The 144,179-nt window shown below is 47.7% G+C and overlaps 2 protein-coding genes across 2 annotated transcripts; one reads left to right on the plus strand and one right to left on the minus strand.

The window, feature by feature from the left end:
- Positions 1-4,551: 4,551 nt before the first annotated feature.
- LOC144102632 (uncharacterized) lies at positions 4,552-31,203 on the minus strand. Its single transcript, XM_077635852.1, has 5 exons — positions 30,934-31,203; positions 30,128-30,411; positions 8,706-8,959; positions 7,211-7,446; positions 4,552-5,029 (listed from the first exon to the last, which is right to left on the minus strand). Exons 1-5 carry the CDS (start codon positions 31,143-31,145, stop codon positions 4,657-4,659), a joined length of 1,359 nt encoding a protein of 452 aa, XP_077491978.1. The 5' UTR covers positions 31,146-31,203; the 3' UTR covers positions 4,552-4,656.
- Positions 31,204-43,068: 11,865 nt separating this feature from the next.
- LOC144102633 (uncharacterized) lies at positions 43,069-113,526 on the plus strand. Its single transcript, XM_077635853.1, has 7 exons — positions 43,069-43,075; positions 43,828-43,895; positions 62,924-63,057; positions 89,935-90,008; positions 91,912-92,014; positions 106,007-106,103; positions 113,145-113,526. Exons 1-7 carry the CDS (start codon positions 43,069-43,071, stop codon positions 113,181-113,183), a joined length of 522 nt encoding a protein of 173 aa, XP_077491979.1. The 3' UTR covers positions 113,184-113,526.
- The last annotated feature ends 30,653 nt before the right edge of the window (positions 113,527-144,179 follow it).

Here is a 144,179-nt window from a genome sequence, read left to right on the forward strand (position 1 = left end):
CGCGCACTGTAGTCCGCGCATCTTTGTAGTCCGCGCACAGGTGCCGTACTGAATGATCGTTACTTCAAGCAATAACAGCTAATAAATTGCTAATCAATACCCTGCCTTTGTAAATGCAGGTTCGTTGCGTTAACAACGCTAATCACGTTATGGAATCCCTGCATACCAACTATTAGGAGGCACCTCGTGCTTTTCTGTTCAACCAATATGCCTACTGGGTTAAATCCTCGTGATAATACGGTTGTTTATTTTGGAACCTTGGTTGGTTATGATTCTCTGAATGACCCTCAAGGCTGAGTTCAAAATTACTGCTGGCGCGTTATTTTGTGCAGCCATTCCTATTTCGCGTGCGATTCGTGCATGAAAGCCATATTTAACATTAGTTCTGTTGAAGTGCATCGTAAATCTCGGAAGCGGAAGTGACTATCAGTGTTCCTTCAAGCTTACCACTATTTCGTATCATTAGCTTATCTGTTAGCCAGTTTACTGTCCCAGTTCATTTTCCATTTTCAAGAGCATGTGATCCCCTGGGGCCCCGGACACATAGGCATAGAAGGCATAGTCAGAGCTGACACCGTAGCTCATCATTACACCAATCGAGCCCGGACACACTGCCCAGACATTTGCGTCCTTTCGACCCACAATTCGATGCGCCTTGACACCTTACCACTCAATCGACGCATCTGCCCCACTCCACACAAACACTTTTCTTCGCTAGATGCCTACATGTTCCGCGAAATCCAGACTCTTACTCTCCTCGACCTTCACCATCCACAGCCCTCCATCCAACGATATATGAATGCACGATATATGAATGCATGCTAAAAGTGTGGCACCACCCCTACATTTCCTCACATCACATGGGCATGCACCCATAAATCCCACCACCTCTAGCCGCCCAGTGCTGCCTTGAAGCCGTGGGAAGTCCGGCTGACCATTGCCATCCTGGAGGAGTGGCGTAGCCAGAAATATTTTCTAGGGGGAAGGGGGGGGGGTGTTATACGCAACCGGTAAAAAAATAAAAAGACATAACATGCGCCCGAACCATATCTTCTGATTTTTTCCCTTTTCTTCTCATTTTTCTCGCCTGCTTGACCCTTCAACCCGATCTTCCACCTGCTCCGACCACCTTCCGACGCCCAGAACAGCCTCTGCTCGACGCCCCATTTCTACGAACACCTCGACTTTCCACTCCAGATCCTTCCACGACGCACGTTCCAGAAAGTGAGCTCGTTTCCGCCGAAATACCAGTCGTCGCTGACAACCACCATGTGACTGCCCTCATAGATACCGGCGCAGATTTCTCCGTTATGAGTCGTGCTCTTGCTACACTCTTGAGAAAATTGCTGACCCTGTCTCATTGCTCCAAGGGCCTCATCCTCGGCCTCGATATTCCTCGCGAGAATGCTGCTACCATCGTCCTCCGCGAACTCATAGTGACATTTCCCGCCCATGAACCATAGCCGACAACAGTGTGCCAGGCAGGCCCGTTTTTTGTGTGTCCGACGACCACGTCTCTCTATCACCGCGTGCCAGCTTGTTTGTTACGGGGGAGTGCGGCAACACCCGCGCGTTTAACGGCATCGCAGAAGAAAAACCCTGTCGTTACTGCTGAGCCAACAAGTCCGCATCGCTCGGAGCTTCGTTGATCTGCAGCACCGGCGGACTCAGCTTCTATTTACGAACTTAAGCGCCGAATACCACCACTTGCTGAAAAATATAGCTGTCGCCTATTTCGATGAAATTAGTGAGCCCGCTACCCAATGAGCGTTGTAAACGTACCGGGACACCGCTCCAGGGGGACCTAGTCCAATAGCTGTCTTGAACCCTGATTGAACACTGATCAGCAACGCCACCTGCAAACCATCATTGACTTTTTCATGACTGCTTTACGATCACCTCTGAGGTCAGCCAGACGTCCATAACAAAACATCGCATCATAGCTGATGACAGTGAACGTCCTATTCACCAAGACCCCTATCGAGTGTCTGCGAAAGAACGTGAGGCGATACGGCTGCAGGTGTACGAAATGCTCTGGGATGATGTTATACAGCCACCTACAAGCCCATGGGCTTCACCCGTTGTGCTAGTTTCCAAGAAGGACGGGACACTCACGACTTTCTGTCGAACATTGAAAACAACGAAATTACCAAAAAGAACGTTTACCCGTTACCGTTACCTGGAATCGATGACGCTTTCGTCCAGCTGAGTAATGACCGCTACTTTTCCTCTCTTGACTTCCGCAGTGTGTACTGACAGATTTAGGTGCACGAACGGGACCGCGAGAAGACAGCGTTCATTACTCCCGACGGGTTGTATGAGTTCAAGGTATTCCCCTTCGGTTTCTGTTCCGCTCCTCGCACATTTCAAAGAATGATGGATGCTGTCCTGGTTGGACTCAAATGGCCTTCCTGCCTCGTCTACCTTGAGGACGTTGTCATTTTTTTGCTATCTACGACAAGAATCTAAAGCACTTGAGTGCAGTACTCGAGGCTGTACGATCGGCCGGCCTCACACTAAAACCAGAAAAATGCCACCTTGAATTCCAACGCCTGAAATGTCTGGGTCATGTTGTAAGCGCTGAAGGTGTTAGCCCTGACCCCCACAAGACGGCTGCCGTCGATGCGTTTCCTACCCCACTGATAAGCGTGTTGTGTGCCGTTTTCGGGGTCTCTGCGTCTATTACAGACGTTTTGTGCGAGACTTTTCCCGTCTAGACCAGCCTCTAACTCGCTTGACAACGGACGGGCAACCTTTCATCTGGGCCTAAGAACAGCAGGAGGCCTTCAAAGACCTCAAAAACCGCCTTCAACCTGTACCCATCTTTGGCCAATTTGACGACGAGGCGGACACGGAACTGCACACTGATGCCAGCAACATCGGCCTGTGTGCAGAGCTCGTTCAGTGGCAAGATGGTGATGAGCGAGTGATTGCTTATGCAAGCCATACTGTAATCTGAGGGAAATTGTTATACCACGTAAAAGGCGCGCCTTGCTGTCGTTTGGGCAGTAACGAACTTCCGCCCGTACTTGTATGGTCGCCCATTTCGAGTAGTGAGCGATCATCACGCGCTTTGATGGCTCGCGAACCTTTAAGACCCCTCAAGAAGGCTAGCGCGTTGGAGTATCCGGTTGCAGGAATTCGAAGTTACATCGTGTACAATTTGGTTGCTCATCAAATGTACAACCAACTAACCCACATTGCTGCCTTGCTTGATCGTGTACAACTCTGGCAACAGATGCAGACTGCCTGACCTGTGCTTCTATCCCGCGCACCACTGCTGACACAGAAGGCGATCCTACTTTTCTTGGCGCTTTAACCACGTCCATCCTTGCTCAACTACACAGAGATGACGCCGAGCTGTGACCCCTCAAAGAGTACATCGAAGGCTGCGCCTCGTCGCCGCCCGGCTTCTGCACACGCGGTCTATCGTCGCTCTGCTTACGGGGTGGCATGCTCTATAAGAGAAACTACGGCCCCACGGACACGCCCCACCTGCTCGTGGTTCCAACGGTGTTTCGAGACGAAGTTCTGCACGCATGCCACAACGAGCTTTCTTCCGGCCACGTCGACTTTTCTCGCACGTCGGCGCAGGTACGGCAAAAGCATTACTAGCCACGCTTGCTGGAGTTGTCCAGCACTTTGTTAAGACTTGCTGTGAGTGCCAACGTCACCCACCACCAAGACACCACCTGTCAAGCCGGCCGGCCTATTGAAGCCCATTGATCCACCTCAAATCTCTTTCCACCTGGTCAGCATGGACTTGCTGGGACCATTTCCGACGTCGTCACTGCGCAACTGGTACATAATAGTTGCCACAGACTACCTCACTAAGTATTGTGAGACGAAAGCCCTTCCCTGCTGCACCGCTGCTGAAACTGCTAACTTTTTTCAAATGTAGCATTGTCCTCCGTCGCGGAGCCCCTGCGCTCGTTTTAACTGATAGAGGCACGGCATTTACATCAGCCCTTACTCAGGAAGTTATGCGGCTCAGTGGCAGCAGCCACCGTCAAACCACTGCCTACCATCCTCAAACAAATAGACTGACTCCCGCCAGATCTTGCGGTAGTCAGTCCATTGGCGGGAGTCAGTCCACACTTGCAGGAACAGACTCGAGTCTGTTCCCGCAAGAGTCTTGCTGCCGCTATAGTCTGTTCGCTCATCCAGGCGGCATCTGAAATCATATATGTTGCCAGGATGAAGTTCTTCCACGCCCGCTAGGACTTATTCGGCCATGTCCGGCGCCACAAACTATTCCGGCCCCCGTGATTCGGCGTCATCGGGGCGATGCCCTTTCAAAGAGGAGGGGAATGCCAAACTGTTAGTTATTTACTGGTACAGCAGTGCGGTGCGACAACACCCGCTGGTCTTCCTCGTTTCCCCTGCTCGAGTGTGGGTTGGCTGAGTGTGCCTGCTGTGCTAGTCCTGGTGTGCCGTTCTGCCGTGTCTACTAACGCTATACCGACTCTCGGTGGCAATATCATTGCGCAATGCCAAGTAGCAATTAAACCATCAACTAAGGAATGCGGAATGCATCAGAAATGCCTTGTCGTACATTGAAAATATATTATGTGCCGTCGCTGGAATCTAAATGCCACGGTGCTAGCAGCCACTGCTACATCGTGATCTTGCAGAGTAACAAAGCGCACTCCAATGTCAGCCCCGACGCCTCGACCTTGCTCGGCGCCCACAAGCGCGCTTGCATGAGGCCAATGCAGGAAACCGGTTGGTTCCCGTCAGACAGAGCTGTTTCTGCAGGCTCAGGGCCGTGGTCTTGAGACACTGCATCTTTTCTTCTCCGGGCAGCTTGACGGCGAAGTAGGGGTATCTCAGGTGCTTGATAGAGCACACGCCCGACGGTGGAGTCCGGCACAGCGGAACGTATTTCTGGTTGGCGGAGCACTTGCGAGCACACGCCTCGTGACTTCTGAAAAGGCCGCTGTTTTCCGTGGGGCACTTGCCCGAGGGGAAGTCCCACGGACGGCAGGCATCGCCCTCGTAGAACCATAGCCGCGTCTTCAGGTCCTCACTGCGAAGGGTAAACGATGCCCAAGGTTGGTCGCAAACGGTTATACAAACAGAACTGTTCAGCTTTTCTATTCGGCTTACAAAATATTGCGATAAGGCTACCACTATAACGCTTCTTGCTATACGGCAAAGTTGTTGCTGCATGGTGCCGCACCTTGGGTACGAATAGAGATCATACTAACTCAAAGCATTGTACTGTTTGTTCACGCTTAAACCGGCGGCACTCAACTTTATCATTTTCTTTGTGAAGGGAGATGCAACCAGACTTATCTCGAATGGTCGCAGCCCCGCAACTGCTTCCACAATATTCCAGATTGTTGTAGTTGTCTTGACGCCTTATCTCGATGGTTCCTTGACAGCTTCAAAATAAGCGCGGCCGAGAACGGCGCGCATTCTGTTCGACGACTGCCCAGCATGCATGTTGTTATCGTCATCGCCGCCTGATTTACTAGTTAGTGGGCGCAGGTGACCCAGTCACCCAACAAACTTACTTTTGCAATGTAAGCCCTTTTCGCTGTCTTCCTGACTGTTGGGTAGCCGTTACCATTACGTGAGAGTATCCTCTAAACCGTGGGACTAAATCCAACACAAGCATCTCGAACAAAATATTTGGTAGCAGAAGCTATTTACGGCAGGAAAGTTACTTTCTTGTATCCCCATTAACAGACAGTAGCCGACGGTGTTGATTACTTGTCAACGTGTTTATTATTTGTATGCGTTATTTACGATGAATCCACAGCAGAAAGTTCATCGCAACGAAAACAGCTGTATGCAGCTGCCACTTACTCGGGGAAAGGTACATAATGTCGCAGGTATGCAGCTAGACTCCGAATCACGCATGACGGAGATATAACTTCCGCGATTCACTGCCACACTGCAGATGCCCTGGTTGACTACAAACGAAGACCGTCTGCGACTGCGGCTGCTGTACTAAGTATCAATTTTTCACGCACTGCTCCTGTACATTGATATTCAGTATAAGGTGTCCTGAATCAACCAACGGAAGGAAAAATTCCTTCTATGCCTGAAGGCTCCCTGACCCGCTTGCGCCGTTCAAGAGCGGACCAGCTTAAAGACGACCTTGCATTCATGGTTCAAGCAGCGAGCGTTAACTACAACAGTCGTTCTTCCTGAGAATGTGAAAAAATTGGTCGCGATACTCTTGTGATAGCTTAATGGATTAATTATTGCCCGCATATGCGGAATTGGTAATTCTCGACTTCACACTCATAGATCTTTAGGAGTCATCATATCAGTCCCGGCGGAGTGGTAAGACGTTAAGCGAGCCACCAGCGCCCTGCGATGGCAAGTACTGCCACCAATAGGGCTTGTGTGACCCATGTTGGTTTTCCCGACCGACAGATTACTAACTTAGATGCCACCTGCCACTGTAACCAGTTCACTAGCAACTCAGTGCGCAGGTTGTGCTGATGACACCGGGTCGCGCGACCTACGTGGCCCGCCTGGTTGCTTCCCCCGGAATTTTCGCTCACAGCGACAGCGACGACGACGCCGTGTTTTCTGTATAACAGGAAACCTCACGCTATCGTCTTAAAAAGGAGCTAAAATGGCCCTTTTTAACGCTATCGCGTTAAAAAAAGGAGCGCTCCTGTCGGCCCTTGAAAATCCGAGTGAGGGAGAGTGATTTTCGTGCCAGACCGCACCCATATCCGCAACAGGCCTCCAAGGTGAACAGCCTCTAGTCTCTAGACCGATGTAGGTAAGGGAAGTCGGCAAAACGGATCCGTAACCTTGGGAAAAGGATTTACTCTGAGGGCTGAGCCGGTCGGGCTGGGGTCCAGAAGTGGGAAAAAAAGGTCCACAAATGGACTTCTACCGCGCTAGACGGATTTAAGGTTGTTGACGGCGGAACTTATCGATGATCCGTCAGAGCAACTGTGATCAAGACCGTTTTCCCAAGCATCTCACCCAGAAGAGTCGAGCACCATACCGGGGGAAATCTTGTACCTATTAAAAACCAGTGGGTACCCGCCGGCACTGGGGATCGAACCCAGCACCTCCCGAATGCGATGGCCCTTTTTAGCGCGATAGCCATTTCGCAAAGTTAAAATATACTTTAGCGCTTGTTCAACGCTAACGACAACTTTGTGGGATGAACTTGCACTTTCCGATGAAGTGCTACACATGCAGAGTGCCCATCCGCCGATGCATTGTGCCGTACCTCCCGCACTGCGAAAATAGAGGCCGGTCCAAGCACCTGCCCGAAGGGCGCCGGGCGTCCACGCAGTTTCGCTCGCAGCTTGTCCTGGAGGCGAACCGGTTGGGACTGCGGTTGCACACCTCCACTCCGTACGAGGTGGCAGCCGTCGCACACGAGTTCGCCGCCCGATCGAAGTAGAACTCACGCAATGGACTCAGGCAGTACGTGTAGAACACTGTACCGCAGAGGAGGTGCTCCTGTGAGCGGATAAAACGAAAAAAAAAATGAAGATATGCTCAAAGCCAACTGCCTCTTAGCAATTTGCTTTACTGTTAATTATCAATTTCACTCTAACCAGCTTCTTACTGAACGCTTACAAGGATTGATTGACAGGGTGTGCATTAATTACAATAGCCAAACTGGAGCAGTTCATCGAAAATCTGGCAGTAAAGGGCTCCACTGTCCATGATCTCCAGTGTTTGTGAGGACATTGATTACCTCGTTTCCATGTGCAGCCGCTTGATGTCATAAAACAGGCAGGCAAACGTGCGCTCAGGTTGTGTAGCGAGTTCAGGCTTACCATCACCAGTGCTCTAGAACGTTGACGAAGCGCCTACTTTGCGTTGAGCGCAACGCAGAAGTTCTGTTCTTAATCAATGCTTTCTTCATGAACTGTCAAAATAAATTACGGCTAACTTCAAAAGATTTTGTAATTCATTTACCAATCTTTTTCCGCCGTGACGGTTAAGCTGGCAGTAATAAAATTTACAGAAACATTCAGTCAAAGCAGTTCAAGTTCTCGTTAGCCCGTAAATGACAGTTGGTAGGGTTAACCGTGCGACGCCAATTAAACGCGCAATTTAGAGCGGACATCCCTGCAAATTTCATTTTTGTGACCATTGCTTTCAGATGACAAATCGCAGCACGGATTATTTTCATTATGAAACACGTAACCTCAGATAAGTGAACAGATCATATCCTCATTGACGGGTTCAGGGGGATGGGTATACTAGCTGCGCCACTGGAAAATTCACTCGGACAGGACTCTTACCCGCGCGCCTTGTTTAGAGCTTCATTTAAGAAACTTGTGCAGAGTAAGCTTCGGGTAAAAAAAAAACTAGCACCTCTAAATGGGTTATACGACCAAGATTGTGTTTATCACTAGCTCTTGGGGTTCACTTCTTGCCGATAACATCATGGCCGTGACACTGCATGGCTGCCGTGCAGGGTTCTAAACAGAACGTACCAATGCTCCTGCTGCAGCCATTGCGATTGTTTCGTATGGACGACACTGTCGGCGGCAGACTTCTCTTTTACCGTTTTAAGTGGTCTTCTCAGAAAACACACATAACGACATAAAATAGACAGGCAGTCAGGAGGAGCAGCGCTTTGCCTGCCTTAAAGCCAATTCAAGTAAAATAAAAATCTATGAAAATTTGCAGTTAATAGCCTGACGTTTTCAGAAGAGGAAGCTTTAGCAAAAGCCTCATCAAGAACGCCGATGTTCCCAGCTCACCTCTTCCGAGGCTTCGCTGCTTGTCCGCTCTGTCACTGGGAGCGCCGGTGACTCCCAGTCTTCCAGAACACCTTCAGTGATCGCCTCTATTTTGTCCTCGACCGTAGTTCTCGCCGACGTGAAATTTCTCGATAGTGTCGCACCTGCGGTCGCAGGGGACGCAGCGCGCAACAGGCCCGTGCGCACTGTGCGAACCGGGGAACCGGACGTTGTCTTGGCTTTCGGCGATGGCGCTGCGGCGGTGTGCAAGACGTCTGCAAAATTGTAATGGAAATATGCATTCTTGGACTCCGGGTAATTTTTAATCCGCCCAATAAAGCGCGTGTTATCAGCTGTCGCCGCTGCTCTGGCTCATAACTCCAGTTTTAGTTGTAAAAGCAACAGGTCTATAATCAAGCGTTATGACAAGTGCGAAAAATGTGTTTAAAAAGTAACTTCGTTCCTCCCCTTTTCAGAGGTATTCACTCTTTTTAACAGGTATTGTAGCGCAAACAGCGAGCAGCAGGGAAGTTGTCGCACTTTGGGTTGAGTGACCCATCGAGGCCATGGTGCTGTCTGTTTAGCGCATGTCGAATCCTCATCGGCCAGGTACACTTACACCCGATTTTTCAGCCATATTTGCGCTTCCACTGCCCGCCAACACATCAGCGTTTCAGTGTTGAGTTAGCCTCGATAACAAGCTTGGTTTGGATTCACGCGCTTAAAAGCAGACCACACATATTTCCGAGACCACTGCACATGCGAACGCGTATACAGTACGCTGCACACATGGCCAGGTAGGTAGGACGGAGGGTTATCCAAGTTATCCAGGTCAACATCGTACATTAAAGAGATGAGAAAACGGAAGTAGCAATTCATGAACGAGAAGGTAGCTGTGTTACAACACGGGAGCTTTTATGGGCAATCGGTGAGAATGCGTTTCTACTCCAGCATCACCCGCCACCTTGCTCATTAAAAAAAATTTCTTCGTGAATCACCACAAATAACTCGCTGCACCGTACAACATTAGCTCATATCTGGATTAGGACAGTCGGCGAATGTGTAACGATGATCAATCAGCCAGTCATAACAATTGCGGGGCCAAATTTAACATCAAGAGGAGCGTCGCCTTTTAGACCAGGGCTTAATGGCGATCGCGGTCCGTCTATCGGAGCTAGGCGCTCCAAGTTCTGGACATTAAAATATAAGAAAATAGAGAGAAGTGCCAAAAATGTTTGCTACTTATTTTGTTACAACTTTCTTGCTGCAACTCCTTCGCAGCTGGTGTTCGCAAAGTTGCTACAAGTACGCGCAGTATTAAATCGATGGTTTCAACTTCTTTAGGCAACTGGGGGGATCAGGTTCCTTGTGAATTCCGTAAAGATACTTGTGCTGTATACAGTGTAGGAAGGGACGGCTCTAGACAAGACACGACGCAGGGTGAAGTGCGGTCTAGCAGGTCAGCTATTACTTTACTTGCAAATATTGATACTCTTTGGGCTATCGTTTAACGTGTTTTTTATGCAATCATAAAGAAAATACAGGCTAGGTATTAACAGGCGCTTCATGGATTTATCATGCCTTTTTTTTCGGCATGCTTTTGTCTTTCGTACAGCAAGACTATTATTAAGCAACCTGAAATCCAAACTCAAGCTACACTCTTAATCACGTAACCTTTATGTATATCTTTATCAGTGTTTAACCCTTATCTTAGAGATTACTCGGATCAGAGTTCCCGGGTTCAAACCCGACCGCGGCGGCTGCGTTTTTATGGAGGAAAAACGCTAAGGCGCCCGTGTGCTGTGCGACGTCGGTGCACGTTAAAGATCCCCAGGTGTTCGAAATTATTCCGGAGCCCTCCACTACGGCACCTCCTTCTTCCTTTCCTCTTTCACTCCCTCCCTTATCCCTTCCCTTACGGCGCGGTTCAGGTGTCCAACGATATATGAGACAGATACTGCGCCATTTCCTTTCCCCAAAAAACCAATTATTATGTTTTCCTTCTTTGCAAGGTTTAAAAGTTTACATACCCCTTTACAGAGGTAACAACCTAAATTTAAAGGTATGTGGCTCATGTATGCCTTTAACCTTAACCTATATATCTGATCGAGTGCGCGCCGTATACCTATATGTATACGTTTAATCTTTTGGGAGGTTGCCACATTCGTCGAGGAGAATCGGGAAAGGAAATCGAGTTCAAATAGTGCGCGCAACCATATTGGAATGGAATGGCTTGCTTCGGGGTGAGCGGCTTGAGGAGCTTTGAGGTCGGCATTTTTATGGGAGTCGAACACGCTACTGAATTTTTTCACGGTTGTAAACTACAAAATGTAGTAATTTAAAGTATAAAATGTTTTATAATGCTTGCGGTCAGGTATGGTGAACTTTATAGCTATCTGGGTGTTTTCTATGAACGATACAAGCTGCGCTGCAGTGCTGCTTGTCACCACACTGCTTGAAGGCGTGCACGTGTTGTGCGTGTGCGGTATGCGTTTGGGATGCCTGTCAGGCAGACAGACATTTGCGGAATATAATGCGGCCGCCGCAATTAACAGCAGCGTGAGATCAAACAGTAGATGGTGGTGTGTACCGTCGACATGGTGGTGGTGGTGGTGGTGAAAAGCATTTATTAGGCTATATGTACAGAGAGTTGCTCGGGGAGAGGCCCCTAGTGGGCATCGCCCGTTACAATAGAAGGCGGAGTCCCTCATTGCGGGACCCCGTTGGTCCTGACCGCTGCGCAGGTCCGCCGAACCAGGGCCTGTTGGGCCGGTAGTTCCTTGCAGCCGAGCAGAGCCGCCTCCCAGTCCTCTCGGGTAGGGGAAGGGGTGATGGGGGGCAGAGAAGGATTTTGCCTGCATGCCCAAACCATGTGAAAGGTGTCTACCACCTCCCCACAGAATGAGCAGCACGCCGTCAAAAGAAGAGTCAAAGTGCTTGAGAACCGCCGGGCACAGCAGGGTGTTTGTAAACAGCCTAAAGAGAGTTCGTTCGCCAGCTTTACCCAGTCCCTTCATGGGAACCGGGTAGCGCCGGTGTTCGGCACGATAGTGCTCTGTGATATCTTTAAAGAAAAAAGAGGGATTTTATCCGGGTTAAGGTCCTCCCAAAGAACGCCTGGTGCCCGGTAAGTGAGTGCGCGGGCTGCCTCATGGGCGGCTTCGTTACCTGGCATGCCTTGGTGGCCGGGGACCCATATGATTGAGCGTTGAGTTGGATCGCAGTCGCGAGTACTGTGATGAAGAATTTGGTGAGCAAGTGGAGTGATCCAACCGAACTCAAAGTTACGACAGGCTCCGCGAGAGTCTGTGAGGATGAATTTAGAGTAGGGATGGGAGGCTGCGAGGGCGATCGCTACCTCCTCCGCATGAGTTGAGCTGGGCGCCCTGAACGAGAGGCCGTCCACCTGTCTTCCCTCGTGTACAACTGCAGCCGTGTACCATTCCCCCCTGGAGTGGTGGTAGGGGCCTGCAATGTCGACGTCCTCCTTGTTCATCTTAGTCGGAAGGGGTCGAACGTAGAGGGCGCGTCTCCACAGTTCGGGCACTCGAACCCGTTCTATTGTATGATGGTCATGTTTGATGTGTAACCGGTCCAAGAGGCGGCGACCGGACACGGTCTGAGCGAGACGCGTGTATTGGTTAACGAGATGCGCCTCGCGAAGTTCCCGATAGGTGTTCACCATCCCCAACGCGAGCAGTCGCGCGTTGGAAGTGGAGATCGGGAGGTCGAGGGCTCTCTTGAAAATTTTGCGGAGGACAACCTCCCAGCAATCTTCGTCATGTTTCCGTAAGCGGAGGTAAGGAGTCGAGTACAGTACTCGACTAGTTACGAAGGCATGGGCGAGCCGCACCGCATCCTTACTTCGCAACCCTCCTCGCTTGTTGGAAAGACGGCGAACCATTCGGCCCACCTGGTCGCCGATCTGCGGTGTTTGGCAAGGGTAGTGTCTACCTTGCGATGCTGAATAATGAAGAGACCGAGTATTCGCAGCTCCTGCGCTTCACGGATGGGGCCGCTGGCGAGAGAGAGCTGAACGGAGATTTTGCATTTGGGAGAATGTCGAATATGCACAAATTCAGACTTGGACGGGGAGCACTGGAGGCCGCAGTACGTAGCATAGTGGTCTACTGTGCGCGCCGCTGCTTGCAGGCATTCCTCCAACTCTCCTGTTTCCCGTAGTAGCCCAGATGGTGATGTCATCGGCATACAGCGCATGCTAACCACCGCCGACACCCGCCAGCTGCGCGGGGAGGTGCATCATGGCAATATTAAAGAGAAGCGGGGGCACCACAGCGCCTTGTGGTGTGCCCCGCGTTCCCATCTCAAACGGGCCGTACTCGGTCTCTTGTATGCATATATAGGCCAAGCGGTCTGTGAAGAAATGCTTGATGTAGTTGAATATACGAGGACCGCAGTTGGTCTCGCTAAGATGTTTTAATATGACGCTGTGTTTAACGTTGTCAAACGCACCCTTCAGATCGAGTGCTAGGACTATCTTGTCATTGTGTGGGTGTTCTATGGGTTCGAGAACCTCGCGATGAAGCTGTAGAAGTACGTCTTGTGCGGACTTATGAGGTCGGAAGCCGAACATGGTGTCGGCGAAGGTGTTCTTGTGCGCGAGATATTCCGAGAGGCGGTCACGGACCATCGTTTCCATAAGTTTCCCTACGCATGAAGTTAGGGAGATGGGCCGGAGGTTGTCTGTGTTTACCGGTTTCCCCGCCTTCGGGATAAAGGTTACCAATGATGTCTTCCAATCAGGTGGCAACGAAGTGTCCCCGGTCCAAATGGCGTTGATATATTCAAGTGAGTGTATTGGTTTGACTGTGACCTTATCCCTCCCGGGCGCCGACCCCCTGCGCATTTTGGCAAGAGCCGCGCGAAGGTCGTGAAGCTGGAAAAGCTGATCCAGTTCCGGATTATCGTTGCCTGCATACGAATAATCCTGCCCGCGCGGATCTTGATCCTGACTGAGGTATTTTGAGCGTAAGACATTCGCTAGCTGCTCTGTGTTTCCTTGGAAATTGTGTATTGCGCGAGTGAGGTTTTTCTGGGTTTCCGAGCGTGTTTGTGTGGGGTCTATGAGACTCCTAAAGAGCCGCCAAGTGTTGCGGCTTGACATCGGTCTTGCTGCGCTGTTGCATCTATCTACCCAGTTATTGTCAGCAAGCTGGGCAGCATACTCGGCAGCTTGCTGGGTGAGGTCAGAGATGCGAGCGCGGAGCTTACGATTGTGTTTTTGCCACCGCCATCGTTTAGTGAGGCTGCGGCGAGCTTCCCAGAGGTGTATCAGGTGGTTATCCACGTCCGATGCACGCTCCGTAAGCTGGATCTGCTTTTCGTGTGAACGGAGTGTTTGCATGAGTCCGTGTGCCCAAGTTGAGTAGTCTTGGTCCAAGAGAGAAGTTACTGGGAGGGCCTGGCGGAAAGCATTCCAGTCGGGAAGTTTGGCTGTTGCAAGGGGGCGATGTAAGGGTCGAGTGTAAATTACAGTGTTCAGTATGCAGTGGTCGCTACCAAGGGTGTCCTCAGTGTTGATCCACTCTGCGTGTCGGATGTGTTTCGTGAGGGTAAGGTCGGGGCAGGTGTCCCGGGTGACGGAATTCCCTACACGTGTCGGGTGAGCAGGGTCGGTTAGAAGAGTGATGCCCAGCGTAGATATAAGTTCCGCCAACTTACGACCACGCGGCTCTTCCTTGCGATAGCCCCACATTGGACAGGGGGCGTTAAAATCGCCCACTATTATGAGGGGGTAGCGACCCGCGATCCTTAGCGCTGCGCTAAAGATGTTAGAAAAACTGATATTTTTGAGTTTCGGGGGGCAGTAGAAATTAAAATGTGTGCGGGACTATCTGTTCGCCGTAGAGGGAGGACAGAGACCATCACGTACGAATATTCCAGATTTAGGTCGAGATTAACCTCCTGCGCTGTGTAGGCGTTATGGACTAGGAGACAGGTGAACGGGTCTCGTTGGAAAGTACTATAGTTCGAGAGCTTGACCGCATCCCCGGTTTCTTGCAACGCAAGGACTGCGGCGGGGTGTTCAAGGTTGTCAATGTACGCCCTTAAGTTGGCGCGTTTGGTCCTGTCTTTGAAACCCCGACAGTTTCACTGTACAAGGGAAAACGCTTGCTGTCTTTGCGGGGGGCGGTGCCCTCTAGGGGGTTGGTTGGGAGGGGACGCAGCCATGCCGATTTGAAGAGAGACTGCCTTGGAGAGCCGGAACATGTTCTTCCACTTGCAGCTGAAGCGGTTCCGGCTCCTCCGAGAGTTCGGTTAGATCAATGGGTCGATTGAATTTTGACGAGCGGTTCGCGTCTTTGAGGGGTCCCATTCGGTGGAGAAGCCGAGGGTTTGACTCTAGTCACGTCTTAATGTTTGCCGTCACGGAGGCCGTAACTGTTGCCGTGACTGCCTTGAGCAGGTTGTCTTGGATTTGGCCAAAATTGGACATCAGAGTCGTTAATTGGGCGAGGGCATTTTCAAGGGCGGTGAAACGCACGTCAGAGCTAGAGTGTGTCGGATCCGCCGGCACTTCTTGCATCAGTTCCGGAGCTACCTGGGCAGTGGGCGGGGAGGACCGAGCCATTTATAGCGCGTGAATTTTGGCGTGGAGTTGAGCATTCTGTGCCCGGAGGGTCTCGAGCTCGCGGCGGAGGTCCACGACATCAGAATTAAGGGGGGGGGAGATTTGGTGGAGGAGAAGGTAGGGGAGTATGGGGAGGCGGAGGAGGCCCACCTCGGCTGCCTACCTTGGGCTGTGATGTCTTCTTTGGCGCGCCAAGCGGAGGGCCCACGAGAGGCGGAAAATCCCCGTTTTGGAATGCGGGGGGATCACGGGACGCGTTCTTAGTTGGTCGAGGAGGTTTGGGGGCACGCCCGGGTAAGGCGCCCGCCGGTGGAGCTTGCCCGATTTTGGCTTGCACTATCTTGTTGCTAGGCGGGGGGACTTTCGGAGCTGTGCCAGGACCCGGGGCCACAGCACTCTGAGGTTGTTTTCTATGGCCGGTAGTGTTGCCCGGTTGTTACAGCCTTCGGAATTTGGCTTTGCAGTCTTGCGAGCCCGTAAGATGGGCGCCACCGCAGACTATGCAGGAGGGATTGAACTCGTGGGTCGCCATGTTGCCGTCTTCGAGGACTGCGACCGTTTGGGCGCAATGTCCGCAGCGATTGTCTTGAGGATTCGGGCATAATTCCACGCGGTGACCGATGGTGCCGCATCGGAAACACGCGGGAATAGTCCGCTTATATTCGCGCAACACAGTCACCGCACTGTTATAGTGCACGTAACGCGGTACTCCACGCCCCACGAAGGTGAGCAGGTCAATCGTCGACTTCCCCAGCTTGTGGATGAAGGCAATCTCTCCTCCACGCCACTGAACTTTAGATTTCAAGGTGGTAGAAGTTTCCTGCTCATGGACCGTAATAATCCCCCTGCAGACTTCACCGTTGACTTTGGCGTGGCCGACCATCGGATTGGAGCCATTGGAAGATTGCAGGGTAAACTCGCGAGCAAGCGCGTTCGCCGCATTGACGTCTTGAGTGGTGGCGATGATGATATTCTGGTCCCAGATGGGCCAGATACTAAGCGTGTCCACCGAAGAGGCGTTTACATAGGCTTAGAGCAAAGCACCATGCTCACCGTTCTGCAGGACTGTCTTCAGAGAGATCGTCACTCTGGGCTTGATGACGATCGTGAAATCTTCATTGCGGAGTCGAGGCATAGCGGTGGGCCGCCATTTCTTCGATACCACTGTTTGAGAGAGCTGAGGGTTGGAGCTTGCAGTGTTCGGATGCACAGAAACAGCGGCACTCACGGTGGGTCCGTTGACCGCCGACGTGTGGCGTTGCTGGCGATTACGAAGTGCCACCAACGAGAAGAGACCTTCGTCTGCTATCTCCTGCGTTGGAGTGGAAGTTTCAGGCGGAGACAATGTGCCTGCGACGACTTCTGCCCATGCCATCGTCTCGGGATCGTACCCGCGGCGAGCGGAGGCCGCCATGGCGTCCGCGAAGAACGCTGGAGACTGGCTACTTGGCTTTAGGCCTAGCTAAAGCTCCCACAGGTTGAAGTCAGAAATGGGCATAAAAGGTCCAAAAATTGGCCCACCTGGTCTAGAGCGGTATTTTCGGGTGCCGGTAGATGTTATCCATATCGAAGAAGCAAACTTTCCGCTGTCGTATGGAATTTTTCGGTAATCCGGGCGAAAATTGCCAGAGCCGAAATGAGGCGCATCCGCTCGAGACGCGCGCCGGCCGCGTTCCCGTCGACATGGCCGAGGACAGAATTCGATGCGACTGCTGCGACCACAGCCCCAGCACCCACAGCAGGAGAAGGAGGAAAAAACTTTTATTTCTCTATTAAGAAGAGGTGTTAGCGGCTTCCGGATGTCTTCATCCCTTGGGCTGAAGTCCCGGTTGATCCGTTGGTTGGTTCCCTTGTTCCAGGGCCCCACTGAGCCGTGCTGCACTGGTCCTCTTTGGACCGACAGCTCGCTGCTGGTGAGCAGGCCCTCCCACTATTCCGCATTGGGCTCTTTTAACTTATGGAAGAAGTTGTTCTTGCATTCCCATGTGATGTGGTATAACGTGGGGGTTGCCCCGCAACACGTGCATGTGTCCGCGTATTGGTGCGGATGCATTTTGTGGAGTGTGTGTAAGTTGCGGAAGGTTCCTGTCTGCAGTCTTCGCCAGCCGACTGCTTCGTGTTGTGTTGAGAGTGGGTGTGGCGGGGGATACATTATTCTCCTGCCTCTGTGATAATTCAGTATCTCCGCGAACGTTGGCTCCGCCGTCGTGGTGGGTTCCGAGTGTGTTGATGTATCCGCTCGGTTCGTAAGCTCGCGAGCTAGATTATCGGCCCTCTGGTTCCCCTTCACTCCGGCATGTCCCGGTACACAGAAAATCTTATGCTGTATTTGTGTGCTCGGGGGCCTTGCTTGGAGGATAATGCGCAGCGCCCCTTTGCTGACTCTACCTGCGGTGTAGTGTCTGCATGCCGTTTTTGAGTCCGTGAGAATTGTGAGCGACTCGTTCCTACGGTACCCTTCCGCTACCGTTGGAGCTACGGCGGCTTCTTCCCCCTCGGATACCCTACAGCCTCTCAGTGTTGCGCAGGTGATCATGTCACCTTTGTGGTTCACCACCGCTGACGCAACTCTGTGTTCTTTAAGAGTTCCTGTTCCACGGATGTAGGGCCGCATTTGTATATACTACGTTTTTTGTTCTTCGCGAGGTGCTTAATTTTGTACATATTCTGCCCTTGCGGCTCGCCTTGCCGCGTGCAAGTTCGGATCCATGTGCCTAGGTAGGGGATGCTCGCTTCCCTATCCTCTGTTTCGCTACTGATGTATCCCAACCTTAGGGCGAGCGCTCGGCCGGTGGTCGACTGCTGGAGCCTATGCAGCTGTGCACCGAGTTGCGTTTCTTTCAGTTCTTCGAAGGTGTTGTGGATTCCCAGCTTTAGCAGTTTTTCGTTCGACGTATTCCTTGGCAGGTTCAGCGCCATCTTGAATGCCTTTCTGATGGGTGTGTCTGCTTGTTCTTTTTCATGTTGCGTCATGTTGTGGTAGGGAAGCGAGTATGTGATGCGGCTGACCACTAGGCTCTTGACCAGCTTGATTGTGTCGCTTTCCTTCATGCCGTGCCTTCTCTGCGATACCCTGGTAATCATTCTGCTGACTTGCTGCGTTGATTGTTGGAGGAGGCTTAGGGTGTGGCTGCACCTTCTGCCGCATTGGATCCACATTCATAGGGTCCTTAAATGCTGCGTTCTGGGAGAACTTGCCCTTCTAGCCGCATTTCGATCTTCTCCTTAGATGGCTTTTTGCCGACGCGCAGGACCTCCGATTTCTCGGTAAAGCATGCGAGTCCTCCCTCTCTCTCTGACATATCGTTCGACGCATGTCGCCGCTTGCTGAATTAGTTCTTTCTGGCCTAGCGATCCGTGGTTGATCCAAATCGTGATATCATCCGCATACATAGCATGCTGGATTCCCTCGATTCGGCTCAGCTCGCGGGCTAGTCCGATCATGGCTATGTTGAAGAGTACCGGTAAGATTACGGATCCCGGCGGGGTGCCTTTGGCGTTTCAAAGACATCGCTCCGCAGGTCTCCCAGTCCACCGTTGCCGTGCGGTTCGACAGGAATTCCCTCACGTTGTAGTGTACTCTTTTGCCGCAGTGGCTGATGGTTAGTCCCTCCATGATGGCGCTGTGGCTGACGTTATCGAACGCGCCCTTGATGTCTAGCGCCATTATGTTGTTCTCTCCTGCCTTGGGGATAGTGTCGATTACCTCCTCCTGGATTTGCAGGAGGATATCCTGCGTCGACGGGTTCGTTCTGAAGCCGAACATGCTGTGCAGATACAGATCTTCGTCTTCGAGGTACTGTTGTATTCTACTCGCGATTACCCTTTCGTAGAGCTTACTTGCCTATTCACGACGTTAGTGAGATGGGCCACAGGTTCTCTATTTGTAGCTTCTTGCCGGGTGTGGGTATCATTACCACCGCCGCGTGTTTCCATGCATTGGGCACCGTTCCCGCCAGCCACTGCGCGTTTAGGTAGTCAGTGAGTTGGACTACCGCTTCGTCGCCCACAGCAGGATCGCCGATGTCGGCAAGTATATAGTTTTGTTTTGTAGCAGTTGTCTGTTTTTCAAATTTTCTGCCCTGACAACCAAAGTGGCCTCTCGTATAAAAAAATAAGTGTCCTAGAAGCAAGACATTGCAATTTTTTTATTTTTTCTGTGTTGTATTTTGTTTTCGCCTGATATTGACAGGCTTATCCCGCGCCCAAGTGTTACACGTTTTGCTTTCACCGGCGCGCATGGCTTCTGTCGCAAAATATTGAAACGCTCTGAAGTAAGAAATTTGACGCAGCATTTTTCGACTGATGTGGCGTTTGCAGTGCTGTCTGCGCTAAGGAACAGACTTTATTGACACCGCCGTCTTTCGCTCGGCCCTGACATGGGATGAAAATTTTTTGTTCTCTCTGCGGCTCATGTGTCTTGCGTCCCGCGCTCAATGCATCCGCTTTGCCTTTCACGCGTTTCTGTGAGCGCAGTACGAAAAAGATGCTCAAACTGATCGACATTTAGCAGTGTGCCCCTTCACCTGACAGCCGAGTCTACGAGAGCCAAACAAAAGGGATGCTTCATATGCGGTTCACCGAAGCACAGTAGCACTGACTGCGCGCACGTGTCGGCTGTTTGTTACCTTTGTGAAACAAAAAAAAATGTATTCGGCTTCTGCTCAAGCACAGTGTCAGTCTCACTTAGCGGTTAGAGTGCTCCGCGTAGAACCTGAGAATGCCGTTGAATCATAGCCGTTCGTGAATCAATGCAGAGTAGCGCACGAGGATAAGGACCTCGACGTGATGCTTCGTATCAACTGCCCCTTTGCATGAGTTTGCTACCGGCTTGGTCGCAATGGTGCTCCGCAGGTGCGCAGTCACACGGATAATAACAATAATAATTAGTTTTTGGGTAAAGGAAATGGCGCAGTATCTGCCTCACATATCGTTGGACACCTGAACCGCGCCGTAAGGGAAGGTATAAAGGAGGGAGTGAAAGAAAGAAAGAAAGGAAGAAAGAAGGAAAGAAGAAAGAAAGAAAGAAAGAAAGAAAGAAAGAAAGAAAGAAAGAAAGAAAGAAAGAAAGAAAGGAAGAAAGAAAGAAAGAAAGAAAGAAAGAAAGAAAGAAAGAAAGAAAGAAAGAAAGAAAGAAAGAAAGAAAGAAAGAAAGAAAGAAAGAAAGAAAGAAAGAAAGAAAGAAAGAAAGAAAGAAAGAGGTGCCGTAGTGGAGGGCTCCGGAATGATTTCGACAACATGGGGATCTTTAACCTGCACTGACATGACACAGCAAACGAGCGCCTTAGCTTTTTGCCTCCATAAAGACGCAGCCGCCGCGGCCGGGTTCGAAGCCGGGAACTCCGGATAACTAGCCCAGCGCCGTAACCACTGAGCTACCGCGGCGGGTCGCAGTCACACGGAGCCTTGTTCACGCTCAGTGTGAAAGACCCTCTGCTGCGTCTTTATTGTATGCCTGGCTTATGTGTTAGACTGGCGCGAAACACACGGGCCACAGAATCAAACTGAATATTCTAGATGAACTAACGCATCATGATGACAATAAAATACATCCATATAGGGACTGAATATTTTCTTTGTTTTGCTATATATCTTTAAAATGGTCTCTTTTTACGCATGGCAAGAACCGTAGAATTCAACAGAATGTGTACCTGGGAACTTGGAGGCTCGGTCTGGTGAGAACTTGTTTTCAAAATGTACTCAAGCCCATGAGGCCGCGGTGTGTGCCTTTCATATCCACAGATGTTTTCTTTGCGAAGAGAAGGTGTAGCATAGTGTTTTGTTTTTCCGCAGGCCAAGCTATGCAAGACACTGAGCAGCACAATAATGCATCTTCATCTGTGCCGTCAAGCTCTAATACTGTAAGTTCCAAAGGAGAATCAGCTGTCTTTCTGCCCGCAATATAAACTCAGTTGTAACACTCGTCACCAGGGATTTTGCGGAAAGACACTTGTAACTATTTTACATCCTGGATCAGTGATAACGCCTTATCTTGAGTTTTAGTTGGGACGCCTATCCACGTCTGATTTGCGTATAAGTTGAGCAGGTTACTGCTTCCTTCTTAACTGTTTTGTTTTTAAGCTCCTACACCTTGACTACAAAGGTCATTGGTGCAAAAAGCACCCATACGCTCACTAACACTGACAGTCTTGACCAATCTTGTTTTTCACGACACCTAGCAACAGTGGCGTCATGTTGGTTTAGAGGCCGAGGCTGACAAAACTTTATTGCGCATAAGCGTAGGGGATTAAGGCAAGTTAGCTAGTGTGCCGCAGGCCACGGAGACCTTTGGCGATGCCGGCCCATTCGATGGCCTTAGACTGAATGTTGGGGTCATCGCTGGACCTTAGCTCATCCCACGCTTCTTTGGAGGGATCAGGCAAGAGTTCCGGGGGAGGCTTAGGGACATGGCACGCACAAATCATATGGTGGAAGTTATCTTTCTCACGACAAAAGCAGCAGGAGGAATTGATATCCTTATTCATGAATAAAGATATGTAGTTTGGGTTGGCGAGGGTCCCCGTTTGTAGTTGTCGCCACACTACCTGTTGTTGTCTGGTCAGTTTTTTACAAGATGGTGGGAGTGTTCTTCTTAATGGTTTGTAATGTGCTGTGAGCTCGTGGTATATGAGTGGCTCCCCGAAAGGTTCCGGTTCCTGACTTTGCGCCACCGCTAGGCCGGCCAATCCTCAAGCATGTTGGTGGGAAGCCTCATTTCCCAGATTCCCCGGATTCCCATTGGTTTAGAAAAAGCATAACATAGATGCCTTCATATCTGGTTCAGCTGACCCTGAATTTGACAGCGCCCAACATGATGGTGGCCTCCAAACACGGCCCACTCACGCCTCAAATTTAACCTTGGCTGATATGGACCAAAATCCATGTCAAGCCATCATTGACCGCGCCCAACGCAATGGTGACCTCAAAATTGGGGAAGGGCAACCCCCACTTTTGGAGCAGAGAATTTAGTCTGTGCTACAGTGACTCATTCCACCTCTGAGCAACTCGACAACGGAAATGAGTGCATATTTGTGTATGTATTACGTCTTTGTATGAATTATTCGTAGCCGGTCATTTTTGGCCATTTGTTAGACACGTGTGAGCAGACATTATTTTATGAACATCTTGATGAGCTACGTTTTGTCATGATTGTTGCGGTTTTTGCTGCTGCTTCTGCAAGCCACTAACCAATAAATTGCTCATAGTTAATCCGTAAGTTTTGGGTAGAGATAATATTTCTCCCTGTATGTGATGAGATTAGGAATAACTGATCTACCTGGAAACACCCTATCAGTAATAATCCCTGCAGTTATCTAGTGATTTCTTTAACTGCACTAATAAAAGCATTCTTTGTCAGCACCTCAGCCTTATAGGGGGCTCGATGTTGCATCACTATAAAGAGAGTCGAAAGCGTTAAAAGAACGTACATGGCAGGAGACACGGATGAGCGCTTGTTCATGTCTCTGGCTATGTGCATCCTTTTAATTCTTTCAACATTTCGCACAGCAATAAGGTCCGACTGTCTTTGAAAGACAGCTTAAAAAAAGGCACAAGGCTTTTACAACGTCCCTGGTGAGCTTAAAAGAAAAGAACTGGAACTTCATGACTGCCGGGACTAAAAGGGAGATTTTTTTAGCATTTTCACTGGTAGGTATTTGATGTGCACTAAAGAGTACAATTGTGCTCTGCGAAAAATGATGCTTTGATAACCTTTCCTATTCATTTGTCCTTGAAAACATCTGCACAATGCCATGAAAGTCTTTGAAAACCAGTGAATAGTTTTGCTCTGAACCCTGCCTGCATGAAACCTGCAGATGCTTGCAAAAATGTACAAATGATGGAAAACAACTTTAGAGAAAAAAACAAGTGAATGACTTTTTTTATCCCAGTCTTGAAAAGATATCTCGTTCTTATTAAGGAGTAAGGAGACCATAAGCATAGTGCAAAGAAAATATAGAGCAGACATCTGCGTTCAGTGAATTTAGCAATCGGATTATCTTGGGTCTTTCGCAGTTCTACTTACAGACTGTACTACTTACAGCAGTACAAGTTTCTGCCCCTCATGTGCATACATACAAGAACCAGTCTTGGATATATGGAGGCACCCAAGCCGAGGTCATCGCTTTGAAAAACAAGAACATACCTGAAAAACTACCTGAGAAACCTGAGCTACATGCATGCATTTTCGCAGACATTTATTTTTTCGCAAAAACTGCTTATCCCTCAAGATCAAATTCCACGTGGGGTTATCTCCAACCGGTTGAAGTGCTTTTTGGCACTCTTAAAGAAAAAAGATTGTCTGATCAATACAGTTACAAAAAAATTGTTCTGGCATAAAAGACAGAAGTAGCAATATATATTTTTTTGGCAGAAATAACTTTTCTGTTACATAGTTCACATAATGAATCTATATTTTGTATTTTTAATAAAGTGCTTCTTATTTTCTATTCGTTTGACAATAATTTGTTTTGCATCTAGGCAAAGGTCTGAGAACCTATGCACTTGCATTTTTCATGCTTCTGCATCTGCCGATTAAGTTCGCCATTCCATCTGTAGCCACAGGCTACCGTATACACGCGGACATTGTAAATGTATGGATCAGGAGGGTGACAGACCGCTAGGCCAAGAAAATCATGGTTAACCTTACTCTTTCTTTGTATAAAGGGCACTAATCATATTTGTTATATGCAGGGAAAAAAATAAAGTTCGCTGCAAATGGGATCCGAAGCCACAACCTCTGCATGTCTTATGCGGTGCTCTTAGTTCAATAAGAGATCATTGCACCAGACGTCCCGACGTTGTGGGTTTGAATGCCATGCAGCTGTAAATATGCTGTATTTATCTTGAAAGTTAACTTTAAAGGTTTACAGCAAAAGTACTGCGTAAACTTCTAATTTTGATGGTTTTCAGATACCTTTAAGTAGGCGTATTCAAAATTTTCAAATGTATACCTTCAATAAAGGTTACACTCTTGGAGGTTGCAGTTTAACCTCTATGCTAAAAGTTGCTGCGTAACCTAGAAAAGAGCCGTGACCTATAATGTAGGGGTTGTGGCATCTAAAGGGTATGAATAACCTGTAAATTAGAAGCATACAGGATTTGAAAATGTATGCCCTAATAAAGTTTACCGTATTGAGAATGTAAGATCAAGTTTTTGTTGTGGTACAATTCAGAGGGCCATGAAGGCGAAATGTATCCGGCATCGGAGTCTCTAAGAAGCCTCAACCTGCCAACCGTGGCAGGTGGAGGAAGGGAAATCACCGTGTTCGGTTGTAGGAGAGAGGAGGAAGCCGAACTAAGAATTATTCAACCGAAATAAATAGAAAAGCCATTATAAATAGAAAAGGTTCAAGAATAGAGCCATTATTGGAATAGAATATAAAATGGAATAAATTGATGAGTTAAAGACAACAGAATCAAAATCGCAATAAAATAGGAATTGGAACGGATTCCCAAGTCAAAGATAGATGCTACCGCACTTCTTTAGCGTGATTCCAAATGATCATCCCTAATTTTTAACGCAACAACATTAAGGCCCTGTTACCACCAAAAATCCGGTGTGGGTGTTGTTGGAGCAGTGAGCGAAAAATTGCGAGCATGACTCTGGCAGGTGGTAATAAGAGAGCAAGCTATGGGGCAGGATGGCCACCTAGGTCACGTGACCTTGCGGCGTCGTCACAACCTGCCCACCGGATAGTGAGCAAAGTGCCCTCCGTTCTATAAAAAGAGAAAATAAGATGCTTATAACTTTCGCTACTACCTGAGATGCCCGATGGCTGTAATGTTTCATAAAGCGACAGCCATAGTTATTATAGCAGGAAAGCCAACTTGTTCGTCTTAATTTCGAATTCTTTACCTGTAACACCTTTTCGCGGAAAGTGTAAGGTGTCTAGAGCAGCGCCTCAACTGAGCAGATTTAACGCAACGGGAATGTTCACTTATCACACTTCATGCAAAACTGTTTAGTTTTGGAGACTGGCTAACGCACCCCGGTGTTCCTTTTATTTCACCCGAAGACCCAAAGGTATTCAATTCTTAGGCTGCTCAAATAGTCGAGTAGAAGAGGAAGGAAGTATGCTGCCCTCCACATGATATGCAGCGCCAAAGCACGTCAAAGCAAACCTTGACGCTATGTACAGTAGAAGTTTTGCTTCAGCCCAAAGCGCGGTTAACTGACCCCATACATGCAATGATCGGAAGGACGCCCGCGGAATGCTGGCCCAAATTTTAGCCTCGAAGCAGACATTTATATGGCGCCACATTGCCATCAGGCCTCAGCAGCGCGCCTGGCTGAAGACTACTGCAGTTCGATATCTCAGCGATGTTCCTTTCGGGCGTAAATCTTTCTTTTTTTCAGGGCATTTTTCCTCTAAAATTGGGCCTAATGAGCCAAGAGAATTTTTCCGTTTTCAAGTAGTATTTAGAGGTTGTACATAAGTCAGGGACATTTTTTTTCGGCTAAATATATTTTCCGGGTGAAACTGAAATACGGACAGGTATCGAGGCGCCGGCCCGGCTACAAACGCATAAAAAATGGGGAGGTGAGGGCGCAGTCGATGCAAATGCGAAAAGCATTTCCTTTTCTTATAGCCGCCCTCGAGCTAACTCAGCCTACTCGCACGACTGCCGGCAGAGGGAGCATCCAGCGACGTGCCAGCGGCTGCCATTTTAAGGCGAAAGCCTTTCTTGCCTCATCTGTGTGCGCAAGACCTGTCCGCAGGAAACGTGTACAAGAAGTGTCCGCTCCACCTGTCAATCAAATAAAAAGAAAGGAAAAATTTCGACAAGTATGGAATTCGAAACCAGCGGGCAGAGCCCATTACATTAGCAGTTCATTGCCTTAACCACTCGGCCACCTAGTCTGACGGAACGAGGGTGTTTCAGAAGGCATATCTCGTAACTTGAAACCGAATATAGTGAACACATTAGATATAACGAAGGTGTAGTATGTCGTAGCTTGAAACCGGATATAACGAAAGGTCAGTATGTCGTAACTTGAAATCGAAACCAACTCGAAAGGCGTGAGGCGATCGTGTTGAGCTAGAGAGCTCAACAGGACGACACAAAGGCCTTCGCCTTGGTGTACGCAAGGTGACTTTAGTGATCCTCTGAGTTTTTGTTGTCTGCGGAGCACTGCGAAAGACTTCCGGCGTGTCTAAATGGATTATCGCCTCGCTACTTCTTATACGCCTCTCATTACGTGTCCTTTTCAAGGCCCCCCATCATCGTTACTTTGAACGTACGCCGTGTCTCGGATGTCGACACACTCCAGATCATGAGCCTTCACATTCAGAACTGCCGGAGCACTTTCACTATCCGCAAACCCAAGTAGGTGACGGAAGCGCTCTCGCACCTCGTACGCAGAGTTTCCGGCAAACACTATGGCATGAAGGAGCAGCACGATTTGGGTCCTCTCATTCATGCCTTTATACTGGGTAGTTTCCTGTACACAGTCCATACCTCCGACTCCGAAAAGAATAAATTGCCACCCTAGATGCTGTGCTGCGTAAAGCTTACAAGGTGGCCCTACACGTTCGCCCTAACACCTAAACCTCTAAATTTGTCCAACTTGGCCTCTACAACACTGCACACGAACTCATAGAAGCCCACCGGCAGCACAATACACTCGCCTTGCTGAGTCTTTCACAGCTTGTCACATATTTCTCACCTTCCAAATTCGCATACCAGCAGCCGAACCCCTAATACTACCACTACCACGCCCCATACGGCCCATCACATAGCCCGTGCAAAGGCTGTCAAAAAATACTACGGTTCGGAAGCCGACGCCGTATGGTGGACGCAGCCAGCACGGACGAAGACGCGACAGCAGCAGTCGTTGACCACAGATTCCAACCCGTCACAATTCTCCACCTTCCTGCTACATCCACCCCGGAATCAATGGAAGAGGCGGCAGTCACTCTTGCCCTTACACACATTACTGCCCGGTACATTATGAACTCAACAGCACTCTTAACTTTTGAATGAAAGTGAGTCCACGAGACAGCTTCCCGCAACCTCAGCTCGCCGCCAAAACCGTGCCCCGCCATGTGGAGCTGATCTGGGTGCCTGCGCACTCCGGGAACACCGGCAACGAAGCCGCCAATGACAGCGGCCGAGTCCTTATCAACCGGGTGGCGGCGGAATCGGAGTCGGGCTCTTCCCGGAAGCGCATGCACTGCTTCAGTGAGCTAGCCCGGGCATATCGCGCCGAGCTATACCCCACCACGCCAATCCCTTGACAATTATCAACAAATATTATGGCGCCGCCTTCAGACCCGCATCCTTTCCACCCCTATTTCATCTCGCGCATCCATCCGAGAGCGCACACCCCCAGGCGGACCCTCCCTCGCTGGGTCCGGAGCTCCTGACCGTCTGGGAGGAATGGGAGACACTCCTGCACTCGACGGACACGGCCAGGCTGAAGGTCGCCACTGACCGGGCCGCCCACGTCATGCAACTCCATGATCTCATGAACGCGTAGTCCAGTAGGATCGTGTGGCTATTCAGGGACCTATGTGTCCCAGATGCCATGGTCATTAAAGGTGTTTTTTTTCTCTCTCTCTTCCTGCTCTGGCTGGCACTGCTGAAGCTAAGCGCTGAACAACAAAAAAATTGGCGGTGGTTTAGCTCTGGTTAAACCTGGAGTAACGCGATAGCTACATCTGGCCGAGTGGAACTTGGTCACGTGACGAACCACGTGATCAGCCACAGCGCCACGCCGCCGGCAGCTGCTGCGCACCATGTGACCAAAAACGTGACAGCGTGGCGGCGCCGCCACGCTGAAGGCTCGAAATGCTGCAGTAATGTAGCTATCGCTAGAAAAGGTGCCACTTACGTCAGGTCAAAATATTTCCGACGCTGTAACTATTGCGAAAATGTCTCACGCGCCGCCTCTTTTGAAAATCGGAGCGCTAAATTTTCCGAGACAAGGCCAAAAGCGCGCGCACTGATTCCCAGTGCGCCGTGACATTGCGGGTACATTGCGGTTCGCAGTACCGTTGATCCCCTGTTCAATAAATCACTACCGGTAATGAAGTCGACAGTTTGATGAAAATCCGTCGGAGGGGGGGGGGGGCATGGAGTTACAGCTCAGTGCGAAACACCGACCACCGAAGAAAATTGCTTGATAATTCGGCTCTCGCACGGGAAACTTCTTCCTGATGCGACACAGACGATAAAGGCTGGCTATTTATGCTTGAAAATATGCCTAGGCAACGGGCATACGCGTCAGGAAGGGGACTGTGGTTCGATTGTGTTCTCTGTTGGAATGATCAGGGATACTAGGTACTGGCAGCTTCGCAGATTATTTTACATATTTAGAATGCCCCGAAGCTCAAATCTCCATTGTGCTCCGTGGTTTTGGAGTATTCTGTGAGTCCGTTGGACGTGGATTTAGTGTTTCTAACAACATTGTGCTGTTGTTTCAACCTCTACGCAAATTTCCCACTTTCACCCACATTCGCATTGTCACCGTCACCGACCGCATGGTATACTGTAGACTATGCCCGGGATTTTTTTTCTTTGGGGGGGGGGGGGGGGGAGCTGTCTATCTTGCCCACTTCTCCCACACCGTCCACTTCCCTTCATACTGTACCGCCTACGGAGCCAACCCCCTCGACACTCCATCACTACATCTGGGCACGCCCTCATGTCATCTTTTTACCGCGCATTCGCACAGCTACCTCAAACCTCTTGGAGACCGCACTTCTGAGCACACGAGCTGGTGAACAGCGCAAGCTCCTTGACCGGTCTAGGTTGGAGGGAAGGACAGAGGGCTCTTAGGCTGAGCAGCCCTCCCGGAACGATTTTTAGCTTTGTTAACAAAGTTTCTCCTCCTCCTTCCACGTTGACCAGTGCTTGCCATAACATTTTCGCCCGCACGTGTGACACCTGATCGTCACTGGAGCGTCAAATACGAACGAAGGGCACGTATGGTACAGGTGAACGTTTCTGAGACCACACTCAAATTCTGTGGGATGCGACAGTTTGGGTTTCACGCGTTAAAGAAAACAACGAGTAGCCGCTTTGAGAGAGGTATTTTCGAATTCTGTCTAGGACAGCTTGTATGTCTCCTAACTGAGCAAATGTGGTCTGCTCGATGGAAAACAAAGGCAGCCATTGATACCTTCCGAGAGGATCGGTGACTGGATTTAAATTTTAACGTTCAGCAGAGACGCTCTTACTATGTACGCTGAATGAGAGCTTGTATTGGTTCCGTTTCACCAAGAGGTCCAAACACGGAAGCTCTACGTTTTTTTTTCTTTCTGGACTATGAACTGGACTGCCCCTTCATTACTATTCAGATGTGCCGTAAAATCGGGTAAAGCATTCTTCTTGACAATGGAAAAACCCTCATCGATGTATACCACACACAACCCGTCGATAATGGGCTGAACTAAGCTGGTGAGTGACTTTCCAACGATTCCATTATTAGGTTTCCGCCTATTACTAAAACTGAAGCGATCATGGCTGTGCCGTGAATTCACTTGTGAAAGCCTGGTCGGAGGTAAAATAGGCACTGCTCAGGCAGAAATACAGGAGGCTCTTTTGATCAGGCACATCGATTAGCGACCAGTTAGGCACAGTAGCGTCAGATATAGGCAGCCGCCAAAGCGTGAGCTGCTAAAGTCAGGATTGCACATGACGTTTTACAGGCCCTACGAAGAGTTGAAAATGATTTACGCAATTTGCATAGGGGTTGGACGGTGCGACCTAATTTAAATATTGAAATGATAGGAAGGAAGCCACCACAGCAGTAATCACACCGACAAACAAGGAGTATGTGCAAACTTTGTATAGCTCGTTTTGGTTTAGCACGGACGCCTAACGCCATTCTCCAGGAATGCCTCACCTTTGGACAGCGCCGCTCCTAATGGCACGCGATGCGGCGGTGAAACGGCGGATGCAGGAATCAGCTGAACCAGCACCACAGCCGTGGACAGCGCGAACAGAGCGGTGAGGAGGACCGTCACCGCGTAGCACACGCTCCAGCCGAGCGACACCCGCGACACGTCCGACTCGTCCTTTCCGTCGCAGTCGGAGGAGGAGGAGTTAAAGAAGACGGGAGACGTCCACTCCCGCGTCGGCAGCTCTTCCGGCTGGAAGAACGCAGACGGTTGCCGCAGCCCGGCGTACCTGCCCCGAAAGGAAGGCAGCAATGCAGGCTTCAAACTGAACCTACTGTGCTTACAAAGTCTAGCTGGAGGTAGCTCAATAAAATGCTCAGTGATATTTGTAACCAAACCGCGATATGTCACAAAGGAACCAGGTGAACGCAACAGCAAAACTACCTCTTCATTGGCCCGGCGAAAGGGGAGAAGCATGTTTATTTTATTTATTTTTCCGAGAAATTGACGCGGCTCCAACGAGAATTATTACTGGTTAATTATGGGCTCATAACCGCTGTTTTGCCTGTCGACTGCATTTTGAAGAACCGTGCTTATGCGAAAGTGACAAGAAGCAGCTCTGAGGAAACAGAATTTGATATGGCGCTCTGCTATTTAAAACCAAACTTGTATCAGAAGAGAATTTATTTCACTCCTTGTTATTTACACAGCTCTTAACCCGGTGCCTTGTTCTTTAGTTAAGTCAGATCGCTGATTACGTCACGGCTTAAAATGTGCACTAGCCCGGAAGTGTCCTCTATTCTGAGCTCACCTGCTGGACGTGGGGAGCAGCGCGGATCCGTAGCCCAGACGCTTGGCTCCCAACATGGCGCGTCGCTGCTCGGCCGGGCTGCAGCCTTCCAGAAACCGGTGCCACGAGGACAGGATCTCGTCGGTGTCCTGAGACAGTGACGTTGACGACGTTGGTGTAGTGGTTGTGGCGGTGCTGCTGTCCCAGCTTCGACCATAGCGGGTGCGGTCCATGGGGTACTCGATGTACCGCGGAAGGTCGGCGGCCGGAACAGAAAGAAGCCGTTGCCGTTTCTTCCTCTTCCTTTCTGTTGGATTCCGCTCGAGCGCACCAGCCCGCCAGACTTCGTCATCTACACCGCCACTTTGCGAACAGACCGTCGTTTACCGTTGCTCGCTTTCCCGTGCTACTTCAGCATAGTCTTGCATCACTGAGTCTAACCTCTGCCCCACGTAGATTGTGAGAAAAGCGCTCGCTATTCACTCTAGGTAGCGAGGTGCTGGAAGTGTTAAAGGTATACGTCTACTCAGGGCAGATAGTTACAGCTGATCCGGATCATGAGAGGGAAGTAGCTAGAAGAATAAGAATGGGGGGGGGGGTGCATATGGCAAGTTCTCTCAGATCATGAACGGCAGTTTAATGATATACATCAAGAGAAAAGTGTACAACAGCTGTATCTTACCGGTACTAACCTATGGGGTAGAGAGGAGGAAGCAAACGAAACAGATTCAGCTGAAGTTAAGGACAATGCAGCGAGCTATGCAAAGAAAAATTATAGGTGTAACGTTAAGAGACCGGAAGCGGGCAGAGTGGGTGAGGGAAGAAACGCGATTTAGTTACATCCTAGTCAAAATCAAGAGGAAGAAATCGGCTTGGGCAGGGCATGTAATGTGAAGGCAGGATAACCGCTGGTCCTTATGGGTAACGGAGTTGATTCGAAGAGGAAGCAAGCGTCGCCGGGGGCGGCAGAAAGTTAGATGCGCGGATGAGAATAAGAAGTTTGCGGGGATACGGTGGCCGCAGCAGTTAAAAGGAGAGAGTTATTTGGAGAGACCTTTGCCCTGCAGTGGCCGTAATCACGCTAACGACGCTGCTGATGATGATGATTCATGTGTTGATTAGGTGAGTGATAGAGCACCCGAGCCTAGGACGTCTCAGTGCCTTGAGTAAAAGCATGTCTTTCACGCTACCCTGTTTCGAGAGCCAGTTACAACCAAACTTCAGCAGAAAGTTGGAGGAGGAGGAGGAAAAAACTTCTATTGCTCTATTAAGCAGAGGTGCTAGCGGCTTCCGGATGTCTTCATCACTTGGGCTGAAGTCCCGGTTGATCCGGTGGTTGGTTCCCTTGTTCCAGGGCCCCACTGAGCCGTGCCACCTCGCATGCGTGCTGCACTAGTCCTCTTTGGACCGACAGCTCGCTGCTGGTGAGCAGGCCCTCCCACTGCTCCGCATTGGGCTGTTTTAACTTATGGAAGGAGAAGTTGTTCTTGCATTCCCATGTGAAGTGGTATAACGTGCGGGTTGCCCCGCACCCCGTGCATGTGTCCGCGTATTGGTTCGGATACATTTTGTGGAATGTGTAAGTTGTGGAAGGTTCCTGTCTGCAGTCTTCGCCAGCCGGCTGCTTCGTGTTGTGTTAAGAGTGGGTGTGGCGGGGGAGGCGTTATTCTCCTGACTCTGTGATAATTCAGTATCTCCGCGAACGTTGGCTCCACCGTCGTGGTGGGTTCCGAGTCCGTTGATGTCTCCGCTCGGTTAGTAAGCTCGCGAGCTAGATCATCGGCCCTCTGGTTCCCCTTCACTCCGGCGTGTCCCGGTACACAGAAAATCTTATGTTGTATTTGTGTGCTCGGGGGCCCTGCTTGGACGATTATGCGCAGCGCCCCTTTGCTGACTCTACCTGCGGTGTAGTGTCTGCATGCCGTTTTTGAGTCCGTGAGAATTGTGAGCGACTCGTTCCTACGGTACCCTTCCGCTACCGCTAGAGCTACGGCGGTTTCTTCCCCCTCGGATACCGTACAGCCTCTCAGTGTTGCGCAGGTGATCATGGTACCCTTGTGGTTCACCACCACTGACGCAACTCTGTGTTCTTTAGAGTTTCTGTTCCACGGATGTAGGGCCGCATCCGTATATACTACGTTCTTGTCATTCGCGAGGTGCTTTTCTACATATTCTGCCCTTGCGGCTCGCCTTGCCGCGTGCAAGTTCGGATCCATGTGCCTAGGTAGGGGGCACACCCTGATGGTTTGGCGAATGTAATCGGGGATGCTCGCTTCCCTATCCTCTGTTTGGCTACTGATGTATCCCAACCTTAGGGCGACCGCTCGGCCGGTGGTCGACTGCTGGAGCCTATGCAGCTCTGCACCGAGTTGCGTTTCTTTCAGTTCTTCGAAGGTGTTGTGGATTCCCAGCTTTAGCAGTTTTTCGTTCGACGTATTCCTTGGCGGGTTCAGCGCCGTCTTGAATGTCTTTCTGATGAGTATGTCTGCTTGTTCTTTTTCATGTTGTGTCATGTTGTTGTAGGGAAGCGAGTATGTGATGCCGCTGACCACTAGGCTCTTTTACAGCTTGATTGTGTCGCTTTCCTTCATGCCGTGCCTTCTCTGCCATACCTTGGTAATCATTCTGCTGACTTGCTGCGTTGATTGTTGGAGGAGGCTTAGGGTGTGGCTGCACCTTCTGCCGCATTGGATCCACATTCCTAGGACACTTAAATGCTGCGTTCTGGGAGAACTTGCCCTTCTAGCCGTATTTCGATCTTCTCCTTAAATGGCTTTTTGCCTACGCGCAGAACCTCCGATTTCTCGGTAGAGCATGCGAGTCCTCTCTCTCTCTGACATATCGTTCGACGCATGTCGCCGCTTGCTGGATTAGTTCTTTCTGGCCTAGCGATCCGTGGTTGATCCAAATCGTGATATCATCCGCATACATAGCATGCTGGATTCCCTCGATTCGGCTCAGCTCGCGGGCTAGTCCAATCATGGCTATGTTGAAGAGTACCGGTAAGATTACGGATCCCGGCGGGGTGCCTTTGGCGTTTCAAAGACATCGCTCCGCAGGTCTCCCAGTCCACCGTTGCCGTGCGGTTCGACAGGAATGCCCTCACGTAGTCGTGTACTCTTTTGCCGCAGTGGGTGATGGTTAGTCCCTCCATGATGGCACTGTGGCTGACGTTATCGAACGCGCCCTTGATGTCTAGCGCCATTATGACGTTCTCTCCTGTCTTGGGGATGGTGTCGATTACCTCCTCCTTGATTTGCAGGAGGATATCCTGCGTCGACAGGTGCGTTCTGAAGCCGAACATGCTGTGCGGGTACAAATCTTCGTCTTCGATGTACCGTTGTATTCTACTCGTGATTACCCTTTCGTAGAGCTTGCCCAGGTGTGTAATCTCCGTGATCTTCTTTTGCAGCTTCCTGTTTAGTTTCTGCCGCTTCCACTTTTTCTTGAGTCCGCGTCTTGCCTCCCATAGCCTGAGTAGCCGTGGGTCCACTTGCGGTGTAGCTTCTGTTCTGTCAATTTCCTGCGTATGTTGCTCCTGTATTTGTCTGAGTTGCGTGCTGCACTCCTCTATTCAGGTAATTTCGCCCTGTAGCTGTCTGCTATTGCTTCGGAAGGCGTCCCAGTCCGTGATGTGGGCTGTTCCTATCTTCCTTTTTATGTTTTCTGCCTCCAGCGTTACTTTTAGCGCGTAGAGGTCGCTTCCTAGGTTTTCCAGCAGATTCTCCCACTCGGCCTGCCGTGCTCCCCTAACAAAGGTTAGGTCTGGACAGCTGTCGGGGCTAACGCTGCTGTATAGTCGCGTTGGCTGATTTTCGTCCGTTAGAAGGGTGCAGTTTGTATTTTCTGCTGCAACGCATAATAGCTGCCCCTTTTTCTCGCCTTTCTCGTAGCCCCAGCTAGGGTCCCTCGCATTTAAGTCCCTGGCTATGAGGAGTGTGTTTGACTTTGCTAGGTGGCCCGCTTCAGCGAAAAGTTTGCTAAAATTGCCAATTTTCTGCTTGGGTGAACTATATATGTTTATTATGAAGGTGGTTTTCGCTTTGTGTTTCCTTTTGGGTATGATCTCCGTAATTACGTGCTCAATTCCCCTGACTGCAATTTCATCATGTGCTATGGTAACTAGGTTTTTGTTAATTAGGGTCGCTGTGCGTCCGCTTTCCTGACATTGATATCCTTTTAGTGTTGGTATTGTGTTGGTTTTCTGTAACATTATTATGTTACTGCCAGATGCTTAGTGTGTTGTGTCCTGCCATGTTGATTTGCTTTTGTTGTTGTCACTTTGGTTTTCGGTTACGAATATTCTTTCATTAAAGAGCCTGTCCATGGCTTCGTTGGCGATTTTTTGCGTGTTTTGGCTTTTGACAAAGCTTCGGAAGCATTGATTTTCTTGTTGTTGCTTTGCCTGTATACTCTGCACGCCTTCCATTTGCGTCTGCATGGCTTGCAGTTGTGTCTGCACGCTCTGCATAAAACTTTTCATCTGTTCTTCGAAGCTATTGTCTACTATTGGTGGTGGGGGTGTTGGGTCCGTGGTGGTGGTGGTGCCCGCAGGGGACTGGCTGCCCTAAGAGCCTGTAGCTCACTAATGAGCTTCCTTATCTTTTCCTTTAGTTGTCTATTTTCCTCTCTGCTGAGTTCTAGTTATTTCCTGGCTTTTTGATTTCCTCATCTTTTTTGTTGTCGTTACTAGTTTCCCCAGATTGCAGAAAAAGTGATTTGGGAGCGCCCGCACTCCAGCTCACCTTGACTCCGTCCTTGCTTTGCTGCTGCTGCTGCTGCTGTTTTGGCGGATCTTGCTTGTTGTTCTGCCCTCCCAGGGTGGGAAAGACTCGTCCCGGGGTCAGCCCCGGCTGCGGTTGCGGTTCCGGCCCCGGCTCTGGCTCCATGAGCGGGATCCTTCCCCGGCCTCGCTGTTGCCCCGGCTGCGGGACTGGCTGTCGCTCCCGTTGCCCTCCGAGCTGAACCATCTTGGCCGGCGTCTTCGGCTGCGACTGCGGCTCTTCCTCTGCTGCTGTTGCTGCTCCGGCGCGCCATATGGTTGGCGCCCCCTCAGCTCCGCAGCAGTCTTGAGTCGCTGCTTGCAGTCCCTGGTTCCGGTCAGATGTTCGCCGCCGCACACCATGCATTTGGACTGCATTGGTGTTCTTCTTCTGGGTTTCCTGCTCCGCAGCATCTGCAGGTTCTCGCGTTTGGCGCTGGGCGTACGTCCGAGCGATGTCCCTGCATGCCGCACACGAAGCAGCACTGTCTCGTTGGTCTGTAGCGGTATGTCTTGTATTCACCGGCGCTGAATATGACCCACTTGGGAATGTTGGGTCCGTCGAAGATGAGAAGGGCAGTCGCGGATTTCCCCCAGCATTCTCGCTGCCAGGATCTCGTTGTCCGGCGTTCTCAGCCTCAACTTGGACTGCAGTTCATTTACCGTTAGGCCCAGCGGTAAGCCGTGGATGACCGCCCGCGTGACGTCGATGGGCATGGCCATGTAGGCCTGTACGTGGTAGGTTGTGCCTTCGTACGGGAGCTTCTGATCTTCCGTATCACGTCCGCCGTTTCGATGATGGAGGTGCTCGCGATTATTATGTTCGAGCCTGGTCGGAGCCCGACCAGAAAGTCCTCTTCCTTGATCTTCCCACCGCATGCTTCCACGAAGTTCGAAGGACCAGCGCACACAAACAACGGACAGAGTAGAAGGACGACGTAGACAGAAGCGCTGAACTAACAACTTTTATTTCAGGAGAAGCAGGAAGTACATATATATAAAGCCTTTATCAGGCTCCATGACATAGAAGGCAAGACAAGAACCAATTTTCAAAGTGATAAACATGAGTCAAATGATATCACAGAGTTAAAGGCGTGACAGGCGAATTAAGTTTGCCTGCACAACTGTTATCTGCCATTCATTCAGGCGCAAGCGCCAAAGGGTTACCAACAAGAACAGCGAACAAGAACCCGGCAAAAACGGGGCGATAAGAACATGGTCCGGAAGGGAAAAAACTCGTAAACATAATAAAAGGCTGAAGGGCCAACAAATAACACGGCAAAAAGTTAAAAACACTAAAAGGTACCATGAAAACCAAGTGTGATGTGGCGATCATAAGACGAGAAGGGAAAGTAGACAAACTTTACACAAAGACCTAGGAAAACCAAGAGCTGGGAAAGAAGGCAAAGAAGCAAGACTAAAATCTGGAACTCTGTGACAAATAGGAAAGTTCTTTATCACGTAATAAAATTGAAGGTTTGCTAATGCATTGTTCCTTTAGCGCTTGTATTTTTCTTTCCTCAATGATTTCACGAACCAGTGCGCTTCTGTTATTCGCTAAAACTTGCGTTGTTTAAAATCGAGGTGAACAGCCTGTTTATAAAACTTTACAGTCGCGACGATGAATTCCAGTGTGCCAGCTTTGAACACTGACATATAGTTATGCTCTTTCAGCCTTTCATTTAAACAGCGACCTGTCTGCCCGATATACCTCTTTCTACATGACAAATGAATGGAGTACACTACTGAGTCTGTACATTGGACAAAACGCTGCTGGTGTCGGACGGTGCACGTTTCTACTTTTTCCCTTGTTGAATTTACTCGGTTGCACATTTGAGACAGTCGTTCAGGAGCACTGAATACAACTTCAACTCCAACTCTTTTTCCAATTTTCCTGATATTATGCGAAATGCGGTGCAAGTAAGGCATAACCGCTACTTTGTTTCTGCTAGGCTTATCTGTTTTGGGCCTGAGCCAAGTTGCTCTTTTGATTTTTTGAAGATAGCTTCTGTCGCAGAGGCTAAAAGCTTAGGAGGGTAGCTTGCGTTTTCTAGTCTTCCTGCTTGGGCTAAAAAACTTGTTTCTATTTTGTGAACACGGGATTTTGTAAGGGCACTTCTGAAAATTCGTTTTTTCGTTTTAAGGGGGTTTGACGTCCCAAAGCGACTCAGGCTATGAGAGACGCCGTAGTGAAGGGTACCGGAAATTTCGACCATCTGGGGTTCTTTAACGTGCACTGAAATCGCAGAGTACACAGGCCTCTAGAATTTCGCCTCCATTGAAATTCGACCGCAGTGGCCGGGATCAAACCCGCGTCTTTCGGGCCAGCAGCCGAGCGCCATGACCACTCAGCCACCGCGGCGGCTACTTCTGAAAATTCCTTGAACTACATTCCTTTTAACCAACTTCGAGTGGGCTGAATCAAACGGGAGAATTGGCTTCGTTCCTCTTGGCTCATAAGACCAGCAGACGTGATCCAGTGTGAAATGGAGTCCTAGTTCTAAAAATCTCAAACAGCCATTGCTCGGCAATTCATGGGTTAACTCTAGAGTTAAAGATGATAGGCACTCGGAGAATACAGCCAGGGTCTTAGAAACTTCGACATGGAAAGTACTCTGGTTACAATCCAATATCACAAGAAAGTCATCAACAAAGCGAAAGATCTTTATAACTTTCGTTCCTTGAAAACGGCTGTTCGCTTCTCTGTCCAGTCCAGATAGATAAAGATCACTTAAAATCGGGGCTATGAGGGATCCTATGCAAATACCCTGTTTTTGCAGAAACAGAGTTTCATTCCATGTTGCAATGGTTGATTTCAGGTAGGCCGATAATATGTTTCCACGATTGCACGCGTGGCTTGATAAGGCTTCATATCTTGTCTTGCACCTTCAGGCCGCCACGTGGCCTAATGATTATCTTCGCGTCATCCTTGGGGAGCGGGGGCAGCATTTGCCTTGGCTGTCTCCTCGTCTCTCCCTTTTGTACGCTCTTTTTATCGCCGCCTGGTTGCGTCATCTCACCTGCGCTCCCATTGGTCGGCGCCATCGTGCCTTTGTTCGTTCCGGGAACGGGGTCTCCTGGCTTTGGTGCAGCGCTGTTCTTGCCGGCGCGCCTTTTTCCTTTCTTGCTTCGTTTGGAATGGAAAACTTCCCAATTTAGTTCTTCGTCCTGCGTCAGGCTGATTTCGCCGTCCCCGGCGTCCTGTTGCATGACCTCTTCTTCGTCCGCTCCCATGGGGCTGTTATCCGCCTGCGTGTCGGAGCACGTGGTCGTCAGTGCAGCCTCCATTCCTAAGCCGGGTCAAGCACTGCGTTGCTTGCCGAAGGGCTGTCCGGTGCCCGAGTCGCCATTTCCTCCGTTCCGAGGGCCTTCGGTCCGGTGGAGCGCCCGCTCTGGTGCGGGAGTGGTTAGGCCTAACCGTTAGGCCTAGCTCCCGGCCACAGGGTCTTGACTTCGGATCCCGATAAAAGTAAAAAAAACGGGCCTACCGGGATGAAATCGGTGTCCTCGTGGTCCTGACGCCTGGTGCTTCCAATTCTGCCCAAAATTTGGCTGGCCCGATGAAATTGCTGCGTTGACACTTCTAAAATTCTGGGAGCCCATGCGACACACGCCCGCTCGCTTCGACCGCTCCCAGCGCCCCCAGAGAACTCTCCTTCAATGACGGGTTGCTCTTGCTACCAATTTATGTCACTGATCTCACTGAAGCACGCTCTAACCATTCCCAGCAGCCTAGTTATCCTTCTGCTTCGGCACGAACGTGTCTACAAAAGCAGCATTCCTCCAACAGAATGGCACAGGGTAATTGTTAATGAGAGAAGAGGCCGAAAGGTTGGCCGGCGGAAACCTGACCCGGGCCTTTGCATGTAGAGAAAATACAGAAGGAAACCGAAAGGCAGAATACAAAGGTAGGTTCTAATATCAAAATACAGTCAGTTGCATGGAATGACCCAGAGTATGGAAGTGTCAACACACACACGGGCTTGCACTCGTCTCTCGCGTAGATTCGAACACGTAGGACACACCGTCCATGCCAGTCGTCCGTCGACGCCCAACACCGTCAAATCATTCTAACAAACTGAAGAAGTCTGCTTGCACGACTGATAACTCCGAGAAATCCGTTTTCCATCCAACCGGTCGGAAATGGAATAGCCTTACCAGGAATAGCATAGAGAAAAAAATTTTTATTGGGGAGCCACAAAAAAACGGGCAGGAGAGACGATCAGGGGTGAATCCCTATTCCAGGACTCAATTGCCTTTGTAGGCGTCCAAACACACTCCGACAACACTCCAGTAATTTTTGAAGACCCTTCAGATGAAATCGTTGTTACATACTTGCCTCTAACTTTTCCTAATTTTTTTCCTTTCTTTTAAGCCTTTCATCTTGCGTTGTCTGATATTCTATTCCACGGCTTGGTTAACTTCACGTATATATTTGCTTATGTTTATACGTGTACACGTCCGCATTTATAATGACTCCTGAAACGGCATTGAGTAAGATGTCATTGGCTATCTTACATTACACGCCTTTTAGTGTCTTTGTTAAACTAATGCAATGTAATAATCTTCAATGAGTACCTTGGGCGTACTGCTTGTGTAGAAGACATCTGGCTGCGTGTGACACGTGCAGTACATTTTGTGTGTTCTTATTTTTCTTTATATAGTAGGTATGCTATTGGCGATGCCTTGTTAATTCTTTTTTATTATTGCCACGTAAGCTTTGTTTTTCGCAATGCAACATGCACTCCTGTCAAAGGCATTTCTACAAAGTGATGTCAAGTCAAGTAACCTTTATTTAACATCAAACAGATGCCAGGAGTAAAGGCAAAAAGCCTATAGAAGGCTTTAAGAAGGGTCTACACCCCTGTGCAAAACTTGATCATATTAAGCGATAAAAGAACATCCTGGAAGTATTCCTAAAATAAATAAATGCAGCGTCTTGAGCATACACGGTGCACCTCAGTAATACGAGCTTAACAGACGGACTTCCGTGGGCACGCAGGTTACCATACCCACGTACGGTCAAGCAGAGTTGCCAGTGTTGATGGTGCAGTTGACGTACAGCTGCAGACAAGGGCTGTAGACACACGCACACACACCAACTACCTCACAACGACTAAGAGCTGTCATTCCAGCGAATCTCTGAAGAAAAAACATTTATTGTAAGGTATTTGCCAGAATTTAGTTACGGGCCTATATTCGATATGATTCTCGTGTTTTCTGATGTCCGTCGCCCCTATTTGTATTATACCGAAAAAGCCATGTTTGTACCTCTAACAAGCCTATTTTTATATATCGAACGCTGGCTTCACAGAATCGTCGTTTATATGTAGCTGCATGTTAGCGGAACATCACAGACACAACCGCTGAAAAATGAGTATAACTACTTGCATGTTTCTTTGAACAGTATATGTATACCCTTTTGCTTATCATCCACCAAGCTTTGCTTAATATCATTCAAATTGAGACCAAAAAACTATATTCATATTGTTTCTCGGAGATACCATTTGATAATTGTTGGAAAGTATAAGAATACATTAAACTTCTTTCCCCCTCTCTTGATTAGCTCTCAACACTTCTGTAATGATAAATATATTTTTCTCATTTTTGCGGAGCAAGATTTCCGAAGTCCCTGTGAATAGCTAGTATCGGTAACCGGCTGAGCAAACCCGAAGCATTTTTGCCTATCAAGGCATGTGTCAGGAAGACGTAAACAACTTTTCGTCAAAACCTGCCTCCAGATTAGCCATCGCCCCACTATATTCGCTCCAATATTGAATGAGCACTGTTAAGAATTCCGTCAGCCCATTCCTTGGTCGTGAACTGTAGCACCAATGAACACGCTATTATAAGGCAATAATCAAGAAGTCAGAAGTTATTTTTTCTTTCTGGGCTGGTTGCTCGTGAATAACGTTATTTAACCAAATATACTGCTGAAAACCTTCAGCAACAATCATTTGGAACTCAGTTCCTAGTGCCATGCGCGCCTGCTTATTTCTTGCAGTACTAACGTTTTTACACGCTGATTTCTTCGAGCTCTGCAGTGAACCAACGCTGGAAGTCAAAAGTACTATACAGACATCTGTTGAAACTTCGTTTCTTTTTGTGTTTAACCTGTGTGTCCTTTGTATGTGATTTTCTTAAATACGCTTCATGGGACGAAACCCAGACACCTCTCGCTTGTTTATGGCTCCCCTCGGGCGACGGGACTCTGGGAACCCGAGGGAGAGGGCCAAAGGTTGAGACCAGCAGAGAGCTCCTCCGTCTGGAGGGGCAAGGGAAAAGGGCAGAACGAGCGGGGAGCCCCAACGAGGAGCACGTAATTTTTCGAGCTCTTGCTCCCCTCCTAACGAACAGTTTGATTGTTTCTTGTTTCTTGCAATAAACGAAGTTACATAAACGATAACAGTCTACTGTCATTAGAAACGAAAGCTAAAACATCTTTTTTCTTCAACCTTTTATCACCCGGCACAAATGGCAGACCATGGATGGTTGGTTGACAATGCGCTTCCCTTAACCACTGCAGCTTTGCTCAAAAAGCTGTATCAGGACTGCCAGCGACATATGACTGCGAAATTCAGAATAACCAATTCCGCGTATATGGGCATTAACTTATTAACGCTATCGCGTCATATTCTTAAGGCGGAGCTCACTTCTGCTCCCTGAGGTCCGCGCTTGGCTGGCGTAGACAAAAGTTCGCGCGTATATTTCTAACCCGCTTAACGCCACTCCTAGAATCTTCGCCTTTGAAGGTAGTGATAAGCAGTTTAGGTGTGCGCATGGTGTTTTGCCATGCCAAGTTTACCACCACTGCGGGGCTGATACGAAAGCAGCGGTACTTGGACGTCATTTGACGCTCGGTCCGTAGGTCAATGATCAGCGTGTAGATCGGCCTTTAGTCCAGGGGTAAAAAAAAGATGCTAATGTGTTCCCCTATGCCTGTACCTCCTGAGGAGGTTGCAGCCGCACTGCGGCAGCACCAGCAGGCACGTTCAGGTGGAACCTGTTTTGCCAACAGTGCGAAAGCCGCTACTGACATCAGCGCCTCCGCGACGTCGCGGCGTGAAGGAGGTGTATAATTTCTGTCGCGGCAGCCTCAAATGAAGGCTTCCTCACTTTTCCATACGAAGGAGACGTCAGATGCCGCGGCCACACCAAGTATCCACTTCCGCTGCAAAGGCAGGTCGACCTGGGCAGCATTAGCAACCGGCAGCTGGGACACTGAACCAATCTACATGCAGTCTTCCAATGAGTCTGTCATGTATCTGGTACTACACACGGGCATGCAGTGCCCTCGTATAGCTGTGTGTTCCAACATTCAGCAGTCGTGCAAAGGTGCATGGCTGCAGCTGCCCCATTGTGCAGCCATATCCATGCCCTATCAGAGTATAATCATGCCCTGTAAGCTCCAGTACGCACCATCTGCCTAAACTTATCGGGAGGAGACGCCGTATTGCCTGAAAAGAAATTTCTCCACCACTCCACGTGTAATTTAATACCGCCGTGTGGATCTAACCTTCCCAGCGGTTCGCCTTGACGAGGTGGAGTTGCGGAGCATCCGGGCAGGTGCTGTGCTGACGCCTGCGATCAGGGCCTCTTGGACATCGCATACTCCTCTTCTGATCTGCCCCGCTGCCCCTACGAAGGCGACGTCGGCTCACTTCTTGCGAACTTGCCCCTGACTTCGGGCGGCACGCAAGCGACACCCCGGCAGCAAGGGTTACCACCCAAGCCGACCACCAGACACAAGAATCTGGACCCATGTTCCCCAACAGAGGGCTTGTTGGTATTCATGGCCAACACAAGCCTGCATATGTACTTATGACTTTGTAATGTTAAATGTCTCATTTGCACAATCAAAAAAAATCTAAGAGGTAGCGGATCTTTCACCGTAAAACCCTGCTTCATATACTGCCTGGACGCAGGGACCATACCTTCACTCTTTACTGGACTTCATAAAATCAGCTAGCCTTCTTCAATTAATTTAATCATTGCTACATCTTTCATCACACCTTCGCCCATTGATGCCCTGAGGCAATAAATATCGCTTTAAAAAAGCTAAGACGAAAGCTAGTACGCATGGCAATGTGCAATGCTAATTAAGGAAGCACACTGCTTTGTTTTTTGTGATAATCTGTAATTTCCCTGTGCAGGTATAGTGTATGACGCTGAATTCTACGAATCTTTCAAGGAGTCGGTTGTTGGTGTCTACAAGGAATGTGTAGGGTATGTACTTGTGCTGAAAGTAGACGAGAATATTTTTCATTATCTTAATTTAGTCCTTTTTTCATTTCAATTTTGTGTCACATGTTCCATCGTATTGATGACAAAGGCCATTAAGCATGGCGAAAAACAGCAAGGGGACAAATTGTAAATTGCGGGAATTAGCATTCTGGAGCAACACATAGTCTTTGAGGCACGTTGCACTGGAGTGCTCCAGGTTAATTTGGACCACCTGAGGTTCTTCAGTGTACACCGACGTCACAGAGCACCAGCGCGCCTGTTGCGTTAAGACGCCGTCAAAATGCAGCCACCGCGAAGAAACATCTACGAAGTTCCGATAAATGACGTCACCTATGAGCCGTATAAGAACTTATTCCTTGCCCTCAACAGGAAGTGCACATCCTTGCTCCATGGGGAAATTCCCTTCGCGCATGCTTTTCCAAGGTTTTCTCTTGCCCTTCTGTTATCAGGCTAGTTTGTGACCCCTTTAATGATAACAACATACCGGCAAGTGCTATGACTGTGGTACGAAAACTGCCAACAATATTTCTCGCTTGTTACCTTTGAAACTGCTGGTCATTTCGGCGTAGCTGCTGAAATTAATGGACTCCGGGCAGATTTTTCTGTTTTCAGTCTGAACAAAGCGAAATTCTGACGATGGCTGTTCATTCATTTCGAGAGCTAGTCAGCCATGCTCAAGGCATAATACTTACTTCTAGTTGCGTCACATTAAAATGCCTGAAATTATCTGTGCATGTACTGCTGTGGCTTTTTGAATTATTGTAGTGATAGCTACTTGAAGAAAGGCAGGTGGTCGAAACTTCTGAACCCCTTCACTACGGCGTCCCTCATAGCCTCAGTCGCTTTGGGATGTTAAACCCCATAAACCATGTCGTGTACTGGGCGTCCCAGCTAACATTAGCCAGGGTTTAAAAATACAACGCGGCCCTCAATCAGGATGCGAACAATGCATGTTACTGACTATTGTTTGGCTATTGTAATCACCTTGCTGAACGACATATAGATTTTCTCCATAACCTCTCTACACGCACAGCCTTAGCATCTGTTAAGTTTATAGCACTAAGCTCTTTGGCATTAGTGGTATAAAAATCAAGAATCTGTCCTATTTGCTCGAATGGTGGTGAAATGTTTAGGGGAACACTTCATGGGGAGTGTATTCGCCATAAGGCACCAATACTAGCATCCACCCAAGAGTAGCCATCCGGCTACAAAAGAAAGCTGTGCAGCACTCACAGGAAATTCGTATTTGAAGGAAAATTCCTTCTGGCTCCGAAAACCCGCGCCCGGATCAAGACTAATTTTTCTTCAACTATGAATTATGTGTGAAAGCTGTATGGCATTTCTTTCAGCTATATGGCAGTGCCTGTGTCAATGCTATTGAATGCCTACTCCCTTAAACTATGTGCTGCAATTCATGTCGTCAGTGATTACTGCAGTCATTGCACTGCAAGCGAGAGAAGAACCACATTTCAAGTTTTTGTAAGCAACTTTCCACCCGAGGGATAAAATCCAGGGTAATTGAGCATAAAAATAAGAGAACGTCGATACTCTAGGGAAGAACAGATGTTCCGTTTTGTTTCACTTCCGCTTGTACGTACAGGAAGAGAATCGGACGCTTCCAGCCGAGAATCGCTGACGTAACTGATGCGTTAGAATGGAATGCTGGGAATAACGTGCAAAGAATACGCGTTCCATACAGTGGGTCAAAGTGGCGAATGAAAGTGCGGATTAAGCGTTGCCTTAGGCATGAAAGGCAGCGATAAAGAGGCTGTTTTTTAGGAGGCCAAGCCAGCCTATGAAAGCCGGATTTACCGATAAGCAACCACAAGCACCACAGGACATAAGTAGCCTAAAATTTCATGTCTCAAAAACTCGCTTCCGGTATAACATGCACGAGTCTCAACCGCACACTCTGCTTCTCGAATATGCCAATGCCATCTCATAGATAAGCAATCACTCACCGGGCTTTTGTAGTGTGATGAGGACAGTGACGCTGCTAAAGTATAGCAGCTACTTGGAGAACGCGACGCAAGCATTTCACACGACGGAGCTGTGGACTGGCTGCTTTGTCCCCTTTTATAATCGTGGCGAGGTTGATCGGCCTGCAAGATGGAGACCAATAGTGATTGCCATTACGCCGTGGTGACTAGAGCTGCGCATGAGCTGAACGGCACGCGCTCAGCCGCGCCTAGTCTCACAGGAGCCTACCATGAGTTTCTGTAAAATCAGGCGGCAAAAAAGTGCACATGAGTGCGGTCAAGATAACTGGCATGTCCGTGATGCTTACCAATCAAGGGAAGGGGCGAGAGTGGCTCGTTATGACATGCATGATGGAAACCATCAGTCACGGAATCCTAGGAGCACAGGGGATTGATTGTTTTTTTTTAAATTTGTGGTCTTGATGAATGAAAGACTAATAGTAAAGTTATTTTCGCACTTAAAGACGTCTGATTAGAATTAAAAGAAAAAAAAAAGCACATGCTGTCTGTGGGATCACAACCCACGACCTCCAAATCTCGCATCCGGACGTGTTAGGAGCTATATTACAGTAGCATTTAGAGCCTTCAGCGTGGCGACGTTGCCACCCCGTGGCTGCGCCGCCACGCTGACACGTGGTTGGTCACGTGTTGCGAAGCAGCAGCCAGCGGCGCGGCGCCATGGCTGATCACGTGGTTCGTCCCGTGGTTGGTCACGTGACGAACCACGTGGTGCAGAGCCGCTGCTTCTGCTGGCGGCGCGCCGGCGAAACCGAGCTGCAACAGCTGTGCGCATGCGCCGTGTCAAGCAGGACGAAGATGAAGAAGGAACGCCCAGCGAAAGGGAGCGGCGAAAGACTGGCTTTGCAGTTCAACTGAGCCAGTTCCACCCGGCCAACTGCAGCTATCGCATCACTCCAGGTATAACCCCAGCTAAACCACCGCCAATTTTAATGCTTGGTGGTCATGCCTGACAATGTCATCAATAAAAATTCGTTGCAATGGCCACCGTCTTTAAAAAGTCATTGTTGAAATGCTTAGAATATGTATGGCTATGGTTCGACAGTCATGCAAAGCGTTACTTTTATGCATGATATGTTACGAGGGAAGAGATATGGACAGCAGAAATGTCACCCGCTACTCTACGGCTCGGGAAGCAGCCTAAACAGCAGTAAATAATTTGCTGGCGCTTTAGCTTTGATAAGCAGGAAACATTGTTCGAGAGCACAGTTATTTGCGGGTGGACACCACCGCCATGTGCCTGAAGGCGCGATTGAGGTGTCTACGGGCCCAGGGAGCCATTTATGCGCGTCTTCGAGTTTTTCATCGCCACTGCCAATTTACCGAATGCACGCCCCTAAGTTCCAGTGCCGCGTTTCTGCTGCAGTGTTGTCAGCGCCAAAGCATGCAGCCCACATCTCTCTCTCGCTGCTGTCACATAGCTCCAATCGTAAATGTTAGTGTGATAGTAATATTAGTTGATGAAGACGGTATGGAATGCGCAGCCCGATAGTATGTTGCAGTTTAAAACGAGGTGTAATTGGCTGCGGCGATAGCCTAGCGCTCTCGAGCAGTGGCCAGCGAAGCTGATCTGTTCACGCCTGCGCGGGTTAAAATCGCAGCCACGGCAGAATTTTTTTCAATTTATTAATGGTTTGCCCAAGGTCACCCTCAAGGTCCAGCATCACAAAAACTGGTGAGCCTGTTTGACATCATGAAATAAAACTTTCGCACTAAAATCAATTAAGTATGCATGCAATCGCAGAAGTGGCTTCTTGCTTTGAGCATCCGCTCCATATGAAGACTGTGTGGAGTTTAATCCTCAATGCCTGCAGTACTAAACGGCGTCCAGGGGCGCAAACTTTTGTGTTTCGCTTTTCGGAGAATTTGCTCGAAAAAATGGGTATCTTTTTCTACCAAGAGCAACCAAACAATTCAGCTAAGGCGTTTTCAGCACGATAAAAAAAAGTCAATTCCGCATTATTCAAAAACAGCAGCCTTTAAATTATGTTACATGCAAAATTCACATACAGCCAACTCGCCAATATTCAAACATATGATTACAGTGTCTCTCAGGAAATGATGTGCAGCAGTAACTGGGGATGTAAGGTTCATTATGCCGCCAATGACCGTGATGAAGCTCAGTGCTACTTTTTGCTAACATCTTCAACGCCTCCATCGATTGTATGCCGCGTGCGTGCGCAAATATAGATTTAAAACCCACTATCACCTATTATTCTGTCTGATATTGGCTAAAGTGCATCAACAACACTGTTTTGCTTGAATATCGCCTTCCCAGGCGCTCGTCTCTCGTTGCATAGGCACATGCCAGTTGGAATGACGGCTACAATATATTTGGCTGTGAATCCTCTCTTTTAATTCGAATACACTCGCAGTTCACACTTCAAACAGTTTGGCTGCCCAGAAGCCACCTCTGTGAAGTCCGCAACAACCCTTACTTTACTGTGCTGCTTGAACTGTTCAACCATTTCCTCTTTTGAGGGGAACGTGACAACAGATTTTATAATTTCGGGCACATACATGCGCTGCTTCTGCAACAATGTTACTGCGTGTTGTTATTGTGGAGTGGAACAAATGGATGAGGATGACAATTGATATATTGTGCTTTAACTTTACCAACGTCAAAACAATCTTATCTTTTGCTTACACGTGCTGCCGACCGGGCAGCGGCGGGCGCAGTTGTAGCAGCGAATGATTGCATTAAGAACTGTTACTTATGGCAGCCCTGTGAATGCGGTTACACTTTTGTCAGTTATCATATCCGCGAACCTGTTGTTAAATCCACCACACTTCATTTCCACCGCTTTGTTATCTGCGCAGCGCTTAAGTGAGCTAATTCCAGAGCGATGCCTGCAACATCCCTTTCATGCTGCAAGTGTTTTTTTAGTTACTATGGTGCAGGCGATGCTTGAACTGCAGCTGTGCACGAAAAATCCCAGTGAAAAAGAAAAATGAGCCATGGCAATCACATCTCTGGGTAAAGCAAGTTTTGCTTCGTATAACACATTTCTGCATTAGAAAACAGGGTATCTGCCATTTCCATGATAATGCGTGCAGTTATTGCATCAATCCAAACAAGAATTGCGGCGAAAACAATAATTTTTATGAATAGCAATAAACAAGTGTGAAGTGAAATGAGAACCCCCTATATGCTCTGTCTTGGTTAGGCAGAACCACTGGACAGTTGTACCCTGTACTGAAACCCATGCTCAGACTGTAGTCCTGAAAGAAAATCTCTCTTAAGAAAAAATAGTAAAGCTAAGCTTACCGGCTTAGAGCATTAATCAGCGAAAGTTTATTAGTACCAGAGGCCGAGAGGTCTGGGGTGGCAGGCCCGATTTTAAGTTTCACAGGCCCGATTGGTAGTCTTTGCGCTGACGAGCATACTCGGGTTCCTCCCTCATGCAGTCTTCAGTTTGAGAGCGTTTCCGGCCCTCTTCACGTACTCCAGGGCGCGCCTACACGAAGCAAATCAGACACAGTGTTCTCTTACTCGCAGTTCAATCCCTCCTTAGGTTTTGAGGAAATCAAAGGCGCCTAACTGGCTCACTGGTTCAGTGGACAACTTTGCCGCGCTGTGAGGTGACAATGGTGCCCATCTGCAAAGCAAAACAGTTATGCGCTTTTCTTTATCTGTGAATAACAAAAGACTAGTACTTTTGGTCAAAGGCTTTCCTCCTCTCTACACCAGCGTCAGCTGTACTCACTCATGGGCACGCGCGTTCCGCCAGGCTTTCACTCTACCCTAAACTGTCTTCTGCTGCAGTGCCAGGCGTCCTCCTTTCCACAGCTAACGCGCTTTAAGAGTAACTGTGTCATCGACTCCGCCGTTGTACAGCATATGTTTGTCTCTTTAGGTAAGCTATTACAACCTTCGCTGCAAAATTGCTTTGATTTGAAAATAAGGAACAAACAATAGCACAGTGCCCAGGACATTAAGAATGAGGCGGAGTGCATTTGGTGGGCACTTTCAGATCACGAAAGGCAGTTCACTAGTATCCCTCAAGATGAAAGTATGCAACAGTCCTATCTTACTGATACTAGGGCAGAAACGTGGAGGCTAATGAAAAGGGTTGAACTTGAAGAGCAGTGTGGGTCAAGGAACAATCGTGAGTTAATTATATTCCAGTAAAAATGAAGGAATGTGTATTGTTCCATACTGATCGTCACTTCAGAAAGAGCAGAGGGTGACAATACACAATGGCGTGGTTTCTGGCAGTGTAAAAAATTGTCTATTTTGCTATGAGCATCAATGGCTGCAGCAAAATAATGAATTGTTTCGAGGACAGCTGTTGCTGTCCCAGAAGCCTTGTGGAAGCTGTGCTGTCTGCGATCGATAAAATTACAGTCCTGGAGGAATTCAGAGATATGTTTAAAACTAATATGTTCAAGGATTTTGTAACAAGTGCGTAATAGTGAGATGAGTCGCTAAGACTCACGTAGAGAGCGGTTATAGCCTTTGGGTATTGGAATAGTCTGTGTCCCAGCAATGAGGCGGTAGTATTGCCTGAGATACAGACTTATTAAATACGAGGTAGAGGTATTTGGAACACTATTTCGCATGCTCAACAAGGAAAGTGTTCGATATGCCGTCAACTCCTGATATCTTTTCAGTATAAATTTCAAATAACCAAGACAGCAGCCCTTCTTGACAGATGATAACTTTCCTTATTGATGGATGAGTAGCACTGATGTTAAAAAGTTTGGTTTTTCTGTCGTCATTTTCTGTGGACATGGAGCAAAATTATTCAAATAAGACACAATCTCTGGGCTGTCTGCCACAGTTTCGCAATCAATGGTCAAATTCTGCACAGATTTCTTTCTGATGACAAATGCCGCCAAAAATTATCCGAGGCTGGTACAAGAAAGTTTGTCATGCATACATTTAAATAATAATGCCTGCCTCTTATTATACTATCTTTCACGGCACTGGGTTCGGCAGCAGTGCTTCTGTGGCGCATGTACTCATTTTCTTGCATCTTGCAGCCTACACTACGCACCCGGTCTCATCAAGACTTGGCCCTTTTCATCAGCATGACAAGCACCAGCCTGTTCAGAAGCCTGCTTATCACCAAGCTTGCTACTGCGCATGCCCGCGGAGCGCCATCTACATCGCCCGTGAAGGCCACATATGCACTGCTCTGTAATTCGACGCTTCGTTCGGCAGCAGTGCTTCTGGCGCATGTACTCATTTGCCTGCATTTTGCAGGTAAGCCTCGTTTTTCACTTCTAAAATATTGTTTGCTTTTCCGCGCTGCTGCCGAGCCAAGTTGTGTCTTACGAGTTGTGCGGAGCCAATTAAATTGTGTTTACAGCTGTATTTCCTGTGTGCGTAGCCTTCTGATCCCACTGAGTCATGACAGGAACCAGAAAAAAGAAGGATATATGGACGCGGAAGAATGTACTGAATGTACTGAATGCAGCAGTCTCAGGCAGGGGCTTAAAAAATTCCGGAAAGAAATGTTGCCTGAGTTCCAGGACCAGAAGAAAAGCCTTGACTTCTGTAGCTAATCATGTGATGACATATCCGAAACAAAAGTTGATGTTATGGAACTCATAAGGAGGTCGAAGCGTTACAAGTCACCAATCACGCTATTAAAGAAGAAAACCGCAAGCTTGCTTGAGGAGTAAACTAACTGGAATAATATTCCCGAATAAATAACCTTGAAATAAAAGGGGTTCCTAAGGATGGTGGCGCAACAGACGTTGGGGTCAAACTGAGAACATTCGTTGGCGAACCTATCTCGTAGCTGACGTCGATGTCTGCCATAGAGTACCAACCTCCAAAGAAGATGGAATGAACATCATTGTGCGTTTTGCCCGGCGGGAAAAGCTCAATCTAGGGTTAGCAAAGGCGATGAAAACGCGAATAACGACAACCGACCTCGGCTACAGCCCCGAAAGCGCCGTCTTTGTTAATGAGCATCTAACACGCCAAAACAAGCAACCGATTGGTGCTGCCATCACAAAGAGAAAGCAGGTTAACTGGAAGTTTGCATTGACGAAAGATGGAAAAATATTTGCGCGTCAAGCTGAAAACACGACTGTACTTCGAATCAACTGTCTGGACGACCTGGAAAAAATGGTCAGGCAAACCGGCACATCAGGATTAGACTGCTGCCAATCCTGCGCACGGTCCTGCATCTGCAGTCTAAGTAGTATTTTTCTGTTGTCCTCATGGCAGTCCAACCTTCCAATCTCAAAAATGTCCGTCATAAGGGCCTTTTATCTTTCCTTCACCTTCATGCACGTTCATTAGAAAACAAGCACGATGACCTTCATTATTTATTCAATGCAACTGACATTTCTTTCGATGCGATTATGGTATGTGAAACGTAGTATAATGATAGTTCTGTCCCGTTCCTGTCAAACGACTACCAAAACTTTGCGCTAAGTCACTCCCTGAAGCGTGGTGGTGGCGTTATGCTACTGATGAAAAGCAGCTTTACGTGCACACTTTTCCTGAGTTTACTGCGACGACTGACGACTACGAAATAGTGACAGTTCACGATTTTTCTCGGTGCTTTATCGTCCTCCGAAGGCTGATTTGCAAAATTTCCTGCTTTTTCTTGAAAGCATTCTAGATTATATCTCTTAATAAATACTCTCTCTTTCTTGGTGGGGACCTAAACATTGATATGCTCAAAACTGTTAAGGCTAAAAATGATTTGCTGTCAGTTCTAGAGTCGCATGGGTTTTTAAACATTATAAATGAACCAACACGTGTCACATCCGTGTCAGCAACTCTACTCAGTCTGTTCATCACTAATGCCGACTAAAGTGTTATTTCTTGCGGTGCGCTTGCTAGCGATATCAGTGATCACTTGCCCATTTTCGCCTTCATTCATGCAAAAGATTATCCTGCGCCCCCAAACGGTACGCCTATCGGTAGGCAGTACATAACCGAATGTTCTTTGGCATGTTTTCGAGCCTATGTTGAGTGTCATGACTGGAGCCATGTTCTTTAAGCACTGATGGGAATGAAATGTACAAAGCCCTTGTATCTCAAATTACAGATCTTTACCGAAAGCACTTTCCACCTGTAATGCGACGAAGGAACAAAAATCACGGAAACCGTGGGTAAAACGTGATCTGGTCAATAAAATTAACATAAAAACGTTTTTACTGGAAGTTTGTAAAAAGCAAGGACATAGATGTATTACAAGCTTATAAAAAATACAGAAATAAAATAAATAAAGAGCTCAAAGTTGCCAAGGAAGAATTCTTTGCTACCTATCTGCATGAGGCATCCCGAAACGTTGAACTCTTGTGAAAACGCCTAAATAGCATCATTAAACCAATCAGTCATTCCACCATTACCAGCATAAAAATCAACAATGAAGATACAAGCGGCACTGATCTATCTTATGCGTTCAATACGCATTTCGTCTCCGTTTGGGAACTGACCGCGCAGGTAAAGCTTACTCTCCAACTACAGATTCCATCCCTAATATCTCTGGAAGTATGGTATTTTCCGCACTGATGAAAGGGAAGTGATTTATGTCTTCAATAACCTAAAAAATTCTAAATCTCGTGATGCGAACGACATGAAAATTGCCCCTATGAAGTACATTGTTGATATCATCGGTCCAGTGTTGACTAGTATGCATAACTTAGCCTTTGAACAAAATACATTTCCAGAACTAATGCAAATAGCCAAGGTGATTGTAATACATAAATTAGGTGACAAATATAATATAAGGATTAGAAAAATCATGCACCTTCGTTTTTATTCATTTTTTGAAAAGCATTCACTCATTTCGCCTTGCCAACACGGTTTTATGAAACGTAAATCCACAGAGTAAGCTCTTGTAACGCAAAAATAAATCATTATTGACGCCCTAGAGAATAAGCAACTACTTTTAGGCATACATTTAGATTTTTCAAAGGCATTTTTTTGCGTACATCACAAAGCGTTAATAAAGAAACTTCAGCATTATGGCATACAGAGAAATTCTAATGCTCTCTTATCATCGTACCTTCAACACCGTTCTCAGTGTGTTAGCCACAATAATAAAAATTCGAGCGTTAAAAAACTTACTTCCGGTGTCCCACGAGGCAGTATTCTCAGTCCCCTTCTATTTGTTCTTTGCATAAATGACATCTTTTCCACTATTAGCCAGGTACAATGGATTGGATATGAAGATGATACGGCGCTCTTCATTACAGGAGATAACCCAAATAATTTGACACGCACAGCAAATATAGCATTAAATATTGTTCAGCATTGGTCTGATAATAACCTCCTGAGAATGAATGCAAAAAAGACGCAAGCAATACTTTTTCGCGCAAAAAACACCAGTGTCACTATCGCAGAAAAGGTATTCCAAGCAAAAGATGAAATTGAAATACGAACGCACGTTAAATCACTTGGGGTCTTTTTTCCAGAAAACCTAACCTGGGATAAGCATGTTGAACATGTTTGCTGCATACTAAATAGAATCGCGGGAATATTAAGCCGGAACCGGCATATACTACCTACAAAAGTGAAAAAATTGGTATACAACGTCTTATTTTTATCCACACTTAATTATTGTCATCTCGTATGGGCCACCACAGCTAAAGAAAACATTCATAAACTAACATGTCAGAAACGCGCAATTAGAGCCATTGCGAATAGTTCATACCGAGATTATACATCCGTATAATTCGTATGCTATCGCATACTTCCAATTGAAACCATGCGCTCATTCCGCCTTATTTTCCAGTAAAACACTGTTGTTCGCAGTGAGAATCACTATTTTCTTCAACTATTCAACCTTGCCACGCGCCGTCATAGCCACAACACTAGGCAAAATAATTCATGGCTCGAACGTTTCTGCCGCACAACATATGGCAATCAATGTTTATCGTTTCACATCGCCGTCCTCCTGAACGCTTTTAGTCGCGTTGGTGTCGGTGCAAACACAGAACCTACACGCTCACTTTCCACAAAATTAGATCGTAATGCATTCGCTTTCTGTTAGTTTCCGCACCGTTGTCTCTCCTTTCATTTCTTATCTTTCGCTGCGTTATATCTGATTGATGTCCCTTTCCTTTTTGTTTATACTGTACAGCTAACGTCATTTCTTGCTTACATATTGTAGTAACAACGCCCAGTATCGCGTGCGTTGTATTGTTAGCCGCTTACTTTTTGCATCTCATGTATAAAACCCCGACGTTGCAGTCTATATGTATATATCCCGTGCAATACTTGTTGCCGCGTTGAGTGTTCTTTGTATATTTTTGAATGCTGCTGAACTGTACCCAAGAGGGCCGGGCTTCGTCAAGCTGCGCATGTGCAGCTTTTTTCCGTCGCCCCCTTTCTTTGTCTCTGAAATAAATTTGACTTTGACTTTGACACTGGTACCTCGAAACTTAAATACGCTCTCCACTGAGGGACATAGACACAACCGTTTTCTTATTTCTTTAGAAGTTCGCTTAAGTGTAGGTTATGAAAGCTTTCGTAATCCAAGGATTAGGTTTTCTTATTCGTTTCACCTTCGACAGAACAAGGTCACCAATACATTTTAGTGCAGTATTTTAAGAGTCGCCACAAGTCAAGTCGTGGACAGAACTTTCGTCTGAGTGGTGCAGAAAAACAAAATCAGAAAATTTGCTATAGAGTGTGTGGGATACACTGGTATCCCCTCCTCGTCCCCCGCGCCAGCGGCGACCGTGACCTACACGGGCGCGCTGGCCACCAGGAATGTGGAGAGAAGGCACCCCCGCGACTCTGCTCATTTCCGCCCCGGCACTGACGTGACGTCACGGCAGCGCGCTGCCATCTGCGGAGAGGGTAGCACGCCTAAGCTTGACGGTAACGATTTGCTGCGAGGGAGGCAATGACCGAGGGGATAAAAGGCGTGATCGCGCGGCGGGAAGCTCTCTCTCGCCGCCGGACCTGACCTAACTGCCCCACGGACCCCTTCCGCTGCCCGCCGGCCCCCGAACACCAACGCCGGTCGACGTCAACGACTTGGTGAGCTACTGAACATCTATTTTACGGATAGAACATTCTTCCGCAGTGTGCTTTACCTCGCGTTAGGATAATAAACTATTTCCTAGCGTGCCCTGCCGTTGCCTATTTCGTCCGGACCTGCCGTGGCTGCGACTCTGCGCCACGGGTTGGGGAAACGTGTTGCGTGCTTAAATAACGCCTGCGTGTAGCTTGCACGGAAGCTCGCCTTCCCGGCCGGCTGGACGCAGAGTGACCCCATATCTTGGCGCCCGAACGTGGGGCGAACTAGGCAATCGAGCAGTGACCTTTGTTGGAGCGAACGACTACCGTCGCCCTAACAAAGGATGGCAGCCGACAGGAGTGACTTGCAGTCTTTGTTTATGCTGTCAGAGCCAGCGGCACATAACCAGGGCTCCCTACTTGACGCGCCGTTGGAAGGGTTTGAATTTGTGAATCTTGGGCGTTCCACGCGGAATAGCCGAGTAACATCCCCTGACGCGTTGGTAGGACTTAGGCCTGGCATGGGGGGCTCCACATCGGGCGCCTCGCCGCTCCGCGGCGCGAACAATGAGGCACCTAGGCCTCATCATTCGACGCCATCAGCGGCTGCGCCCAACTCCGGGGGTGTTAGTCCGCAATCATCCGAGGTGCTCTTGCAGAACGCAATGCAGGTTATGCAGAGTCTAGCGGGTATTTTGCAAAACAATTTGCAAGCCCCGGCCCAGTCACCACGTGTTAGGATAGACTTGCCTACCTACACGGGGTACCACGACATTGCGGGAGCAAATGAGTACCTCGACCGTCTGCTGCATTATCAGCAAGTGACAGGAATCGCAGACGCCGAAATGCTCGCGCGTGTTGTGCCTGTTTCTTTGACGGAGCAAGCGGCCCGCTGGTACCGACTAGCCGGCAACCGAGCGAGGACAATGGAGGAGTTTTGCGCAAGCTTCCGCGACGAATTCCTTCCCGCAAACTATGAGTGGCGTTTGAGGAGAGAGCTGGAGCTCCGAACCCAGCACCCCGACGAGTCTCTGTTAGAGTACGTCCGAGCGATGGACGAACTTTATCGCCTCGCTGACCCTCGCGCCACGAACACGGAGAAAGTTGAGCGTGTCACGAGACAAGCGCACCCGACTTTCACGGCTTACCTGAGAGGAGTCAGGTTCAGAGATTTGGATGAGCTGGCAGCTGAGGCGAAGCGCATTCAGGGAGACATCCTCTCTGCGCGAGCGTATCGGCCGCCCCCACCCGCATCGCTGTCACTTGAGCCGCGCTGCGCGTGGAATGGCAGCTCAGCGCGCAGTCCATCTAGAACTGAAGCGGCAGCACAGTTTGCTGACGAGCGTGTCCCAAGGGGTTGGGAGTTGACCGACCGCGCTTTGGACCCATTCAGCTACGCGTTGCGAACAGCACACGCTGCCTCAGAGCGGAATGAACCGAGGCGAGATCGCGAGGCCGACACGCGGCCCCCACCATCCGCGCCGCGAGTTCGAGATGACCGACCGGAACGGGGCGACCAGCGCCCAGCCCGTCGGGGCCCGGGCAACCGTTGCTACCGGTGCGACCAGCCGGGACACTTCGCCCGCGAGTGTGGCCGCCCTCCCGCCCGTGACCAAACACGGTCGGGAAACGGCCAAAGCCGCCGGTGATCGACCTTCGATTCCGCGCGGCGTGCACAGAAAACCCCGGTTTGCTAGCGCCTTTGGCATGTCGCGTAGGAAATTCTGTTGACCTGTCAGCGCCGTTCATTGAGCTAACAATAGCTCGAAAGAAATTCACCGCGTTACTAGATACAGGAGCAAGCGCTTCTTTGTTCGGTGACGAGGTGTTAAACCATCTCCGCGAGAACAAAATCCGGCTGAGAGAGTGCGATACCACTTTTCGCCTCGCGAGCGGCACAGCGCAATCAAGCGGTGCAGCTAGGATAGTGGTTCGCTGGGAAAGACGCGTGCGGCGACAACGCCTCGTTCATCTTCCCTGTTTATCCGTTCCTGTAATTCTTGGACGAGACTTCCTAGCCAAGACAGGTATTGTGATAGACATCAGCAGCGGAGGCTACAGGGAGCGCACGTCAGGCGCCTTGAAGCCTTTCGCGAAAGCGCCCGCGGCGTCGCACACCATTCAGACTCCGAACGCGGCGCGAGCGGGGGGAGACCGTGACAAATCCACCGCGCCAGCCCGAGATCCAGGAGGCGAGCGGACCATCGCCGCTGAGGGAGAGGGCAGAGAGAAGGTTGCCGCGGTAGAAAGCTGCTCTGCCGCGCAGGGAAGGTCAGCGCACCCCTTGTTGTCGGAAGTGAACAGCGTGACGGAGAGGGAGAAGGCACGTTTGTCATCGCTCCTCTACGAGTACAACGCGACATTCACTGACCGCCCGGGCCTCACTACCCTAGTCAGGCACCGAATAGACACGGGTGACGCACTGCCTTGGAAGTGCAATCCTAGACCAATTAGCTTGGCCAAGAGAAAAGCACTGGACAGCGCCTTAGACGAACTTATCGACACTGGCGTTGTTGAGAGGTCTAACAGCCCTTGGGGCTTCCCGGTAGTCTTGGTTCCAAAGAAAGACGATACATATCGACTTTGCGTGGACTACCGCAAGCTGAATGAGGTTACGAGGAAAGACGCCTACCCTCTACCCACCATTTCTTCCCTAGTGTCCAACCTAGGTGGGGCGAAGTACTTCACAACGCTCGACGCTAGCCGCGGATACTTTCAGGTTGAAATGAATGAGCGGGACAAGGAGAAAACTGCTTTCACTTGTCACAGAGGCCTTTTCCAGTTCAAGAGAATGTCTTTTGGTTTGGTAGGAGCACCCGCTACTTATCAGCGCCTAATGGACCGTGTTCTGGGAGATGCGAAGTGGCAACATGCGCTCGCGTACCTAGACGACATCGTGGTGTACTCGAAAACGTTCGAGGAACACCTGCGCCACTTGAGGGACGTCCTAGAGAGGCTGAGGTCCGCGGGAATCACTTTGAACCCGAAGAAGGCACAGATCGCCGCGACCCGAATAACACTGTTGGGGTTCACGATCGACAGAGGCCGCATTCTGCCGTGCGACGATAAGCTTGAGGCTTTGCTTAAGTTTCCGTCGCCCACAGATATAGCCGGACTCAGGCGCTTCCTGGGAATGGCGAACTTTTATCGCCAGTTCATCCCAGAGTGCGCAGCGCTGCAGGCGCCTTTGACAAAGCTTTTGAAGAAAGGCGAGCGCTGGAGTTGGGGTCACGAGCAAGAGGATGCACTGCGCAACCTCACCAAAGTGCTCGCTGACACGGCTGAGTTGCAGCTACCCGACCTAAACAGGGAGTTTGTGATTCAAACCGACGCAAGCGACCTGGGCTTAGGAGCAGTGTTGCTTCAGGAGCATGAAGGCTTTCTCCGTCCGGTAGCTTTCGCGAGCCGTTCGTTGACGCCGGCAGAGAGAAACTACTCGGTGACAGAGAAGGAATGTCTCGCGATAGTTTTTGCTCTGCGTAAGTTCGACTACTACGTCGATGGGGTGACATTTGTGATCGAGACGGATCACATGGCGCTCACCTGGCTGAGACGACTCAGCGAGCCGAGCGGCCGCCTAGCGCGTTGGTCCCTGTTGCTGCAGCGGTACGACTTCACCGTGCGCTACCGCAAAGGGAAAAACAACGCTGTGGCTGACGCACTCTCGCGAGCGCCTGTCCAGTGCGAGGAAGGTCACGCGACCGACCGCCCGACAGCCGGGGAGAGCGAGGGACTGACCCGAGCCGTAGCCCATGTAAGGAACGCGGACCAACCGTTGATCCAGGGCGAGAGCGTGAACCACGTGGACTACGCGAGTTCCGTGGGGATCGTGTTCAGCAGAAAGGAGCTGCTCGAAGCTCAGCAGAAGGATCCGTTTTGTCGAAAGGTGTTCGACGGGCTCCGGGAGCCGGGCGGCAGGGCCGCCGCGCACAAGGAGACAGCTGGTTTTGCTGTCGGTGCGGAGCGCTGGGAAACAGCTGGTAGTGCTTTGAGCGCGATGGATTCGTATCTGCTGGATTCCGACGGCGTCCTGCTGAGGTATATCACCTCCGAGAACGACACAAACGAGGCGTTCAAGGTGGTGATACCGCGAGTATTGAGAGCAGCACTGTTACGCTACTTTCACGACTCGTGCATCGCTGGGCACGCGGCCCCAAGCGGCCCCAAGACTTACACTAAGTTGTGTCGCTTTGCTACCTGGCTTGGCATGAAAAGGGACGTAATACGCTACGCCCGCTCGTGCCACGTGTGCCAAAGTGTGAAGCCCCGAGGCGGACGACCACCCGGCCTCATGCACCCGATTAACAGCCAGACTCCCTGGCAAATCGCGGCGTGCGACATCATGGGACCGTATCCTATGACACCGAGTAGGAACAAGTTCTTGCTGGTGGCCACGGATTACTTCAGCAAGTGGGTTGAACTTTTCCCCCTTAGAAAGCTGACGGCACGAGTGATCATGGAGAAGCTGATGGACGTATTCACCAGGTTCGGTTTCCCAGAGCAGCTGATAACGGACAACGCGTCCTACTTCACTGCGAAGGTGTTCGTTGATTCGTGCGCTGCACTCGGCATTAAGCACAAGAAAACGACCACCTATCATGCTCAGTCGAACCCCACGGAACGAGTCAATCGCAACGTTAAGCACTTGCTTGTCGCGTACTCTGAGAGGCACAAAGATTGGGACTCCTATCTGCCGGAGATCGCGTTTGCTTTGCGTTCGACCGTTAACCGCTCGACTGGGTATGCGCCGTGTTCTCTCAATCTGGGTAGAGAGCTGCTAAATCCGATGGACCGGATTCTATCGGACAGCAGAAAGACGCCAGTCGCTTCGTCAGCACGAGCTGAGTACGCGACGCAGCTGCGCGCTAAGATGACGGAGGCCTTACGCAAGGCTCGCCGCAACCTGAGCACCGCTAGGGCGCAGCAGAAAGCACAGTACGACCGCTCGCACCGGGATGTTCACTACGAAGTGGGCGATCTGGTGCTTCGACGCCAGCACGTTCTCAGCGACGCTAGCAAACAGTTTGCGGCCTCGTTGGCGCCGAAATGGATCGGGCCGTTCCGCGTGCGAGAGAAACTTTCCTCGCTCGTTTACAGGCTCGAGGACTTGCGGTCGAAACCGACAGGCGGACCGGTGCACGTATGCGACCTGAAACGTTACGTGCAGCGAGATGAGTGGGTAGAGGACACAGCCCGACCCGCGCCGCAGTCGGATAACGAGATCTGCGATCAGCCGGCGAACCCCGCGTCCCGCTGTAACTTGCGCCCTAGGCAGAAACAGAATCTGCCTGCGCAGCCTAGAGCGAGGGCGCGAGCCGGCAGGCAGTCTCGTTAGATGCATGAACGTACGGGCCGCTCATGCCGATCAGTGTCACGCAAGACTGACTTGCATTAACCCTCACGACTCTCGTGAGGGTCGAACAGCCACGCAGCACGCGCTGCGGGAGCTGGCTACATCTGTGTTGACCTTTTCCAGCGCAGATGGAAAAGAAGCAGGGCACATCGGAACGACACCGTTCCACTACCAGCCACCATCCAGCTTCGGCAACGCGCCGCGCCCAAGGCTCGACGCTACGCCCCGCCCGCGACCTGCAGTTGCCACCCTGGCCACCCCGGCTACCTGCCACAACGCATCGGAGCTGCCCACCCGTCGACTGTGCGCCACCGCCTGCGGGGCCCCATTACCACCGCAACCCTGGGTCCTCACCTGCTGACCAGGTATGCCAGGGCAGCCCAACCGCGGCCTCAACCATAAAGCGCCGCAGCCCTGGCCCCTGAAGCCACCTGACCCAGTACCTCAGGGGCGCAGCCATGGACCTGGCCTCCAAGCCATCCCAGCCGGCGCCAAGGAGGCGGTCGACCGAATTCGCCGGAACGGCGCAGCCGCGCGCACTCGGAAGACCGTGAGAGGGAGCAAGATTCCAAGCGTCATCGTGCGGGAGGCCAAGCCCTCGGAGCGAAGCAGCTGATCGGCGGGGGCGTGGCGCGAACTTCGATCCCAGGATGGCGGAGATCAAGTAATGTTGCCCCTGTTTCTGTGTTCGGGAGGCTTCTTAAGGAGGGGAGGATGTGGGATACACTGGTATCCCCTCCTCGTCCCCCGCGCCAGCGGCGACCGTGACCTACACGGGCGCGCTGGCCACCAGGAATGTGGAGAGAAGGCAACCCCGCGACTCTGCTCATTTCCGCCCCAGCACTGACGTGACGTCACAGCAGCGCGCTGCCATCTGCGGAGAGGGTAGCACGCCTAAGCTTGACGGTAACGATTTGCTGCGAGGGAGGCAATGACCGAGGGGATAAAAGGCGTGATCGCGCGGCGGGAAGCTCTCTCTCGCCGCCGGACCTGACCTAACTGCCCCACGGACCCCTTCCGCTGCCCGCCGGCCCCCGAACACCAACGCCGGTCGACGTCAACGACTTGGTGAGCTACTGAACATCTATTTTACGGATAGAACATTCTTCCGCAGTGTGCTTTACCTCGCGTTAGGATAATAAACTATTTCCTAGCGTGCCCTGCCGTTGCCTATTTCGTCCGGACCTGCCGTGGCTGCGACTCTGCGCCACGGGTTGGGGAAACGTGTTGCGTGCTTAAATAACGCCTGCGTGTAGCTTGCACGGAAGCTCGCCTTCCCGGCCGGCTGGACGCAGAGTGACCCCATAAGTGCGATCAAGATGCCAACATCATCAACGCGTCTGAAACCCGGAACGAGCGGTACGTGCTTTTTGGTTGAGAAACTTCGCCAAGTTTCACAGTTAAAGGTACCATGTCATGATGAGGTAAGTCATGAAGAATGTGAACTGCAGGGCTTCTATGAGTGATGGTGATGCTAGCAAAGAAAAGATCAGAATTGGCTTTGCGTCTCTGTAGAGGCGAATGGCTTGTTTCATTCAGTAAACCTGTCCCCCGTAGTTGAGCTTCCTCGCACAACCCTCCCAAAGAACCCGCGTCCTTCGCTTAGCTACGGCAGCTAGCAACGGAGGGCCTCCGAAGCGGACGTCGCGTACAGTACAGGTACCACGCCGGAAGCAGCTGTAAGGCGATCTGTCTGTTGCCCGCGCAACTCGAAGCGCGCGGACGACTGCGCCCGGCACCAATGTTCGTCCGCAGAACGCAGCCGCAAATCTCGTGAGCTCCCTCCGTCCGACGTCGTTGCATCGGCGCCGCCCAGCTCTGGCTGCAGTGCCAGCATCGTGGAGAGCTGGTGAGTAAAGCCTCCTTGATTCTGTAGAGTAAGATTTTCCACGAACATGTCTTTGTTTATCGCTAGCTGGTGTTTATTGTTCATGCACATCTGCTCCTGTGTCCCCACACTGTCGCATTCCTTTGTTCTCAAGCGTAGGGCTTGCACGCGGTTGCGGTCGCGATCACTGGGTTGCGAGGCGGCCTGCCTGCCAGCCACGCACGATCGAGCGGAGAACGCATATATTAATCCTCCTTTCCATTTTCAAAGCCCCGCAGAACGCAGGCCAAGGGACAGCTTGTTCCCATTGCAAAGCGGTGTACTGACGATCGCGTACTGGCGATCGAACTCCACGCATTTCCGCTTACAGTGTGGAACCTGAAAACCTCTAGGCCACTGCGGCGGTGAGCCCTCATTTCTGTTTGCTCCTCAACGGCTCCGGGCAGAGATGAGTTGTACCAACGCCGGCAGATACTCACCATTTCCGCGATTGGCAGGGTCGCTTGACGCCCATTTCGAATCTTCCAGTGTGTGCAAGCAGTACCACCTTCATCCAGCTGGTAGCTGCTAAGCGTGCTTCTTGCGTCGCACATTAAAGCATCTTTCGAGTTGGTAAGCTCATACCTTAAATTCACTGCGTCGAAAATAACATTTGCTAGTATTTGCAGAATCACCGGGTCCACTGATCGTGAGACGAGTCCGCGGTGTTCGAAAAATGCGGCTTGGATCTACGCCAATTGCAGTGCAAGGTGCCACTCTATCTGTTTCGCAAGGAAAGCTGTCTTGCGCCAATCATCAGACCTACACCCCATTTTTCTAATATATACGGGCTGGCGAAGCGAGGCTAGCCAATAGTTTTTTTTAAGTATTTTGATGTATTTTAAGAATAGTTTTCAATACAGAGCAACACCAGTTGGGATGGACGTCAGAGAAGGGTGAATCATGTTAAATACCAAGCTGACGAAATAAATTTTCAGTTCATTTTTTTTTTACTATCAGAGTTATAAATACAGTTCTAAATAGACATCTGTAGCTAGCTATTATGAATGACCATATCCATTTTGAGAACTTCATCAATCTAAGTATTTGCGGTGCGGCCGTGCAACGAATTCTGGTTAGCCCGCGCGTAATTTACAATCGCCACTGCTGTGAACACAGAATACCACCCACTAGACATGTAACTTGGTGACACATGTGCGACTAAGCCTCGTTTGTCCTGCCTGCACTGCAGACATGGAGTAGGTTTGAACAACGGCCTGCGCAGGGCGGTGAATATCCCGTGACGCATGCGACACCCTGCGTGGATTTGATTATTTTACTCAATTTGATTGCTAACACTGCAAATGACATAGAGATACTGGCAGGCATACATTTGTATAGGTGTAAATATTAAACATTATCGCGTGAATATTTTAAAGACATAACATTGTAAACCTTCTTTCCTGCATCCGTACCAGTTTAAAACGTGCGTGGCCTTCTCACGTTTTAAAAGCGCACACAAAATTTAATTACTTATTCCAAAGGCGTCTCATGCTCAATTTCGTATCACTCGTAGTGATGACGAATTAAAATCTCAGCCATGATCACGGGTCTTATATGCTGTGACCGAAAATTCTCTAATTTAAACCCAAAAAATCATTATTGCGGCTATTTTCTCTGTTGCAGCTTGAAAATTCCGTCATTTCGGAAAAAAAACTGACCCAGTTTTTGTTTTAAAATTCGCTGAATTCGGTATAACTTCAAGTTGCGCCTGATTTTAGCCATAATATCCCCAGCAAAATGGCAAATTTTCGGAAACAAACATTACCAGCGATGACAGCATTCCACCCTATTTCTTCCATGATATACACTTAGCTCCGGTTCTCGGCAAACTACGCGTAGGATGAACGTATTCATCCGACTAAAGGGTTTGTCAGAAACTTGTATTCTTGAGCAATGGAGTGTATGGGGCGCCTTGTTTCATATTTTACAAAAAATCACTGCAGCGCAAAAAAACTGCTGTGGTTTAGCTCTGGTTAAACCTGGAGTGACGCGATAGCTACAGCTGGCCGAGTGGAACTCGCTGAGTCGAACTGCAGTCAGTCTTTCGCCACTCCTTTTCGCTGGGCGTTCCTTCTTCATCTTCGTCCCTGGACGTGGATTCACTCTTTCCCCCCTCCTCCTCTCCACCACCCACACCACCCACTTGGTTTCGTCGGCGCGCCGAGTCGCCGGCAGCTGCTCCAACCACGTGACCAGCCACGGCGCCGATACGGTGCACTATAAAAAATTTCACACCTTTAAAGGGAGCATAATTCCATACACACCCTTACACCTGACAAATTAGGAGTTTCTATTACACATGCTCCCATCCTGCGCCCATGAATTTTAGAAGTTTGCATGAACGGGTGCATGTGGCTCTAATACTCCTGGTGGTTCCGTCGAGGTGCGAGGGTGTGCCTTGTAAAAATATAAAGCTGGCTTCACCTCAGTGCTGCATGTCCGGCTAAGTGAGGAAGAAAGATGAAAAAAACACATAAAATATAGCCCTATCGCATGTGCTTTACGGAACAAAATATGCTAGTGTAGTTCCTGTGACAATATCTCATGCACATGTGAAGCAGTAACATGCATGTTCGGCATTTTAGTCACGTTTTACTGATGCATCGACGCGACTGAAACATTCCTCATGGTGATAAAGCTTAACTAATTATGAAAGCGGTACAAACACGCTGATGGTGCCAATAGTATGCGCTCGTTAGGATTTCACTTTGAGGCAGGGTTTAAATCTTTCGCAGCCGAGAGCATACCTGCAGCGGAAAGAAAAAATTGGTTAACTTGCAGCCTAAAAAAATGTGTGATTGATTTTATTACAAAGGCCAATAAAATTGTCGGAATGATACCTATGCCGTGAATGTGTGGGCTCATTGGTTGTTTTGATAATAACGTGCTCCTGTGCTGAATCTATATCAAGGCAAAGCAGTTACGACTGCACCGTAGTGAATAGAGAAGTCACTACATTGACGTCTTGCGACAATACGTTTCAATCAGAGTACTGTCTGCGTCAAATCATTCTGCTTTCTACACCAAATCACGCACAAGAAAGAGGACCAAACTTAGCTATTTCTTGAAGCAACTACTGTGTCAACTGAAAGAAAGGCAGCTGTGGAGACCTGAAGTTAATTGGGTCCCCAGAAGGGCTTGAGAAGTGCAAAGTGGGCAAAACAAAAATTTTAATTTGCCTCGACGTACGTAGCTCCTCAAGACTGAACGAGTAGCAGGAGGTGGCTTTTCAACCCATAAGAACTAAATGCTGTGGTATGCGGCGTTTCATGTCCGAACGCTAAACCTGGGCTATCGGAGACGCTGCAATGGAAAGCACCATACTATTTTCGGCAATCCGGGGTCCTTTAACGTGCACTTGCATTGCACCACACGGGGGCGTTTTAGGCATCTAGTGCTTTCAGCTCCCGTTCTGGGAAAACTCAGGAGCATCGTCTATGCAACGTAGCGCTCCGGGCAGAGAACATGAGCTAGAGCTGCTAAAACCTGAAGCGAACGTTTCCGTCCGCCCACTGAATTCGGTACCGGCTCGCTGCGAGTGCAAGCACGCTGTGCGGGCCGAGAGGGCGCCAAGGGGAGCCGAACGTCTACTGGACCGCAGAAACATCTGTCGAGCGTTTCGATGGTTTCTATCCGTCCCTGCAGTCCGCATTCTGCCCTCTCTTCGGTACGCGTTGCTGTCAATCACCGCTGCGTTTTGTGGATTCATTTAATCTTTTGAAGAGCGATGCTGCAGGCTTAGGGGCATAGGGGCAATATGCCTATCCACCATATAACACGGCACCCTCGAGCCCCTCTCCAGCCTCTCTGAACCACGTCACCACGAGTGCCCTGCCACCGTCCCTGCGCGGACCTTCGAAGGTTGCTCGGGTTACAAGCGATCACTGCAACCATCGCAACGAATGCGACTAGCTGCGTAACGCCACGATCATTTCAGCATTCGGAAAGCACGGCGTCCGTCGTGAGCTTTCGCAGGTGCACATTTCGCTGCCTTGACGTAAAAGCACTCGCTCCGATCGCAATTACGTTCACTACGCGGACACTTGTCACTTTGCTATGCAGCTCATGCACGCACAAGAAATTGACCGTGAGCAGCTGTTACTCGCCGCTGTCCGTGATGATACTCGCAGGAATTACAAACGCTTGCAACAACCACAAACAGCTCCATATAAACACTTCGTGACACCGCCGCTGCACAGGTCTCGCATCGGTTTGAAGAGGCGCTCTGTCAACTCCGTCAGCGTAGATGATTACTGCTGAACGCGGCGAAGTTTGCAGTCGCTCTGAACACTGGTAATATCAAGATGTGTCCAATATAATATGCTTCGCGACATCGCTGCCACTGCCCAGGCCGCGCTCCCCAGTTCAGTCGATGGATGGCCATCTTGCCCCGGCAGGGCAGAACCGAGGCGGAGGGCGGAGGGGCTCGAGACGTCACGGGAAAAGCAGCCAATAGCTGCAATCCGGTCCCCGGCCGGATGCGCTCGTCCGCCAGAAAGTTGAAGTTGACCAACTTTCCATCCGTTCGCCGAACGAGGCGGATCCGCCTCGTTCGGCGAACGGATGGAAAGTTGGTCAACTTCAACTTTCTGGCGGACGAGCGCATCCGGCCGGGGACCGGATTGCAGCTATTGGCTGCTTTTCCCGTGACGTCTCGAGCCCCTCCGCCCTCCGCCTCGGTTCTGCCCTGCCGGGGCAAGATGGCCATCCATCGACTGAACTGGGGAGCGCGGCCTGGGCAGTGGCAGCGATGTCGCGAAGCATATTATATTGGACACATCTTGATATTACCAGTGTTCAGAGCGACTGCAAACTTCGCCGCGTTCAGCAGTAATCATCTACGCTGACGGAGTTGACAGAGCGCCTCTTCAAACCGATGCGAGACCTGTGCAGCGGCGGTGTCACGAAGTGTTTATATGGAGCTGTTTGTGGTTGTTGCAAGCGTTTGTAATTCCTGCGAGTATCATCACGGACAGCGGCGAGTAACAGCTGCTCACGGTCAATTTCTTGTGCGTGCATGAGCTGCGTAGCACAGTGACAAGTGTCCGCGTAGTGAACTTGATTGCGATCGGAGCGAGTGCTTTTACGTCAAGGCAGCGAAATGTGCACCTGCGAAAGCTCACGACGGACGCCGTGCTTTCCGAATGCTGAAATGATCGTGGCGTTACGCAGCTAGTCGCATTCGTTGCGATGGTTGCAGTGATCGCTACCACACGACGTTATTTCTGCTACGTATCCATTACCATTTTGACCGCGATTCGTGCGGGCACTGTGCTCGAGTACTGCCGTGTGTGCGACGTGGTACGATCTTGGCTGCACGGCCGTCGGACTGTTTTCTGCGGCGACAAAAGCAACGACGCCATCCTTTTACATCTTGGTGCTCCATTCAATACATTTTGTGATTATGGGCGCTCGGGTTACGAGTGGCCGGCCGACTGTGTAACTTTTGTGAAAACATGGGTGTGCAGTGCAGGTGTATCTTCGAGGGCGTCATTTCTTTTTATTTCCTGCCCGCTGTGCAGACATTCGTCTGCAATAAATATTTGCGCGATGAATGGGTGACTGAACACTTCCTCTAGCCATTTCGGTTTAGGTTGTGACAACATGGTATTACGCGATTACAAACAAGAATCATTGCCGCATTTAAATCACGGCTAGGTCACAGTGTAGAATCTCTAATATGTGTTAACTCATGAGTCTACTTTTCAACGTACATCCACTCTGTTGCGCAAAAAAATAATAACTGGCAGCAGCTTATGGGGTAAAAACTGTCCACAGAACAAGTTGGGCATAACGAGTCTTGATGAAAATATATATATATATATATATATATATATATATATATATATATATATATATATATATATATATATTAAGAAAATCTTTCCCATGGCTTTTTTTCTCTTTTTGCTTTGTCAAATTCTTCGCAATGTGAAGTTGAAGTGGAATCTTGGTTTCCACTGCAATCAGAAAAATTCGGTGATCTTGAAGCGCCTCATGAACCGTGACACTGTTTGTTGCTGATTTTGCTCACTGTCCCTTTCGATCAGAAGATCAGCAGTACGAAAGTGGATGTGTGCACAATGCTATTGTTGCAGAGCAGCTCGTGAACTCTGCTTTGCTGGTGTTAAGTAGTTATTCAGCAGCACTCGCTGGGACAGCCACACCAGTTTGTTTAACAACACAATTTCGAAGCCTTGAGAAGGAGATGTCAGAATGCATATGCACCCTGCTACCTTCATTTGCCTGTGACTGCTTGCTACGGACATGATTACTTGTCTGCTGAGTGACGGCGATGGCGAGCACAATCAGCTGTGTATCGACAGTGTAGAACGCTTCCCAGATTTCCTTAATCCTCCTTACATTTTACACTAACAAAAATTTATTTGCTGACATATTGACGCATATTTGCACCTTCCCCAGTGATCGGCTAGGTTTCCTGGCCCACTTATCCTTTTACATTTGTGTGGTCATGACAGTACCATTCCTGCCCAGATTCAAAGCTACAATAACAAGGCTTGTTTCAGTTCTTTGAAATGTGCTAAGCATTGTTGCATGGTGGTTGGTTCTGCAATACCGACGTTGCCCTGTTTCTGGGAGTCCTGTAGTATCAATGGAACCGTTGACCTGCCAAGGCAAAGACCACATTTAATTTGAACCGGTTCCTTTACTTGAATGAAATGGCTGTTGCTGCTTGCATTGGCAGATTCCCCGCTTTGCACCAGCGCCTAGTTCTGTTCTTGCCCGCTGAGCATGCCTGAATCAGGAGTGTTGCATTTTTCTTCTGCGGTGTACTCAGTATAAAAGGTGCTAACCTAGCATTGCGGGCTGCGGGGAGGCATATGTGAGGTTATACTATAAGCAAGCGATTCTGTTGTTTTAATTTTAAGCAGGTTGGTTCATTTTGTGCAATGAGCAATCCAAACCAGGATGTGAGTCGCCGAGCCCTGACAGCGATTTTTACACTAGAAAGAGAAGCTCTTTGGCAACCAGAAAGTGTATGAGCTGGTTAGAAATCAGTGTGCCTGGCAGTCCACGGGTTAGCATAACAGTCTGTGCAGACAGTGGGGCAAGCATTGTGATGGCAATTCCAGTGTGCAAGAAAGGTATATGATTCAGGCAGCGTTCGATTTATCTGCTCAAATCCAAAGTTTTAAGTCTTTCCCCTCTGCACATTAATGGGACAAGAACACATGCGACAATGGGCCGTACGCATTTTCACTCTGTCCACTATGATCAGCAAGTTTCTATGTTAGCAAAGCGTAAGTAAAATGAAAAAAGTTTTTTCCCCAGAAATACCGCTAATAGTTTGAGTCCATATTAACGAGGACTATACTAATGAGGAATGGCTGTATATGTGAAAGTATGGTTAATGTTTTTAGTTCTGATGATGACACAAGCAATTAATCTGTGTTATTTTGAATACGGGACTAAAGAAGTACATTTATCTTGCAAATTATAAAGTTGATTAGAAGGATGTGTTGTATGGCACAGTAGTTTGTTGGTTGAAGAATAGCGATTGGCTTTACCTGACACCACTTAAAACTGCAGAATGTGCCCTGTAGAGCTGGTAAAGGTATGTTAGGAACAAAGTCGACGGAAAACAGCACCACTGCACATAGTAACAATTCTTGCTCTGTTGTCCTCGTCCCTTAGCGCAGTTTCAACATGCAAACTTACTGCCGGCTCACCCGACAGTACACTCGTACCAAGTTTTGTGAAATTTGTAGCAAACGTCAACAGGACAGGAAGCACGGTGTACGCATATCTAGTGCATACTGTGCAGATAGCTTCCTGCCTCATCATAGTTCGGCCCCTCTATGTTTCTTAACCATAATTTCCCAGCACCTATGGCCCTATTTATGCCATTGGCATGTGCTGCAAATCACCAAACACATTTTGTACTCTTGCCCTGCTAGATTGTTTTGGCCCATTAAGTTGTTTCATCCAAATTGGCAAGCTTTTAGAAAACATTCCTGCAATAGCCAACTTGCTCTTGTTCTTCACGACGTGCACCTTGACTGCAATATCCCCCTCGATGCTTTTCTTCTTGGCTTTGAAAAAGCATGTGATTCGCTTATTTATGTATGGCATTTTTGTCGTGCTTTAACTTGTATCCAATCGCTCTAAACTGGATCCAAGCCAGCCGTCGGCAGATTTCCCTTGCCAATTCTTAAGCATCCTGCCTTTTCCTGCAGTCTTGGATGTCCCCCAAGGCATTACCCTTGAGCCTCAGCTTTTTACTACCTACATTATGGCTTTCCTTTCAGTGTTTTGTTACATGCCTTCATTGATGGCTATATTAAGGGGTCTGCCATCTTGCAATCAATACCCATGTTTTAGTTCTCCAAAACAACATTTTGCATGCTCTAGAATGGCCTGTTTGCTAATGTTACTAAGAATGCACTCATATTTTTTTTTATTGTAAGCAAAACTACATTTTGCCTACTTATAAGGCCTTACGGAGAAAGGTATATTCACTGGATACTGGTTGAAACACTCAGCCATTCACATGGCTCGCATGGTCTCACCTCATAATGCTTGTATGCCCCCCCACAGCCTAGGATATTTACACCATAACATGTACTTAGCATTGCCGTCTTCCAAGTTACTTGCGTTCAGATCCTCTGTGTAGCATCACCTTGGGCGTTCTAATGGTGCATGGCACAAACCGAACTTAACTAAAATCCTAGAATGAGTTCAGACCTGAGCCCTTGTTTTATTTTCTCAGACTATTGTTGAAGCTCCAATTTCACAGCACCAAAGGTGAATCTTCAAATTTCTTCATGTCGTGCAGAAACTGCAGGTTTTTTTTTTTCACTCTTTACCGTCACATAAACAACTAATCTGTTCAGACTCATGTTTCCTTCTGCACTAGCCGCACTAGTACTGTTGTGCCTAGTTAGCTCACGCCACTGCATTTCAAGATTTATTTTTGTTTTTGCCACTAAAGGCTGGAATGGCCTTCCACCTCACAAGGCTTACTAACCTCTTGTCCCTTGAGCTAGTCACTGCAGAAATACACGCAATAAATGATGATGCTCGTCCACTAATTAAAGTAATTCCCTCAAGGCAGACAATATTTGTAATAAGGGAGTAAATACTCATTAATGTCCACCCAAGTGCAGCCATAAGGCCACAAAGAAGAGCTACAAAGCTTTCCTTTGTAGCCGTATGGCTGTGCTTGGATGCTAATGGTTGATTACTTCTACACAAAGCTGACTACTCAAATATTGTCATTTAGTACTGTTTAGGTATAATAAATGTCAAAATAAATTGTTCTAATGAAGTGCTTAGTCGCTTGCTCAGCTCGGCAAGCCAATGGAATGTTCTCTTACGCGTAAGAACTTTTCTCACAATCTATTTCAAGTAATATTGGGGAACATTTACACAATAGTTTTGTCGGACGGCATACAGTTGCATTTACGCTAACTTTCACACTGTGCACAAGCTAGGTCTAGCCAACAACCTGTGCACTCAAAAGCTAAGCATGCATTATTGTGCCTATCCGTGTCAGGTTTTTTTTTTGGTTTCTCTGTCTTATCGTCTCTTCAGCTAAGCTACACACCGCCTTCATAACATGGCTCAGTGAGAATGATACGAATGCATGTTTATGCATGTGACTTTTATATATTCAGTATAGTGTTAACAGGGCTGTTGGTTCATCTTGAACACAAAAGCTGTCAACTTCAATTTGCAGCAAAGAGACACCAGTAAAGACAAAAGTCATCACTGCTTTTCTGGGTTTTTTTTTTTGCTTTCTTTGGCCTAACTTCAAATTTGTCTTTTCCAAGTTTCTAATGCCTATCCATGCCTCAATTAATTGAAAACCAGACTGGCAGTGAAATAGGTATATTTTGCTCAAAATGTTGATAGTCGGAAACTAATAGCACACTCTAAAATTCAACACATGTTGAGTGGTATATACATGAGTTAACAGTAAGCGATGGTAAATTTTGCTAGCTGGATTGTGAACTGGTCACCTTTACATTCAATAAGTCTACATTTTACTAATGAGTGAAAATAACTCTTAAACATTGCTTTAAAGTTATATCAGAGAACGTACACTTATATGCCTGTCACATACTTAAATGGCTCAATTTCTATTTCATTTTATTGTGCAACATCATAGACCTCATACTGGAAATCCAAGTTTACAAATTCTGCTTGAGTTGTTGGTGTTTGCTCGAGATAAGCAGATTATAGGGTCATTGTATCCTGTTTCCCTGACTGTACAAAGTATTCTTTCCCAGCCTAAGCCAGGAGCCATTGCAGTGTAAACCCTCCAAATTGGTTCTTGTATTTCCTCTACCTGTAATCCACTTTACTGGCTCCCACATCTCATTATGTTTATAGTAATAGAAAGACATGTGTAGACTTTTATGCAATACAAAGGCACCCAGATTGTTTTCCACTCACAGCGACATTTGAGAATGCTTTGGAGTTGCACAGAGTATATACCAGCTAATTTTGTACATGGCAACAATGACATGTCCTTCAGCAGAACTTCCCATACTTGTTTTCAGTGCTGTAGTCTGACTTGTGCAACGGCGATATCAGCTCATGAAGATATGCTAAAGGACGACCTGATGGCGCGCAGTCTCTATGGAGAACAAAGCACCTTGCACTACAGCCAAGTGATGCATGTCTAAGCCCCTTTGCAGCCACACAGTGCTATTTCTATTTTGGCTTTAATAATGGACTGAAAAACAACAAAATAAGTCACTATTGTTACATTGTCAGTGTTCTGTAAAATGTAGAACTGCTTTAATTAGAACTGATTTTACCAAGCTATTCCAAACAACTTGAAAAGTCATAATTTCTCATGTGCATTTTGCGTTTGACAGCAGTGTGCTAAAATGTGAATTTTTAATGCATACACAATTCAGGCACACACACACACACACACAACTTATATATTGAATAGATAAGCATGTCTTTTGCATTAGCAGTCAGCTGGCTGTAGGTAGTTGGGGGGGGGGGGGGGGGGTGTTTACATATTAAAATGACAACTATGCAAAAGACAGGCCAACAGTCGCCCGATTCGGTCTGCCAAAACCTTGCCATCGTGATGTCTGGCTCTATGTCACACTGCGCCGATGAAAACAGTCGGTCGACTGTCGACGTCGGCGCCACATCTCCCACAAGACGGCAGTTGGCCGATGGTTCGCCAACTCCCATGTCACACTAGCGAGACAACGTGCGAGACCTCCCGCCGACTTGACCCTTTCTCGTTCTCACTCTTCTTTTGTCATTTCCTGCTATGCGAAATTCATGGGCTGGGACGCTTTACTTTTAACTCTTTTAAATAAATCCCACCTTAGTAAAACAAACTCTTAACACTCGTGATTATGAACCTAGATTGAGTGCAGCCTAGTACTGAGCAGCACTTATTGCTGGGTCAGAAAGGCATGGCTCGAAAAATAAATCCAGTCGCTCGCGGGTAAACAAGACGGGGGAGATTATTTAAAACTAAAATAATAAAAAGAAGAAAAAATCCCCGACCACGCGGATTCGAACTAGGAACCTCTGAAATGCGAAGCTACTGCTATACCCACAATGCAAAGGAGAACAGAGCATTTCGTTGTATTCAGAGGTGCTGATAAGAAGCACTCAGCAGTGTGACACTCGCGACAAAAGTAAAAAGCAGGCGACCCATGTGCGAAAACTCGGCCGGCGCGCTGCATCGGTCGCTGCTTGCGAATTGTAGCCCCACTGCAAGCAGGGACACACGGAGCAGCAAGCATCGTTGCGCCGCTCGACTCAAGCACTCGAGCTCAAAAAACGTACGCTTTGCCACTCGCAGCGGTCTGATTACTGCTTGGCTTGGTGTTGAAGTTCGCACCAGAAAAGACAAAATAGCCATATTATCAGAAAGACCGCCTGCTATACACGAGCAGCGACAAAGCATGCTTGCGCTAGTAGCGGGATTTCGGCAACGGCACAGCCTGCGGTCGCGCCTCGACGAACTGCGCTGCCGCCTGGCGCAGCACACGCCGCTTCGCGAGTAACCTGCGCTATAATATCTCTTAATATCCCTTTGCTGTTAACAGTATAATCTCACCATAAACTAAAATTATGGTCAATTTCCGCGACACCTTCGGCTGCGGAGCCAGCGGACCGCTGCGGGCGACAGGCGAGCCGGACCGAAACGGCGGGCCAGCGGCAGCTTGCGAGGCGATTCTGGCGAGAAATTTTGCTCGTATGAGTTGTTGCTTTTGCCAGCAACTCGGTGTTGATCAACGATCCTCAGGAAGGATACATTTGGCACATTTCTCTGTCTCAGCGTTTACTGCTTACGTCAAAAACAATCTTAAGCTGATTTTTATTACGGCGGCGGACGGGATCCAGGCTGGCCTGCCGGCGAGCAGGCTCGGTTTACTTCACGTTCACAACAAAAAAGACAAAACAGCCATGCTATCAGAAAGGCCGCCTGCTATATTCGAGCAACGACAGCATGCCTGCGCAACATCCGCGCTTTCGTCACCGACGCCGCCTGCGGGAGCGCCAGTGCGACGAACTGCGCTGCTTCCCGGCTGCCGTGCTCATCGCTAAGCCTAGCTGGTTTCGCATCGATGCCGCAGCTCAGGGCGCTTTGGAATTAGCCAGCGCCGTAATAAAGATTCTTCTCTAGTCACCCCTTTACTACCAACCTGTCCCATAATAAAATAAAGTTAAGCTCGATTTCCGCGACGCCTTCGGACGCGGATCTAGCAGACGTCAGGCGAGCCGCACGAAGCAGCAGCAGCAGCAGGCGGCTGAAATTTGCTTGTATCGTAGTTATCACTTCAACCAGCACCTTGGCATTGGCCAACGATTCTCAGTAAGGATACTTTTTTGGACATTCATCTATCCCAGAGCTTGTTATGAACTTAAACAAACAGCACTAGAGCATCGTTGTTCTGAAAACCTGAGGGTAGCCTAACTTTCAGAGGGGGCAGCCTTCTGTTATTTTGGCAAATCGTCGACCGTTGTGAAAACATCGCGACGAACGAGGCGGAGTTCGCGATATGTTTCGGTCTCTTGGATATAAATGGTCCACATGTCGTTTCCCACGCATATCACAGCCGACCACGATTGTACCTTCGACGAAAATCCTGCGGCAAAAAAAAAAGCGTTGACGGAACGGATGTCTCGAGTACGCCGAAATTAATACGGGCTATCCCTACTGCAAGATATCTGCGTGTTTTGCTACAAGCATGCATGCCTGTACCGCCGCACGCGATTAGACGGCAGGCACTGCCGAGCGCGCCAATCGAAAAGCTGGGAACATCTGCCTCGCTCGCAAGCGCCAAAGTGATCGTACAACACCTTTCCGCCTCACGTCCGCCTGGCGGCCGAAAACTGGCGGACCGCTCGCGAGGCGGACGAGGCGGAAGGCGCTCCGAAACGATCGTACAACGGCCCTAAAAGCCGCGGCGCCAGGACGACGCGCGTGCAGACGGGTCGTTGAGAAGGTGCGTGCGCCCCGGCTTGCGGTGAACGGCAAACATACAAGACGCATCCACGAAGGAGTACCTAACACCGCCATTGATTCCATGCCACAGATCCATATTACACGTGTTCGCACGAACGCTGCCGTACGACCGCAATACACCTGTCCCGTGTCAACAACACTGCCGCCGAACTAGAGAAGGTACCCCTCCCAAAGGCAGCGTCCCAACTTCTTCGGGAGCATTCCGGGATATCTGTTCATGAGGGAGCCATCCTAGAAAACGCTAAGTTTGCCTGCCATACATTTCATGCTCCCCTCCTCTTTCGACGACGACATAGGCTACAATTTTTTATACGTTTTGCCACCATCAAAAGGCAGCTGCTGGAGTGAAAATTAAAAAAAAATCGGAAAGGGGGCCAATTGATGGTAACCTTTCAATACGAAGAAATATATCATGTTTAATCGCTTCTTATTCTCCATAACTGACAACTGTTAGAAATCGCTGTGTATGCTGCCCCGATGTTGCAAATGCATTGCAGCTCCCGTACACATTGTAAGTGAAAGCTGAATGCGAAACTGAATTGCAGCCGCTAGGCGGCCACCGGTACCGTCGGGCTACAGTGAACTAGAGAATAGAGTGTGGCAAACGCCTATGCCGCCTGCGTATCAAACTTGAGGAAAAAAAGGGTAATTTACGCTAGGATCACTGCGAACGTTATCCTTCCCTAGCTTCCTCTTTAGAGGGGGCGGAACACGCGCGCTGCATAGCGTAGTGGTTAGTGAACTCGCCTCACACACGGAAGGCTAGGGTTCGATTCTTGATGAACGAACAGTTTATTTGTTATTTTTATTCATTTTAAATCACTTTTTTTTCGTGCAAACAAGCCGTGGCAGCAAAAAAAGAAAGCCAACCGAAACTGAAGTTTGTGCAGCGCCGCCTTGCTGCTGCCGTCCGGAACCTCCATGTCACCGCGCGCCAATTTTGAATGCGCGTTTAGAGCACACCCGGCGTTACTCTCCAAGCTCCGATCTTTGCTTTTAGCAGCTAAGTCAGACAAACACGACCTTCAAACAGTGCTGGGAATTGTTTCGTTCAGCATGACGCCTGCGAGCTGCGCAGTGTGCGAAACGCAGACGTACGCTGTCACTTTAGAATGACGGCCTGTGGGGCGAGTTGGTGCATGACTGAAAAAACTGCGTCGTAATGAAGACAACACAAGCAAGAAAAAGACGACACATGCTCACGCTACCAACTGTTTATTGGAAGAAATGGGGCACATTTATAACCCTCATTTATCATGTGCCACCGCTGCATCGCTCGATCACAAACTGCATCAATAAGCAATATCCAAATCACAACCTAAACAACAAAACGCAGAAGACTTATCTACAATTCGCTTAAAGCCCTAGCTTATGTAAAGATTACACAAAGTACTAGGTTACAATAGAAAGATAATCCAAACAAAATCTTAGCAATAGCAGTTTCACTCAATCGTAGCAAAAACAGTGTCATGCATTTGACACAAAAGCATTCAAAACCTTAAACGTAAAAGCAAAACAAAATAACAAAAACAAACAATAATAAAGGCCACAGGAAGAGCCCCACCGAGGTTTGGGAGTCGGACGCCGAAAAGGAAGGAAGAATTCTTGGCGGCACAGGTTTTCATAAAAACGTGTCAAGATAGCAAATTCATTATGTCGCAGAGCTACAGCTATATCACTAATGCATGTGATCCCCTTCTTTTTAAGCATAAAGGCCATATCATAATCATAAAAGTGGCGTCACAGGGTTGTGCATGTGCCCCCTTTTCTTCCAATTACATTGCTCCTGAAACGGTAGGCAAATTTGCAATGTGGTCAAGCAAATTTGTGGTGTGGCGCCAACCCTCGCCTACCCTGGGCACCGTCACTGGCGAGGGGATTGTATAGTGTGCTTTCTTTGAGCTTGAGAAACAGGAAAATTAAAGCGAAAAAGCTTTAAATTTAGTAAATTTATTTACTAAAAAGTAAACAAGTAACAAAGTAACAAGTATAAAAAAAGTAAATTTAGTGCTCACGTAACATGTACAAAGAGCTGCAATGACTTCTTTGCGGTTTTATTAACCTGTGCCTCTTAACCATACTAGCCTTCCCGATGAGCCGGAGTGCGAGCGACTGAACAAACAGCTATTGCAGTTTCTGTATGTATTCGTGACCGCAATCATAGTCTATTCACCCGGTACCTAACAGATTGCCACGCACAGTTATCTAAGTTTACCAATGTATGAGAAAATGCGGAACGTAAAAATTTTGTTCGTTCCCCCTTTGAAGGTGCAGTTGTGGAGTTTTGGGGGCTCAAGCCGATTTAAAATAGCCTTTTCATTGCCTACTGTTGACTATACACTGAAAGTAAATAAAGATCACTTATGTACAACGTTTTCCAGTTGAAAATAATGAACAATATCTACTTTAGCCGCGTTTTTTTCCATTTCTACTGCAAGCATGTACACACTCTCATTATAGCCTGATGTGCGAAGGTGCCCTTATGTCTTCTTCATTACTACATTTTTTTCATGCAGTTAAGTGGATAACTGCGCATGTTTTGAATAAAGCGATCCTTGTTGCATACGCTGCACTGCAGTTCGGTAAGGCGGCTTGATTGCACTTCTGAGTTCACTCATACTTCCACACTGACTAGAACGAAGTGTGCCCACTTTGTCGATGACCCAGCCGTTCATGCTTGGCAATCATGCAGCTCGCGCATCCATCGGCTGACATATATGTCTAACCGGCGGCTGTAGCACCCTTGACAACGCAACATTCGCTCCTTTGTATGAAGTGCGCCGCCGCCAAGTCTGAGCTGATCCATTTGTGCTTTACTTTCCCTCTTTCACAAGCTGAAAGAAAACACTACAGTCACCTCGCAGACGAAAACTTCGTTCAGTGGCAGCGCACGTCTGCGTGACACACACTGCAGCTCGCAGACCTCAAGCTGAACGGAACAATTCCCAGCACTGTTTGAGGGGCGTGTTTCTCTTACTCATCTGCTAAAAGCACAGATCGGAGTTTGGAGAGCAACGTCGGGTGTGCTCTAAACGCGCATTCAAAATTGGCGCTGCGTGGCACGGAGATTCCGGCCGTTATAAAGTCCGTTCGATTCACCTGCACTCTCTGCTCCAGTTCTGTGAAGTTCCGCGGCTGGGCCGTGGCGGTGCCGCGAGCGTGCAACGCCAGTTCCAGAAGTTGAAGTGCTTCTTGGCAATGGCTGCTTCCAAAACGAATGGTCGAGTGCAGGCCTGTTCATCTGCTAGCCTTGGCGTCGCCACCAAATTGCAGCAAGCAGCGTGGCGCCCAAATCAAATGCCGCCAACATCCCGAACCACGTGAAGAATTTTCAAACAGCACATCGCAGCGAAGCGTTGCCATGAGTAAGCCTCGATGCAACCTCGCGGCAGCTAAGCGAAACACACGTGTGTTCTTTTACTGAACACGACTGAGGTCTGCGCGCGCCGAGTTGCATGTTAAGCGGTTGTTGCAACAACGTGCATCATTCGCTGCATGCACGTATTTACTTTTTAGTTAACAAAACCGGCTTCGAGTACTAATATTATAATTTTATTAGTACAAATTAAAGACGCCGCTGACGGGTCCGTCGAGGGCACGATGGTCGAGAGATGAAAGGTGCCGGCGAGGGCCGCCGTCCCCACCGCCGTCGCCGCCTTCTCGGGTGGCCACTCACGTTCCATAAGAGTCGGCGGGCCCGTGCGAGGCGCCGTTCTCATCGACGAGTGGAATAATTTGAGTATCACCGTCGTTTATCGCAAAGCGCAAGCCATCACCGCGCAAGCCGTCGTCTGCTTCCATGGCGGCTGCAGCTGCACCATTACGGCACCGACCAGTGAGGAATTGTCCGTTCGATTCGCCTGCACTCCCTGCACCAGTTCTGTAAAGTTCCGCAGCGGTGCCGCGAGCGTGCAGCGCCAGTTCCAGCAGTTCAAGTGCTGCTTACTTCCAAAACGAATGGTCGAGTGCAGGCCTGGTCGTCTGCTAGCCTTGGCGTCGCCACCAAATTGCAGCCAGCAGCCTGGCGCCCAAATCAACGGCCGCCAACATCCCGAACCACGTGAAGAATTTTCAAACAGCACATCGCAGCGAAGTGTTGACATGAATCAGTCTCGATGCAACCTTGCGGCAGCTAAGCGAAACGCACGTGTGTTCTTTTACTGAACACGACTGAGGTGCGCGCGCGCCGACTTGCATGCTAAGCGGTTGTTGCAACAATGTGCATCATGCTCTGCATGCACGCATTTACTTTTTAGTTAACATAACCGGCTTCGAGCACTAATATAACTTTATTAGTAGAAAGGATCGATAGACGCCGGTTACGGGTCCGTCGAGAGCACGATGGTCGAGAGATGCAAAGTGCCGGCGAGGGACGCCGTCCCCAAATCCGTCGTCGCCTTCTCGGGTGGCCACTTACGTTCCATGAGAGTCGGCGGACCCATGTGAGGCACTGTTGTCATCGACGAGTGGAATAATTTGAGTATGTCCGCCGTTTATCGCAAAGCGCAAGCCATCGTCGCGAAAGCCGTCGTCTGCTTCCATGGCGGCTACAGCTGCACCATTTCGGCACCGACCATTAAGGAGGTGCACAGTTTTCCTGAACTTTCCTGAACTAGACCTGCACAACGTCCGCACTCTTTGGAACGAATAGCATCGTGCAGACGGCGCCATCTTGCACCGCTGGAACGAATGGCGAAGTGCAGGACCGCGAGAACCAGTTCACGTAGTGCAAACGAATCGAATATTCTGATAAGGACAGGGCATGGCTGAACAAAAAACTGCCACGGGAGCAGCAGGGCGGCGCTGCACAAACTTCAGTTTCAGTTGTCTTTATTTTTTTTTCGCTACCAAGGCTTGTTTGCACTGAAACAAACACTGATTTCAAATAAAATAAAAAAGAAAAAACAAATTGTTCATTCAGAGGGAATCGAGCCGTACCCTTGGCCGGTTGGTCAGGATCAGCAACAAAAAAATTTGGTATGCGTCGTGACACTTTGCTCTTTCTTTATATGGCCTTATTGCGGCCAATACTTGAATTCGGCTCTGTTCTCTTTTCTGGCTGCCCGAAGTACAAGCTTGAACCCTTGTTTGTTATGGAACGCCGCGCTCTGCGCCTTTGCTTAGGTCTGCCTAAATCAGTGGCGAATTCTGCGCTGTACTTGTAGGCGCGGATACCTGATCTTAATTCGAGATTTCCGCTTCTTACTGTGCGGACGTTTTTAAGGTCTCTGGAGCGTGTTCCTGGATTGGCTAACCCCCTTTTCACAACGAACTCGTATCTATTCTTTTGTACTTCTTGGCCTAGGTACAAGCTTCCTCAGGTTGTGTTCACTAATTCCCTGCTTTCAAAAATTTCCGTATCAATAAATTCCTAGTACCAGTTATCCCCCGCCGCGTTTACCCTGTGATCTAATTTGATGACACTCTCCCAGGGAATGCTAAAATCTGCCTCCCAGTGTATTAAAAGGGCTTATTGAGGAGTATCTGGATAATTTTCCTGACCATATTGTCGTTTTTGCAGACGCCTCCCAGCAAAATGAAAAGGCAGCCCTTGGCATTTACTCAATGGCTCTCGATTGGAGTTATTCATTTCGGGCCCCAGACTATACCCCTATTTTTGGCGCCGATTTTCTGGCCATTGAGGTGGCCTTAATCAGGATTCTCTGCGATATCTCTCAGGTTATTATACTTTCAGGCAGCCTTTCCGTCTTGACAGCACTCGAAAAATCGAGGGATACTCCTATGAGCCGTTCCCTTCGGTTTTTTTCTTCCGTCGAATATTACAGACGTTCGTTTTCACTAGGTCCCTGGGCACTGTGGCATTGTCTCTAATGAGAGGGCTGATTTTTTAGCTTAGTCCGGCCTTGGGGGACCTATTTTCCCATTTGTACCCAATACTGTCTTCTTGACTGCAGCACGCTTCCAACGGCTCCAGCGCCTCCGCTACTAAGCCATGAGCCTCTCCTTGCTGTAGCGGATTTTCAACACCTGGCATTTCCTTGGAGTGTGAGGATGTGCACTTCGAGGAAATGTGAGGTGCCCATGACCCTCTTGCGTTGCAGAATACCGCGACTAAACCTCTATTTATGCCGATCAGGGTTATCGCTGACCAACCTTTGTGAGTCTTGTGGCGAAATAGAGTCAATAGATCACTTTTTCCTCTTTTGCCGGCGGCTCGCTTCACTCCGTAGAACATACTTGGAGATCCCCCTCACTCGACTGGGGCTCCATCTATTTATTTCGATACTACTCTCCTTTGGGGCAAGCGCCAAGGGATATGCCTTGAAACCGGTGTGCGATTTTATTCACGGGCATCAGGTCGATTCTTGTGCTAAAATGTGAATTACACGGCTTTTTCATTTGCTTTTTTGTTCACCTTTTTTCTCCAAATTTGCGCCTTCTTCACAAAATTATCCAATTATTCCACTCCTTACCCATGTGGGCATTTGTATCAACAATGTACGCTGGCCAATCCCCCACTGTGGGTACGTGCCATTCAGCCAGAGGCCATCATCATCATCATCCAGCCTATAGTAAACTAGAACTATCCTAGTGGCGTGAACGGAAGGGCGCGGGCGTGCCGTTTGGCGTAGAAACCACCAGGTGGCGCCACTGCAACTTTTTCTAGCGGCGTCGTCACTGTAGCTTGTGTGTGTTTGGTTTTGGGTTTTTGGGGGAAAGGAAATGGCGCAGTATCTGTCTCATATATCGTTGGACACCTGAACCGCGCCGTAAGGTAAGGGATAAAGGAGGGAGTGAAAGAAGAAAGGAAGAATGAGGTGCCGTAGTGGAGGACTCCGGAATAATTTCGACCACCTGGGGATCTTTAACGTGCACTGACATCGCACAGCACACGGGCGCCTTAGCGTTTTTCCTCCATAAAGACGCAGCCGCCGCAGTCGGGTTCGAACCCGGGAACTCCGGATCAGTAGTCGAGCGCCCTAACCACTGAGCCACCGCGGCAGGGCTTGTGTGTGTTTCTCCGAGTCGTTGTTACAGTGTGGTTCACTAATACGCCTGTAGTCAATAAACATGCATGTCATTTGCTTCAACTAGCTTCAACGTAACTTCATAGGCACCTTTTTTCCCCCGCCGTGACACTTTGAGCATTTCGGCGATGATGAAAAACCGCGTCGTCGTATACCGTCTGCTAGCGAGAAAGGGCGTCGGGCAATGAGAGAGGCTCACGGATTTGACGGCGGATGTTAGTTGTCTAGATGCATCTTTTATCAGGCTGATATTGTTTACCTGCGATTATATTTTGGTACCACGGGGTTTAACGTCCTAAAGCAACTCAGACTATTAGGGACGCCGTAGCGGAGGACTCCGGAATTTTCGATCACCCGGGTTCTATAACGTGCATTGACATCGCACAGTACACGGGCCTCTATCATATCGCCTCCATCAAAATGCGATCGGCGCGGCCGGTATCGAACCGGTGTCTTTTGGGTCAGCATCCCAGCACCATAACCACCGGACCACCGCGGCGAATTAATTATAGAGAACTACACCCCTCATTCATCTGTCCGCGCGCCTACGTGTGATCTAGTCTTACGGAAATCAGTTTTTTTCTGAGACGGCTAAGCGGCCTCAGAAACGCATTTTCAGAAAATATTACCCATGACTGAAAATATTTCCACCCCAATTTTCGGAAAATTCTACTTGCAGTGTATGCATGACATAAGCCAGGTTGATAATACACGAGAGGCGAGCATTATACTTTTATTGGCAAGTGCGGACATGTAAAAGAAAAACTGAAGAAAATATTGGTTCAATGGCAGGCACATTATTGGCGTAAGCAGCCTAAATTAGGTTACATAGAAATTTCATCCGTGAAAACAAGGCTGGCCTTGCAGCTACCCTAACAGGGTGCTTCGCAAATCTAAGTGCATCGACTCATTTTCAGGTACTTAGAAGCTTGACGCTTCCGGTTGTTGCTGCTATTGATGCTTTTCATAAAAAAAAGTGAAGGCGGGTTGTTATGTAAAAAAGCAGTGAGTTCGGCTGCAACATTCTCGCAGTGGTCTGGGCAGCCAAGTCTGAGCTCTGTTTTTGCCTTAACCACATCTACAATATCAATTATACTGTCTGCATGTAGTTCTAGGAGGCTAAAACATGTTGTGAACGCATTTTCTAGGTGAGCTACAAATTTGTACAGGGCGGCAGCGGGATACAGAAGACCACCATTGTCTTTCATGCGAGTGAACTGGGCTAGGTTTAAGTTCCCAGCCGCCTCTTTGGTCAACAAAAGCAAATTGAGGCAGCTCTCACAGTTTGTCTTCAGGACGCATTTCCTGGCCACATAACCGGCTATATAAAATATTAGCCGGCTGTCACTTGATGGCACAGTGCAAGTGGAATGACCTGGGGGTAATTTCGGGAGCACTGCATTTGCTACATCTATGTTTCCTGCATCTAGCAGTTTATCAACAAGTTCCTGCCTGCCACTATGGGAGCTTTGCTGGCCAGCATCTGCATCCAAAAGGGAACTGAGGATGCCAGGCTCGCAGTTTCCCGTGGAAACAGAGTGCGCAAGGTTGTTGAATGTAAGGCAGTTCACAGTAACTATGAATTGCTGTGGTGTTGAGTGGGTATTGCACCCTGAAGACTGGCGCACAATTCCAAAAAGATATTCAACTAGATCCTGGCTTAGCCTACTGGTCATCAGGTAGTTGAAGCCTGCACGTTCTGTTAAGTACTCCAACAGTGACAGCACACTAGACAGTGCAACACGTAGTCCTGTAGCTGTGGACTGGCTTAAAAAGCCCTCCTTTCCATTAGTGTGTTTTTCCCATGCACTCAGGAGCAACAAAAATGAGCGAAGCTTTTCAACAGATGGAGAATTAGGACGCAGAGCCTCGGTAGTGAAGCGAGATGTCATCACATGGATCAGATCATGGATGGTCCTGAAACAGAGATAAGTTGCTTAGCACAAATCAGGAAACAATACACAACAACGAGACTGTCTTATGGTCGTTACGATGGAAAAGTTTTCAGCAGCAAAGAAATAAGTTTTGCTACTCACTCAAAAAAATGGAGAGTAGCCGAAATGTTCCCGCAGGTCTCTTCAATCTCAGCCCTGTGCAGCTGCAGCCCCTTAACGACTTTGTCACTGAAGAGTTGAAAGGCTAGAGACACCCTCTGAACCTCAAAACTGTTGGGATTTGTGTGGCTAGATGTGATCCCGTACAGGGCTTGTAATGCAACATTTTTGCCATCAAGAGCAATGGCTCTGCGGACACTTTTCAGCGACACCTGAAATGTAAAAAAATATGTTACATAGTTGTTCTCTTCCTAGTAAAATATAATGTGGTTCAACCTGTGTACAGCACTTACGCGACCCTCTGGCAGCAGGTAGTCGGAGGCCAGCAAGCCATTGCGTAGGCACTTTATCAAGTGAGGGAAGTCCGACAGAAAATAGAGCCGACGTTCTGGATCCATGGGATGTTGTGCACCACACTTCGTGCTTGTTGAAGATGCGCGGACGCCCATCATATTCCACATCTTCCTATTCCAGGTGGCTCCGTCAGACGTGATAAAGTCGACTTTCAAACCTGCCTTTTCTGACAAAATCACAGCTTCCAGCATTATTTTTGTGAGTAGAGCTCCTTTTATGTTTCATTTCGTGGCAAATGCTGCGAGCACTTGAGTCCACTTGCCAACAAATGGGATAAACATAACAACCATCCCATGGTCACAGACAGTGTGTTTATCTTCTTCTAATGTAAAAGGGCCAAGATCTACAAAACCTTCGATGTGACCCGTAGTAGTGACCGACAAGTGTTCAGACAACTTCATTTTGTCTACAATGAGACCTCCATGTCTCCTGAACTCATCCATTGAGCTAGTCTTTTTGCTCAGCACGTCAAGTACTTTCATGTTGAAACCAAAGCCTGTCTTGTATGACTTTAGGTACTTCCTCAGAGTTGTTTTGCTGGGGATGGCAAGTATTTTTTCTTTTCTAAGGTGCTCATACAGTGCGGGGCTCTTCATTTTCATCATCAGACACTCAAGCACCCACTCATTTGAATACCTCATGCCATGGGTAGTTTTACGTTGCGAAGCTTTAAAAACATGATGCACTGCCTCACGCTGTTTGGCTGGAAGGCTTGCTATTCTCTCATTAAAGTCGTCTGCGGAAATCCTTGCATTTTTGGCCTCCATTGCTGCCAGCTGATCCTGCATGGCTGATGCACGGTTTCGAAGTCGTGCTGCCTTTTGTTTTTCCAGTTTTAGTTGCTTAGCAGTAACTTTTTTTTAGATACATAAAGCCTCGGTTTTGAGGTACGCGACTTTCTACTAAGAAGGCACTTTCGTGTGGACTTGCACTCTTCACAAACTGCACCTAAAAAAAAAAAACTCTGTGTACATGTATATGTATGACTTACATGTGAAATATTGGAACAGAGATGCCAAAAGCAATAAAGGTTGCAATGTACAAATTACCTTGTGAGGAAACCTTTCCCAGGCACCTTGTGCTGAAGACAAAACCTCCAAATGTGGCTGCTGCAGACCGTAGCTTCGGTGTTAGAATGTGCGACATGCCCCTAAACTCCACACTTGTCATGGCCCCTCTGCAGGTAGTGCTGGCATCAGCTTCTCGCAGAACACGATTCGCGGCAGTGAGTGAATCAATAGTGAAGTCTCCACACAAGGCACCCCAAAGAAACATTTGCGCAGACACTTTGTCCTCATATGCGCAGAACAGCACGGATTTCTCGTGAAGAATTTCAAGTTTGGTGTCTCTTCGTATCGATGTTGTTGCGAAGAGCACGCTGGCGTCACTGTTGCAATTTAGCCGGCACCAGATTTTTGAGGGAAGCATCACTCCTCGAAGCATGTTAACTCTGAAGGGCTCGCACTCGGTGGGGCCTGCAGCTTCATTTAGAGCGTTCAGCTCGGAAATCGAAACATCTGTTAAAGGCTGACGTAGCGCTTCCTGCGCGACATCTGCACTTTCATTCTGTGCGTCCTGTCATAGCTTCTTGCTGGGCACCGAAACGCTTCCTGTTGCTGGCCTTCTTTCTGGCCTCTGTTTCGCTCTTCGGACAGAAAGGTAAGACGGACAGTCAGGCAGGAGGGTAGGCACCGCACCATGTGCCAGTGACGACTTCCCCGTGGAGCCATTTATGATGTGTATGTAGTCCCGCAATATGCACTCGGGCTCAAAGTGGCGCTCACAGACCGCTGAAGACTCAGTGAAAGGTTTGTCATCTCTTCGCAGATTGCGCTCCCACTTCTTTTTAAGTTCGTCGTCCGTGGGAGCAGCGAACAAAGACGCCTTAGGAGCTCCTGGATAACCGCTCCGACAGCCCGGAGCAAAGCAATGGGAGTCCGTCTTCCTTTTCGGCATCGTGCCTCTCTGTAGTGCCTTTATAGCACGAACTTCACAAAAGCAAGACGATTTTTCTCCGGATCACTCACAGTTTACAGCTCGAGGAGCCACGCAGAAACGTAGAACGCAGATAAAACACTTCGGTTCAGCCAGTTCAGCGCCCGGAGAGCCGTTCCGCATGTGAGAAGCAGCACGGCAGTGGCAACGCGGGGCTAGGATGGATGGATGGATGGATGGATACGGCTGAACCCTTTACATCGGGCGGTGTCTCAAGCCACCTAGCCATGTCTTGTGAAATTTTACTCCTGTCTTGCTTTTAGCCACCAATCAGATAACCTTCGCTTGGTTACTTCTAACCTCTTAAAATCCACTTTCCCTTCACTATCCCTAAACCCCAATGCCTTGGGTAAGTCAGCCCCGCTGCCTTCCACTGTAGGGTGAAGCCCTTTACAGAAAAGTATCAAGTGTTCAGCTGTTTCCTCCTCCTCTCCGCACGCAATGCACAAAGTGTCTATCTCCTGGTACCTGACTCTATGCGTCTTAGTCCGCAAAACTCCAGTCCTGGCCTCAAACAACAAAGAACTTCTCCTACAATTATCATAGATATTTTCTTTGACATTTTCCTGTTTAAAGGTCCGGTATGTTTCCAGTGCCGATTTCGTCAGCATCCCTGTTTTCCACAAAGCTCTCTCTGTTCCTTTAACCTTTTTCTTAACCGATAATTGCTGATTTGCCCCCTTACTGCTGTCCAGGTATTTGCTTGTCAATTTTCTAGTTCGCTTTCTCCATTTCGTGTCAACATTCTTTATATACAGGTATCTGAAAACTTTCCTAGCCCACCGCTTTTCCTCCATCCTTCTCAATCGTTCCTCAAATGCTATCTTACTGCTAGCCTCTCTGCTCTCGAAAGACGCCCATCCCATATCACCCTGTACCCCCTGATTTGGTGTATTGCCATGTGCTCCCAAAGCTAACCTCCCTACTCCCCGTTGCCTAATTTCCAGCCTTGCTCGAACATCTGGCCTCATACACAGGACCGCATTCCCGAATGTCAGGCTAGGGGCCATCACCCCTTTCCAGATCCCTCTTACCACCTCATACCTATTGTAACTCCACAGTGCCCTATTTTTCATGACAGCTGCATTCCTACTAGCTTTATTCATTACATATTTTTCATGCTCTGTCAGATACTCAACACTGTTATTTATCCACACCCCAAGATACTTGTACTCATTCACTACTTTTAGCACGAACTCCTGTATTCTATGCTCGCCGCCCTCTTCATTAAATATCATGACTGCAGATTTTTCCTTACTATACTTGAAGCCTAATCTATCTCCCTCTGTACTGCATATGTCTAACAACTTCTGCAGGTCTTCCTTGTTGTCAGCCATTATCACTATATCGTCCGAATATATTAGTCCCGGTAATGTCTGTTTAATCAATTCGCCTTGCTTGAAAAAAGATAGGTTGAAGCCTAGTCCGCTCCCTCTAGCTTGGCCTCCAAACCTTGCAGGTACAACATGAACAACAAAGGGGACAGAGGACATCCTTGTCTAAGCCCCCGCTGTATCTCTACAGGCCCTGATATATTTTTCCCCATTTTATGAGCACTCTGTTACCTCTATATATATCTGTTAAAAGATTAATTACTCCATTTACCACATCCAATGTGCCCAATATGTCCCACAAATGCTCCTGAGTAACGTTGTCATAGGCTCCCCTAATATCCAGAAAAAGGCGCAGTAGCGCCCCTTGCGGCGAGGAGAGGCGTTTTGCCTCAGCCGCTGCGCTGCCGCGCGCCTCCGTTCGCGCCATTAGATAGGTATTATAGTTCACTATAATCCAGCCGTAGTCTCCCGCGTGTGAAGCGAGTTTACTAACCACTACGCTACGGAGTGCGCGGGTTCTGCCGCATCTAAAAAGGCACCTAGAGAAGGATAACGTTCGCAGCGATCCTAGCGGAAATTACCCTAATTTTGCCTCAATTTTGCTGCGACACACTATCCTCCAGTTCACTCTTGTTTTTTTTTTTTTTTTGCAGCCTGCTCGTCGTGGCGTCGTGGTGTTTCTGCTCCAGCAGTTCACGAGAACGCGATTTCAACCGCGTTTTTCGAGGTACCGTAGCCAACTGAAGTGTTTTTAGTGTGCATATATAACTGGAAAAGTGCGCAGGTTCGTTCGATGCTCTCCAAGTACCGTATATGACTTATCAAGGCAGAAACAGCCGCTCTGCCGAATGCGTTTCTTTGTTCTGGTTCGGTTTATGGGGGTTTAACGTCCCAAAGGGACTCAGGCTATGAGATACGCCGTAGTGAAGGGCTCCGGGAATTTCGACACCTGGGGTTTTTTAACGTGCACTGACATCGCACAGTACACGGGCCTCTAGAATTTCGCCTCCATCGAAATTCGACCGCCGCGGCCGGGATCGATCCCGCGTCTTTCGGGCCCGCAGACGAGCGCCATAACCACTCAGCCACCGCGGCGTCTTCGTTCGTCTTCGTTTCTCTGTTCATTGTTCTATAATTGGCAGAAAGGGCGGCGCTCGCTCACATTGTAAAGATTTGAAGTCAGAAAGCACGGGCGATGTTATTATGTGCGCGTGTTCATGCGCCAGAATGTATTTGCAATGTAGCAATCGTTGTCCTGAAGTCGGTGTTAGTGGAAAAGACGAGCGTTGCCGTGATGTGGAGACTGTAGAGCTGCTCAGCACTACCGCGCACCTGCCTCGAATGGTAAGCAATCCTATTTCATGCATGCTGGTTCCCATTTTACAAAGGATATGTTATGGAAGAGCGGTCTCAGGGCTTGCCTTTTCCAAGTACCGAAGTGCCAAGATCTGCAGTGCGACAGGCTGCTCTTGTATCCTAGGTAGAGAAGCAGTGCTGAACAGAATTCGCCGAGAATCATTGTGCACACAGCTGTTTTTGTTTTGACGAAACGAGTGCTGCAGAGTACTGCCGAATGCTGCTTAAGAGCTCTACTATGCGTGTTCTGTCAAATTTAAGGCCGTTTAACGCGATTTCATCAAATTTCTTTCCCTACGACTTATTCGTGTGTAGTAATTTTTGCAGCTGTGCGTAGGGACTGTGCCGTATCTCTGTGTAAAATGCATTGCGTAAGCATTAGAGATGGGTCGCTCAGGAGCGAGCGGGATCTTTTGAGCCGCTCTTTTTAAAGAGCGAGTGAGCCGTGGCTCAGTAAAAGTGAGCAGCGGTTCTTTTAGGGGACCGGTTCTCTCTAGGCCTCTTGCAGTGGAGTTTGAGGTATAGTAGCGGCGCCTGGTGGTGGCAAAAAAAGTTGGTTGGGTAGTACTATGGTCCCTACAGGCGCCCTAGTAGTACTGAGCCCTGGCTGTGGCGAAGCACATTTCTAGCCAGCGGTTTGCGTCGATTCGCACTCTTTTCTGCCCTGTTGATAGCGCGAAGAGAATCATCACTTGTAAAGACCATGCGGCGAGCCAGCAGTAGGCTTGTTTTCGAAAGCGGAAGCTCCGTGTAGCGCGGAACGAAATGAGCCAGCAGACGGAAACGACATCGGTCTGCCCGAGAGACCCGCCTAGCCTCGAAAAAGCGTCACCGTCGTTACTGCTGCGTCGTGGGCTGCCATGAGCAAGAAGGTCTAGATCCCAACATCAGATTTTACCGTTTTCCTTCAAGGCTGCACGAAGCAGACCACTGGGCGCGCTGGATAATTGCAGTTCGACGCACCGGGTGAGCGAAATTTTGCGCAACGTTGGCTGCTTCGCCTGCCTTGAGGTTTGCTTGATTATCTGCATTGCTGAAATTCAGTCTTTTGCACATGCACGGTTTCAAAGGCGAGTGGGCCGTTTTTTTTTGGGGGGGGGATGAGGGGGAGGGGGATGCTACTACGTGGATGGAAACATCGGCCGCTGTGGCCGTTGCGCTCTGTACAACTTTCAGTGGGATGCTTCTCGGTGACTCCTGCTTTTCGTCTGCTGTGATTAGGAGTAAACTTCAATAGCTTTTTTTTTTTCTGGTCTTTCCAAACAAACGTTTAGATGGCAGAAAAGAGGCCAAAAGCAGAGTTCCTGCACTGCTGGGAGCAACATTCCAGACATGCAAACTGTGTCCGAGGAAACCTTCGAGGAAAAAAACAATGATGTAAGTTGAAAATTTTTCTATGCAGCACACCTCGTCTTCATGGTGTGTAATTATTGCGTTTCTGAGCATTATTACTTCCTTTACATTGCAAACCTGCAACTATGATGTCTTTACATTTTAGAACCTTTCACTTACCATGCAGCCATCACCCCACATAAAGCAACAGAGGCCTGCACAGTGCTTTGACTGTACTGGAGCTCTTGCTGACCAGATGAAAGCCAACATACGTGGATGACCTACCCTGGCATCAACTCAAGATTTATTTATTTATTTGGTACGCTAAATGTGCCTTGCGGCATAAAACATGATGTCATTAACAAACGATAAGACGTTACAGAAAGGCATGAAGTCCGGTTATGTATAAAAAGTCACATAATCTTCAGGCATAAATGTTTTTCGTTATCCACAAGTGGAAATCGGATTCATTGTTTGAGGACAGGCCTGCCTCTTGAACGCGAGCGCGCACCAGCGAAGTTCCTGGGCATGTCCGTACAAGGTGGTGGACAGTGGTGTCAGAAGCGGGTGTGTCGCAGTGAGGGCATTTTTCCGGCACAGAAATCTTCTCACTTTGCCGCTGGTGCCGAACTGTGGGCGTAAGGGCCACTCCGACGCGGAGCCGCCTCAGAGAGACCTCTTCCATCCGTGATAGGTTAGGAGGAAGGAGGTGGGTACACAAGGGAATAAGAGCACGTGTACGCCGCCTGAGGGAAGCTGAAGATGGTAAATGTGTCAGAAGTGGATCTGGTGGCAAAGAGGCAGGGGGAGTTTGTCGAACGTCCTTTAAACGAGATATCATGTCAGATGCGATGCTATCGAGATCTGTGCGTGCTTGAACCCAGTGTAGTATGAATATAGGGACCGGGTAAGACTTGCAAGCAGCATGTATGGCCTGGGAAGCAAGAAGGGTACCACGGACTTGCTTTAGGTGCACCTGGCTATAAGGAGGGTCGTCAGGTAAAGCTGCTATAGCATTTAAAATCGCTTGCAGCTCCAAGGGAAGAGATGATGAATTGTCAGTACAGTAGGTCTGGTGGCTGTAGAGTTGAGGGTGTGTCGGGCTTATAAAAGCAGTTGATCCCCCATTGGGGTTAGGGCGACATCTGTGTAAAGAATGCAGCCATCATGTTGCGCAGAAAATGCTGATAGTACCGGAGGAGAATAGAACCCCGATTTATTATGACGAGCTGGCTTGTTGATGTAATGTGACAGTAGTCTCATGGAGGTGGTTGAGGCTCGAATATTGGACGAAGAGAAACTTTCCGGGCTCTGTTGGTTTGTCGCTGGGTAATTAAATCTTCCGGTGTGTTAGCTGCGCATACTCCTGCAGCAGACAAATAGGAGTTGCTCGGGGTAGGCCATTAATGACTCGCATGGCTTCGTGGTTGAGTGCTTCAAGTGTAGACCATTGTCGTTTCGTAAGTTGCTGAAACTGAGCCTGATATAAGAGCCGAGGTTGAAAGACAGCACGAACAAGGCGACGAGCTGTATCTGAGCGGGCACCTCCCGAGCGATTGGCTATTCTGCGGATGAGGACAAGTGTGTTTATAGCACTCTTGTGCATAGCTGACAACCAGGCCGTTCCTTGGGGTTCTTGGGGTTCTTAATGTGCACTGACATCGCACAGTGCACTAGTACCTAGCATTTTGCCTCCATCAAAATGCGACTGCCGTGGCCAGGGTCGGACCCGCGTCTTTCCGGTCAGCAGCCGAGTACCATAACCACTGAGCCACCGCGGCGGGGCCCCAGTTTGGCGAGATTGTTTTCAGATATAGCAGTGGGTACGAGGAAAGCTGTTTGAGTGCTTCATTCCTGATCTTATTTGTGATTAATTCAACAGTGCGAACCGTGTAGCTAGCTCAGCCAAGATCGCCTTCTGATGTAACATTGAGCACGAGAAAAGCTGCTTCAGTGTTCCATTCTTGATCTTATTTGCTGTGATTAACTCTAGTGCTTCATTCCTGATCTTATTTGTGATTAATTCAACAGTGCGAACCGTGTAGCTAGCTCAGCCAAGATCGCCTTTTGATGTAACATTGAGCATGAGAAAAGCTGCTTCAGTGTTCCATTCTTGATCTTATTTGCTGTGATTAAAGGGGTATTCACACGGGGGATGGAATCCCTCCCGAACTGACGGCGGCTGCGTACACGTCACGCCTTCGAGGGTGCTCGCGGCGACGCAGTTTCCGGTTTTGGTCCGGCGGCCGCCGCCGACGGGGGAGGGGACCGTTCGCTCGGCCGCTACGTTCAGTCCCCGCGTCCCCGGGAGATAAGGCGGCACTTGGCAGGGCGCGCGTTGGGGTCGCTGTGAGTGGCGCTCCGCTGTCGACGGAGGTGTATTACTTCTTGCCGTGGATTTTGCGCACGTTGGACGAAGAGGAATGCGTGCACTAATAAAAACATTTTTGAAGTCCAATATTTATGAACTGGTTAGAGCAAGATGCGTTTTGTGGCATACGTCGTCTTTGTGTTTGTCTGCATCTTCTCAGAGTTTCTTCTCTTCTATCTTTCACGCATCTCTTTTTTTCGTCTAATTTTTCCCCCCTCGACTGTCGGCATTTTCCCTCCTCAGATCAGCACAGCCCCGCTCCTTGAGCATGGTAAACCCAGATGGCGGCTTTTGTTGTAAAAAAAATAATAATAATAATCCGGTGTCTGATGCGTTCCAGCATCCACAAGAAAACTTCATGCGGCACACGAAGCAGTTTCTGGTATTCATTCGTCCGGGTCATCTTCACGGAGCGTGTTATACAGACTGTGCTGCACACCAAGGGACTTTTCTTGCATCCATGGCTTCACCCAGCACCGCCGCTTTTTCTTGAAAAGATCGTCGTCATCCTCGGTTTCAAGTAGAGCCGCCAACAACACGTACTTGCGCCTTTTTGCGACGTCCATTTCCTGCTCTGGATCCTCTAGCGCCAGAAAGTTCGACGTGTATTCAGCTCCGGTGCTGGGAACTGTCTGTTTGTTTCCCTTTTTCGGTTTCTTTTCCCTCTGATCTCCCTTCAATCTTTATTATTTTTTTTTAGCCTTCGCTGTCTTCAAAGAACAGCAAAACCGGCCGTCCGGCCCTTTCTTTAACCCCTCCCACGCCTCCCGGCCGCTTCGCGCGTCTAGATCCCCCGCGGCGGCTCCCCGCTGCCCGTGTGAATACTAAATTTGGGAGCGGGGGAGGGGTTTGGCCGGCCGGTGACGTAGCGCGCCTCGTCTCCCCGTCCCTCCGCGCCGAGGTCCCCCGTGTGAATACCGCTTAACTCAGCGGTGTGTGTGTCGTATGCTTGGCTTGATGCTCACTGCATTGAGATATAGCAGTGGGTACGAGAAAAGCTGTTTGAGTGTTTCATTCCTGATCTTTTTTGCTGTGATTAACTTAAGACTGCATACTGTGTAGCTGTCTCACCTAAGGTCACCTTCCTATGTAGCAGTGAGCACAAGAAAACCTGCTTCAGTGTTCCGTTCTTGATGTCATTTGCTGTGATTAACTCAGTGGTGTGTGTGTCATATGCCTGCCTTGGTGCTCACTGCATTCAGATATAGTAGTGGGTACAAAGAAACGTCTTTGATCGCTTCATGCCTGATCTTATTTGCTGTGATCATTACATGTTAAAATGGGCAAATTTAATGTAATTTTAAATGAGTTTAGTTTGCCTCATGAAGCACCACATTGACTGTGTGGTGCTATGTGGGGAAGAAAAGTGTGTATTGCCACCCTGCCCTGCGTTAATGTACATCGGGAACTCAAGGACAGCATTCAGCCCAGTAGCAGAAAATGCAATGTTTGTACACATCCGCACATAATCCACATTCCATGCCTCGAGCAGTGCACAGAATAGTTTTTATAGCACAGATTACTAAGCGGGCCGTATATACGCATACTTGATTGCCTATGATTAAAAAAGGCATCAGTTTTCATGCTCTAGTTTTGATATGTTCCCCTGATGTGTTAAGCTTGTAAAATACTACAAGAGGGTATAGCCTGCCCTCCAAGTACACTGTTGTGACATATGGTGTTGCAGGACGTGAAACAGTGGCATACTGCTTCACAGTGTTCAGACGTTGACAGCAAAAAAAATTTTTTTATTAGGTAGTAATGGCACACGTTGACTGACAATGCTGCGATATGAGTGCATGGCAAATTTAACGGGCACCCACATACACAAGCTTCCTTGTGTTACTTCGCAGAATGTGTGTGCATACAGATAAGCTTCTAATCCAAGCACCAGACTACAGGTGCCACTTGTGATGTGAAGCCTTTCTCACATGCCTATATTATCCTCTACAAATCAACTTATAAAAAGGGTCCCTGGAAATCTAAAGTAAAGCCTGCCTCCTTCCTGATAACTTAAAATTTGCCTTGAGTCAAGACGAAGACCCCAGGGCAGTATTGGGGAGCTTAAAATGGATTGCTTAATTTGCACCTGCATCTTCGTCATGTTCAAGGTACCGCTGACCCACCTAACCTTTGCTGAAAGCATGTCGCCTTCTACCCACTGTACTGGAGTCTGCTTGATCAAAATTATGTGCAGTGCCCTTGTCCTCTGCATCATGTTGATCTTTCAAGCTCTGTAATTTAAAATAATACAGCAACACCATGTCATTCGAAAGTTACTCAGTCTGTCTCGGCCAGTGTATGCAGCCAGTGAACACATAGAGAAGGTGTGGACACTAACAACAGTATGTCGGTGAATACTGGTGCCACAAGGTTGAAAACTGCATGTAGTGTAGTGTGCCAATCGTTGCCGTATTCCGCTACCGGCATGCACCAGCGCTACGTTGTGCCTAAGAATGAAGACGTGGCCCGCTCTCTTAACGCTGATTGTGTGCCACATGATCCATCATAGCGGCTCAGTCTCTCAGAGTCCCCAGAATAAATGCATCCCTACTTAGCACAGATGCCTCGTAGTGCTAATTGTGGCTGATTATTGTTGACCATGGTCTATATACTCTATTACATACACAGATGCAGTCTGCACCCATCTGCTTAACAAAACTGCTATTCCTATTCCTGTGCTGCCCAAAAAGGGAATCCATGCTGTGAAAAGTTGGTCTACAATATGCGAGGGATAAAAACTGCGATAGTCAGACACAACTTAAGAAAAGAGTGGAATTTGCCCTCAAAGGACCCCCACCAGCCAATGGTGTCGACTGATTTTCACCACACCGTGGTTAACTTGATTAAGCCGTTGTTAATTGCCTTTTATCTTCCACTCCCTGCGATGCTACTCCTTGGTATCTTTTGGCCTCTAATACCAGGTTTCAGTAACACGTGCAAATCTGCATGACAGCCATGTTGTTCTTTTTAGCCTTGGTGAAGCAGCGTATTTGCTCCCATACAAAAATCCTAAATCATTTGAAAAGTGTCAGCCGAAGAAGAGAAAACTGACAAAGGAACCAGTGCGTGTTCACAGAAAATAAAAGTTTGAACTACTGCACCTAAATTCAGGCAGCTTCCTAAGACATTGTGCACAGCTACCCTGGAAGTTGTCACCAATTTACTGAGAGAACTCTCGTGTTTGATCAGCAGTTTGTAATATTTTGTACTAAACAAGAATTTCTTGTAGACAGAAGTAAAATTTGCCAAGAAGCCCCAAAACAAATTTAATGCGGGATGAATGTGACTTCATGCATGACATACATGAGCAATGTTTTTAATATTACGTTTTTCTCTGAAACATTTTTGTTTCCTGGAAAAAATTCACGTCATGCATGGTATCCAGAGCAATGTTTTCGCTTGACGGTTTTGCATGCAGTTGCAAAATCACTAAAATTTTGGCAGATGTTAATTACAATTTGTGATGAGAATTGTGCATCCCTGCCATGCTTTTTGGTGAATAAGTGAGTGTGTGTCTGCTTTTGTTCGAGTCATTTGCAAACAGTCCTGCAGTGCACTCTTCACACAACAGCTTGGTGTCCAGCGTGACACTCAGTGCTGCTCATGATGGTGAATGCTGTAATACGCCTTCATAGGATACATTTGTGAATGTGGCCGTACCAACACCATATTTTTATAGAGCAGTGAGAATGGCAGAAATGCTGAAGGATGCCCTTCTTTACCTAAAAGGCTGTATTTAGTTTCATAGCACGTGTTCTTGCAGATGGCCCTACCAGCAACAGCTTCTTGTTTACAATTCGGAGAGCTACTCAGATGACAAACGCAGGGCAGGTAGCTCCTGTAAACGCACTGCTATGGAGCACATCTCACATCCAGAAGATTTGGTGTGGTGCATAATGTGCATGCTGTGGTACTGTAGACTTCCAGTAATACATTTTATTGCTTGACATGCATTGTTGCAGCTGTCTATACTAATGAAATGTACTTGTTGAAATGCTAACGCGTAGTGTCACAGAAGCACGCTTCACTTGTGATGGCACAGCTGAAACGATGGAAGTGAATTTTTCGGCATTTAATAATCATCTGAAAACCTTTTCTTTGAATAAAACTATGTACTTCAACAAATCCAAAGTACATGTCTATTCTTGTTTCATTCATGAAGTACTCCTTCTCTGAAGTAACAAATTAGCGTCTGCCTACCACACAGTAAACAAAAGTGAGAAAAAAACACCAATTCAGTTAACACATTATTTAACGGTGTTATCTTAGAACATTACCAAGTCGCGCAAGAGTCAAAATCCAAGTCTCGAAACTAACTGGCAGTTTGTGTGCATTCACGGTCAAAAGGTGCAAAAATTTTGTTTCGTCTTATTGGCACTTCTTGATAACGTACACATTTAGGAAACCAAGCAAATGGAAATAAGCAAAGCTGGATCACGCAGTGCACGAATACTCTTCCACTCGGCACAGCCTTCAGACAAATAGCTCGGTATATGCTGCAAAAGGGTATGCAGTGCTTGACGCTTCGTTTACATTTTTCTCCGTGCATTTCATCTCTCTGTGAGTTTACCGTTGTGCGCTACTGACCAGCCGAATATCAAACACTTACGGGTACGTCCACCAACAGATAAGAACCAGCAGTTACCATCAGCTGTCGTGCTTCCTGGTGTGACAAGAACAGCATGGGCATCAACATATTTTTACTAAGACCGGAGGTATGAAACGGGAGCCCAAACCACACGCACACTCACGCTTAGAAATTCACGCACAAGAAAACATCCTTGAGGTGGGGGATTGCCACCGCTGTATGGCACACAACATTTTGAATCACCGACGAACGACGCAAATATCACTAAACAGCAGCGGTCTCCTGATGGCACGCTGAGTGTTGACAAAATGCCAGAGTAATCGTTTTTACCTCGCATACAAACATACAAATAACACTTTTCACCAAATTCCATCTTGGATATGAGTACAGAGCAATAATGTCAGATCACGTGCGCATCTAGCTGGCGACACTGATGGACGGACGAGGCAGCCATTTTGGTAAAAGTCTGCGAGCACCGTGAGCATGGAATAACTTTTTTTCTCTCTCTTCCGATGAGAGACACACATTTGCAGCCGATGCCACTGGCTGGAGGGTGGTTCTTTGAGGGCTGTTGGCCTTTTTTTGACCTGTATCCGACTATAATCATGCTTATTGTTTCATTGCCGAGATAATTATGTCTATATGTATTGTTGTTACTGCCATAACGTTACTTGCTCGCTCGTTTCGCTCCACAGCAAATCTTAGTTCAGATGCAGAGAACTTAAGCAAAGTGTGTACTAACATATTTGATCACGCAAGTGGTTAGCAGTGTATTAGAAGCTACACGTGTGAATTAACTGCTTGCACAAATGTAAAGAGGCAATCACACTTGTCTAGAGGGCTTGTGCGACTGTGCGAAGGAAATAAAGTGGAATTTTAAAGTACTCGCTTAAACTGATACTTGTCTCGAGTGCAGCCAAATTGACAAGTCAACCACACAAGCATGGGTGCCTTGGCCCTATAACAGCAGCTGCGATAACATTTCAATTTATTCGGTTCGCAACATACCACTCAGGTGGTCTGAACCAGTTTGATCGACTCAATACTCTTTTCACATAATTCTGAGCCAATGTGACGACTCTGGAATCTGTTGCCATGTGCTCATAGTTTCCATTCCACTGCAAGCCACCAGTGGAATAAATATAAGCAGCTAAGGAATCTTAAACGAGGTACTTAATGAAGAAGTTAAAGTAAAAATGTTCGAGCCTGGGGATTGCTTTCGGCAAACAATGCTCATCACGCTCAACAACAATTGTTACAGTTTGCTTGGAGGTATAAACAAAAAAACACTGTGTTATGTTCGTTCCATACATGGCAATTTGCATTTGTGTATAGTACTGATGGCGCTTTCTGACTGCCAAGTGACCATTTCTGTACACAATGTACTTATGAAACTTATTTCCTTGGTATGGTCAATAAGTATGTCATCTTTCCTGGAGTATTGACACTTTTTTTAAGAGCGTAAGTGCCCGGAGGCAACATATAGTGAATTAGTGCCAGCAGTTAGAGTGGGCAGTGGCAGGAACATCAGGTTGCAGTGGTTACATGTTTGATTGCTTTTTTGCTGTTATAGAGTAACGAGTTTAGCTTTCATGCACTTGGCAAGTTTCAAGAAGAAAAAAAAAGTTCCTTCCTAGTACAGCGCTACTGAATGTTGCACCATAAAGGTGTACCACCCAAAGAAAAAAATAGTATGATATGTATCGAACTGAAAATTACGGCAGCCATTGTAACTCCCATACATAATTTTCTAACATTACAGACCTTCATGTGCAGCTTACCACTTACTTGCAAAACAGGCACTCCTACTTATTGCTCGAACTGTGCCCTGGCTACAGCTTCAATCTTTCGTCCTAAGGAAATTAAGGAATTTGCACTATAATGTTCTTTCAGGTGTAAAATCAGCTCACTACAGTTTACATGCTTCATTCATTTTACCATGCATAACAGCATTCCCAAAGAAAGGCTTCCTGTGCATAATCTGCTCGTTAAGAGCATCCAGTGGTAGTCTTCTTGCGACAACAGAATGGGCGATTGAACTTGACAGCCGTATCCCGCGTTCATAGTGCCACTGTGCAAACAGTAGCCGTGAAGTACTTTTCTATTTGCTGCATTCTAATTATGTTTAAAAATGTCACAATGCAGTAAACTGAAAAAAAAAACAGAGTTGATATCACAGCTTATTTATCTTTGTAGTCAGCCTGCAGGACTTCTAACAGCAATCTCCTCGGCATCCTCTTAAGAGCACAGCACTTTAGAAAAAAAGACGCTTTCTTTTTCAGTCATTTCTGTGGTTAGGTTGCATCGTGAGATGGTCAGCACTGTAGGTGTCTGAGAGGTTGCTGCATGCCACAGGCATGCCAGCCTCCCATTGTACCATATCTCGTAGGTGTGACAGTTGAGATTTTTGCATGGCTGCTTCATTACTGATTGAAAGCTCCCTGTTCTCATGTTTTTCTGAGGCACTAATTGAAGCTATTTTTTGCATATCATTGTGAGGACAGGCTATTTCGCAAAAATGTTCATAAGTGCAGGATGGGGGAACCTGGTCAGGACATGTGCCCCCAATGAATGTCTTCTTTGGGCCTGCGACATGAGTAGTTGCAATATAATAAACTAAAGTTCATGTCAACAGAATACGTGCAGGCACAAGTTTCATGTATTAAAGCAGCAGGCGCCCAAAGAGAAATGGTAACTTATGACCTAACAGTTCTTCAATCGATTCCCTGGCATGTTCGGCTTTTGTGAAGGACGTCCCCAGGTTTGTGGAACTTCTGTACATGATGCCGGCTGGAAGCCATTCACCCACAGCACCACAGCAGCAGCCTGCTTGCATTTGCCCAGGCCAGCCTTGCATGTGCATTTACTAGCGATTATGGCACGCTGAGGTGAAAGCTGAAATGCATATGTAGCGAACAGCAGCACATACAAGCGCAAAATGAGAATTCATGCTTCCTACAACACAACTTTGCTAGCACGTCCCTACATATGCAGTTGTTCTACAGCAAATCAGCAACAAGTAGCTTCGTAAGCACCAAAAAGTTGGGAATGCATAACACAGCTAGCAGCAAAAAGTGAGATGCATGGCATAATTCCCAGATCGTGTCAACGGAATGCGCAACATAGCCAACAACAAAAGGTAAGGTATTCATAGCATAATTTACAGATCATGCCAAGGGAATGTAGAACACAGCAAGTAGCAAACGTAAGAGAAGCACAGCATATAATTACAGGTGATGTCCACATATCTCACTTCAGAAAATCACTATTAAACTGCAGATAGACACAACAGTAGGCATGGCTGGTGATTTACAATTCGAGACCCGGCCACAACAACCAACTGGCACGAAATGGTGAAGCGGTCAGGTGTGTGTACGGCTGGGCTGATTCGGTGCGAATTTACTATTCCGCTGCGAGCAGCACACCCTGGAGGGTTATATGGGATGAGACGGCAACACAGCATGATGACAGCACACCGATGTTCGGGAGTTGTTATTAAAAGCTACATCCAGCAAGCAGCGCACGAGCTCGCGCTGGGGCGCGATTCGCACGTACGTTACTGTGCGTTCATATGCACTGCATCAGTTATCATTTGTGGAAGGTACAAATGGTCGCAACTACACGCATGGCTACTTGTTTACCTGCCACAACAAATGTACAAATGGTCACAACTACATGCATGGCTACTTGTTTACCTGCAACAACAAGGATTGCTGGAGGTCCGCCGTTTAGCGGCATGCTGAAAGACCACTACCGGCACGGCGCGTACCGTTGCGAGTTTGAGCAGTTCCGTATACAAGTTGTCTGTTCATGACTGCTTCGAATTCGTTTATTAGAATCCCTTCTTCCAATAAATGTTTTGGTGTGCCTGAATCTGGTATCACACAAACCTCACCTGAAGTTCAACTTCGTACACAACTCGCTTCACTTGCAGTTGACAGAATGGCATAATTTTTTGCCTTTGCGCAGCGTGCCACCCCTGAAAAAATCTTCGGCATTCGCTGCAGGCCGTGGCACAACACAAGCGAAAGTGGCGGGTCCATACTGTAAAATGTGGTTTCGGAAGCAGACGACTGAGCTTGCTACTACCCAGCGCAGTGCGGAGGGCGCTCTTTCGCACCATTTTAGCAGCGCCCCCTGGGAAATGCAGGAGGCCTCTATTTCAATGAGTTGTAGTGAGCCATGATAAACAGTTCCGTCAGAGCCGGGTCTTCTGCCGGGTGCGATTTGCGTGCCATCTATTAGCAGTGCAAGGAAGCAACTGCATTCCCTCTCTTCCTCTGAAGAGCCGCAACCAGCCCCTAAGTCCCTTGGATGTGTACCGCACGTGCAGGAGTCACTGTCCGCTTGACAGCATCACTGTGACGGCCGAAGGCTCCGAGCTTTATTAAGCGCGCACATCCACCAGCGCACCGAAAAAGCAAGCGTGGCGCACACTATGAGCACGTCTCACTGAAGTGAGCCGTTTTGCCCATCTCAAGTAAGCGTGATGTATGAGATAAATTTTTAATTTTGTCTGCTGCACAGGCGCTGACTGCTGGTCGTTTTATGCATCAGGCCTCTTTGCAATTTGTTGACGCTGCCATCTATTTTGGTTTTTGGTTGTTCTAGAACGGCGCCAAGATTAAGGAATCCTGTGCTGTTCAAGCTAGGTATATTTAGCTTGCTTTTTCATGTTCTTAAAAGTTCATTGTTTGGCCAGAGTGAGCTAATTGATAAATTTTGGCACTCTGTAATCATGATGGTATTAAAGGGATGTCTGCAGGAGAAACATTCCCATCCACATGAGAGCCCACAGCTTTCACTTTGTTGCAACTGGGAAATATTCATGAGCAGTATGGAAGCAAAGGTGCATTTAAGTTTTTCAGCAAGCTTTTTTTATGTCGTATGTTAGGTTCTCTTTTGGCCCACTTTCCTGTCTTTTCTTCCTCAAGCGGCTTCAGAAAACAGGGTACATAGCCTAACCATGCCCTCATTTATTTGTAAATCCTTGCTAGTTCGTAGTCAGCACAGGATTATTGCAAACAAGTTTGTGTGTCGTTGAACATAGTTTTCTGAAACCCTGCATTAAATGAATAAGTGCCAAATATGTGGATGATTTTTTTACATTTCTATCATATTCAAGAAGAAACTTTTACAATACCTTGTGCTCGGCGCATGATGGCCTCAGTTCCTCAGATGCCTATGTGCCATAAAACACAGCAACAACAAAAGGCAAAGAAGCTGATAAAAATGTTTCAGAGATGAAAAAAATGTAAGGCATGTCAGCAAAAAAATTCTTGAGGCATATTCAGCCATCTGTTGCGAGGTGATTATTTCTAAAAGTTTAATTGGAACAATTTTTGTTTTAAGCGAGAAATAAATTTGAAGTTTGTGTCCCTGCGTGCAATCCCAGCATTGCTCGCTGCACGGTGCTCCAGGTGGATGCTCCTCATATTTGGGTTTTGAAAGGTCCACTGCCATGTTCATTGACATTTTGTCACTTTCAACTCTAGCATGATGTAAGTCCAGCATGCGCCATTGAGAGAGAGATAAAGGCTTGATATGATGAAACTTGCATCTTCCTCTTAATGGTAGTGCTCTTGTAAACTGCGTAGTGAGTTCACCTCCGTTTTCTTCAATCATTTCTTGGAGCACCCAGAGGGCTACAACACAATTGATAGGTTTGTTCACCCATGTAAACAACTCATAGAGCAGTATTTGACCTTTGTATGGCCTGTGAACACTTTCTGTTGCTGCAAAGAGCCTCACAGTTCCTCCAGTGCAGTCACAAGCATTCTTCGCATGTGACGTGGTGAAAAAGTCCATTCCACTGAAAAATTGAAGTCATTTTCATGGTAGTAGAGCTTTTTAACTGATTCGAAATGACCAGCACAGAAACAGACGGGGACACGAGAAGAAAAAACACTGATGTCCCCGTCTGTTCCCGCACTGGTCATTTCGAATCAGGTCCCACCATCTCGCCCAATCGGCAATTTTGTTTTTACCTGTGATTGGTCAGACCGCAAATTGTGCTTCCCTGCTCAGCACTGTTTGTGTTGAGGAACAATAGCAGTTCTGCCATCCGGCCACTTCATTTTTACTTTTAGTAAATGTACCCTTCAGCATGTTTCTGTATTGCCGAACCTGGCAGCATTGAAGTCCCGCAAACCATTGTATTCAAGCAGTGGAGTGCTGGTTTTGTGTATATTTACAGCCGGTGGCATAATGTGTTGTAGTGAGGGGAAAGCACAGGGAAATGTCAGATGTTGAACGCAGGGACTCAACTTCCAAATTTTTTTCTCACTTGAAACAAAAATGCACCGATTAAACTTCTAGAAATAAATTAAATTAAACGGCATTGTACGCCTTCCAATTTTTTGGTAGTTTAATTAAGATCACGTCATTATGGAATAGACTGCTGAATGTATCAAAAAGCAAATTTTTGAACTTTAGAATTCTTTTCCTGACATGCCTTATGCTTTTTGATCTCTGAAACTTTTTATCGCGTTTTTGCCTTCTGTACAGCTTAGAAAAATAGTTGAAATAATTGCTGTGAGAACATGATGTTTGATATACGATTTCAAATTTTCATATTTTGTACCTTCCATGTTTTGTTTAAACCAGAATAAGTTCAATTTACTGCATATGGAAGTGCAATACTTTTTATTTATATAAGAAAAGTTTCATAGTCATGTGTAAGAATTTTTTCACGAAGTTTTTGCAAGGCTAGGTTTGGCTACCATTTCGAAACGTGACGTGGCGGCCACGACACAAAAAACATTATTCTGCCAAAAAGAAGCTGGACTAATGTTTATCAATGTAATGCAATAAGGCATTATTTTTTTTAGAGAAATTGAAGATGGTTGAGTACTAACTCTCGATCAGTTGGCGTCGAATGACCCAATGACATTTAAATACCAACTGTGTGCTGGCTGAAGGAGCCTTTATGATGTTTTTGTAGCTCGATTAATATTGGAGTGTAGGTAGAATACAATTTTTTCTGCTTGCATAATTGTAATGGTTCCATATCATGCTGTTTACTTTGCCTCTTGTGTACAAGTTTGTGTTGCTTTGTAACTAATTTTTCGTGCAGGCATTCGCCCCGTATCAATACTGCTGCTCCTGAGCAGTATACTCAACTGGACCAGTGGAGTGTACTGGACCAGTGGAGTGTACTGGACCAGTGGACTGTATGTACCTTTGCTAAATTTTCGAGAAAATTTTATTAATTCATCTTGCTGCTTGGTATTTTCATGTTTCATATGTAAGAGCAGATGAAATGCAGGTCTGTCCTAAGGGTGAATGGGGCCATTTGTTAACACTATTTTACAGTAGCGACATTTGCGAAATGATTTATTCTGTTTATCTAGTTTGTACTTTCGTTCACTACATGGTGCATGTATGCCTTAAAGAAAGGGAACCAGAACTCGTGAAGTAAAAAATTTGCCTGACTTGTTATGATCATTGTGATGCCACTGCTAGTATTGTGTGATCTCCAAATGCACACATTTATGTGTATGTATTTCTTCAAGAGTGGGTGCAGAAAGCAAAAATCTGCTTGGAACCCCTTGTGGTCGTTTTCCATATCTAGGCTTCATCTCTTAAGAATGCGTGATAGTATTTTAGTCTTGGCAAAACATCACGCTGGGTAACAGGACACAGGCAAGACAGGTACAACGCTGACTAACAACTGACGAATTTATTGTTTTGCTCAAAATAAATGCTACAAGCATCATCCAGAATGCAGAGGAGGAAAGTCATGGAATCGTCATTTTGTCACATTTGTTGTGATTATTTATCCAGACAGTCAATTTCTTTTTACGTTAGTATCACGGACGATGTGCTTACGCAGGTTGAACAGTTCTTATGTATGTATGATGTACGTCTGGTATATCTCGCGCATGTGCTATCGATTATATTTCCTCACAATTTTACGTACTAGAAATTGTGGAATGCACCCATAGTCCGACAAGTGTCCTGCTGCCATGTCCTGTCTGTGTTGTGGACATGTTCCATTAGATTTATGTTGACACACCGACCTTATTTCCCAACATATGACGCTCCTCATGGCAGAGGGATCTTGTACACTAAGCGACTGTCGCATATTGTGAATTTGTCTCTGTGCTTTGTCTTGCACGCAGCTGTCTTTGAAGCACCTTTGCTGGGCATGTTGCATACTAATTTCAGCTACTTTCTGCGATAACAAATGAAGCCATTGCAAAGAAATTCTACAAGCTGCAAAAGAAGGTCAGGTGCCAAACATTGAAGAACGAGATCCAAAAACTTGTGTGAAGCCAACAGCTTGACTAAACTAGGGCTTGCTGTGAAGAAGGGTGAGGGCCTATGCATTCTTTACGATAGAAACACAAAAGTATAACTGGCCTTTTGGTGCAATTGTCTCCGAACAAGGATCGTGGCAGGAACCCTCAGGGTGGTATCTGCAGGAATTGCTCACCGTGGAAGACCTTTTCCTAGCAAAGAAGCCAGAAATGTCTGCATTCCTCTCGAACAGCTGTCCAGAAGAACTGACTACTCCATTGTAATCAAGGACTTAGGTACATTACACACTGCCACATACAGCCTTGTTTGAGATGGCAAGAGAAGGCATTGATTCCATGTGAGCAGTACGATTTCATAACCAATGCGGATGGATTCCTGGAGTTGTTAACCATCTATTTGTGTTCTACCTATGTAAAGTTTAATGATGATCTGTTCATTCAGTGGCAAGGAGTACGCACCAGTTCCTGCGTTGTACCAATTCTCAGTGACCTGCTGACCTGTCTATCAAGATCGTCAACTAATAGAACCTTTTCGCAGCACGAATATGATAATGACCTTCCGATTTGTGTACAACTTTCTAGTAATCCTCCAGCTAACCAAGGGCGACACAAGGACATTGTTGACATCTTTAAGACTTCCGAAATTCTTGCCAACTTTAAGCTGACCAAAGAAATGCCAGTGGAGGTACAGTTTTAGTTTATCTATGACCGTACATCAGAGAGGCTCATATGTGCTTGTGTTATCTTTTGCAGTCGAAAAAAATGCTCTGCCTACAAATGCACTGAAAAAAATGCCAAAAGCAGATTGTGTATTTACCGTCAGGAAGAAAGTGTCGAGGCCCAACTAACATGGTTACGTGTACCTAGTTTTCCAAATGACCATCTCCAGCCTTGGGTTCAAGGTAATGAAAGAAATTTGCCGATATACCCCAACGAGGCTTCAGAAAGAAGAATGGAAGTTAGCTGTCATGCCTTATGTGCGCAGTATCAACCATGCGCTGAAGAAAGTGGTCAGGCGAGCTGCTGTGAACTTAGTATGCAACGCACCCAGCAGAGGTGCTTTAAAGACCGCCAGTGTAAGACGAAATAGACAAATTCACAGCATGCGACAATGACTTGGAAAATCTCTTTGTCATGCAGAGCATCATATGTTGGGAAAAAAGGCCGGTGTATCAACCTTCGTCTAATGGAGCATTTTGGCAACATAGGCAGGATATGGCAGCAAGCAAGCAAGACACGTGTTGTTCGGTGAATGCATTCTGCGCTTTCGATGTAAAATTTTTAGGAAATAAAATCGAAAGCTCATGCGTGATATATATGAGGTGTCCAACATATATGCGAGTTCCTCAGCATGCATAAGCACACCATCCCTAATGTTAATGAAAAAATAAATTGACTGCATATATAATGCAGTCACGGATATAATCCACGAATATATCTGGGTAAATAATCACGAGAGATGTCACAGAATGATGATCCCATGACCTTCGTTCTCCATATTTTGGCTGGCGCTTCCTGTATTTATTGCGAGCAAAGCAATAAATTCCTCAGTTGTTAGTCAGGATCATGGAATTGCAGCGCTGGCAGACAAGGACACAGAGAGAACAGACACACACAACTGAGCAGAACTATCAAATTTATTTTGAATATGTTTGATGTGTGCCTTATATTTAACATGAGGGCATTAACATGCAAGCGCATCCACTACACAGGCATGAGGAGACAATCTTTTGATAATGTGTTCAGGGAGTGCTCGATCCCGACAAGACTAAAAACGAAAATTGCATACTGGTCAAGGCTGGGTCAAGAAATGCCAAACCCCAACGCAGGAAACATGGTAAGAAGGGAGAAACCAGGCATAAACATAGGTGAGGAGGCATAAAAACAAGCGAAAAAATTCGTGAAAAACGACAAAAATTCGTGAAAAAGTAAAAATATCAAAAGAATGCAGGCCAAAAAATGAACACAGCCAGAAATTAAATGAGGCTAACAAATCAAAGGTAAAAAACTAAAATGAGGATATGATAACAGCCAAGAAAATCAATTAGGTACTAAAAGCAGCTAAAAAAATGACGTTAGGCAACAATTAACAGGCTAAAAAAGATATATGATGAGCGCGTAGATGGGTGAGGAAAGGGTTTAAGCTGGATTCGAATGCGGTACAATCATACCCAGACAGGTATGTCATCTCTATTTCTAGGAAAGCTACTGAATACACGCTAACGAAGCCTGCTTTCAGGTTGTCAATGATGGCTGCTTCAATTATTTCCCGAGTCAACTGGTTTTTGTTTTTAGGCAAGACTCCAGTGTTAGAAAAGATAGGAGGGCGGCTTTTGCAGGGTGAGCAGTCTCGACAGTGCATGGCCAAGTCACTTGATTTTTGTATCTCTCACGTTCAGGTCGTGCTCCTGCAGTCTTTTGTTTAAGCAACGACCTGTCTGTCCATCGTATTCTTTCCTGAAGGCAGAGGAATAGGATAGACGACTCCCGTGGCACATGATACATACATTTTCTTATGCGTAATTGTGCATTCTTTCCTTTGTTCGACTGGGTTGTTTACACATCTTCACAGTCCCGAAAGGCGTTGAGGAGCAGAAAAAATAATCTGCAGTCCTGCTTTTTTCCCAATCCTTTTTAAATTTTGAAAAACCTGGTGAATGTGCGGAATGACTGTCTTTATTTTTTTTTCGATCTGTTTCATTGGACGTAGTGGGCTTGTTGCTTTGCATGGCACTGAGCATTTTTTTCGGCTAAGCATTGCCGGGTACCCGGAATGCATGATTCTCTGGGCTTGAACCTGAAAACTTGTCTCTAGAGAGTGCTGACAAGACTTGGTTAATGTGTTTTTAAAGGCATCTTGAACAATGTGTCTCTTTATTAGTTTTGAATGCGCAGTCATAGGGTAAGGCATTCTTGTTGGCCCTTGACTCAAAAGACCAGCAAACGTGTTCTGGTGAAAACTGCAACCTAAGCTTGAGGAAGCGAATGGAGCCATTCTTCGGGGTCTCATGGGTTGAAATCAGGGGTGATAAGCATTGATTGAAAATGGCCAACACACTGTCAATTTGCTGCAGGAATTCATCCTCGTGGCTGTCTAGAAAAACAAAGTAATCATCCATATACCTAAAGATTTTGAGAACCGGTAAAATTTTCAGCTTTGTGGGGGCGATACATGAACTGATACAGACGTCCTGTTTTTGGATGAAAATAGAGACGTTCCACTCGGTGTGGGTGGATTTTAGATAAGTAGACAAAAGTTCCAAAAAGCCGCTAACTGAGATGCCACTGGCATTTTGGAAGGCCACGCTTCCGTGCTGATCAATGCACTCACTAACACATCGGAGCAACTAATTACGAGGGATTGAGTAGTACAAGTCTTTAACATCAACAGAAAAACCCAGAAAGGCTCTACCCTGATTTGTTTGCAGGAAGAGAATGGCGTCTTCTGAATTTTTAAGTAAAGAGTCACTATTACTTTTTAGTTAGTGGTTTTTTGGAACTTTTATCTACTTAACTGAGTGGAACGTCTCCATTTTCATTCAAAAACAGGGCATCTGTATAGGTTCATGTATCGCTCCCATCTTGAGCGACTTGTACCTAGCCAAGCAGGACAGAGCACTCAGCACAAAGGTGAAAAATTTTTCAGTTCTCAAAATCTTTAGGTACGTGGATGATTATCTTGTTTTTTTAGACAGCCACGAGGATAAATCACAGCAGGAGATTGTGTTGGCCATTTTCAATCAATGCTTATCACTCCTGATTTTAACCCATGAGATCCCGAAGAATGGCTCCATTCGCTTTCTCGAGCTTAGGTTGCAGTTTTCACCAGAACACATTTGCTGGTATTTTGAGTCAAGGGCCAACAAGTCTGTCTTACCCAACAAATGCGCGCATTCAAAACTAACAAAGAGAAACATTGTTTAACTGCCTTAAAAAACATGTTAACCAAGTCTTGTCAGCACTCTCTTGAGACAAATTTTCAGGTTCGAGCCCAGAGAATGCTGCGTTCCGGGTACCCGGCTTCTGTCCTCAATAGCCGAAAAAATGCTCAGTGTCATGCTAAGCAACAAGCCCAACGAAACAGATTGGAAAAAATGACAGTCATTCCGTGCATTTACAGGTTTCTCACAATTTAAAAAGAATTGGGAAAAAAGCAGGAGTGCAGATTATTTTTTCTGCTCCTCATCGCCTTTCCAGACTGTGTAGATGCGTAAACAAGCGAGTCGAACAAAGGGAAGAATGCCCAATTAGGCATAAGGAACTTTGTGTATCATGCACCAAGGGAGTCGTCTATTCTATTCCTCTGTCCTGCAGCAAAGAATACGTTGCACAGACAGGTCGTTGCTTAAACAAAAGACTGCGGAGCACAGCCTCAACGTGAGAGAGAAAAAAAATCAAGTAACTTGGCCATCCATTGGCAAGACTGCTCACCCTGCAAAAAGCCTCCTCCTATCTTTTCTAACACTAAAGTCTTGGTGAAAAACAAAAACCAGTTGACTCGGAAAATAATTGAAGTAGCCATCATTGACAACCTGAAAGCAGGCTATGTTAGCGTGCCTTCAGTAGCCCTCCTAGAAAAAAAGATGACATACCTGTCTGGGTCAATATGATTGTACCGCATTCGAATTCACCTTAAACCCTTTCCTCACCCATCTAAGCGCTCATCATATATTGTTTTTGGCCTGTAATTGTTGCCTCACTTACGTCATTATTTTTACCAGCTTTTAGTGCCTCATTGAATTTCTTTGCTGTTATCATTTCCTTTTTAGTTTTTTACCTATGTTTTGTTAGCCTCATGAATTTTCGCCGTGTTAATTGTTGGCCCATCTATGCCATTTTTTCATTTGTTTTTATGCCTCCTCACCTATGTTTATGTCTTGCTTCTCCCTTGTTACCGTGTTTGCTGTGTTGGCTTTGGCATTTCTTGACGCACCCTTTGCCAATTTGCGATTTTCGTTTTTGTTTTTAGTCTAGTCAGGATTGAGCACTCCTTGAACGCATTATCAAAAGATAGTCCCCTCATATGTATGTAGTAGATGTGCTTGCGCGTTAATGCCCTCCTGTTAAATATAAGGTGCGGATCAGACATGTTCAAAATAATGTTTACAGTTCAGCGTGATTGTGTGTGTGGTCTCTGTCCTTGTCTGCCCCCGCTGCGGTTCCATGATGTTCGACAACTACCAACTAGCACAGCAATATACCCTGCACATGTTAGTCAGCGCTGTATCTGTGACATCTCTGTGTCTTGTTACCCTGCGCAGTTTTGCCAAGAATCATACACCAACTGGCTCGGCAGCTTTCTGTGAAGTAGTTTAGTGGCCTCGTGCAAATTTTTCTTAATGGCTTTTGAGTTTACTGGCTGCCGACAGAAGATATGTTAACTTGGCAATCTTGCCTGCCTTTCAAGCTGTCACATACTTGGTATAATAATGAATGCATGCTTTTTGTTGCGTTGAAGCAGACCACTGTCCTGGAAGGGGTTGCATCGCTGACTTTGACACAGTTATATTTTCTTCTGTCACAGTGAATGTCACACCTGACCTATCGTTGGTGTGATTGCAAAGCATTATGAAGTGCGCTATATTTTCATATGTTGTCGTGGTGTTTTGGGCCTTTTATTGTCAGTTTGCTGTAGCTTGTAGCAATTCATGCAGAATTAATTGCATCGCCTGACCACCTTCACTCCGTTTCCTAATAGGTAGCTTTCTAGCTCAAACATTGTTTTTATAATGCTGTTTAGAGCTATTTTCTCTGGAACCACAATGGCCTCCTTGGAATGGTTTAGGGAATAACAACTGGCGCTTGCTCGCCATATGGGCAGATTTTATTCTCTCTGTTAGCGTTAGCATGCATATCACACATCATTAATGAGAAGTACGTTGGCATTTTATAAGGTTCATTGAGCAATGTAAACTGATATGAAATGTTGTACTGTTTTTGTGTAAAATGCAGACTCGCACCATGCATGCGGTTCTGCGAGAGAAATTCTGAGGTGGCTGAGAACCTGTTCGTCAAGGGAGGATAACTACTCGGCAGGCTCACCAGTGCGGTTCACTGTACAACTGCCATAGTGTCAAGATATTGATGATCAGCATAAGATACGTTATGTTTATGTCATGCTATTCCTGGGAGTTAGTGTCACAGTCCAAGCCTTCCTCAAGCTGGTTTATAATGATGCACAGGCATGAATTTTTGATTGTTTCCTCTGAAAAAATTAAGAGGCAGATGTAACTGGAATTGAATCTTATTTTTGCAGCACCATAACACCAATAAAGCAGGCATGGTGCAGTCGTTCCTTGGATGGCAGTAAGGAATTCATTGCTGAAGCTTGTGCTTTATGGATGTCATTGTTCTGACAATAAAAATTTTCCACATTTCTACAGTAGTGTGTTTGCGAGTCAAATGTTTTTTTTGTTGGCGCACAGCCTGCCTACTGTTATGAAGAGCTCCAGTAATACATGTATATTACATTATGTAAGCATTATAATGGTAAATCTAAAGAACACTTAAGGAAAGCAATAGAAGTGGGAACAACATTGCATGCATCTCTCCTGAAGAGTGTAGGGTGTAAAAAGCATTAAAACACCAATGGCTTGGCGGTAATAGCGTGCGAGTCGCTGTAACACCGTTTGGTCACTTTTTTTTCATTTCCGGGCTGGTTCTTTCGTGAAACACCCCGCGTGCTAGGTGTATGAAAACACCAAGACTCCTGGGCCGGGTGCAAATTATAGACACCTGAAAACTCCTTTGAAGGTGTATTATTTTTTACAGTGATGGCCACGGTGCCGCCACGCTGAAGACTCGAAATGCTAGAGTAATGTAGCTATCGCTGCAAAAAAACCTGCTGTGGTGGCTCAGTGGTTAAGGCGCTCGTCCACTGAGCCGGAGTACCCGGGTTCAACCGCGGCGGCCGCGTTTTGATGTAGGCGAAACGCAAAAGGCGCACGTGTGCTGTGGAATATCAGTGCACGTTAAAAGATGCCCAGGTTTCCGAAAATATACCGGAGACCTCCACTACATCATCTCTTCCTTGCTTTCTTTCACTCCCTCTTTATCACTTGCCTTACGGAGCGGTTCGGCTGTCCAAGAGATGTGACAGTTACTGCGTCATTTCCTTTCGTCAAAAGGAATTCTCAATTTTTCAAAAGAAAACGACACGAAGAAGAGCCTAGACTCTAGCAAGCGCTCACTAAAAAATACCAGCGTTTTTGCACCTCCTTTCTTTGTCTATTGTTGAGTTGTTTTGCGCTGCAGTCACCTGAGAAAAACTAGCTTTCCATTGTCACCGTATGACGACGCTCAGGTAGATTGGGTGCAGTAGGCGTACTTGCATGTGCTGCAGAGCCTAGCGGTTATCGAATTACACCTGACACGGCTGTAATCTTTGCTGCCAAGCAGCAAGCATCGCGTTTCCGATTTTCTAAGAACCTGAATGGCTATTACTAATGGTCAGCTACCGGGCTGAAATTACAATCAGGCTTCTAACATTTGCAAAAAATTGTAGATGATTTCGTGTGGTTGGGCCGCATGCCAATTACGTGCGCTAGCACTTTGATTTTCACATCGGCTTCGGTTCTAGGCTTGGTTTTTAGGGTCAAGCAGGCTTCAGAGAACGGCGAAATCGAACTCACTCTGATAGCTAGAGCTAATTGCTTAATGCCCATATATGCGGAATTGGTCATTCTTTACATTCATAGATTTCAGGGAGTCCTCATGCCACTCCTGGCGCAGTGGTGGAGCGCTTAAGCGATGCGCCACTGCCCTGCGATGGCAGCTGCTGCCATCGGTGGGGCTTGTGAGAGCCAGGTTGCTCTTACCGAGTAACACCAAGGCCACAAAGAAATTCTCTGGCCAGACAAACATCTGCGAAATCAGAGATTTCGGGTTTTAATGCTCGCGTACTAAAGGCACTTGTATTAGGTTAGTTAACCAGTATACCAATTACGTGATTCGCCTACATTCTGACCTCAGCCATCAGTGATATTACTGTACAGAAGTCTTGCTTGCACCGCTAAAAACAGCCTTAAATATATCACTGGGAGGCATCGCCGAAGCACCCTACCTATGCAACTTCATGACAGGGGAATTTCAGACAACCGTTGAGCTATCATTGTAGCTGCTGCCATGTTCCTTTGTACGGTATATGTGCCCTTTCGATCATCATCCAGAAAATTTGCTTCAAATGATTCAAGTTGTGCACAAAACACGACATTTACAGTACATCTAGGAGCTACCTTTTGAACGCTGTTGGAAAGTATGTGGATATATGGAATTGCTCTCACATTTCTTTCTTCCTAAGTTCTGCGCGCGGCTTTCACGATAATAATTTTTCTCTTCTTTTTGCAGCAATCTTTTCGAAACTTCTCTAAATAAAGAGTATGGGAAACTGGATGATGAAAGCCGCAGCTTTTTTAGCTAGCAAAGGTTCTGTCATGCAGATGTCGATAGGTTTCCGTCAACGATATATGCTGATTACCCATAGCCACGCTAAATAAAGAGTATGGGAAACTGGATGATGAAAGCCGCAGCTTTTTTGGCTAGCGAAGGTTCTGTCATGCAGATGTCAATAGTTTCCGTCAACGATATATGCTGATTACCCATAGCCACGCTATATTTGGCCAGTTTCGAATGAGCAGCGTTAAATATGCCCTAGGCCCTTACTTTGGTGATGTATGTAGCGTCAGCAGACTCGCTATTATAAAGCAGTCATCGCATGTCACAAGTTTTCTTTTCTGGACTAGTAGCTCATCAATCATCGTCATCATCATCCTGACTACACCCACTGCAGGGCGAAGGCCTCTCCCATGTCTCTTCAATTAACCCTGTCCATGCCAGCTGCGGCCACCGTACCCCTGCAAACTTCTTATTCTCATCCGCCCACCTAACCTCCTGCCGCCCTCTGCTACGCTGGCCTTTTCTAGGAATCCACTGCGTTACCCTTAAGAACAAGCGATTATCTTGCATTCGCGTAACATGCCCTGCCCAAGCCCATTTCTTCCCCTTGATTTCTACTAGGATGTCATTAGCCAGCGTTTGATCCTTCACCCACTCTGCCCGGTTCCAGTCGCTTAACGTTACACCTATCATTTTTCTTTCCCTAGCTCACTGCGTTGTCCTCAACTTGAGCTGGACTCTTTTCGTTAGCTTCCACGTTTCTGCCCTATAGGTGTGTACCCGTAAGATACACATGTTGCGGGATATCTTGATGGATATTGGAAAACAGCCATTCATGACCTGAGAGAACCTGTAATACGCGCTCCATCCCCATTATTCTTCTCGTTATTTCCATATCATTATCCGGAAAACGGGTCACTACAAGCCCTAAGTAGACGTATTCCCTTATCGCTTCCAGCACCTCGCCACCAATTGTGAACTGCTGCTTCTTTACGAGATCGTTGAACATTACTTTGGTTTTTTGGATGTTAATTTTTATACCCACCATTCTGCTCTTTCTGTGTAACCATTGGTCATATTTTCCAGCTCAAAACCTGACTGACCTAGCAAGGCAATGTCATCAGCGATTCGCAGATTACTGAGGCATATTCTATTAACTCTTATCTCCAAGTATTCCCAGTCTAGGCATCGGAACACCTCCTGTAAACAGGCGGTGAACAGCATTGGCGAGATCATGTCTCTCTGCCTCACACTATGCCTTTTGAATTTTGTTGCTGATGCTGACTTTATGGAGGACTATTGTAGCTATACGGTCGTTATAGATATTTGCCAGTATTTTCCCAGCTGCCCCGGTGGCTGAGTGGTTATAGCACTCGGCTGCTGGCTCGAAAGATGCGATTTCGATCCCGGCCGTGGCGTTCGAATTTCGATGGAGGCGTAATAAATAGCCCCTCATGTAAAGCCCTCAAGGGCCCTTGAGGTATCTATAATAAATAAATTCTAGAAGCCCGTCTACTGTGCGATGTCAGTGCACGTTAAAGAACCCCGGGGGGTCGAAATTTCTGAAGCCCTTCACTACGGCGTCTCATAGCCTGAGTCGCTTTGGTATGTTAAACCCCCATAAACCAAACTAAACCAGCCTGTATTTTCCCATAAGACTCTTCTACACCCTGATTCTGCAATACCTGCATGACTGCTGAGGTTTCCACTGAGTCAAATTCTTTCTCGTGATCAATGAAAACTATAGGCATGGGGTGTATCCTGTGTATTTCTCTATCATGTGATTGATGGCGTCAACTGCACTGTTGTCAAGTACTTTATACGAAAGCCTGTCAGATCATTTGGTTGATTTAGGTCTAAGGTTGTCCTGTTTCCCTTGTGATTGCCTTAGTAAATACCTTATAGACAACGGGGAGTAAGCTGACCAGTCTATATTTTTTGAAGTCCTTGACCTCTCCTTTCTTATGAATTAAGGTAATGTTTGTGTCCTCCCAAGCTCTCGGTACGGTCGAGGCCATAAGGCATTGTGAAAAAAGGGTGGCTAATTTTTCTAGCACAATCCCCCGTCCGTCCTTCAACAGATCTGTTACCTCATCCTCACCAGTTGATTTTTCCCTATGCATTGCTCCTAAAGCTTGTGTCGCCGCTTGTATCTGTATCTCTAGCGCCCATATCGAGAGCTTGGGCTGCAAAATCATAAGGCGTTGCCTATACACGGTGGCTAGTTTTTTAGCACAATCTGTCCTTCAACAGATCTGCTGTTATTGCCTGATCCTTGCCAGCTGACTTCCCCTCCTTTTTTGTAGGAAAATAAGAATAATGTTTAGTCAATAAAATCAGGTATTACATAAACTATTCAGTAGGAGGTCCTGGAGATCAAGGCAGCATCGCGACCTCCTATAAATATATAAACTATTGACAACAATATTGGAACAGCAAATGCAGGCAAAAGAAAAAAACTGAACATGCACAACACGAAAAATGAAGAAAGAAAAATAAGAGAAATGGAGATAAAAACTACTTCAGGATTTCATACGTGGCCGTTTTAGAATAAAAAGTATTTGAAATTTTTGTACAGTTTGGTAATGCTTCCGACAACCGCGAAATGCTCGAGTTTTAAATATGAACAAACTTGTATACAAAGTGAAAATCTTGTTTGGTAGTTGTGTCACGCTATTGCGATGTTACGGATAATAGTTCGCGTTTGAAACAGAAGATTAATGGGGCTTGTTTGGTATGAGAAGGCAGGTTATTCAAAACTGTAAAGATGCAAAAACAGCCATGCCTTCTCATAGTTCATTCGAACGGTTGGTAGCAGAATATTATCCCTGCAACTCTTGTTCGGGTAGTACTGATAAATGCCTCCCTGTTGATAACATTTGAGGGTATGGTATTATGCCCAAATTTATATAGTACAATTGCGAGACGACAGGGGATCAGTGAAACGATTGGTAAAATATTGTAATCGTGAAGAAGTCATACCTCATCTCTGCGATATGAACTAAGTTAATGCCTTCTTTACTTCCCAACTAGTTACCGACGTCATCTCCCATAGGTGTGTGCTACTCAGTGGTGGAACTGCTGCGCCAATTGTGCCAAACTGCGCCGAATCAGAAATCCTGCTACATGCTGCTACAAAATCGATTTTTTTGCCTACTTTTGCGCCACGTCTGCGCCAAAACGCCGCTGAATAACTCTGCCGAGAGCGAAACCGATATTCACTGTCGCGGAACCCGACATCTGCCGGCAACACTGTTCAAAACCTGTGCTGATTGGAAGAAAATGGCGCGAAGAAAGTGTCCATCTTCATCCATGCTGGTCATCGCAGCCGGAGGTCATCGCAGCTCATGAGGTCTCCGCCCTGATCGATGAGTTTAGTCTTTGTGTCTCAGAAGATATAAGCCAGACAATCCGAACGACTTGATGACTTCTGGCAAACATTTTTCGAATTCAAGCAAGAGGATGGGGCTGAAAAGTATCTCTTGTTGGCGGCACTCATAAAAGCACTTCTGTGCCTCTCGCACAGCAATGCTTATTTGGAGAGGGGCTTCAGTGAAAATCGGCGAGTGCTGAGAGGGCGATCGTCCTTTTCAATACAAATTGTAAATGGGCTTAGGTCTGTAATGACATATGCCCAGCGTTTCGGCCGAAATCCAGCTGCCATTCCTATGACACAATGATTAATCAGAGCGCAGAAAGTATCGCGGAAGTGAAAGCTGCAGTGGTTGGAAGCAGATGCAGCAGAAGAGACACGTGCAAAACAAGCAAAAGCAGGCTCATGTACCGGACAAGGACACCCAGAAAAGAGGTCAGAATGAATAGAAGGTACTGGAAAAGATCAGGCTGGCCAGGAATATGATCACCAATGCTGAGCTGCTTTTCGCAACAGGCATCAAGTCTAAAAATTTTGCAGATGTTGCAAGTCCTGAAGAATGGACAGGAAAGGCTTGCAGCGGCGCTGTCCGAGCTGGCGTCATCAAGGAAAGAAAAGAAATACCTTAAATTTGCAGTTCTAATAATGGTATAATTTTTCATACCTTTGTTGCATATCTCGTTATGTCGTCCATCTGAATAAAAACGGCTTTATTTTTAGCAAAATCTCCTGTTTGCATATTTTTGCAGCTTTTTAAGGAAAGAGCAGACTTTAGACTGAATTTGGGCTTGTTTTTGCATGGCTATGGTCGTCATAATCAAATAAAACAAGCCTTCTTTATTTAAGTGCTTCGAGACATGAAATTTTGCTTAGAAACAGTTTTTTTCCTCCTACAAGAGCTCAAATATCTGCTACAAAATGCCATTTCTCCTGCTACAACAATTTAAATTGCTGCTACAAACTGCGATTACTTCTGCTACAAAAGCTGCTACAAGAAGCCAGTTGTCAGTTCCACCACTGGCTACTGCATCTCTCGTTAATGATCTGACTACATTGCCTGCTTTAGAGATTTTTCTAAAACACTTCGGCTATTTTAACTACATTATCCATAGTGCGAATCACAATGCTGACACTGCCCTCTTTGTCTCTTAGCACATACATGTGGATTTTACCTATGCCTATAGCTTCCTCTTCACAGCTTTTGCGCTACCTTATTAGTGTATGCTCGATTCTCTACATATTAAACTTCATTATATCGGCTACCTTGCGCTTATCTATTAACTTTGATAGCTCTGCCAGTTCTATTCTGTCTCTTATGTTACAGGCTTTTATGCTTTGGCGTTTCTTATTCAGATGTTTTGTCTTCTAGATAGCTTGCCGGTATGCTTTCGAACCATCGCAACGCCTACTTGTACAGCGCACCCCGTAATGATAGCTTTGAGATTGTCGTTCATAGTTTGAACATTAACATGGCCTTCCTTACAACCCAATATCTGTTCTGCAGCGAAATCATGAATTCCTCTGCATTCCCTCTTGCCGCTAACTCGCTAATGGTCTTCAACTTCACTAGTTTATTCCTTTCTCTCTTCAGTTCTAAGCTAATTTGAGGCCTTACCATTCTGTGGTCGCTACAACGCACACTTTCGATGACCTCCACATCCTGCACAATATCAGGGCGAGAGCATACTGTGAATACGATTTCATTTTTAGTCTCATCAGTGGGTCTCGTCCACGTCCATTTCCTGTTCTCTCCTTTCCGGAAAAATGCATTCTTGATACTTAAATTATTTCTCTCTCCGAACTCTGCTAATACTCCCGCCACCCCCTGCTATTCCTAAAGCCTATGCCATTGTCGCCTACTGCCTAGTCTCCCTCCAGCCTGCTTCTTTCCTGCCTTGGCATTGAAGACACCCATCACTACAGTGTACTGTGTTTTTACTTTGTTCATGGCTGGTTCCACGTCCTCATACAACCTATCTACGATCTGGGGCAGTATTACGGATCGCTCTCAATCGAAACTGTCTCAAAAGGTGTCTCATTTTCCCCTCTCCTATTGGTCGGCCGTGGGCGGCGGCCATTTTGATTTTTGGGTCACTGACTGACATTGTAAATGGCCCTAAAGTGTTGACGTTGGCCACCTAAATATGCGGGCAGATTGAGACGATTTTTTGAGACTGGGAAATGTAGTCTCAAAGCGTTTGAGACAGAAAATGGCGGCTGTTTACATCGTCGTATGCGCGGGTGGCCGTGCGAGCAACGGTGTAGGAGGATGCATGAAGACGACTTTGACGCGCGGGACAAGTTATTTCGACGCATCGACTTAAAAAGACTGCGCAGTGGCTGTGCGACGAACTCGCCATTGAACGGGGAGGTGTGCGGGTGAGTGCGCTGTCAGTGGAGTGGCAGGTGCTGTGCGCGCTGCTTCTTCGCCTCCAGTGGGCGTCGAGGTACCGTAGGAAATGAAGAAAACGTCGGCGCAACCCAACCGACTGAACAAGTGTTCGCGGCGGGTAGCGGAGACCAATGTCAACGTTGGGTCGAAGAAGAGGTGTGTTCGCTTTCCGAGGAGACCTGAGGAGAAGGCGGTGGCGAAGGAGGGCTACCTTTGCATAAACTTTCGCCGCGGCAGCATTCCCAATGCAGACACGTTACAATATGATACAGTGTATTGCCACCCTTTTGTTAAAGAAACACAGGACACTTATTACATTGTTGATATACATAGCATTTCCTGTCGAAGAAACAAAGCCAAAATGCACCAGACACCGCTTGTGTTGTGTAGGCAATCATAGCGCATCATTTATATCAATATGATGGTAAGACTGACCTTACAGCAGTGCTCACTTTACATCTCAATCCTGCATGTCTCTATGCTCTTGAATGTCATATTCAGCAAAGCCTGGATGCAGGCTACTTGGCATGAGTCTTCTACTGTATAGCAGAGCGTCCTGTAAGGCATTTGAGATCACTGAGAAAGGACATGCTTAGCTGCGTCATTTTTTGTTATGTAGGAGACTGTCTACCCACTTGAGCCATGGCTGCTTGCACCAGTTGCGTGGCATCACAGACCCCACTCAGCAGTTGCGGTGGAAAATCTAGCGTCCAGAGACGACTCACCATGCTGGCGTGGAAAGTCATATCAGCCACTGTTCCTGTTGCCACTGTCATTGCCTCATGCCAGTGCACAACACACATCTGCAAGTGTGTGAGCAACTGTGTGGTTGTGCCCTTGGCCAAGCTATGTGCGGCCAGAAGCCTGCAGTGACAAACAAGTGCCCCCACCAGCTGCCAGTTCATTTTCAGCGTGTTTGCCAGTATACCTCCCAGTCCCTCAGCAGCGTGTTGCACAGTCTCTTCCTGAAGGCGGAAAAGGTGTTGTAGCAGCTTGCCCAATTTGTGAAAAGCATCATTTTGAACTCTCTTTTGTCAATGCTTATGACAACCCACCTGCCCTTTCTCTTCTATCTTCTTCCAGCTTGGCGGAGTGCCTGCAGTCATTGTCTGTGTGACGAACATGCATGAACCAAAAGTGTAGCGCTGGAATAAGGCATGAAATATTTGTGATGCTGTTGGAATCAAAAAGCAACACCAAAGCTGTTTTTTAGTGCATCATACATTCAGTAAGTGCGTTTATTTTTTAGGCACAGCATTTGACACGAGTGTTTCTATTGCAGGAAAGACAGGGTACATACAAGCATACTTTACCTTGATGTACAATTACCCTATGGCATTTTCGAGTGTAGTTAAGAAAAAATATTTTGAAAAATTGAGTTCAAAGTGCCTGTTTTCTTTCATACAGAGGCTACCTGTACAATAAATACTGCATAGTACAGTGTACATAATGCCTTTTCAGAACTAGAAAACATTTTGGCACATGTAAGATGTGCAAATACCAAAGCTAAGCTTTTAGCTTAATGGTATGTGGCTTGGGGTTTCACTGTGTGCTAAAAGCTATACAACAATGCATAATAAATATGGTAAGTGGCAGTGTCTACAATGACTGCTGAATGTCTAGAACATCTTCACTGATAGACAAAGATGTGTAAACATCACAGACACATCATCAAGAAGATGGTGTGTGAGTAGAGGTCAGTTTACAATCACAAATCATGCAACACCGTTACTGGAAATGCCCTACAGCTCTAAGAATATACAGGCAGCTCCATTATGGGAAATTTTGAGCACTCGGTTATTGGCCCATAACCGACACCTAGCTTGATTTGCGTAACGCAAGGCTGTGAAGTCCTGTCCATGATGACACGAGACGGCGACAAGGCCGAATGGCCGGACAAGCTCCTTATGCTATCGCATAATATGTGTGACAAGTGCAACTGCTTTCAAGCTACTTTTCCTCTAGGTATTTATTATCCTAGTCATTTTCAACTGGTTGTTTCCTTTTTAACTGAGGCAGCCTGTATACAGGGTGCCTCAGATAAGATGGACCGTAATTAAAAAAAAAACCTAACTGGTCTTCCGACCTGAAAGGAAGTGCATGTTAGAAGCTATGCAAACTATTTAAAGCCCTTCAAACACTCAACTCACCAAATCCAGCTATACCAACATCGCTCCGCCTGCTGAGCAAAATACAGTAACAGATTACACATCACTGCCCTGTCCTACCTACCTCATTGCCCTGGATCATATGCAATTCAAGCACTGTGTACCAGCGAACATGAATAAACTCGCTCAACTTTCTGCCCAGTTGCAATTAGCCTCTACACAAGCCATACAAGCAAACTACTTCTTTCCTGGCTGATTCTGGATCTACTAAAAGATAAGCAAATAACGTTAATGGAGCAAGCTCGTTCTGTCCTCGGTGATAAATCAAGTGCTTCCTTTCTCTCTAAACAAACTAAGTGGAGAATAAACATCACAATTTCTACATCTTGCACAGGAAAAAAGGAACTACTGCAACAACTCAACATAAACCGAACAGAGCTACAAAAATATCAACGGAACATCAAGTGCTTAGCACAATGTGGGCGGCATCACTTGGTTAGGAGGCAGAAGAGTGATTGCTGCCACAGAGGCAGGCCGTGTCGGCTCTCATTTCCGGCACCGAGATTGCAAGCTATCAGCAGCTGCACCTGTCTGCTCCCGTCTGTCGGCAGTTGCTTCTATGTGATGATTCATGGCTTTCTGGTATTTTCTGAAGAAAATACACAGAACGACACGTCACTCGATCATCGATAGGTGCCGACCGAGAACACAAACTTAAGTTGTCGTCGATTTTCGAGCCGAGCGCTGCTTGTAAGTTGATGTTGGCAGGCCCGTAGCATTCACTGCCTTCAATCAAATTTTTCTGCGCACTTAAGACATCCGCAAGGTACCTTGATTTTAGACACGTAAAAAAACAAACTAGCCATAGAATCAGCTGTTTTCTTGCAGGCCGCCATGTTCACGCGATACCACTGCCAGCGCGCCCTCATGGCGGAAGAAGTTATCCTACAGCAAATTTATTTGAAAAAATGAAAACGCTTCTAATTTTCCTTCGTGTTAACTTTACAACACAGTTTATTACCAAAATAAAACATTACTTGTTTTCTTAATTGCGTCTCTGTTTATTTTTAGACTAACATGTTCACGCTTTACCGCTGACAGCACACCTTCGCGGCAACAAAAGTGACTGAACAGCTAACTTAATTGCAAAACTGAAAACACTGCTTGTTTAGCTTGGTGTTGTTGAGTTTGAAATACAGTTTCTTAGCAAAATAAAACATTACTCGTTTTATTCATTGCGTCTTTACAGCAAAACATTAGTCTACGGTCTCTTGTCGTGCGAATAAATCGTTCCGGGCGGAGCCCTACTACTAGCCACCGCAACCTTGCTCCTCATTGGCCCATTCCGCGGTCGGCATCTCGCGGTGTTGTCACTTTGACGTCACGATCTCAAAATTGAGACAGTTTTTGAGAGCGATCCGTAATACCGCCCCTGGTCATACTGGATGTACTAGCTGAAGGTGGTGCTGACCTACGCGCCTACATCCAGCTTGTGAATAAGGCTCATCAAACCGAGCATATTGATGAAAAGCGACCGTAACATTCATGTGGCACAGATTTCCTGGTGCCGTGTGTACCTCTTTCTCTTTTGTGCAGTAGTTATGCGTGTTAAAACGGTGGCGTTAGGCTCCTGTTCTGTAAAAATCCTTCGCCGCCCTCGTCGTAGGCATTCAAAGGAAACATCGTGAGGAGCAAAACCGTAAAACAGGACGGGACTGTGGCAGGTGACAACACAGGGCGGTGTGTTGTCGCCTGCCTCAGTCCCGTCCTGTTTTGCGCTTTTGGTCCTCACGATGTCCTACCAACTGGCCTACAACCAAGTCCTAAGTTGAAACAAAAATCAGCCGGGGCAGGGAGGCCCAGGTGGTCACCTTATCCACCCGGAGTACCTTTGTGGAGTCATCACATCTTACTCATGGGACTGTGAGGAAACTACCCATCGTGCCAGGTGGCAGTTAAATTAATGATCGGCCGTGGGTGGTTGCTCGGGAAGACTAACCTCGGTCTTGCAAGCTCCACCAAAGGCAGGTGCAGAGTAGTGGCGCATCGCTTAACCGCTTCACTACTGCGCCAGCAGTGTATGACGACCCCCTGGGATCTATAAATGCAATGTAGTGCCGCCTATAAATCCAATAATCTTATCGCTTAATTGCCATTAAGCTGTAGAAGTGTATCCTCCTAAGTGTCTTAAGTCTTTCAGTACCGATACATTTTCGCGCTGTTTTCTTTGAACTCTCTCGAGAACTGAAGCTCGAACTGAAAAGTGCTTCATAGACATGATTTTCCTTAAACCTCTCTTCCATGCAGCACGAATGGCAGACCATGGAAGGCTGGTTGGCGATGCGGCGGCATCAGGTGACGCAGTTCCTACCTGGCCATCAACACTACTCTTGTCCAACATGGAAGATGCGACGCATCACATCTTAGGGGGAGCTCTCTACTGCCGCGCACCGTGCACCGCTACGGACAAGACAACGTGCCACATTGCACACAACGTTTCTTTGTGGAACAAACTGTTCCTCCATATATCTCTTGAACTCCGACATTTCTCAAGACCAGGTGGACATATGTGCATCGTCCGCATAGAAGGAGTTCAGCATGATATGGAGCAGGCAGTGGAGCGTCGAAAACCGCAAGCCGTTACAGCACTCTTTTGGCTTCTGCGTAAACACCGTTGCATTTTCTCAGTAGACGTCGATCTTGAGAGTTTTAGCACTTACCATGACGTTTTTTCCACTGCTGTCATTTCGAATACTGAATTCAAGATACTGAAGCTGCAGCTTTCTGCTCGCAGCCTGACAAAAAGTATTTGCGCTATGATCCCGTCTTTGAAACACCTCGAAGAACTCGAGTGCAGTTTCGATGGCTCTTTTCCAGGAGTATTATTCGAGGCTCTATCACAACTTCTCCGAAGCACAACATCACTAGTCGCTCTCAATGCAACGGCATTGTACATAGAAAAAGAGCCGGGAGCTGACGCCTTCTTTGCAGCCCTGAAGGAGAACTCTACTCTGAAGGACCTGTGTCTGGCATACGACACAGAAAATACGGCATACATATATGCTTTCCGGGATTACTTGAGAACTGCAACCAATCTAACAACGCTGAAGATCGTGGTAGGTCTTAAGGCGCCATCAGGAGATGACCTGAAGTGCGTTCTCGAAGGCCTTCTCGCAAAACGTAACTTGTCTTGCGTAACCCTCAAAAATTTCCTAATCGACCTTCAATGTATGCAACACATGGCAGAGTTTTTTGCGGAGAACAGCATTTTGCGGGCTGCACATTTCCCAAGACTTGGCTGCGTACCTCAGCATGCAAATGTCTCGAATCGCTGCATCCAGGCGATAGCTGAGAGCGAAACGCTGGAAGAACTCAGCCTGCCGGCGAAGATCTGGGACGCTGCGCACTGGGCGATCCTATTTAAAGCACTGTCGAGTAAAAGTAGCTTAATGAAGGTAACGATTTTCACGGGCAACACGACTGCCGAGTTCATGGAAGACGTCTGCGGGGTACTTAGGGGAAGCGGCGCTGAAAAAAAGATTTTTTTGGCAGACAACTGCAGCGGCAGCATCGTTGCGAACGAGTGCGGAGCATTCTCAGCACTCTCCTACTGCGCAACACATTATGAAGCTTTTGACAACTCCATACTGCAGCGCTTGGCATCAGTTGGTCCCATTACTAAGGCCAGCTTCACAGTTCCCGCGGATAGCCTGGAGCAGTCTTGCATCATTGCCGACATTGTCGCAACGACACCAACGCTCAAGGAACTCTTTCTCTTAGTGTCAGCTGGCTTCGACACAGCTGCTGGCGCAAAGACCTGGTGGACAGTGATCCTCGATTCACTAGCACGGAACCCAAACATCTGTGAACTGATTGTAGCCTGTGTGGATGACGATGGCATCGAGAGGTTGTCGGATGCTGTCAAGACAAGCAAAAGTATCAGAAGGTTTTCCTTCGATTTCGATTATTGTGTTGCATCAAGAAGCTTCTTGAGGCATTTTGCCGTTGACATTTCTGCCAACTACTCTCTCACGCGCATTTCGGGCACCGAAATGGAGCCCAGTGAAGACTGCTTTTCTGTTCTGGACACGATTCGCCGCAACCGTGATCTCGTTGCCTGCGCTGCACTTTTCGCAAAGTCTTCTAGGAGGGAAAAGTATGTAAACGTCAACTGCTGGCTGATACTTTTACTATCCATAAGCCATAAAAGTAATCTAATATATACAGCAACTAAATCAAATTAGAAAGTAGGTGTGTTGTCAGGCCAGATAAAATCTTTAATGCAAATAGTTTGCTATTGCACTATTTTTCCGCATTTGAAGTTCGCATTAGAACTGAAAATCAGCTGGTTCTCGCAGGTACTGTCGAGCCTACTTATATCAAACCTGACGGTCGCGCGGATTGCATTAGTTGTGTCCGAGGTTAGTAGTAGGACTTTTCATTTTACAGCCAGAAATACGAGGCTCAACAAAATTGATGTTTGTTTCGAAGCAAAGTCCTTTATGTGCGTCGGCTTATTCACAGACAATATCATGGCGCTTTACAAGCTCTTCATAGCGGCCATGCTTATGTTTCTCGCCAGGACCAAGCAACAAGCTCATTTAGGAACACGATTTAACCAATCAGGGTTTCAGCGTTCGTGACAACATGTGGCAAGTCGACCTCGTCACTATTGTTGGCAGTCAGGAAGTGCTCGTACTCACGTACGATGGCTCCGTCAGTGTATCACTTTCCAATGCCGACGTCATGATCCGCACCTCATGAAGTCGTTCCAGGCGAAGTCATGTTGTGACATTCCTTGTGTGCTACGAGGTACATTCCTTGTGTGTGCATCGAGTTGGGGCTTAAGGCCGCCCCTCTTTTCCAGCTGCATACCTTTGCAGAAAGCAGGACGCCGGCACACGCGGAAACCGAGAGCCCCCGAGTACATACGGGGAACGAAAATTGTCGCTTGACGCACGGACCCCCTCCCCCCCCCCCCCTTTCGACGTGGGCTATCGCCGGGAAGGCACCACAGCTTCCCGCCGTGCCTCGTGAACAAAAGCGCATTCCCAGGAGGGCCGTGACGGACACCTGTCATGGCGGACAGGCAAGACTCGCCAAGAATGTGGGAAGACAGGGGCGACCCTTAATCTGGTTTCCCGGAGCGACAGACGAACCCCTTCATGCTTATTAGCTGTGTCCCGCCGTCGGTAGCCCGGCAGCATCGTGGGCCCTTTCGCCCCCTCCTCTGTTGCTGACGGGCGACGCGGACCGATGGTGGGTGGCGGTATGCATGCATGGGGCAAGGATTAGCTCCGAAGGGAGAGCCTGTGGATACTCTCACTTGAGAGAGAGTTGTGGCGTTTTTGTTTATTTAGTTTGTGTTGTTAACAAGACTCTGGGTTCGAGGCTAAGCCCAACCCAAGGGGTTGTCCCCATCTCGCATGTTATTTTTGATTGGAGAATTGATGCTTTGGGCGGGCCACTGAAAATGACCGCCCTTAGTCCTTTGTTAATCAAGTGCTTAAAAGCGCATGTAAACGGATGCAGTCCAGTCTGAGCTGGGGCTCCATGCTTAGCATGTAATGTGATGCTACTTAGGCACTAACCTGCCCGGTCGATGAGTAAAGTAGTGCAAAGTTTGTTCTTTTGTAAATTCAGTTCTGCTTTTTCCAGTTTAACTCTCTGTATATGTATGTTGTAAAATTATGCTCTGCTGTCATCATCTACAAGCTCGCCTCCTGTTCATCTTCCAAGCCGAACGACACTAGAGGAAGGGTTTGTGAACCATCCTCGAAGAAACGGATGACTATTGAAATTCTACTGCATACACGCTCGGGACGACATCGTTCGCCAAGAGGGCCTTCAGCGCCGAAGCCCGACGGCGTGCAGCTTCTGCCAGCAACCGCTCGAGCCCAACTCCGGAGCCACTCCATCGCCCCCATGAAGTCGTCGGCACGTAAGCTCGGACGCCCCAGCCTCTGATGTATAATCTTAATCATGTGTAATTATTGAATATACCTGTTTGTTTAAACTGAGCCATACGGTGTCTCTTTGCCTCTCCGTCCCGTGTGGACCTGCGCATTATGGGGGTCATCACACTGGTGTCAGAAGTGGGGTCTCAAAAGCAAATGTCCTCTGAATGCTGCGACATTCATGACTTCAAAATTGTAATCAAAAGGGAATCACGGGACTGATTGTGGGACTCTTACCCCCATTTGAGAGGCTTGAGGCACCGGAGGGCTTGAAAAAAAAATGTCTTTATCTGAGGGAGCTCCCACTCCACAGCCGTCGCTCGGAGCAAGCATGCTGGCATTAGGAAGCGTCATTCCGACGTTTACGGGAGATAAGACAGGGGTTCCAATCTGCGATTTCTTTTCCATGCTAGAAGAGATTGGGAAAATGGGGGGGGTGGTCCGATGCTCAAATGCTGGGAATGGCGAGGTGTAAGATGGCAGGAGCTGCTCATGATTTTGCATGGCGAGACGAAAAAGTAAAATCCACAAAATCATTTGCGGAATTTAAGAAACTCGCGTTTGAGCATTTTGACACTGAACCACGTCACGTGCGAGTACAGAGGTTCCGTGACGCCGGACAGATGGTAGGGGAGGACGTGCGAACGTTTGCGTCGCGGCTTCAGCGCTTAGCGCGCGATACGTTAAGCAGGGAGGAGGAAGGAGACCAGCTTAAGAAGAAATACGCGGAGGATATACTTAAAGAGGAAATGACCGCTTTGTTCGTGGCTGGTCTGCAAGACCCCGTGCGCCGGTTCGTGCTCTCGCGCAAGCCGAGCAATTTCGACCAAGCCGTGGAGGCCGCATTGGATGAGGAACAAAATGAGGCGTTAACGACAGCCTCAGCGAGAGTACGCGTCATAGAGAGAGCGGTGCTCAACCCTGAGGTTGCTCTCTTGACAGAGCGGTTAGATCGCTTAGAACAGCTGCTATCTCAGCAGGTAGAATGCCAGGTTGAAGCGCGCGCTCAACAGCGCCCATTCGCTGGAAACCGGAGACCGCCACAAAGCTACAGGCGCGGTATGCGAGATTTTGAAGAAATCGTATGCTTCGCTTGCCAGGGTCGCGGACACATCGCCAGGTTCTGCCAAAACGTGCGCCGTGGGGAGCCACAAAGAGAAGCAGGCGAGACACGCCCTAAGCAAGCCTACAGCGGGGCTCCAGATACCGAGACAAAAAACTAGTTAGTCCTCCCCAGCCTGAGGAGCGTGGGGAGGGAGCAGTAGATGATGAGGTGGTGGTAGTTTGTGTGGCCGACGAGGCATGCCCTGTTGTGCGTTGCAAGTTAAATGGTTGTTGTATGGAATTGTTGATAGATACGGGGTCAAAGGTGACATTGCTTAAGGAGAGCAGTTTTAACACGCTTCGAAGGAAGGGGGACCGCGAGGTGTTGGAAGCGTCTGGTGGTATGGCAACCAAATTTGTAGGCATAACGGGGGATCCTCTTGGCATAAGTGGACTCTACCGGTTACACTTCTCTCTCGGCGGAATTGCATTGGAGCACCCCTGCTACGTATGCCCGGACACGGTGTGTCTGCCAAACGGAGTGTCAGGTATATTAGAGCAGGATTTTTTGAGAAAAGGGAAGGTAGTAGTCTCATTCTCTGAGGAAGAGGTTAATGCGGGCGGCTCAAAAGTTCCGTTTTTGAACAGGAGAGGGGCTGAGATTCGCATTACCGATATTGACACCCGTCAAACAGTGGGATCATTGGAGAAGGTATATTCGCGGGTTGCCGTCCGGCTGGTCGAGGAGGCGGTCGTCCTTCCTTGGTCGGAGCACATTTTGTACGCGTTTGTGCCTTCAGATGTAGAGAGCGGCGCCGTGGGAGTGCTTGAGCCGGTCGACTCTCTCAGCAATGGCCTGAAGGCAGCCGCGTGCCTCGTGACAGTTAATGACGCCCACAGAGTGCCCCTACGGGTGGTTAACTGTAGCCAGCAGCCACTGAGCCTTCCCAAGAACAAAACATTGGCTTTCTTCACCTCTGCGATAGAGCAACGTGAGCCCACCGATACGGTACTCGCAACTGTAGAGCATGCTAGTCCTTCGGCTGCTCCAAAGGTGTCGTTCGATCTTTCTCACGTAAAATCCAGGGAGAGGGAGGCTCTGGCTGGTTTGCTGAACGACTACTCGGAGGTATTCGCCGCGTCCAACCTGGATTTGGGCTGCTGTGGCGTTATAAAGCACAGGATAGAAACCGGCGCTTCATCGCCCGTTTACCAGCGTGCGTACAGGATTCCTTACTCCCAACGTGAGGAGATGGAGCGGCAGGTGCAGGACCTGATTGATCGCGGCATTGTCGAACACTCAAAGTCACCCTGGGGAGCACCAGCACTATTGGTGGAAAAGCCAGATGGCTCGTATCGATTGGTAGTGGACTACCGCAAACTAAATGCCGTAACTCGCATCGATCCATACCCCATCCCCAATATACAGGAGACGCTTTCTCAGCTGGGCTCTGCCAGGTACTTCACGGTAGTGGACATGGCGGCGGGATTCTGGCAGATAGCAATGGATCCGGCAGATGCCGAGAAAACGGCATTCAACACGCCCTCAGGGCACTATGAATGGAAAAGAATGCCGATGGGTCTGGCCAACAGCCCTGCTGTCTGGCAGAGAACCGCTGATGTTATCCTGGCAGGTCTTCTGGGGGGGGGGGGGGGGGCTGTGCTTCGTGTATATGGATGACATTATCATATACAGTGACAGTTTTGATAACCATTTGCGCGATATTGAGCAGGTTTTGGTGCGACTAAGAGCAGCGGGTCTCAAGCTGAAGCCTTCTAAGTGCCAATTCCTCAAAAACGAGGTGAAATACCTCGGGCACGTTGTTTCAGCTGACGGCGTGCGACCGGACCCTGAGAAACTAAGGTGTGTCTCGGATTTTCCATCCCCGACTAGCGTCCGCCAGGTCCGGCAGTTTCTCGGCCTGATCGGTTACTACCGAAGGCACATAGAGGAGTTCGCCAAGCTCGCTAAGCCGCTCACCGCCTTAACAGCCAAAAGTGTCGCCTTTCGCTGGGACGAAAACGCGGAGAATGCTTTTGGGGCCCTGAAAAGGAAGCTAATGAGTGCACCGCTGTTGCGCGAGAAGCTTTCTCCGGTAAACTTCAGAGTCCGAGACGTGAACCGGCGTTTGATAAGGATACACGCAAATCGCCTCAAGTCGGCACCGGTTCAGTATTCACGAAATGAGGAAAGGGAAAGCGCGGATTTTGATGGGAACAGAAGTGAAGCGGAGCACGCAGATAGTTCGCAAGAAACGCCCTCTCCTGCATTTGTTCGGCAGGCGCCCGAGGTGACGGCCGGAATGCCACCGGATTTACTTCATGCATTGCTAGAAGAAGAAGCGCGCGAGGTTGCCGCGCAGATAACGCCAGGAGAGGCTCCTGCCACGAGCCCTCGCAAGTCCCAAAGCAGACAAAGGGGCACAGACTTACTTAGTATGACTCATGAAGGCCGATATCCGCTGCGAAATCGGAAAGCTAAGTCGGACTAATGGCGTAAACAGAGCGGAGTTGTGAACTGGTTAGAATTGTGTAATGCCGCAGCTCATAACATTGCTATGTGCTTATGTGTTAAGTTATCGGAGTTGGTAGTTAAACCTTTCTGTCATTAAGTAACACCTTCACAGGAGAGCATGCGGAGCGCATGCAGAACCTGCCCTACTTCCTTTCGTTATCTATATTTTTGTCTGTGCCGTGATCGTGCTAGAAGTGGGAGCTCCTTTATAACTGTGGTAAATTTATTTCGTCCAGTTTGGACTAGAAAGGAGAGGCTTGGGTGCTGAGTTTCATGTTTATCTGTAAAAGAAGATCAGTGCTGCCCCTGGACACGCCAGTTATGACAGCGGAGGCATATGGTGTTGTGCAGTGGTGTTGAGTGCAGCGAAAAGTGTTTTGTCGGACGCACTGTGCGAGGCGATTCAGAAAGACAAGGGGAGCTGCAGGGACTCAAATGTTCGGAGAACATTCTTCTGGAGGGTGAGCGAGTGTGACATTCCTTGTGTGCTACGAGGTACATTCCTTGTGTGTGCATCGAGTTGGGGCTTAAGGCCGCCCCTCTTTTCCAGCTGCATACCTTTGAAGAAAGCAGGACGCCGGCACACGCGGAAACCGAGAGCCCCCGAGTACATACGGGGAACGAAAATTGTCGCTTGACGCACGGACCCCCTCCCCCCCCCCCTTTCGACGTGGGCTATCGCCGGGAAGGCACCCACAGCTTCCCGCCGTGCCTCGTGAACAAAAGCGCATTCCCAGGAGGGCCGTGACGGACACCTGTCATGGCGGACAGGCAAGACTCGCCAAGAATGTGGGAAGACAGGGGCGACCCTTAATCTGGTTTCCCGGAGCGACAGACGAACGCCTTCATGCTTATTAGCTGTGTCCCGCCGTCGGTAGCCCGGCAGCATCGTGGGCCCTTTCGCCCCCTCCTCTGTTGCTGACGGGCGACGCGGACCGATGGTGGGTGGCGGTATGCATGCATGGGGCAAGGATTAGCTCCGAAGGGAGAGCCTGTGGATACTCTCACTTGAGAGAGAGTTGTGGCGTTTTTGTTTATTTAGTTTGTGTTGTTAACAAGACTCTGGGTTCGAGGCTAAGCCCAACCCAAGGGGTTGTCCGCATCTCGCATGGTATTTTTGATTGGAGAATTGATGCTTTGGGCGGGCCACTGAAAATGACCGCCCTTAGTCCTTTGTTAATCAAGTGCTTAAAAGCGCATGTAAACGGATGCAGTCCAGTCTGAGCTGGGGCTCCATGCTTAGCATGTAATGTGATGCTACTTAGGCACTAACCTGCCCGGTCGATGAGTAAAGTAGTGCAAAGTTTGTTCTTTTGTAAATTCAGTTCTGCTTTTTCCAGTTTAACTCTCTGTATATGTATGTTGTAAAATTATGCTCTGCTGTCATCATCTACAAGCTCGCCTCCTGTTCATCTTCCAAGCCGAACGACACTAGAGGAAGGGTTTGTGAACCATCCTCGAAGAAACGGACGACCTTTTGAAATTCTACTGGCGCAGCACGACAGGATTCGGCACGTTTCATCTCAAGGCGAGGCATCGCAGTGACAGCGCTTGTGTTTCCCACGTACACCGCTGCAGCTGCAGAGACTGTTTCCCGGAAACCTGCCCTTGTGCAAGAACTCGCCGAGATCGACAACGTCAGCAAAGAAGAGGCGTCGCAGATGCTCTGGAGTGCACTCCGCACCATCGAGAGCATGAATGACTTTATGCGATTCGCTGGCATCGTGAAGGAGCGAGTGACGTGCTTTCGGCGTGGAGACAGGCGCATGCAGCTGGACGACCTGAACGAGTACTGTTGGAATCGCTTGAGGCAATACCTGCAGCTGGACGACATAAAAGACACTGACTCACCTTCGGAGAAGCAATAAATTTAGCGCTTCATTCCAGTACCTAAACATTCCTTTCCACGTTGCTGGAGGTTAGTGGAGTGATCACCGAGATGTTCGAGCGTGTTCGGGAGCTTCCTGGTTGAATCAGTTCTTCATGAGCACCCTTCAATGCGGCAGTAAGCTCTCACTGTCAATCTCACTGTCTTTGGTGGGTGTTAATTTTTTAGTCAATGGCGCACTACTATTTGAAAGCCAGCGTACTAAATATAATGTGTAACCTTGTGCCAGTAGCTTTGAAGAAAATTCCATAACCTGCTTATCGTATACACGCGTTCGTCTTTATGCCCTTGATGATATACAGGGTGTTTCGTCTAAGACAGCACAATTTTTAAAAATATGCTTTTAAAAACGTGAGCTCTTACTCATCACGTTTCTCGATTTCTTGGGTCTGCTACCACCTCCCTTTTGGCGTGAAATTTTCTAACTTCGAGGAATTCAATATTGCATCCCTTATAGTAAATCGATATAGCAACACAATTCGTGATTGATTGGTGACGTCATTAGTATATCGAATTGGTGATTGATTCGTGACGTCACTGATATACACAACTGGTGCTTTATTGTTGACATCACTTATAAATTTAAGGTGTCGGCCAAAAATGCTGATTAATTGATAACACCTTTAATTAATCCAAGATTGCGGCCGACTTAGGCCGCCGCGTGAATGTGAGGTCATAATCTAAGATGGCGGGTAGATTCGCTTGCCGATGATGACGTCGAAATCCAATGTGGCGAACAGAAGTGAAACCACGTGATTATGGCGTCATATCAATTTTAGTAAATCAAACAACTAACGCTCATTACGTCAACGTCTTCCAGACGGTGGCGGCAACTGTTTTTTTTTTTTCATTTAAATGAGTGCTTTTTTCTCCGTAGCATTGTCAGCGCTCTTGTACGTCAGAATACAGATAAAACGTGCTAGCTAACAGATTGGTTAACTAATATTGAATAGTTAGCTTTTAACTATTACTGTTAAGCTCTTTAATTATTAAGATGCGTGTTTCCCAGCGTAAGTAACATTCATCTTTTTTTTCAAATTTTGAAAACTCGGTTACCGTGGGCGCTGTGGCCCTACAAATTTCGGCTGAATCGCGCCAAAATGCATGCGCTTTTCAAAAGCTTGCAGGCAAAGCAACCTCTGCAATGCACGTAACCAGTCGAAAGAGCTGAAATTTGTTGGGCCACAGCGCCGAGAGTAACCCCGCATTCCAATTTCTAAAAAATGATATGAATGTTACGGTGGGCTACGCGCCTCTCAATAATTAAGCAATCTAACAGTAGCAGTTAAAAGTTAATCACTCAAAATTTGTTAAAATGCCGGGAGTTAGCACGTCTTAGCTGTATTCCGATGTTGCACACCGCTGACAATGCTATGTCAAAAAAAGCGCTGTTCTAGCCAAAAAAAGCCTATTTTTTTTTATTTGTAGTCTTAGATGAAACACTATGTATAATCCAGCGTTTTCTTTTACATAACCAGGCATTCGGGACAGCGTTCAGCCTGTGCAGCTGAGCATAGCGGCCTAACGCATTGTTTGCTGCAGCCATCCGTCGTTTTTTTTCTTTATTATGGCACAGATTTAAGCCCGCTCTTTTTTTATGTTCAAAGGCATGGTTCACGAGATGTAAGCCAACAGAACTAGAAGCGCTTGTCCCAATACCTGATAATTCGCGCTGTGCAGCTGCGCAGACAAGCATACACTCGTACTGTACACTGCTTTATTAAATATATACTCTTCTGTGAATCTGTGGCTGAGTGGTAATGGCGCTCGGGTGCCGGCCTGAAGGACGCGGGTTAGATCCCGGCCGTGGCGGTCGAATTTCGATGGAGGCGGAATTCTATAAGGCCCATGTACTGTGCGATGTCAGTGCACGTTAAAGAACACCAGGTGGTCGAAATTTCCGGAGCCCTTCACTACGGCGTCTCATAGCCTGAGTTGCTTTGGGACGTTAAACCCCTATAAACCAAACCAATCTTCTGTGAATCTGTACACGAAGAACTTTCAATACAAATAAAAAGGTTGAGGGTTGTTTATCCCATGTTTTGCGACAATACCATTGCGGTGCTTCCAATAAGATAATGTGCAGCCTTGTCATAACTACACAGACGGGAGGGTTAATTTGTTCGCCATAATGGGTGACGCGTGTCACACTCTTGAAATTGAGAGGAACTCTTGTCCTCACCTCTCCGAATGTTTGGACTTCCACGGATGCTACAATTGTGGCTTACAAGTGTGTGTTTCTCTGGTTTATGAAGGAGAGCGCATCTGCTGCGCCCCGACCGTGAGGCCCCATGATCACAGGAATAGAGTTCATTCATCATCAGCTTCTATAAAGAGCATTTTAAAAAAAATCTTGCTGGGCAATATTCGTAAAGTGGCGTGCTTTAACATCCCTGACCCGGGCATACCGCAGTTTTATTAGAGCCCTTTGAAACTCTGACCGATAGTACACCGTCTGGACCGTCTGCAGCACCACCGCTTACAATGAAGCTACTCCTGGCGGTTCGGCCACAGTGGCAAAGTGCAAATTGGCGACCCGCTGCCGTGTTTGTGGAGGAAGTCATTTGGCTGATAGCTGCGCCTCTGATCAGCCTCAGTGTTGCCTCTGCCACAGCAACCAGTCAGCTGATGATGCCAACTCTTCAAAACGAGCTCAGCGAGGGATATTCATCCTCTTTACCAGTCTTTGCCGACAACTCTGAATACCCTCGAAAACTGGCTGGACCAGATAATTGTATCCCTCAATGTCAGTAAATACGGCGTGCTTGTATCTACGCCAGACACCCCTTTGTACATTTCACTACTCTACCGCTCCGACTCCATTCGGCAGGTGGAGCCAGTTAAATATCTACAGGTGTTACTTATGACTCAAGTTTGGATAGGCGCCTGTTTACTAACAATGATATGCTTAAAGGAGAACGTGCTCTGGGCCAGCTGACACGAGTAGGAAAATAAAAATTCGGCCTTTTTTTTCTGTAAAGCTTATTTGAGACCAATACTCGAGTTTTGTTGTGTTCTCTTCTCTGGTAACGCTAACCACAAGCTCCAACCTGGGCCTTACTGGAAAAGGGTGCCCTAAGGCTCTACCTAGGGCTCCCAAAATCGCTTTCCAACGCTGTTTTTCACCTGGAAGCCCACATCCGCGATCTTCATTCCTGCTTCTTCTCATGGTGCGTACTTCCCTCGGGTCCTATGACCCGGTTCCCGGCGTTAATCCCATTTTCGTCTCATAATCAAACCTGTTTTTCTGTAAGCATTAGCCACAATGTCAGCTTCTGCAATTTAAAGGGGCTCTGAGACACCTTGAGAGCAGAGCACATCAACTCACTTAATTACTGCATTGGGTTGTCATGAACAACTGAGCCAAATAATACGTTTGTACACGCATCAGTGAGCCCACAAACGTGCGAAAGTTGGCGAGCCTTTAGCAGCGGCCCTACGCTGTTCCTATCTTTGATCTTATTGCCTCCTCTGTACTCCCTCGTCTTCCTTCTGCGGTGAGGCCGTTCCACGTGCTGGGGTTTTGTCCAGGCGTTTTTTATTCCTGTACCGATAGTTAGGTTTAATGTACCTTTAGCCCTCGAGCAATGTTCTCCGGGTGGGGTTCGGCTCCCTGATTCGCCAGCGTGCCGGCCCAAAGTTTGCCCTTGGATTTTTCCGGTCGGAATGGCGTCAGTGGCATCCCAGTGGCCCTTGTGCCCATTGCAGACGGGGCCCTAAGATTGAAAAATTCTAAAGCTGGAGGCTGTTACCAGCCGCCATCTGGAAATCTCTGGAGTGGCCCTTTCGGCCGTAGGGTCATTCTGTGCCGATCCTCGGATGTGCAGTGCGAGTCGTAGTTGCTGCATTGCACATCCTCTGAATCATTTCCAGTTAAGCCTTTCATTCTAGAGCAACTCGCATGTTCGAAAGGTATCATCTACGGCGTGGACCCATCGGCCTCTCCTCAGGAACCACTAGACGGCTTTCAGGACGCCGGTGTTGGCGTGTTATCAGTTTACCGCTATACCGGAGACGCTAATGGCTCACGTGTTCCGACGGAGTCTGTGATTGCAACATTTTCAGGGCCTTACCCGTCTGAGCTTAAGGTTTGGTCCATAGTGTACCGAGTCGACCCACTACATCCTCGTTCTTTGCAATGCAGGAATTGCTGGCGCTTTGGTCATAGCAGCAAAGATTGCAAATCTGCGACGCGTTGCCGACTATGCGGGGAGAGCCATTCCGCAGACCTCTGCACATCTGAAGGCCCCACTTGCAGTCTCTGTGGCTGCGTTCATCCGGCTGATGATGCTGGCTGTCCCAAACGTTCAGATGACCAGAATGTTCTGGACATCATTCAGCAGAGAAGGTGCTCTAGGGCTGATGCTTCTGCACAATTAGACCGGAAGAGGCATTCTTATGCGGGTGTTGCTAGGCCATCTGGGTCTGAGGCAGAGGCGTTGCTGACAAAGCCTGTGGTGTCAGCCGTCGAGAAGGCGCTTACAGGTGTTGTGGACCGTATGTTGACAACCTTCAGTGAAGCTCTATCTCAGGCCATTTCAAGTCAGGTTGCTCATTCAACTGTTGGTCTTCCCGTTCCATCAACTAGTCCATCCCATAGCCTCTCTAGTGTCTCTCCCCTAGCTCCTATTTCTGCTGCGTCCTCGTCTGTGCCTGTCCATGGTGCCGGGGATACCAGCCTTTCTACCGTTTGCACTACGGACGTCGAGATGGCGAATCCTTCCCAAAAGCGTCGAGCTCCTTCCTCTCCGTCGAAGTCTGCCCTCCCAAGCAACAAAAGCAAGAAAGGTTTCCTAGTAATCCGCATAAAACTGATGTGTTAAAGGAGGCTGTCACAGCCTCTGTGCTTTTACAGTAACAATGGTTGGGTTAAAAGTACTGCAGTGGAATTGCCGTTCAGTCGCATCTTCTGTTCACGATTTACAGAACCTTGTCTCACAATTCGACCCAGACATAATTTTACTTCAAGAGACTTGGCTTACTCCTATTTAGGTCATTCTTTTTAAAAAAATTTTCAGGTATTCTGCGCCGATCGCAATTGCAGTCGGGGTGGTGGCTTGTTAACATTAATGTCTTCTAAATTTTTTCATCGGGCCCATGTGCAACACCAAATTCGAAGACCTGACTGCGAATTGTTGGCTGTTGATGTCTCAATTCCAGTGTGCTCCCCTTACCGTTGCTAACGTTTACTGAACTTCAGTTGTTGACAGCACGGATAATTTAAATGTTCTGAGTTCCAACAACAGAGTGGTGATTTCAATTCTCATCACATAATTTGAGGTTTTCATACTCTTGAGTTCTAATAACAGAGTGGTGATTGCTGGTGATTTCAATTCTCATCACATAGTTTGCGGTTTTCGTACTGATGCATGTGGGCAGCTTATTTGGTCATGGATGTCGGCAAGGAACGTGCGTTGCTGTAACAGTCCAGGAGTTACTTTCATCCGTTCCGATTCTCGGTCTGACATTGACTTCATATTGGCAGTGAACGGGGTGCAGGTTTATTCGTGGTCTACAGTGGATTGTGGTACTTCCAGTGACCACTTTCCGATAACTTTCACCATAGTAGGTTCTCCCCTCAGGGCGACTGCTTCTCCACAAAAATCCGTAAACCACACACTTTTCAAAGAACTTGTGCAATCCTCTTTCTCCGCCATTGCATCATCTGATAACTTGGATTGGGCTCAGCAAGTTCTCTATTCCGTGTTAGGGGCCTCGGAGCGTTCTGTGTTCACGGTGCAATCTACCGTCATAAACAAACAGCCCTCCCTGTGGTGGAATGATGAGTGTGAGAGAGCATATCGACTTTGAAAAGCTGCCTGGAAGAGCCTCTGTCATAACCACTGCCCGCGTAATTGGATAAATTACGAATTTTTCGCGGCTTCATTTAAAAGGACCATTGGTAAAGCGAAGGAGGAGTACAATGCGAATTTAAACAGTTATAAAGCCCAAATAACCGCAAAGCTTTGTACCGATTCATGGAACGCAACCATAATACGCCGTCCTCTCATGTTACACTGTCAGTGGTGTTACCACCCCAGAATGCAAAAAAAAAACAACTTCACTAGATAGCACAAGGCCTTGCTCTGCGCTTTCAAGCGCGATTGGTGGTTCAATTCGTCCTACCCCCTCCGCGCGCAGACTTCACTGCGGTTACACCCTCTGAATTATTTTCCATTGTTACTGGCCTCAAACCTGCAGCTCCTGGATGCGATCGGGTCTCTATCGGTATGTTGAAGTCTCTTGTAGAAGAATTTACCTCTGATGTATTGCATATTTTTAATGTGTCCCTGGAGACAACTTGGCTCCCTCCTGAATGGAAAATTGCGAAAATGATCTGAAAGATCCAAAGAAGGGTTTTGTATTTGACAACAATCGGCCGATTTCCCTTTTGTTTAATTTAGTAAAACTTAATAAACGCATTGTTCATAGCCATCTTACACATCACGTTCTTGCATTACAAGCCTTTAGTGCTTCTCAAATAGGGTTTCCTCGGAGTGCTCGATTTGGAGTGCTCATTTAGATTTGGAAAGCAGAATTAGGGTTGTCATGCAGAAGAAAGAGGTCGTGGCTTTAGTCACTTTGGATATCGCTAAAGCATATGACATCGTAGAGCAATCAATACTATTGAACAAGCTTGATGAAATTCGGCTGCCTTTTTACATTCTAGCATGGGTGCAGGAATTATTAACAAATAGACGTTTCTTCTGTTCCGACGGTTCCTTTACTTCCGAAATCTTTCACAGACCAGAGGTGTGCCTCAGTGATCGGTTCTGCCTCCTTTACTTTTTATCATACTTATGCAAGACATATCAATTCAGTGTGACATCAAAGTTTATGTGTATGCGGATAGCCTTTTTTGCTTCTGTTAGAGACATTAATTCACTTTACCAGCTATTGCAGGCCGACCTCAATGCCCTGGAAGTATTACTGGGCGAGTTACATTTAATTCTCAACGTGAACAAATATTCCTTTCTCATTTTTTTCTCCAGCGTCCCTTCTTTATATCTGTCTACTGTATTGTGGCGCCCAAATCCCGCAAGTTGAATCTTTAAAGTACTTGGCTGTAATATACGGCCCTCATCTAGACTGGCGACCGCATATCAGAAGTGTAGTCCTCAAAGGTGAGCGAGCACTCGGTCGTCTGACGCGAATCAGGAATAAGAAATTCGGTATGCGCAGAGACACTCTCTTATTTCACTATAAGACTTACGTAACACCAATTTTGGAGTTCTGTTGCGTTCTGTTCTCCGGTTGTCCTAGATACAAAATTCAACCTCTAGTTCTTTTGGAGAGGCGCGCTCTATGGCTTTGCCTGGCAAAATCAGTGGCAGATTGTGTCCTCTTTCTGGAAGCTCACATACGGAACTTGAACTCTCGCTTCCAGCTTCTCACAATGCGCACCTTCTTACGGGGACTTGAGCCTATGCCTGAAGTGGCTTCTCTAATTTTTTTTCCGAACCCAGCTTTGTTTCTAGATAAACATTGGCCCCTTTACAAAATGCCTCAAATTGTGTTTTCTTGGCACCTCTCGTCTAGAATTGCAGTTTCGCTTAGGTCCGTGCAGTGTGTCAGCAATGTGCAGGCTGCACCAGCTGTTTGCTTCGACCATACGCTGCCGCTATATGCAAATCACTTATCTGTCAATGTGCTAAACTGTCTCCTGGAGGAAGATCTGTTCCAGTATTCGAGCCATGCTGCAATTTTTACAGATGCCTCTCATCAAGGCGAAAAGGCAGCAGTCGGTATTTATTCCCACACACTAGGTTGGAGTTATTCTATCCGGCTCCCTGATTATACACCAATTTTTGCTGATGAATTTCTCGCTATTGGTTTGGCCCTTCAAGCAGTTCCCCGCAATGATTCTCAAGTTATCATTCCCTCGGACTGTCTCTCAGGACAGTCTCTCAGAAAGTTCGGCAACCAGTCTCTTGTACCGATCCCTAATGTCCAAGAGGTGCGTTTTCAGTGGATCCCAGGGCACTGTGGCATTACTTCAAATTCAGTGGCCGATATTCTTAGCGAAATCAGCCATCAATGGGCCTGTTGCCCTTGTCGTTCCGAACCTAACCCTGCTGACCACGTCCCGTTATGAACGTTGCCAAATACACCATTCCCATGGAACATACGTTCTTGCGCATCAATACAATGTGAGGTTTGCGTGACGCTATTGCGCTGCAGGATTCCTCACCTTAATCGATATTTATACCATTCTGGGTTCACGCAGTTGAATCTATATGCATCATGCGGGGACGTTGAAAAGGTAAATCATTTCCTCCTCTACTGTCGGCGGTTTGCATGGCAGACAATTCAGTTTTTGCAAAGTCCTCTCGCACAATTAGGGTTGCCGTTTACTCTTCCCGTCCTTCTCTCCTTCACTGCAACCGTCAAAGGGCATGCCATTAAGCAGGTGTATCAGCTTCTTCACAGGTATATTATTGAAACCGGGAGATTTTTGTGTTAACTTCTCGATGCCTTTACTTTCCTCTCAAAATTTTGTGTCTGATTAATTTTTTAAAATTTTATTCAATCCACAACGCTTTGTTTCCTCGATTTTCATTCCGATTTCCTCAAGATCTCTCAAAATTCATTATATCTTTTTCTATCAGAGTACTCTATATTTATGAGCCGCTTGAGACAAACCTGGGTGAGTTTTTTCCTGTTTGGTCCTGCGCAAAACCCTGGCCAATCCCCCACGTGGGTATGTGCCATCGTTTTTGAGGCAACAACAACAACCACAAAAGCTCCCTCCTCGTGCCGGTGCCACGCGCCGTTCTGTTCTCTCTGGTCCATTGAGATCGGATATTCGGAGATATTGAATTTTCACATAGGAAGGAGGATTAGATACTCTCCTCCGCATAAGTCTCTAACGTTGGCGGAGGCTGCAAACGGGAACTTTCTTTACACATCCTACACAATTCAGGGACACATGCCCGTGGCGCGGGGCGACCCCCACGCTATACCATATCACCTGGGAGTGCGAACGCAACTACGCATTCCACCAACACAAAACCCCGAGTGCGGAGCAGTGGGAGAGCCGGCTCACCAGCTGCGAGCTCACTGCCCAAAGGGCACTAGTGCAGCACGCAAGCGAAGCAGCTAAGCTCAGTGGAGCCCTGGAATAGGAGCCCAACCTTGCTGAAAGAGGTCAAGCGTCGACAGCGATGAAGACGAAGGCCGAACTGCCAATCTCTTAAGAGACCTCAATAAAGTTTCTTTCTCTCTGGTCAAGGCATCATATGCTCTAACACTTGAGCCAGTAAGTCAAACATTAGCTTGATCGCACCGGCCTCATACTGATTGGTGCGACAAAATG

Source organism: Amblyomma americanum, chromosome 8 (genome assembly GCF_052857255.1).
Source record: "Amblyomma americanum isolate KBUSLIRL-KWMA chromosome 8, ASM5285725v1, whole genome shotgun sequence".
Lineage (NCBI taxonomy): Eukaryota > Metazoa > Arthropoda > Arachnida > Ixodida > Ixodidae > Amblyomma > Amblyomma americanum.

Bases quoted from the DNA above. Each gene is read 5' to 3' on its own strand.
- LOC144102632 (XM_077635852.1), bottom strand. From the start codon at position 31,145: ATGGACCGCACCCGCTATGGTCGAAGCTGGGACAGCAGCACCGCCACA. The intron at 7,447-8,705 runs GTGAGCTGGGAA...ATCCGCTCACAG, and splicing joins GCAGCGAAGCCTCGGAAGAG to GAGCACCTCCTCTGCGGTAC. The intron at 5,030-7,210 runs GTACGGCACAAT...TACCCTTCGCAG, and splicing joins CTATTTTCGCAGTGCGGGAG to TGAGGACCTGAAGACGCGGC.
- LOC144102633 (XM_077635853.1), top strand. The intron at 43,896-62,923 runs GTAGGGTATGTA...CGCAACTCGAAG, and splicing joins TTGGTGTCTACAAGGAATGT to CGCGCGGACGACTGCGCCCG. The intron at 106,104-113,144 runs GTATGTACCTTT...TGTAAAATGCAG, and splicing joins GTGTACTGGACCAGTGGACT to ACTCGCACCATGCATGCGGT.